The sequence below is a fragment of the Macaca nemestrina genome, unplaced genomic scaffold, assembly GCF_043159975.1.
Source record: "Macaca nemestrina isolate mMacNem1 unplaced genomic scaffold, mMacNem.hap1 Scaffold_68, whole genome shotgun sequence".
Classification (NCBI taxonomy): domain Eukaryota; kingdom Metazoa; phylum Chordata; class Mammalia; order Primates; family Cercopithecidae; genus Macaca; species Macaca nemestrina.
In genome coordinates, this window is record NW_027257844.1 from 207,878 (window position 1) to 352,056 (window position 144,179).

Genomic DNA, 144,179 nt, shown 5'->3' on the forward strand with positions numbered 1-144,179 from the left:
CATGCCAGAGCCAGAGGCGTGCAGTGAACGGGGGCCAACAGAGCCTCCACTTTCCACAACACATCAAGCAGTGTCTTCCTGTTTTAGAAGCACACACTCCCTCACCCAGAGTCTGACTTTAAGTCTTTACAGAATCATTTAAGCAGCTGCGTAGTAGCTACAGCTTTACTGCTCAGTTGCCTTTTTACGTCAAAACTCCCAAGAGTCAAAGTAATCCAAGAGGCTCCTCAGCCAGTCTGTCTGCAGCGTGAGAAAGCAAAACTCAGAGGTGGCAGTGAGCGGTCAGGCCACCTGTGCCCACGTCAGGAAACCCAAGGGATATAGGAATGTAAATTCTGCAGTGTTGGCAGATGTGGAGCAAAGGAAACCCTTGCACGCCGTTGGTGGGAGTGCAAAGCAGCACAGCTGTGAAATAGTATGGAGCATCTTCCAAAACTAGAAACAGGACTCTGTGATCCATCAGTCCCACGTCTGGGTAAATATCCAAAGGAATATTGAACCATTAATGGAGAGATGCCTGCATGCTCACGTCCACCACAGCGCTATTGACAGTCACTTAGACGTGAAATTGACCTACACACCTGTCAGTGGATGAACAGATAGAGACATTGTGGTGTATGGACACAAGGCGTACAATTCACCTTAAAGAATGAAATTCTGTCATTTGCAAAAACATGGATCAACCTGGAAGATATTTTGCTAAGTGAAATAAACCAGGCACAGAAATACAAATACTGCATGATCCACTTATATGTGCCAAACTTTTCCTTTAAAAAGTAGCATTTGTAGAAAGAGTGGAATAGGGATTAGCAGGAACTGGGATTGGGGAAATGGGGAAATGCTAGTCAATTCTGGAGACCGAATGTACAGCGTGGTAACTACAATTAGTCACAACATACCATCTGCCTGAAATTCAGTTAACAATGTAACATCTGCCTGAAACTGGGTAAGAGAGTGGATCTTCTGTATTCTCACTACACACACAAATTAACTACAAGGTGAGGGAATGTGTTATCAATAGCTTGAACTGGGAGATGAAAAAAAAAACCCTGAAACCCTTCCCCTCCTCCTAAAAACTATTTGAAGATTTTGAACATTGGTCTGTGTGGAAAAAATTCTGTTTTTCTTCCAGTGAGTCTCTTAAAGAAAAATAAATAAAGCGTGTTAAAGTACAGTCACCCTCAGTGTCTGTGGGAGCGGGTTCCAAGGGTCAGAATCCCAAAGTCTGCGATGCTCAAGTCCGCGATAGAAAATGGTGCAGCATTTGCATAGAATCCACGTGTGCTCTCCCGTGTACTTACAATCTCTACATTACTCGTAATAACGCAAACAATGTGCGTGCTGTGTTGTACTATCTTGTTTAGAAAATAATGAAAATTGCAAACTCTACATATGTTCAGAACAGGTTAGGACATTCTTTTCCTTCTGAATATTTTCACTTTGAGTTTGGCTGAATCCAGGGCTATAGAATCCATGAACATGGAAGGCCAACTCTGCATCTCGGAAATTTTTAACATTCAGCAGGTGGGGGAAGGAATACAGGCTCTCCCCTCCCACATCCCTCAGTACTTCCTGGTCCTTCTGCTGTCTCAGCTGCTTCTCTTTTGACCAACTTCACAATCTTCATCAGCAACGGGGCAGCTCTGGACACGGAGAAGCAGACATCCTTCACTTGCAAACTGTGTTTGCCGTGCCAGTGAGCTCAAGACCGTGTCTTCTTCCAGACACTCACCCGAGGAATCCGAACCGTATGTAGTGAGGATCAGTCCTGCCACACACAGAAATCTCTTGGACGCAGTGAAGCTGAACAAGTGGCCAGGTCTCCTCTGACGCACACGAGGCCATGTGGAGAAGCGTCCGGTAACGTTACGGCACCTGGCTGGTTCCACCATAAAGATGGGACGCAGAGCAAGAATTTCTTGAAGCAACATTCATACGTTTGGAGTTGAAACGCAAGCGCCAAAAACACTAGCTATTTTGGAATAGGTTGGGACAGGGAAAACATCTGTCATGAGATTGAAAACAAATTTTTCTTGAGACAAGCCTGCCTCTGTCACCTGTGCTGGAGTGCAGTGGTGTGATCATAGCTCACCGCAGGCTTGACCTCCCTGGGGCCAAGTGATCCTCCCACCTCAGCCTTCTAGGTAGCTGGGAACACAGGCAGGCACTATGGCACCCGGCCGACTATGTAGTTTTTGCAGACATGGGGTCTCGCTGTGTTGCCCAGGCTGGCCTCAACCTCCTGGGCCCAAGTGATCCTCCCTCCCGGGCTTCCCAAAGTGCTGAGATTACAGGCATGAGCCACCAAATCCAGCCCCTGTCATGAGAGTTATAAACACAGTACTTGAATTTTTTCCAACCTCTTGCTATCCAGCCAGCTTCCCCGGCTGTGGCGAGGGTGATGTTACTGCTGTTGTGTCTTCACGAAGGGCGGGGCAGCAGATGACAGGCACACGCCATACCCAGGGAACGACTCGGCTCCAACAGGAGATGCCTCAGCTGAAGGAAGTCCTCAGAGCCCCTCGAATCTCCACACCTGAGAGAACCGATCTCACTCACAGTCAGCAGTTCGTGCCACAGAAGCAGGCGCCAGTAGAGACGCTTGCCTCTCCTCTGGGGTCCCGGCTGAGAGACCCCACACCAGGACGTGTAGAACAGCGGAGAGTCACGCTTTCTTCTTTCTCCCTGCTGCCCTAGGGTCTCTCTCAGAGGGCACGTCAGAGATGCACCTCTGTCAAGGGATGACTGACTTCCCTTTCATTTGTCTGAAATGAAGTTTCTGCCCGTTCCTTCTCAGCAAATACAATTTTTCAATGAAGAAGTCAGCTCACCCCAAGACTCTGGGCTCAAGCATGTCCCGACCTCCATCCCTGAGTACAAAATCTCCTCTCACCTGCAGGGTACCTTGGAAAGAGCCAGGACCCCACTCACTGCTCCCCAGTAACACCCCCGGCCTGAAAAAAGCATCTGCAGTGTGGGCAAATTAAGGAGGCAATGTGCATTTGTTGAGTCCTGCCAGCTAATTATAGATAAAACACGCTTTTTGAGAGCTGTGAATGTTACTTATCTGCAATGCTGGCATTTCTCACCAATGTCCCTCTGTGCCGCAGAGCACTGCTGACTTCTGCGAACAACTTCTGCTTTCCTTGAGGAATTCTCAACCACCAGTTTTCATGCAAGGCACTGACTCTGAAAACTTTAGCACTGTTAATGTTTTTTACCCTTTTTCAGACTTTGAAAATGGGCTGCTTAATGAGAACAGCACGGCTAAACCCCTCGAAGGCCACACGGCTGAGGTTCACCTCACACAATGCTGATTGACTCCCTGTCAGCATCGCAGGTGCGACCCCTCGATGGCCGCATGGCTGAGGTTCGCCACACGTGGCACGTGTTGGCATCGCAGGCCTGACAGCAGCATTCACACTGTCACCTCCTCTCTCTGTGGATTGCTGGGCTGCATCAGTGTTTTCACGCTGATATAAAGAACTGCCCAAGACTCTGTAATTTATAAAGGCAGAGGTTTCAGTCACAGTTCCACATGGCTGGGGAGACCTCAGGAAACTTATGATCATGGCAGAAGGTGAAGGGGAAGCAAAGGCACGTCTTACACGGTGGCAGGCGAGAGGGAAGTGTGCAAGGGGGAGGAGTCCTACACTTAATGAAAAACCAGATCTCGTGAGAACTCCTCACAATCGCGAGGACGGCAAAGGGGAATCCGCTCCCAGGATCCAATCACCTCCCAAGGTTTTGCCCTTGGCATGTGGGGTTATGGAAATTACAATTCGAGATGAGATTGTGGTGGGGACACAGAGCCAAACCATATCATGGGCTTTACTGACACCTTTTAAAGGAACTCTGAAATGTCCAGTTATCATCTGCCAAATTGCTGACTTTATCATAGAGCGAGCATGGATATACTAAGCCCCTGGAACCTGTGAGTAGTCGAGGTGCTGACTAGGACTTATCTCCAGTAACCTGGCCCTGCCACACTGGGACCGGGGAAGTGGCCCCAACCCTAAGCCACCCAGCTCTCACTCAGGTGGATTCCGAAGGCAGACAGGGCCATTGAGAGCAAGTTCAGACTCAGGGAATAAAACTAGGGACCCCTCAAGCAAGTGAGGACTCCTGCTAGCCTTCACAGGAGATGTGGGTTCAGCCAGGCACTCCCTCCATCTGTACATGCCGGGGACCCCTGCAGGCAACATGCACCTGCTTCCCTGACAACCGCCTCCCTGCTCATGAACATCTGGGGCAAAGGTGGGCTCACAGCCAACACCTGCCCATCTCAGGAGCAGGGCCCACGACTGCTTCTGTGTTCTCGTCCTGAGACCTGTGGCCACCAGCCCTTGGCTGCTCCGTCAGACATTATACGGTACTACTTCACAGCAGGTCCCGTGACCCCACAAATCCAGGATGGATGAAGAGAAAGTGACTGCTGCTTAGCAATCACATAAATACTGTAGCTTTCACTTGGGCCTTGTTTGGTAACACCGTATGTGCCTAGGCTGTACGTGAGAATCTCCAAATGCCGTAGAAATTATCCTGAACTTTGTTTCCCAGTTCATTCATTCATCCCCCAAATATTTAATACCTACTGTGTGCCATGCAACGCACAGAGTACATAAAACAGAAATCCTACACAAAACAGAGAAAGCGCACCGAGAACACAGACATAATATCGCCAAACGTTTGCTGCATAAAAGATTTACAAAGTTATATTTTAACTTAAAACCTTTTAAAAGCTGGAAATAAAGGGATGCTTAATTCAATGACTCCAGTGATTTTCTTTAATCACCATATCTGGGTAAGCAATGGAAAACAAAACGGGACAGGCTAGGTACCTTCAGGACAGGAATGATTGCGCTGTCTCCTGCCACAGATTTCAGGCTTCAGAAGATGCTAAGATCTTTCTATCATCCTTAAAGCTGTATTTTTTCTCTGACAATCTTGCTTTCTGAAATAATGGCTCAGTCCCGAAAAGACTTACGGTTAATTTAAGACGTCTGAGGTTTTCTTTTGGAGAGTGGAGGGGGCAAACGACCTACCAGAAGATGTATGTAATAAGCTTAAGTTATTCCAGAAAAGTTCGTGCACACGTTACGACTTTCTCTGAGGCCAGTGAGCTGCGGGCATCCCTCCAGGAAACACTGAGGCTTCCTGTGCACTAACTCAGATCGCGTCAAAAATACCGAGTTGCAGGGAGGAAAGCAGAGATGATTCCTGGTGCAACATGTAAATGTGATAAGATTTTGAAGGTTTCACTAGCTATTTAAATAACAATGTTGATAGTACAAACTTTGATTTGTGGAAACATCCGTTCTAAAAGATCTTGCCCAACGTTTATTAAGTGGCAATGATTAAGAATATTCTTTATTTAGAAGTCAAATAAAGTAGAATGTATGCAATCCTATACTCACTGATATATTACGAGAAGTAGAACTTGTCAAGATCTCTGCTTTGCAACACCAACTCTTAATAAAAGAAACGTCTGTCTATGTAAGCACCTGCGTATTCAAGGATTTTTATTATAACATGTTTATGAAGAGACATGTGTTGGTACCATACATCCCAATGACCGAGGGAAGATGAGAATATCTTAGAGCGAATGGGGGGGGGAAGGGGGATTTCTTTCATTTAAAATGAAAAAAAAAAAAAAAGGTCAATAATCAAAGTGCAAAACCACTTGAAGAACGTGATCCTATTACAAGGTAACTTGTAGAACAAAGCAGTCCAGAGAGGCCAAAAGGACTGACAAAGAGAAACACGAGTGAGTGAAATTAAATTTAATTCAATACATAGGCACCGCAGTATCCTTTCACTCAGGAATATGCGTTACGCACCGACTGCGGGCCAGGCAATGTCAGGTATGTGGCAATATCAGAACACAAAACATAAAACCTCTGTACCCTCGTGGCACTTCAATTCCCAGCCAGGTACGCTGGCTCACGCCTGTAATCCCAGCATTTTGGGAGGCGGAGGTGGGAGGACCACTTGAGGCCGGGAGTTTAAGACCAGCCTGGGCAACAGAGTGAAACTCCATTTCTACAAAAAACAAAATTAATTAATTGGGTGTGACAGCATGCACCTGTAGTCTTAGCGACTCAGGAGGCTGAGGTGGGAGGATTGCTTGAGCCTGGGAGTTCGAGGTTGCACTGAGCTCTGATTGTACCACTGTACTCCAGCCTGGGCGATGGAGACCCTGTCTCAGAAACTTTCAAATTCCCACATAATTTTTACAACACCAATATACCATGCAACCATCTCCCTGATAAGCTCAATTATTTACTGGTCAAGGCACAAAATGTGAAGATATTATGAGGCACACGCAGGAACTAAACCTGCATGAATTTTTATCTTTTGCTAAAATGAGATTTGAGTGAACTAAATAAAACCACCATGAGTGTTCAAAGGAAAGTAATTGTCAACTGAACTGACACAAAAATTAAAATTTATGAATTGCAGCCAAAATCATGATGGGAACTAAGCTTATAGCACGAAAGGCTCATATTTGAAAAAAGTAAGGTCTCAGGTCCATAATCTAAGCTGCCATCTTCAACTCAAAACCAGTAAAAGTACGTCACAATGAGCACAAATAAAAGAAACTGAAAACAGAAAGGAGAAAACTCTAGTCACACCAAAAGCCTACGTATAAAAATTCCCAAGGAATCTACAACAGTCAGTCCTAGATCTAATAACTGAGTTCAGCCAAGTCACAGCACACAATCAAATCTTACTCTACATACGGGCAAATTAGTATTTGGGACCTAAATTTTAAAAACCACACACTCACAGTAGCTATATAAAAATCGCGTAGGTATAAATCTAACAAAGCACACAGAGGATGTGTATGAAGAAAACCACAAAACGCTAAAGAAAGAAAAGAGCTACATCACCTGAGCCACAAGTCCAAGGAGAATCGGCAACATGGTCAAGACGCCAATTCTCTCCACATTGACCAATAAACTTAACGTAATTCCAGCATAAATCCCGGCAGGACACTGACCTGCAGACGTAAAATTCCAACATAAATCCCGCCAGGACTTTCTGTAGATAAGGCAAGCTAAAAGTTACATGAAAGGGAAAGAAACAGAGGACAATAAACATTCCAATTAAAAAAATTGGCAAAGGTCAGACAGACACTTCAACGAAGTGGATGGACGTAAGCACTAGGAAACTAACAGAACTGCCCACAAAAGAGTGGCAGTGCTACTATACATAAATTTAAAAAACAAAATAAAACTTCAAGGGAGAAACAAATGGAACCAGGGGCTACAAAGATTATCTTATAGTTGGCAGAAAACCATGGAAGCGTTCCTTGCATCTTTCTCTGAGAGCGCCACCTGACCACCCAGGAGACATCGCTGGCAGACCCAGAACCGGTGGACACTAACCACAGCTTCCACGCTGAGAGGAAGGAGTCATTTGAAGAACATCCAGAAACATTCCTTCGGCTCTTACCATTCTGCTGTGCGAACTACCGAGTTAAGTTTGATGGCCTCTATACGAACACCGAGGTCCGCATTTATAATCCACTTTTTAAATCTTTCAGGACAGGACAATCCTCCTTTATCCCCTACCGTTTTCATCACATTTCTATACATACCTGAAAAACTCTGCCACCTACATCAGATGTTTTGTCTAAACACGTTACTGTGACTTACCCTAAATTTACAACCGTTCATTTCAATTCCAAGTCCAAAGATTCATTTCCACAGTAATTATTTGACTCAGAAATTAAATTCCAGCTTCCTCATCACACTTAAAATCAACTGCTTTCAACTTCTGGGTTAGAAATACAACTGATCTAATTCTGTAAACACAGGATTTCATGGAAATACTCTCTCTTCATCTCACGACACGTGCGGGTGCCACTTGCAGTCTTCAATCCAACTCCCTGCCACCCAGAGCATGAAAGAGCAGCAAAGAATATTTATCCCCATCTCCTTGGGCCAGAGACCCACAGCATATCAATCACTGTCAAATCACTATTGCGCAAAAATCAGTTCCAACGCCCCATGGAGAATAAAGGCCATGCTGGAAGCTGAGGCCGGCCACCCGCTGATACCCTGGCTACCACGGAACTATTCCAGGCACGAACCACCTGCAAGTCCTGGGGGACAAAGCCAGCATGCAATGTTGCCATCAGACCTGTGAGTAGGATCCCTGGCATGGCCACATTAGCCTGGGAGAGTGAGGACGGGACTCGGAAGCTGCAGGGTGACCGTGTTGAGAAGTACCCACGGGCTCCGTGACCAAGTCACAAGGAAAAAGATGAGACGCTTCCTGTGTTCCCATGTTGTGTCACTTTATCACTAAAAATTTAGTGCCCCTTCCTTTTTCCTAAGAAAGCACAAGGCCTGAGTAACAAGTGACCACTAATCTGGTTCTTTTCAGCCTCAACAGAAGGCAACAGCTGCATAAACCAAATCACTAGAACATCACACTTTATGGCTACATCACAGTTTTTATTGCATGTCAAACCCCTCAGCTCCAAGCGGCACTGACCCCAAATTGGACTCCAAGAGAACAGGTGAGCTCTTCAATCTCCATTTCTCAACACTCAAAGCCTTTTCTGTATGAGCTCATGTGACTCTCAGTGCTAGGTTCGTTCGTTCATTCATTCATTTAGCAAAACTGCCGTGAACCCGCGGGATCCCCACCCTGCCCTCCGAGGGATACTGTTCTGCTGGGACCTGTGTCCACACCCACATAATTGCAGCCCAGCACCCTTCCCGGAACCGTGCACACCTCCCCAAAAGAAAACTGTACAGAGAACGGCAACACGTCCAGTCATGCTCGGAGGAGCAATTTCAATCGCTGATGTTTTAAGGCAACAGACTGATAACTGGCACCTCATCAATACAGAGTTACTAACTTTCCAGCAGTGTCTCTAGTCCCTCTACAAGGATATACAGATATATATGCAAGAGCTATCTTAGGAGTTAAAAAGACGCTGTTCAGGGAAACAGGAGAAAGCAAAACGTTTGAGGAACGGTGGGGGGAACGTCCACCTTCTACTGCCACAATTTGTGTTTCAGTGATCAAGCCAAGGTTCTCAACCTTTCCAATCTATTAACCCCCTGCCTGAGGCTCTGGGCTGAACCCCAGCTGCACTTCCTGGCAATAAACAACCTGCCCAACTGTGATTCCTGTGTGCACCTGGCACCAGTGGAGATGGAGCCACCTGCCCAACTGTGCTTCCTGTGGGTGCCCCTGACGACACAGGAGATGGGGACCACCTGCCCAGCTATATTCCCTCTGGGTGCACCTGAGACTAGTAGGATGCTGCAGCATGTGCCTATACTGACAGCTGCTGCATCACCTCCTGCTGTAAAAGCCCCCTTTCAGAGGTAACAGGACAATGGGGCAGGTTTTTTTCCTGGAGAAGTAAAGAACCTGAGAAATCCAGAGATTTGAGAAATCCAGGGGATTAGCAACACAAGTGACAAAGAAAAGGAGGCTGTGACATCTACACGACATGACATTTGGCAACACGAGAGTGTACTGGTATTCCCAGAACCACCTCACACTGCATGGCATTGACATGTTTCCCATGCTTGTTACCTTCGGACGACACATTCAGGTAACCTTGACTTGCTAGGTTGCAGGTGGAGAGAGACTCCTGGAGACCACCAGGTGGAGCCAAGCCTCCATTATCTCCTGCTTGCAGCACTTCTGCATGAAGCTAACGCCTCCAAATATGCGTAAGATTTGCGAACAGCAGACAAGCTCCATGACATCTTCTGAGAGGGAAGCTGTGCCATGTCAGGGGTTGAGACAGCAGCAGCAAAGGAGATCAGCATGAGTACTGGGGAGACGCAGCCAGGAAATCTCGGTGTGTGTAGCCCTGGGGTCTGAGGCCTCCAACTGTCCATGTGGCTCCCACAGCTCAAGTCCAGCGTGTGGTCATGACCCAGGGCAGGGCCACTCACAGAGCACAGTTCATCTCAAACATGATGGGGGTGCTGAATGATCCACCAACATACCGGAAGAGAATCGCCAGAACTCACGTGCAGAAGGCATGGATCAGACCACTCCCAGCAATACACACGCCCTCACCACCCTGCAGCTGCCTCCTCCCGCCCCCACACACAGCAGCCTCCTGGGACAACATCCTACTTGCCGGCCACAGCCTGGAGCCCCCAAAGCATGGAGGGGTTTAGCGAGCCACACAACATTCCCCCTTCACACCTGGGAAGTCAGCCCCTCACTGAAGTGGGTCCTGTACCCGCCAGCTGTGCATGATCAGAGGTGTGAGGTCATGGACCTGGTCACCCGCTGTGCACGATCAGAGGTGTGTAAGGTTCCAGACCTGGTCACCCGCTATGCACAATCAGAGGTGTGAGGTGATGGACCTGGCCACCCACTGTGTACGAATAGAGGTGTGTGTGATTAGCGACCTGGTCACCAGCTCTACACAATCAGAGCCATGCGAGGTTACAGACCTGGTCACCAGCTACACCCAATCAGAAGCTTTTGAGGTTAGGGACCTTGTCACCTGCTGTGTCCAATCAGAGCCAGGCAAGGTTACAGACCTAGTCACCAGCGGCGCCCAATCAGAAGTTTTCGAGGTTCCGAACCTGGTCACCCACTGTGCGGGAACAGAGGTGTGCGAGGTTAGGGTCCATGTGCGTGGTGATGGACCTGGTCACCAGCCAAGACACTTGACATTTCCAGGGTCATCCCGGCTTCCTTCAAAACTTGAAAAGTCTTTAGATATTTCCCAAAAGCTCATCCATCTTTGGAAATGATATGCGTGTGCACAGGTGATACCGATGACTGAAGATTGAAGGTTAGAGCATTCCAACCCTCTGCCCATGTCCCATTCCATCTGCGAAAACTTGAGCATAAACATCCCCCTCTCTGAAGCTCCCTGAATCCCGTGGCAGGCCTGGGACTCAGGTCCAGTGTCCTGTCAGTTACACTGAACAAAATGTAATTCAACACTGGCCATGTGCCCTATGCTTTAAACGTCTAAAAACCACATAGAAACCTCCCAAAGAACTACAATCTATGAAAGCTTTCATGGCTAGTATTTTAGGAAGACGGACCAGTCTTGATCTAAATCAAAGCCGACACTGCCCAAATTAACTCTGACCCCAGCTTCGTGCAAAGACAGCCATCGCCTGGCCGTCGGTGTGACCAGCAGCCTGGGCACAGACAGGACCAGCTCCGGTCCATCCCTGCACCTTAAGTGGGCTTCTGAGCTGCTGTCCATGACCAGTGATGGTGACACCCAGAGCAGCTTTCCAGGAAAGCAGTAAACCTTTCAGGTCCTCACCTCATGAGGATGGCCATGTATAAATCAACCGCCTTTGTTACTGCCCTGCCGTTCCCAAAGAGGGAGTGGGTTAAACTTCTTCCTCCTCCACATGCCCAACAAAAGGCACACCTGCCCCAGCACGAGGCTCATCTACTTATTCCCGAGAAACTCACACAACCCACAGAGGCCGTGCGCAATCAGAGGCCGCAATCAGAGACTGAGTACAATTGGAGATCACACACAATCAGAGGCTGCACAGAGACCACACACAATCAGAGACCACACACAGAGGCCACGCAGAGGCCAGAGGCCACAATCAGAGACCACACAAAATCAGAGGCTGCACAGACAACACAATCAGAGGCTGTGCATAATCACAGGCCACGCACAATCTCTGCAACCTCATCAGAAACTGTTTCTGACCATTCACCTGAGGCCACCAAGTTTAAATGAGAGGCCCAGGCTTTAAAAGACACAAGGAGTTCTCTGAAAGCAGACTCCGTGCATTCCACTATCAGCACCATTTGTGCCTGTCACTGTCAGGAAGAACCACAACCACGTCTCGGTGCCCTTGCAGTGCAGGGCGCTGCGTTTCTCCCCCTTTCCAAGCCCGCGGCAGCTCCTGGCGACCCAGGGCCTCTGCTCAGCCAGGCGCCCCCAAGGCCTTCCTCCCTCACCTCACAGGGCAGCTGTTGCAGCCGGGCTTTCTGGCTCATCACTCCAATTCAATCACTTACACCCTCATTCCAGGCTGAAGGTCTCTTCTGAAAATATCCAAATCTTACCCACGTCAGGCTCCATCTTTTCCCTAGAGCTGCTCCCCCTCTGCAGAGCAGCAACTCTGGTGCCCGTGCAGCCGGGGCCTGGGGGCAGATCCGTGGGTTCAGAGTGCCGAGCCCCTCAGCCCCTCTGTGAGTCCCCTTACTCCCTGCTCCCTGGCATTAATGCCCTCCATCCTCAATTTCCTGATAGGCAAAAGGGGGTTAATTTTAAGAGTGCTAACCGAATTGGATCACTTAACACCACGTCCGGCCCAGAACACCCTTTGATCAATGACAGGTATTGCTGCGCTGTTACCACTGCGCTGCTTCCGGTTTTCCTGTGAGCCCTTTAGGCTCTTTGCCGTAAAGGCCACTCAATGGTCCTGTCCAAGCCTGTCTGTGGCAGATGGACAGGCGAGTGGCCGATGCACACGTGTGATGCTGAATGGGATCGTTCAAAGCTGGCCCCGCGTATTTTGGTCAACGTAAGGAAAACGCCGCCCGTGCTTGCTTGCTGTCGCCCTGCGGTATCCAGTAGGAGACGCTTGAAGGCAACTGCGCCACACCTACCTTCTTGGAAGGAGACGGCAAGACCAGATTGGCTGGAGCTGGGAAGTTGTGCGCTACAGATCAGGGCTGCGTGACCCAGGGAAGGCATCACTCGAAATACCTGCTGGAGGGCGGCCAATCCGACCCGACCGTCCACCTCCAGGGTCAGCCACGGGGCTCCTCTTGATGTGTCATCCTGATCACCCCTCACAGAGCAAATGAGCCTTTGACTTCAGCCTGTCCTAGGTACAATACCGACTCCCACCTCCCACGTCCTGAACCAGCCTGTCCCGGGGATTGCTGTGGACATAGAGGAGCAGGCCCAAGACATCTAGTGGCATTTCCTGGCAAGGACACTCACGATGCTTGACCGTAAAACTCAGGGTCAACTGGTTTTTCGGACAGACTGGAATTTACTTGTGGCACGCATGGCTTCTGATTGACCCAGGGATGGGCAAGGAGGCTGACGGAAAACCCATTGTGACTGCGCCAGGCATTCCTGCACACAACGACATCTTCAGACTCGGGCGGCGTCCTAGTCTTACAATCAAATCGAAGCCCACAGAAACGAGGGAGCTTGTCCAAGACCTGCAAAAAGTATGTGGACAGCTGGCATTCAACTAAGTCCTTCCCTGGATCCATCCATGCTGCTCCCGGCCCCTACTCCCACCACCCCGCCATAACCCCCGATAGACACAGCAGGTCTGAACATCCGGCACCCCAAAAGCAGAGTAGGGAGCAGAGTCGGCTTCCGCAGGGGGAACTCACATGCAGCCCACTCCCCTTCTTGCCGAATGCCTGGGGACTCTATGCCCTAAGGTCTGCAGATGTGGCCTCACTCTGCGCCAGGAGATCCAGGTGGCAGGCAGCGTTTTGGAGAGTGCGCCTCTAGACAGGAGAGAGGCATCTGACAGGGCTCGTCGGCTGATCCATGAGACACAAGACACCTGAGAGAAGGGCCGACAAACCCCACAAAGTCGCTGCCCACGCTTCGGACAGGTCTTGCTGCAGACTGTGGTTCTCGTCAGGCGCGAGGAAGTTTCCCAGGGCAGGAGCTCTCGTTGCACAGCAAAAGCGGCACAGGCGATGCAGCAGGGCGTACTTCAGCCCAGGGCTCGGGAACCACGGGGTGCAGCGCGGCCTGCAGCAAACCAGACACATCAGAAGCGAAACTCCCACCTTTTACATTCAGTGACATTGAACGGAGCGAGTTATCTGTAGCAATGATCCTCCTGGGGGACCCGTACAGCATGCATGACCACCAACACTGACCACGAGTACTTCCTAGATCCTGGGGGCTACCCCACTTTACATGCACGGTTCCATTCACAAATCTATGTGGGGCAGTTGTTAGCCCCAGCTTAGAGATGAGAAAAACGCTGCTGGAAAAGTTAAGTGAGAAAATCAGACTTCAGCACACCTGCCATCTCCAAGCCCCCTACTACTGTATGTCCTAGGGTCTCAAGGTTGGGTGTGCGGCATTTTAAGTGACTAATCATAGGTGGTTTTCTTCTCTTCTACACTTGTTTAGCCTGTACGCGCAGGTACATGCTCTGCTGCAGGTGCACTGTCGTATGTGGACCAGCAACGCTCTTTTCTGCTTCGGGTTCTCGTCACTGCCTTCCGGAAAGCTCTCGCCTGCTTTACAGCCATGCCAGGTAGCCCTGGTCAGCTGCACAGTCAAATTCCTGCAGTGTCAGAGCTAAGTGCTGGCTGAGACTTTAACAGCGAAGACAGCGGAGTAATGGGGATAAACTGAACAAAACTGTATTGTAACGCAGATGTAGGTCTAGAAGCAAAAGAAGCTGACACCCCTAAGAGATCAGGCGACTGCGTCTCACTATGATGTTAATAGCAGCTTGCTGTTTCCAGTGCCTCCCTGTGCCAGGGTTTCCAGTCAGCGTTTGTGTTTAACTGCTCCTGGGCTACCTGATCAAACCTCTGCAGAGATCAGGCATATCTAAATTGACCCGGTATTTGACCATAGCAAAGTCATTAGCCTTCGAGATGCATTTGAAACATCAACTTGCGTTCTTCAAGAGGTTTAAGACACACATAAGTCTTTCTTGCCATGCTCAACACACACAGCCGGCTGTTTCTGAAGTCAGTGTTTCTGGAACAAAAGCCTTGGCCTGCCCCAGTGAACATTCACAATGAGCACACTGTCGCAAGGCTGCTTGGCCAACCAGCAGGGGGCAGGAGAGAGCCACAGGGGCCACGTGGGGTCTCTGCAAACCCCTCTCACTCCCTCAATCGAGGGCGGTGCCTCCTGCCAATCCAGCGGCTTCCTCCAAGGGGAAGAGGCCTCTTCAGCTGCCACCGCACTGATTTCAGGCGGCTCAGCCAATGGGGCAACAGATTCAACAGAGTTCCATGTTGTTAAAGGAAAACTTGTGTTACCAGGCAACCTTAGGGTCAGATTCAACGAAATATAACCAACAACCTTGCTTCCAAAACAACATGCTACTAGTGTCTTATCCTTCAATGCTGCTTAAACACGGAAAAGTATGAGGAAAAAAGAACATGGCACTTACTTCTTAAAAAATAACCCCTCTTCCAGGTTCATTTTACCCATATCAGAAAGACTTAGAACTGTGGATTGCCTACAGGAACGCGGAGTGAGGGTGGATCCCCACGCTGACCCAGCCTCACCCCAGGTCAGTCATCCCCCCACCATGGGGTTCACACCTCTCCAGGCCCTGTCACCTCATGAAGGAAAGGTAGCGTCTCTGAGCTCTCTTCGCAGGAAGCACCCAAACACGAGCTAGAGACACAGACACACCCACAACTGCTTTGAAATCCTGAACATATTTAAGGACTTCATTATAAGTTTTTTAAAACGGTAAGAACAAAGTGAGCCTGGTTTTAACGTCTCAGCCACAATAACACCGTGTACATCTGTCTTTTACTGCTTGTTCCTTCTCCGGCAGCTGCTGCCTGGCTGGCCGACTGCAGAAGAACAGCCTCTGGTACTCCCAGGAAGCCCTCCGTAAAAGCGTGACCACCACGATCACGTCTCAGGACGCCGCACACGTTAGGGTCGCCCACAGACCGCCATTCCCACTGCCTAGAAGGCACTGAACGGGCCTCCTGCTCTTTGTCAATGTCAACCTTCCTAAGCTATGTTGTGTTGAAAATTTTTAACCGCAGTCCACACATACTTCTTTGTGTCTTGCTTTTATCGTAGAGGAATATTTTTATGGAAAATTAAGCTTGCAAAGTTGAAGGGTTTTCTGAAAGTCGACTCCTGGAAGGAAAAAAAAATGGGCCAGATGTGGTGCTCACGCCTTTAATCCCAGCAGTTTTGTAGGTTGAGGCCAGGAGATTGCTTGAGCCCAGGAGCTCGAGACCAGCCTGGAAAACATGGCAAAACCTTGTCTCTACTAAAAATATCAAAAAAAAAAAAAAAAAAAAAAAAAAAAAAAGCTGGGCGTGGTGACATGTGTCTAGTCCCAGCTACTCAGGAAGCTGAGGTGGGAGGATCACCTGAGCCCAGGAGGTGAAGGCTGCAGTCAGCCAAGATTTCCATCACTGCACTGCAGCTTGGGCGACAGAGTAAGACACCGTCTCGAAAAAACAAAAAGCAAGAACAACTGTATAAATCATTATAGAAGGGAGCTGGCCGGGCGAGGTGGCTCACGCCTGTAATCCCAACACTTTGGGAGGTCGAGGTGGGCAGATCACCTCAGGTCAGGAGTTTGAGACCAGCCTGGCCAATATGGGAAAACCCCATCTCTAATAAAAATACAAAAATTAGCGGGGCATGGTGGTGGGTGCCTATAATCCCAGCTACTGGGGAGGCTGAGGCAGGAGAATCACTTCAACCCAGGAGGCGGAACTTGCAGTGGGCCGAGATTGCGCCACTGCACTCCAGCATGGGCAACAAGAGCGAGAGTCCACTTCAAGAAATAAAAATAAAAATGAAGGGAGCTAATGTTTTTCATTTAAGGGAAGGAAAAGAACATTCAGTATTTATACCTCTCACGCACACATCTGCAGTGGTGTCCTAAAGTATTCAATATACACACTCCTACAAATATAGCTCAAAACTACTCACCAAGTTACATGCTAAAAGCACATGCATTGTAAGAATGCTACATTATATTTTTTAAGCATCTGTATCCAATATTTTAGCATACTGGCAGTTTTCCCTTCAGGTGCTGTATGCCTAAATTATTACATGTTTAGTCATTCATTTTAGAATTTGTGACTTGCTTTAGGCGAAAAATATGTTTAAACATAAGCTACTAAATTAATGACTTAGGGGAAAAGTTACTAAGTTAACTTGGAAGTTAAACTTTGCAAACTGAATTTGTTGGACCTCATGCAAGCTAGACGATCAGTTTTTTAAATTGTTTGTTGTGTGTTTCCCTCGAGGATGGAAATCTCTTTACTCTCATCCACTGTGCACACTGCAGCCCCGCCTCTCGTCCACCGCGCCACACTGCAGCCTGCAATTCACCCTGTACCACGCTTTCCACACCTTACCTGAAAGTCACTAAGTATAACCAAGAAGGAAATGAAAAGCAGATAAATGACCTCCACCCCCACATTTAGCATGCAAATGTTAAAAGTTCATCAAAGTAAAACCAAAAACCCACGTTAGCTCACGATTGTAACTGGGAGAGTTATGTACATGGCAATTTGAAAAGTCTAGTTAAATAAAAACCTAATTGAGACTCCCAATAAATACAGTTTATACAAAAAGACATCTGCAAACATTGACAGTGAGGAGAGGACTTCACTCTGCATCCAGCCTGTCCTGGAAGCCACGGCCAAATGCCAGGTTGTATGGATCCGAAAAGCAGAGAAAAACAAGTGTTGAAATGTGTACAGTCTCAGCAATGTACAGATTCGATGTAGGATGCTCAGAAACCTTGAATTTTCAATCAGAAAACAACAATATGAACAAGTTTCCCAGCAGTGCCCACCTTCTGCCTACGGCACGTGTAACAGGAACGCTGGCCACCTCCGGGGGGACAGAGGCTTCCTGGTCACATTCGCTCTGGCAGCCGCACAGCTGGCCCACCACAAACACCTGGCTAATACTGAAGAACCACTCGCTCCCTGGGCTTTGCTCACTCTAGCCGGGAGAGCATATTTACAGAGTACTTTATCAACTGAGTCCTCGTTCAATGCGTCAAGCTTGTAGAAGGCAGGGCAACCCCATTCCTGGCCCAATTAAGTGAACTGAGCAGAGCAACTGCCCCCAGTTGGACGGCACTCAGTCACGACAGCAGGAGCCACTGTTCACAGGGTGCTGGCTTCGTGCCGGGAACACTTTCAAGCGTCTTTTCTCTGTCCGAGGAATATGCACTGCAACCCTGTGGGGCCGTTTGCAACGTCCACCAGAGTTCTGAGGCAGCCAAGTCCAGGCTGTCTGTGGGCCTCGCCATGTGGCCGTCCACATCCCCTGCAGACCAGACCTCACTACAGGGACTGCGGGTTCCAGGGCTGCCTTGAGGCACATGCTCCCTTCGCCACCTCCTCCTGGCCCCTGACATCAACCCTCACCACTGCTGCCAACACTTGATTTTCTCATGGCTCCTGAGGGGCCTGTTCTGCTCTTCCCTGCTCCCTGCGTCCGGCTTGGAGGGTGCCCACATCAACGCCAATGCCAAAGCTCACGTAATCACCAACCCTTCCACGGGGCTTGATGCCTAGGAGTCTCAATATCAGAAAGTCAGATTCCTGTGCTTGTTGGAGAACTGCTTCCCATTGTAGAAGTGAAGGAGATAAAATTCTAGGTGCCTGCAATAACATCGTTTCCACAACGAAGCCACTTCTGTAGCACAAAACAAACAAACAAAAAGCTTTTTTAAAAACTTCTTTTATATAAGCTAAATACAATTTAATTTTTACATCCACGTTCTCATCAGCTCCCACCTGGCGAGCAGGCAAATAGTAATTTTCAAAGAAACAAATTGTTCCATAAATTTAACACTTAACATTTTCACTATTAAGCAAGAATTATCCCAAAAATACACGAAGATCTTGTTCTCACCTTCAAAAATTGATTGTCACACAGTGAAATAGCACTTAATGCAAAGGAATTTTCTTTTCAGGTTTCTGTTCTGGAAAAGAAAAAAAAAAGATTTCTGGCAAAGAGATAAACACTAATTATGTCATAATCCAAAATGTCTCCGGGAAAAATAATGTCATCCAATTAGTTCTTTGAAGTGTTACAACTACAGCTGAGTTTTAATAGTAATTTGTCCATAATTATCAAAAGAATCTTTTAAAATCTTAATACTGAAAGAATAACCATAAACGGATATAAAACACAAAGCAGAAGGGTTAAAATTTTGGGGTAGATTTTGGCCCATATTTTTAACATATGCATAGCGATTTACCTAGCTGAAGCTTATCCGTCTCCTCCTAGGCTCTTCAAGACTGATTTTCAAATATAGACTGGCTTTTGGTACATGAAGGCAGCTTTAAAAGATGTCAGGATCAGGCCGGGCACAGTGGCTCAAGCCTGTAATCCCAGCATTTTAGGAGGCCAAGGTGGGCCGATCACTTGAGGCAAGGAGTTTGAGACCACCCTGGACAATATGGCAAAACCCAGCCTGTATTAAACATTTTTGTAATTAGCCAAGTGTGGTGGCACACACCTATAATCCCAGCTACTTGGGAGGCTGAGGCAGGGAGAACAGCTTGAACTCAGGAGGAGGAGGTTGCAAGTGAGCCAAGATCGCACCACTGCACTCCAGCTTGGGCGACAAAGTGAGACGGTCTCAAACAAGAACTTAGCCCTCAGGAAAAACGTTGAGCACCACCCACCCCAACCAACCCAAGGAAACACATGGCAATCGTTATCATCTGATTTTGACACAATAAAGTTCTATTCTCCTCTTTAAACACAATGGTAAACACCTGCCGTCAGTCCACAGAAACTGCCAGGACCCAGTAACACTGGACTAGCAAGATTAATGGGCCACGTATGCAGGGTTCAGCTGCAGAAAGTGAAGACACCAAGAATGGTGTGTGCTCAAACCAGATTCCTTGCTTTCGGGGTGGAGGGGCTTCCCAGGAAGATCTAGTCCAGCGGGATGGTTTCCACTTCCACCGAGAGGAGGAAACAGAGGGTTTCCTGAGGGCACTGACAGGACTTGGGTCTCTGCCCCTTTGTCCTCTGTCCTATTATGGGATGAGGGTGGGCTCAAGGCAGGTTCTCCCTACATCTTCCGGGCAGGAGAGATGGAGCTGACAAGTGGACGATGGCTTTTCCAAAACATTCTCATGTTTATAACCTGTTATCAACCTGTTTTCCCTGGAGATCAGTGAAGCAGCATCATTGATTCTCTTCCATTAGGGACAACCCGGTGTTACGGGAGGCAGGAGACAGCATGCAAGCTGGGTCAGCCTCTGTGCTGTTCTGAGTCAGTCACTTGTGTCTGATCCTCAGCGTGCTCGTCTATCAAATGCACGGTCCCACAGACCCAGTGACTTTCCACCAGAGTTCCATGGAGGTTGCCCAAGGACAGGGAGTGGGAAGAGGAGGGAGGCGGGGGGAAGAGGGGGAAGAGGGGGAAGAGGGGGAAGAGGGGGAAGTGGAGGGAGGGGGAAGAGGGGGAAGACGGGGAAGTGGAGGGAGGGGGAAGAGGGGGAAGTGGAGGGAGGGGGAAGAGGGGGAAGTGGAGGGAGGGGGAAGAGGAGGAAGAGGAGGGAGGGGGAAGAGGAGGAAGAGGAGGAAGAGGAGGGAGGGGGAAGAGGAGGAAGAGGAGGGAGGGGGAAGAGGAGGAAGAGGAGGGAGGGGGAAGACGAAGAGAAGGGAAGAAGACGAAGAGAAGGGAAGAAGACGAAGAGAAGGGAAGAGGAAGAGAAGGGAAGAGGAAGAGAAGGGAAGAGGAAGAAGAGGGAGGAGGAAGGGGAGGAAGGAAGAGAGGAAGGGGAGGAAGGAAGAAGGGAAGAGGAAGGAAGAAGGGAAGAGGAAGGAAGAAGGGAAGGGGAAGGAAGAAGTGGAAGGGGCGGAAGTGGAAGGGGCGGAAGTGGAAGGGGCGGAAGTGGAAGGGGCGGAAGTGGAAGGGGCGGAAGTGGAAGGGGCGGAAGTGGAAGGGGCGGAAGTGGAAGGGGCGGAAGTGGAAGGGGCGGAAGGGGAGGGGGCGGAAGGGGAAGGGGCGGAAGGGGAGGGGGCGGAAGGGGAGGGGGCGGAAGGGGAGGGGGCGGAAGGGGAGTGTGGAGGGAGCAGTGTGCAGGGAGGAGTAGAAGGGGGGTTCTCTGAGGAGGAGGACCAAGTTTCTGAGGTGTCTTGGAGTCAGAGTTGGCAGTGGCTTGGGCTCTAGGCCCTCTCTTGCATAGTTTTAGGCTTTAACTATTTGTATTTGTGGACTCTTTAAAAGATTTAATTTGAAGAAAACCGGAGTTGGGGATACCTTGCTTCTAAAACACAATTTCTCAAGCCTGAGACTAAGTGCTAGGAATTGCTCATTCTGTTACCATCATTTCCTCCTATTTAAAATCAGCTGCACACCCCCAATCTCCCTTCAGTGTAAACACCACCTTTTCCGAGGATCTCAAACGGCAGAGCGAGCAGCCCGTGACCCCGGCCGTGGGCACGAGGAGCGAAGAGCAGACGTGTGGTGAGGGCTACGGACGACATGAGAGGCAGAGGCCCGGCACCTCCCTGCACGGGCTGTGCTCCTCCAGGCCTAAAGAACACCCTCGCCTCGGGTGAACAAGCAGCACAAACTATCAACACTTATTCCAAAAGAATAGGAAGAAAATTCAAACGAAGTTAACACAGTTATGCCAACACAACGCTGCAGCAGCCCAGAAACAAGAGGACCAGTGAGCCTGAGGTGGGTGGTTCCAATAGCGGGACAGTGACGTTGGCATTAGGGCTTTTTGACCAAAAAAAAAAAAAAAAAAAAAAGACACAAAAGGTAACATGGGACACCCATTATTTCCTGCCAGCGGAAAGACACCCACAGGCCCCCAGATGCCAACGGCCCCCTGGGAACGAGCTCACGCAGCGCCTCGGGTCTTCACACAAGTCGGCACGTGGTGTCCTCAGCAACCCCGCCCATGACACACACACCACACTTGACTCCCTTACCTGAGGGTCCAGGGGAATGGCAGGAAGTTCTCGGAGGACCGGGCATCCTGTGAGGGCACTGCACGACTATGCACCTCAGAGGGGCCCCTGGGCAGGTGCTCTCTCTCCAAAGGATGAGCCGGATCCTGACCACACGCAGATCGCGCTGGCCTCCAAGCGGAGCGCCAACATCTCACGTCCAAAGGGATGCGCAGGTGCCTGCTGCGCGTGGAGCCCAAGCCCCTCCCAGAGCTCAGGACGAATCCAGTGTCCAGGCCTGGGGCCGTCACCAGCCAGGAGAGGCGTCCGGGTCACTTCCCAGCGATGGCAATGGGAAGTAACAACTCAGGCCCATCAGGGGCTTCCTCACTATGCGGGTGTTAGAAGTAGAGACAGAGGTTCAGGTCTAATGCCACAAACATCGACGGATCCCATGGAAATGCGGGCGCAGCCCCTCCATCCCAACAGCACGCCTGGCTGCTCCATTCTGCTCCCACACACACGTCCCCACCCAGCCAAGCCCCTTCTCCTTTTCCCCACTGGATTCATCAAATCACACCTCACTGTCCTTGGCAAATGTACCATTAATTTACTTACTGCCCAGTAGAAAAGCACACTTCTAGTTAACATGACACCCCCGCTATAATAGAACAAGCCACTCAGGCAATGGTGTTTTGTTACAGCAGCCTGAGCTACCTGAGATGACGATGCTCACCGTCCTACAGAAACGGCTACTCCCCTCTCCCAGAAAGAGGGGCTTAATTAAAATCCCTGTCTCTCCTCGCGGCCACCACAGATCTCACTCCCCCACCCCGTAAGCCAGCAGTTGCTAGGATTAAAGGAAACAGAGGATCCTTTTAGACCAGACCATCCATGTCGGTCCGAAGCCTGTAACTTTGCCCACTTCCATGGCGGCTATGTCACCGCATTCCCCATGCCAGCTCTGTGTCTGCACTGTGTAACAGGCTCTACACAGACTCCTCTAGCTGCCATCTAGCACAGCCATTTCCCCTTCTCCTTTGCAGGTTGTCCTTCGATATGCAACCCCCAACCTTTCTGCAACCCAAGGCCTTCCGATCCTGGCATTCGGGGTGAGCTCAGCCATGTATTGGAGTCCTTGACTCAGGTAACCCAGGCCAAAGGCGTTGGCACCAACGATCTACTGGCTGTGGGGTCTGCACAGTCACTAGCTGCCCCAGCCACATCAGGGCCCGGGAGGGGAAGCAGAGGAAGCTGTGAAACTTCCAACAGTCATACAGGAACAGGGGCCCCTGGAATGAGGAGGATGCCATGGAAGGAAATTCAGAGAAAGAAAGAGCCCCAAGGCTGGATGGGTCATGCCCAAAGCCTGCAATGCTGAATTTTCTAGGTTTCTGAACTCAATCACTGACCCACACAGCACGTGTTTCCTGAGTGCTGACCCCGCATGGCATTGGATATGGCAATAAAGTAGGACCCCCACTTCCCCCTTCCCCGACACATACACAGGGCCTCCGTCCTTATGGGAAATCAGGCCTGGGCGCCCAGCTGGCACCGTGAGCCTGGGAAGGGGACCGATTCAGACCGACAGTGGGTGCAGCCTTGCCAAAGCCCAGCAGTCACCTGCACTGCCACAGCCAGGCTGAGTCCGGATCAGCCGCACAGAAACCTGACCCTCTCAAGGGCACGCCTGAGCTCATTAGGGACAGACACCGTCTCTTGCTTATCTCCAACACTTTCTCTGCATGTCTACTTACACACGGATGACACAGTCTCGGAAGCACAGTTATGATTCTGGAGACAGATCCCAGGCCTCCCCCTGCTCCTCTCCGTGGTGCCATTGATGGGGAGGGGCCGGTGTGGCCGCGAGACCACACACCCACAGTCACCCTGCCACGGAGACGCGGGCCTTCGACGGTTACTTCTGCCAAAGAACCCTGCTGCGTCTTGGAGCACACCATGGTGGACGGGAAGCTCCACCCGGAGAAACAGCGATACTTCTCCCCAGAGCCAACGGAGGGCACCCCCCACCCTGCATTCAGCAGATTACTTACATTCTGGAAAACATCTGAATGAATGGGGAACACTAAAATGAAAAGGTCACGCTAGAAAGGTTAGAAGTCTGTGTGAAGTCTCAGGAGGTCCAAAGATTTCTGAACCAAGACTGCTGTGGTCAACAAGCTTACAGGGAAGGTTTCCACATGGGCCTTCAACAACCAACGCTCAGCAGGGAGGAGCCACGTTCTGCGCAGAACCTCAGAACCAGAACGTCGGACACCACAAAGTCACAACAGAGCCAACAGCAACTGAAATACAGCGCTCTCCTAAGATGTGTGCGTTACCTGCAGAAAGTCACTACACATTAAGACGGGGGAAGAAAAGGATAAGGTTAGAAACACATTTGAAGTAATTTCTGCATACAAAAAATTTCTACATCGACTGGCTTTCTTTCTGGGAGTAACAACTTTTACATGAGATGCACATCCCAGTTGGAAGGAGTTTGGGTTTTCCGTGGGCAGAGACAAGGGCTCTCCAAGAAATGTGAACCTTTTCTCAATCACTGAGCCGCGTACCCTGAGGCCACCCTGGCCTCCCTGATCACCTCCCTGCTCTGCCTCCAGCCAGCTCCTTCCAGCACTCACCCTGCTGCTCCCAGAGCCTGCACTGGCCCAGGATCTCCTCTTCTACTGCTGTCAATCTTCCATTTTAGGGCAAATAAGTTGGAGACTAGAAAGTTATAAGACCCCTTGACTGTTTAAAAATTTGTCTTCTCAGAAAACAAAGAATACTAATTCTACTTTTATGGTTTAATGTGTTGCCGCCATCTGCATGTCGATGGATATGTGTTTTTATATATATTTTACTCAATATTTATAAAAGCATGCACTGTTGGCTACATTCAGTTTAATTATATTTGATGTAAGAAGATTTAATTTCAGTGAATTCAGGCACTCAAAATTTAAGCCCTCTGACATCTATTAATCAAATGGAAAAATGACAGGTAGATACTACAAAAATCAAGAAGTGTTTAATATAAATCCTGGACTTTTAGATATTTCCACAAATGTAATGTATACATTAGTACACGACCTTGAGCATTTTTACAACTCTCTGAACTCAAATTCTATTCTTAACTTTTATAGGTAAATCGACATCCATATGTGATTTTAAGCAGCTCAAACATCAGCTCTTAATTACGAGCAGCCTTTGGTTTCTGAGGCACCCGAGAGTGGTGACTCCAACTCCCCAAGTCTAAGAAGGCCTCAGCGATAAGGACAACTGATCAAAAAGTCATCCCTGCCGGCCCCCTGCCATGGGCTCCCCCCTGCCGGCCCTCAGCCACGTGCTTACAAGATCTCACTTCCTCTCTGTCCCGCAAAGCCTGACTCCTGATTCCACCCCTACTGCTTTCTGGGATGTGGCCATGGACGTCAACTGCACCTGTAAGGGGAGAAGCTGGTCAGGATACAGGATCCTGGCCATCCTGGCAGCGCTCAAGCTGATACTGTCACTTTGTAGTGAGTTACTTAATGCAAAGGTTTAACTTTGAATAATTTAGATATGTGTATTCTAACAGGGAAATTCTGAACGTAGAACACAGGCCACACCCTCACACAGATACTGTCTGGCCAGTACTCTTTTGTTTGCCTTTTCAATAGACGTTTTTAAAAGCAATTTTCGGTTCATAGCAAAATCAAGAGGAAAGTACAGAGAGTCCTCACGTATCTCCTTTCCCAGCACAGGCACAGCCTCCATCATTCTCCTGCCCTCGCCAGACCAGCATGTCTGTATGACCGACAGACCCACATCAACATGGTACCACCACCCACAGTCCACAGCTCACACGAGGACTCGGCCTGCTGCTGCTCACTCTGTGGGTTTCACAGACGTGGAACGGCATGGATCCCCCATGAAAGCCCCACCTGGAGTTGTTTCCCACCCTACACATCCCCTATGCTCCTCCCATTCATCTCTCCCTTCCCCAACCCCTGGCAGCCGCTGACTGTTTGTCTCCACAGCTTTACCTTTTACAGACTGTCCTGTGGTTGGACTCAGACAGCAGGCAGCCTGTCCAGATTGGAGACTCACTTAGCAACATGTGTTTAAGATCCTTCCGTGTCTTTTCATGGCTTAGGGGTCCAGTTCTTTTTAGTGCTGAGTAATATCCCAGTATCTGACATACCACAGTTTATCCATTCACCTACTGAAGGGCATCTTGGTTGCTTTCTAGTTTTGGCAATTACAAAGCTGCTGTCAACATCTGTGTGCACATTTCCGCATGGAAGTAAACTTTCAGCTCCTCCGAGTAAACGTCCAGGACTGTGATTGCTCCTGTGGTCGGAGAGCTTAGTTCCAAGGAAAACCACCACGCTGCCTCCCACAGCCGCTGCCCCACTTCCCCCAGTGATGAGGGAGGGTCCTGATGCTCACACACCCACCAGCACGTGGTGGTGTCGGAGTTTGCATTTTGGTCAGGCTGATGGGTGTACTCTGACGCCTCACCCTATGACATAAGACGTGGGCCATCTGTTCACGTGTAGATTTGCCATCTGTGTATCTTCTTTGTTGGGGTATCTGTCCAGGTCTTTGGTCCATTTTTAATCAGGTTATTCATTTTCTTGTTGAGTTTTGAGAGTTCCTCGCACGGTTTGGATAACAGCCTTTATCAGATGAGTGTTTTACAGATATGTTCTCCGCGTCTGTGGCCTGCCCTCTCATGCTCCTGAGACACTATGTTTTTTATTATTAAAAACACTTTAGACAGAAGATGGACCTCCCAGCCCACCACGGTTCTTATTTTGGCCGCGATCACCACCCTCCCAGCCCTGGTTCCCACCTTTCCGCGATCTGCTGGTCCTATGGGTGTCAATCCATGCTAAGTCCCTGACATATCTCCAATGATGGCAACGTCCAAGCAGGCAGTTTGCAGGTAGGAAGGAGCTGATGGAGGCCGGAGACGAGTGTGAAGGCCAGTAGATTCATCCCTCGGGGACTGGCAGGCCTCTCAGATGTCCCCCTGGGTCACCTCCCAAATGAAGTACCTGCTTTGGCTGTGAGCGGAAGCAGGACCTGGCCCAGATCTCAGTATATTTGACCTGGCACGGCATTTACAGGTGAGCCTCTGTAACCAGAAACTCTCTTCTCTGGGGAGAATGCATTTTCATTATGAAGGCTTTTAGGTTTTTAATTAAGAAACCAAAGAGCAGTGCCTGGAGTGAGGATGCAGGGACTCTGGGTGACCGACACACTCGTTTCCACCTGGCGCAAAGGACCCTGGAGTGAGGGTGCAGTGCCTGCTCTGAGTCACCAGCACACTCATCGTTTCTACATAAAGAACCCTGTGAGTCTGTCCCAGGGCTTTTTAGCCTACACCTAAAAATTCGCAGCTCAGGAAACCCTAATCATTTTAGGAACCTGAGAGGTGGGCCAAGGGGATCTCACAGAGTTTGGTGCTGGCTGTGGGATCAGCAAAGGGCGACTGGGGCTTCCCGCAAGCACTTCCGGGAGGCCATGCACTGGCCCGAGGCTGGTTCCCCCTCCTATCCTCTGTTCTCATGCCCAGCCGTGAGGGGAGCCCCCTGCTTCAGGAGCAGTCCCTGGCTCCAGGCCCTAACGTCCATGTCCAGGCCCCTGGTAGGGCAGCTTCTACCCCAGGGAGGCTGGGACTGGAGATAACCTGGAGCTCTAGGCAATCCTGGCAACCACGTGCTTCCCGAAGTGGCTGCAGACAAACTCCTGCTTCCAAAATCTGGCACGGGCTGTGTGAGGCCTGGAACGCGGGAGGCTCATTTCGCAGGGTCCCCGCTCACATACAAAAGCAAGGCTAAGGGCAGGTAACTTATTTAATCACCCTCTCATGGTTATCAAGTCAAGTCATAGTCGCTTAGACCTATGTGTGACTAGAAGTATACACATTATGCAAGTGTATGTAAATGTGAATACAGACACGCTTATTTTTTTATATATACCTTACGTATATGTATACATGTGCATATGTATAAAACATGGATGAAAAAACCATAGTTAATATTTCAAATCTCAGTCACAAAGATCTCAGAAGCAAATTATTATCCTTAAATTCTAAACAAAGACGTAACGTTTTACATACTTACAAACAAAACATTCTCTATTAGCATTTTATTTTAAAAACTAAGAATGCATTGCACTCTCTCAATCTCTATTTTGAACTCAGCTCACAAAGGCCCCTGTACCGCCGCAAGGATGGCGGTGGTCACACCTGTGGCCATTTATCCTCCCTGCATCTAGCTTCTCTTCCTGAGGCAACAGCACCTCTGAAGTCACAGTCTGGCCTCCCAACTCTCCCCGCTCCCGGGCTTCTTGGCGTGTAGCTCTGCTGCACACACCTCAGCAAATACTGCTGATTAGCCAGCATCACCCAGAAATCTCTTAACCTTGATTCTGGCTGCTTTTGTAATTTGTAATATTTGTTCTTCTGGTGTGATTTGAGGAACAACACATTTTAAAACTAGAGAAGATGTGGTTTTTATTCTCTCCTTTCTACTTGCAACCTTGAAAATTCAAGTAGCAGCAAGGGTTTGTTGAAAGTAACTTCCACCAAATAGAACCTATTCCAAATGTACTACAGAGCATCAAATAACCACATAGATGTAAAATAGAGATGCAGACACAGATATCAAATCCAATAGTTAAACCAAATTGAGAAATGCTTGCCAGTTTGATAGGACTTCTAAAACCTGACATAAGTGTTGGCTAAGAGATACAAGATGTTATGAGATGAGTGAGATGCTTGGCCTAGAACCACAGGCTCTCTCCTCTTTACAACAGAAAATCCATAAGGAAGTCAAATCTGAAAGTACCAGGTACCGTTGAACGGCACACTCAGCCATGCTTCCCCATCCCTGGGCCAGCTGCGGTGAGTGCAGCCAGTGGTTCAACAACATCCTTTACCCTTTACTCCCAGGCTCCCTGCCATTATGTAGATTAGGTAAACCATGGCCACTCTCACCTTAAGCCTCCCCCGCCAGCATGGCAATCACCCATTCCCAACCACAACAAGGACAGCCGTGTCCCTGGGAATGCAGAGCAGGGGTCGGTAAGGAACCTGGATCCCTAAATAATTCATGGAGCAGTCACTAGCCTGGAACATCCTCCCTGACGGGTTTGCGAGAGAGAAAAACTCCTTGGTTCCTCAAGCAACAATATTACAGAGTCTCAGGTCACAGCATCCTTACCTACCCTCGTCAGGAACCGTTTATGCTCATCAAGACATGAGAACAAAACTGCAGTGGCACAGTCACACTCACCCAGAATGCAGACCACCTGCTGTTCACATTCATGAGTTGTGAGCCAGCCACGTGGCCTGGACAGCTTACTTAGCCACGGAAATTACATCGTCTAAGATTTTGTGGCAGTTACTTTGATAAATTATCCCTCCTGCTATGAAGAGTAAGGTTTGGCTTTTTTTTTTTTTTTTTTTTTGAGTCGGAGTCTCCTGTGTCACCCAGGCCAGAGTGCAGTATTACAATCATGGCTTATCGCGGCCTTGACCTTCTGGCTCAAGCAATCCTCCCGCCTCAGCCTTCCAAGTAGCTGGGACCCACAGGCGAGTTTGATTTCTTTGCTAACGAATTCCTAATTCACCTTGCAGTGGGCCTGTCAGGGCCATATGCCCGGACATCCACCTTGCCGACCGGCCGTGTGGTCTCTAAGGTGGATGCACTCCGGTTGCCCGGGCTCTGCACGCGATGCTGAGTCTCCAAGTCTGCCGCTGTATAAGGGACTGACAGCCCTGAGCGTCTCGACGTGCCACCGTGAGCTGGGCTTTATTCCACAGGGCAACTCTGCTTCCCGTGACGAGATGCAGCATGTGAGCACAGATCAAAGGGTATCAGCAACTAACCCATTCCCCAGGTGCTAAGCAGAGGACCAAGAGTTTAGTTCCTTACTTACTTGCTCCGAGCTTGATTCAAAACAGCTTTCTGGGATCCTGGGGACAAACATCTCTAACTGGTGAGAATTCTGGCTTTAGTAACGGAAGAATCACCTAATGCCCATTTTGTAACTGCTGTTCTCATCAGAACTTGAGGTCGAAGGGTAAAATAAAAGGGGGGCCAAGATCTTGACACCCCAGTTTGCACAAGGCTAACCAGCGTGCTTCAGGGGTGAAAGGAGTAGGATTTTTAAAGTGCTGAGTTTTAAAAACATGGCTGTAGGCTGGGTGCACTGCCTCACGTATGTAAGCCCAGCACTTTGGGAGGCCGAGGTGGGAGGATTGCTTGAGGCCACGAGTTCAAGACTAGCTTGAGTAATACAGCAACACTCTATCTCTTTCAAAAGAAAAAAAAATTAAAATAGTAATAAAAAGGATAATACAATAAATTACTATATCAACATGGCACCCCCTGCTGTCAGACGAGGTGCACTCTCTGTGGCTACGATGAGGTCCGGAGAGAAATGTAACTGGCATCATAGGGAAGGTGGAACCAAAGCTCCATGGCACTACTCCTATACAGTCTGTTAACCAGCATGAAGTCTCCTCCACAATCAGAAGCCCCACGCTAGGACCCTGCCGGCAGCCCCAACTGGACAGAATGGCCTCGTGAATGTCCCTTCCCGCCACAAGCTGCAGATCCTGAGCCAGTCCTGGCTGTGACTGAGGCTGCGCAGAAACGTCTGCGCCCAACAGCCCACCTTTGTACATGACACGCCCAGTCCACCTCATTTCAAATGTTACGCTTGCCCCAAGGCGAACATGGATGTTACAGGTTAACTCACTGCATGTGTGCTAGACTTTCCCTATAAGTGTTCAGACATTGCACGAACCAGATGAACAAACCCCACTTTCCCTGTAAACATTCCGACATTCCATGAGCCCGATGAACACACACAGCCAACAAACCCCGGAACGTGTAACGCCGCGGCCTCCTCCCCTCCTGAGGGGCACGTGCTTACAGCTCCCCCGAGACCACATTTCCCAAAGCACAGAGTGTTACTCGGAAAAGAAAACCTCCTTTTTCCTTCCTCTGTACATCTCGTGGTCATGTTAACAACTATTGCTACAAATGCAGAGAAATGAGGTATCATCTGTGCCGGTCACCGAATTCCTAGCACCAAAGCTTCAGGGTTCAGGTGAAGCTTCTATCACCCTAAAGCCAACTCTGGAGATGAAGGCCGAACTGGGGAAAGGCTGTGTCACCGCAAATCCACACCACGGGGCCCTCTGTAGTTGTGTGTAAGGAACTCTTGGCCTGTCCTGGGGTTTGGGGAGATCAGGATGCAAGCAGATACTGTACGCTCTGCCACGGGACCGTGAAGTCTGCGAAACCTCAGAGGAACACAGAGACAAATGGCTGCACGAGTCCCACAGGCCGAGCCTCGATGGGCACCAGTGTCAAGAACATAGACACGCCAGGAGGGGCAGCAGATGCAGGCAACGCCTGCAACCCCAGCACGCGGCAGCGTACGAGAGGGGGGTCTCTGGCCAGGCTCCACCACAACTGCCATATTCTGTAGCAAAATTTTAATCATAGGTTGTAAGTAGTTATAACTCTAACTTGTTTTACAGATAAACAGAACACAGGGTACCAACAGACTCCAAAGTACTTCGCCTAGAACCAAGTCTAGAATGCAGATGGCTGCTGCTCCGAGTGTGATGAGTCCCCTGTAGTGCCATAAATCCTAGATCTAGGTGACTAAGTGCTCTGCCTAAACCAGATGGCACCCTGAGGCTCTGAGGGCACCCTCTCTCCCCAGGCCAGTCCATCAGCCCCGGCAGAAGCTTCTAGAGTAAGAAATTGTGGATTTGTATTGGACAGATGTAAACCAGGCCAAGTCACAGGGACTCATCCTGGAAGCCCGTCCGTTTACCCACTCATGCCCTGGAGAGCCCTGCCCCCAGCTCCACATCCGCAGTCACGCTGAACCACAAGAACTGGCTTCTAAGCCCTCAAGCCACTCCCTCTCTCCCCCGGACAGACCCATCTAAAACCGTGAGGCCCAGAGGAGCCTTAACAGGTGGTCCCAGCAGAACTGGCCTCTGCATGTATTGATACTTTGTGTGTGTGTGTGTGTGTGTGTGTGTTGGGGGGGGGTGGTTCTTGTTCTGTCACTCAGGCACAGTGCACCATAAGTACAGTGGTGCTATCAGGGTTCACTGCAGCCTCAACCTGCCAGGCTTGGGTGATCCTCCAGCCTCAGCTTCCCGAGTAGCTGGGACAACAGGTGCACATCACCACTCCTATTTAATTTTTTGTAGAGTCAGGGTCTTGCTATGTTGCCCAGGCTGGTCTCGAATTCCTGGGCTCAAAAGTGAACTGCCCACCTCAGCCTCCCAAGGTGCTGGGATGACAGGTGTGAGCCACTATGCCCAGCCTAGAATTGGTTTTTCTTAAACCTGAGTTTGACACATGAACCCCACTTACATAGATATCAGCACACTCTCACAGCTCGAGGGTTTTTCTGAATCCCGATTCTGTCCGTTCAAAGTCAATATCTAAGATAGGGTCAGAACTGACCCTCCCTCAGTGAAGCCTAAGGGCAAATGCAGCAGCGTCTCAGTGTATGAGGACACAAAGTAAGAAGGGTGGAAAATACACACTGAAATTCTAGTGTTAGAATCATAATCACCAACACTTTAAGAGGTAATCTGCTTTCCAAAACATGTAGCTGCTGGATTAACTCCAAAGTCACCAGATTCCACAGGCAGGAGCTCAGAGGGGCACAGCTTTCTAAGGCCGCACAGCCCAGGGCAGAGTAACAGCCTCGGGGCAAAGCAAACTAAACAAAGGCTTGGTTCTCTCAAGGATGAAGGTGCTCAAGTCCTTCCAAATAGATTCTTCTTCTAAGTAAGTTAGATGCCTCCTACAACACTGTTTAGAGTGCCAGTGTGTTCAGAAACATGCGGTTGAAAATACATCTCAGGACCCCAAAATCATTAAGCTAAAGGGACGTCAACGTGAGGAACAGCTTAGGGCAAACCTACCTCTCATTCTCTTCCGAACAGACAGCTACTGGGGGAGAAAAAAAAAAGCCATGTACCTCCCTCACAACCGATCCACAAGGAAATTCCTCATGACAGAGGAGAGAACCCAAAGTCCCCATCTGCACACGGAGATAAATGCGGATCTGACTGCTTCCTCTGGAAAGGTTCACCAGAAACGCTTTTGTCTGATCTACCTGTGACCCGGAAACCCCTCCCCGCTTCGAGCCGTCCCTCCCTTCCTGGACCAAACCAACGTACATCTCACATATATTGTTGTCTCACATCTCCCTAAAATGTGTAAGACCAAGTTGTGCCCCAAACACCTTGGGCACGTGTCCAGGACCTCCTGAGGCTGTCGTAGTGTGTCCTCAACCCCTCGTGAGGCTGTGTCTTTAACCTTGGGAAAAGGAACTCTCTATGGGCCGAGAACCGTCTCAGAGATCCTTCTGGTTTACAGGAAGCATTCTCTCCTGCGAGTATAACGATGAAATCATGTGGAATTACAAAGTGCCACTTTAGTAAAGGCCAAAGGAATTAGGGTTCAGTGTGCTTAAAAAACAAACAAAAACAAGTAACGTTCTGTCAATGGACCATGAAGGCCACACCCCCTTTTGCAGTGAAGATGTCAACTGGGACGAGAGGCCCCTCCTGCGGATGCAGCAAAGGCTACCCTCTGACCCCACTTCTCAGAGTCTAGGTTCCCACTGCTCAGGGAAAAGCAACCCCAGCTTCACGGGGCTCAGGCCTCCAAACCCAACTCCCACCCATGCTGGAGAATCACCCCAGGGACTAGCGAAATGGCAGGTGCAACTCTCACCTCATCCCCTTAAAGGGGAAAAGGCACCTTCCCGCTCCTCTTCCTGCTGGTGGGAACAGGGGCAAGAGCTGGAGGGGCAGGAGCTGTAGGGGCGGGAGCTGGAGGGGCAGGAGTCAGGCAGCAGGAGGGAAGCAGCCTGGGTCCCTGCTAGTCACAGATGGCCAATGCCAACCATCCCCGACCTTCACTTTGAAAAGAAATCCTTCTCTTTTGTCAGGTCCCTGGTTAGAAGTTTGCACCCATTCCTTTGAAACAAAACAAAAACAAAAACCAAAACCAACATGAAAAAAACCTCAGATACAAAATGGGTGTCTTCCTGACAATATTTCAATTATCTGGAGGCCTTGGGTCAAATGACGGCAAAACAGGAATCTGAACGCTGTTATTCAGGAAACTATCCTCCACAGCCCCATCTACCCTCCCAGGCTCTCACCTTATGGTGTTTGTCTGCTAGATGATTAACAATCATTGGTTTTAAAAACTAGGTGTACAGAACAGACAAAAGTCAGCTCGGGTTGAGGGGAAGCAGGATAAGACCCCCTTCCCCGCAGGACGGTGGAGGAGGAACCTTCAGCACCTGGGTTTTCAGGATGCTGGATGTCTGAGAGCATCTCTCACAGCTCAAGTACGGCCAGACCCTCCTCTGACACAGCCTATTCAGGCGAAGGTGGCACCTGCCCTAGAGATCCACAGCCCTGCGCGGGGCTCAACTGGAGCTGAACTTTCCTCCCTTGGTAAGAGTCAGGTCCAGGGGTGGGGAGAGGAGAGAAGTAGCAGGTCTGAGGGGCACTGTGGAAACTCCATGCCACGCTAACTCTCGTCTGACGTGCTCCGGCCAAAGCCACGCTTCTCGGAGGGCATTTCCCTTCACACATCCGGAAATCATCAACGTCTAGTCTCCCCACAGAACAGATCCTTCCCCAGGAGGCAGACACTTGGCTGTAACACGGGGTAATGAGGGGCGCGCCTTCGTGCCCATTCTGTAGTGTTTCCCTTTACCTATTTTACCTTAAGCGACAAATGATTCCCGTTTACACGGGAAACAGTGACACAGACAGCAAAACACATGAGATTCAGTGTGATCCCACACCCGTCACTGCTGACTTCAAGTTCTTTGTTCGTTTTGCTTCTAGAGTTTGTACTCTCTCCCGGGGTTCCAGGCCTGTGGATTCAACCAATCATAGATCAAGAATATTTTTTAATGTGTTTGTACTAAGCATTCAGAATTTATTATTCATTAAACAACTACTCCCATGGCATGTCCATGGTATGGCTGTTACGAGCAACCCTGACATGACTGTCTGCAGGAGGATGTGCATATGTCATATGCAAACACCATGCCATTTTAGAGCAGGGACCCCAACACCCACAGACCTCGGATTCCATAGGCAGTCCTGCAGCCCACCCCCATGGGCACTGTGGAATGCCTATAATAGAAAATGTGGAGGTTTTAAATAGTTATGCACTAAATCTAATCTTTCGTTAAGAAATTACTATGTATCATGTGTATTATTTGGAAGTCCTTCATGGCCCAGAGACTTGACATGTTCTTATCTTTTTGTCCACTGATCATTTCAGTAAGCTTATTGAACACAAATCAATTTTACAATTAAATTCTTACAGGAATCACACTCAATCTGTAAGTTGCTTTGGTTTTTAAAGGGAAATAACCAATAGTTTTGCAAACCAGCTATATCATAGAATAACAGGACAAAGCAGCCCCATGACATGCCAAAACTTGAGGTTTCAAAGCTAACCAGTATAAAACACGTCACAAACCCCTCAATATGAAAACGTTTCACACCACAACAGATATTCCAGAAAAAAACAAGATATTCAAAAAAGGCCTTTGCAGAAAAGCACTTTCCCCTTCATTTTTCACACGGTTTCCAGAAGCTTGTTTTTGGCAATGACCATGAACCAGAAGTAGCGTCCGCTGCAACTACTGCTACCGCAACACAGAATATTAAGGCAAAAAAAGAGAACACATTGATGAGAACAGGTAGAGTGTTATACAAATAAGTGTGTTCTAAAGTCAACAATGTTCAAATTCTAGGTCTCCCGCAGACACTAGACGGTAACCGCCAAAGCTTATGTACTTGACAACGTTCAAGGAGACCAAGTTCAGAGCCGTCACAAGGCAGCCCCATCCTCATGCAATTATCTCAGGCGGGTTTGAGGACAAGTGCCCCCGTCACAGCAGGAAAGCTGCCCAGCCCAGCACTTCCTGAGGTCACAGACCTTCGCCCTCCCATGTCTTCAATACGTCCTTCACACTGGGAACCAGAGAGCAAAAATAAAACACTTCCTCAAATCTCAAGACAGTCTTTAGAGCTCTTTTCCTTGCCCTTTCTCTTACTGAAAAAGCCTATTATGTAAGCAATCTGTAGTGCTTACCAGAGCTGGGGAGGAAGGAGAGCTAGTATTTGGTAGATCGAGTTTCAAGCGTGAGGAGACCAGGAAGTTCTGGAGATGGATGGCAGTGATCGCGGCACGACAGTGAACACACTTAATGCCACCAAACCATACACTTAAAAATAGAGTGCTATGTAATTTTACCACAATCAAAAGACTAACTGAGAAAAGCCATCTATAATTACTGTCACTTCTAATATCTAACATCCTGTAAGTTTCATTTGCTTTTGGAAATCCTCAGAGCAATCCTGAAAAACTAGTACCCTGTCATCTCTGAAACGCAGGCAAAGTCGTTCAAGGGTTTTGATTATAGGAAAGTAGCTGGAAAGCAAAGCGCCCGTTAGACACGGCAGCTGTGGTAGGACAAACACATGGTAGGAAGGTGGTGGTCATGCTACACACAGATGGGAAGGGTTTGGGGAGCCAGAGCACCCGGTGCTCGGGAGGCACCTGGGCAGGAGCTGAGAATGAACCAAACACGTTCGATCACGCAACATTCACGGACCCTGAGTCCAGCCACCGCCGCTGACATCTACTGTGGCTGGGGTGTCCTCTGCCACAGAGATACACACCCTGCCAAGGATACTGTACAGATTAAATGTCAAAGCACAGACACGCTCAGGTCCAGCTGTTCAGATAGAAGCAAACACAACACATTTCCCAGACACCAGCAGCAAGACTCTCCACCTGACTGCGTTCGGAATAACGATCTTCTTTGCCAGGGCTGAGCCATGCTTCCCTCTCGCCTGTCCTCTGCCTTCACCAGCTTCGTGCGCGTTTCCTGGCAAGTGTTTGTGCAGGTGCTATCACTTATTTCTACAGCGAGAACATACACAGACACCACACAGAAATGGGCGACCCCGTTAGGAGCTGTGCAGGGACATCTAACTCATCAGATGTGCCAAATTCCTGTTGCCATGGAAATTAGACTAACTAAACTAAAGTTGCTATGACCTCATCTCTTACTGCACCACTAAAGATCATCCGGGTAAGAGGAATGTGTCTCTGCATAGCATTCAGCTCACGTTTACATGTCGTTTTTCCCTGAACATGGTTATGTGAGATAGAAATCAGTAAGATGGGGTGTAACATCTAGTATAGGATCGTTGTGTCTCCTAGGCTCAAACACTTCCTTTAAGATCCTCAGAAAATGAAGTTTAACTATGGGGACGTGAGTTACATAGTAAATTGTTTTGGATACTGTCTCTTTCACAATCCAAATATCAACACCAAAGAAGTTCTTGAGTTTCTTTTGAAATTGAAAGGAATTTACAAACCATAAAAGCCCCAATATTAAAGGATACAATTCAGTCTTTTTAGCATATTCTCAAAGCTGTACATCAACCACTAGTATGTAATTTCGGGACTTTTTCACCACGGGCCGAAGAAACCTTGAACCCATTAAGAGTCAGCACCTGCTCCTTCCTTCCACCAGCCCCTGGCAATCGCCAGCCCACTTCCGTTTCTCTGGATTTGCCCATTCTGGACACCTGTTGTGAGGAGAATCGTACAGTGCGTGACCTTCGGTGCTGACATCTTTCACGTCCAAGGAGAGTGGAATCTCACAGTGAGTGACCTGTTGACAGATACCTGGACTGTTTCTACTACTACGAATAATGCTGCTATGAAGACTCTTGCATAAGATTTTTTTGGCAAAAATATTTTCAATTTTCTTGGGCGTATGCCTAGGAGTGAAATTGCTGGGTTGTACGGTGATTTCATGCTTCACTTTTCTGAGAAACTGCCAGACTTTTCCAAATCAACTGTACCATTTTATTTCCTCTCCCACTAGCAATATATCAAGATTTCAGTTTTCCCAAATTCACCACCATGTCACTGTCCAATACTGGGGTTTTACCCATCCCGGTGGTTGGGAAGTGGTGTCTCACGGTAGTTTTGATTTCCATTTCTAAGATGATGAATTCTGCTAAACATCTCATGTGCTTTTTAAGGCATTTATATGTCTTTCTTTGGAGAATGTCTATTCAAATCCCTTGTCCATTTTTAAATTGGATTTTTACTAAGAGCTTTTAAATATATTCATGATATCAGGTCCTTATCATGATAATGTATCCTGTTCTGTGGGTTGTCTTTTTACTTTAAGAGTATCCTCTGAAATGAACATTTTTAATTTTGATCCCGTCTTTTTCCCTTCAGTTGCTTGTTACAGCTTTAGACGTCTCAGCCAAGGAAACATTGCCTAATCCAACGTTAGCAGTTTCACCAGGATTCTTCCCTAAAGGTGTCATGGGCTGAACTGTCCCCCCTTCTCAAGATTCCCATGTTAAAGTCACAACCCCGGAAACTCAAAATGTCACTGTACCTAAGTGTACACGGCCTTTAACTTGGAAATTTAGGTCACATAAGATCTTGAGAGTAGGCCCTGATCCAGTATGACTGGTATTCTTTTGAGAGAATTTAGACACAGTCCTCAGTGCTGCATGCACATAAGAGAAACCTGTGAGGACTCAGAGAGGACGCCGTCTACACAGCACGGGGTGAGGCCCCAGAGAATCCAACACTGGCCGCACCTTGATCCCAGGCTTCCAGTCTCCAGATAAAAGGAAATAAGATGCTGTTGTTTAAGCCGCACGGTCTGTGGTGTCCATTATGGTACCCAACAGACTGACAGAATGGGTCTCACAGTCGAATCCTTACGCTGGATCCATTTTGAGCTTTGCGTGTAGGGTGAGGAAGTGTGCAGTCCATCCTTTTCCATGTGGATACCCTAGTTGTCCCAGCACCATTGAGTTCTGAAAGGAAAAAAGTAAAGCAACCCTTACCGTCCTTTCTCCATCAACAGATTAGAAGATACACTGAAAAATCGTGGACAATTTTCTCAGTTTAAGCCAGTAGTTTTCAAATTTTTGGGTCTCAGGAACCCTTTGCACTTTATTCAAGATCACAAAAAAGCTTTCTCATCAGGCCGGGAGTGGTGGCTGCTCATGCCTGTAATCCCAGCACTTTGGGAGGCAGAGGCAAGTGGATCACTTGAGGTCAGGAGTTCAAGACTGGGCTGGCCAACATGGCGAAACCCCATCTCTACTAAAATACAAAAATTAGCCTGGCATGGTGGCGAACACCTGTAGTACCAGCTACTAGGGAGGCTGAGGCACAAGAATCACTTGAACTCAGGAGGCAGAGGTTGAAGTGAGCTAAGGTCACACCACTACACTCCAGCCTGGGTGGCAGAGTAAGAATCTGTCTCAAAAAAAAAAAAAAAAAAAACAATTTAGTTTATTTTACAACGATAAAGTCATTACATCTTAACACAGTCTTCAAGAAGAAACCATTTTCCAAAATAAGTAGCAGCGTGGCAACAGTTTGTACTGCTGTGAAAACACCTAACATCTCTGCACCTCAGACAGCAGGGTTCTCACGCCTGCATCTGCGTTCAGTGGGCTAGAGAGCCGTGGCTGAAGTTTATGAAAGAAGTCCGACCCCACACTGATATACAAGTAGGAAGCAGTATTTTCATTGTGTTTTCAGATCATTTTAGGTATTCTCTGTTGCCAAATGTAACAAGTGGCACTTCCATACAGGCTGTCTGCAACGCAGAGACTGCGCTCTGGTCGACGGGCCTTTCTGCCCCAATTCCTTCTGAGTCGACTGGTCCGTCCTGCACTTGAATGGCTTTTACCAGCACACGATTTTGTAATCACACATTGGTTAGAAAACACTGGTTCAGAATTATGAGCAACTTCCACATTTCGTTCTATATCAAAAAACAAACAAAAACACATCAATATCACCATTGATCACATGAGAAAGTGGTGGACACAAGATTTTTATATTTTAATACTCATTGGAAAGCTCAAATGTCTGTCATTGGGAATAATGTAAGGTACTTTCCTTGAGATGAAAGTCATTTTGTTCATTTTTCAGGCCACACCTGCAAATACCTCCATCTGAAGTGGCATCGTTTGCAAGTCATTCTTTCTATAAAGGCGACCGTTAGTGGAAGAAGTGGTTCTGCAGGTTCATAGCTCAGAGGCACCAGTGCTCTCTCAAGATAACCATAAAATCCGCAGAAGACGCACCTGTGCACACTTCCTGTTTCTCACTCAGAACATTCCAGAAGGAACCCTGAATCCCGATGCCGCAGTGGGACTGAAGTTTGCTCTCACCCACACAATAAACCCAGCGAACTCCCCCAGCCCCCACCCCGAGGCCACAGCCTTGGTCCTCTGTCTGGTCTAGGAGGGCTCCTGCAGCTCCAGCCTAACAGGGAAAAGCAGGCACCCACATGTCAGAAAGCCCTCCCAAAGCCTGGCGAGCACTTCTGCTTATGTGCCAGCTAAGTGCGTTTGAGAAGGATACAACCAGCTGTACGGCAGGCAGCGAGGTACCCAGCAAATACTCAGGGTTCATGTTACTGAGGAAGGAAGGTGAACAGCGAGATACCCAGCAAGTACTCAGGGCTCACGTTATGGTGAGGAAGCCAGGCAGATAATGAGGTACCCAGCAGGGTTCACGTTTCCGAGGAGGAAAGGAGGGTGAAGACAAGGGGGATGGAACAGCCTGTCATAAGCTTTAGCATTTACAAGGCTCACTGAAGATTATCCGATTTGATCTTAACAGCTCACAAGATAGGCAGAGGCACGGCTCTTTCACTTCATAAAGAGATCCCGAGAACTGATGATGACCACGTGCTCTTCCCACAGGCTCCCAGAAATCATTCTCAAATCATCTCTCAGTTGTATACATGTGATAGTATCTCAGTCACGTCCCCTCTCTGCAGGGGAATTTTAATGCCGCCCTGCTGTTGCTTCGCACCCCTGCCCTCTCCTGCATGTCAGCCATGCCCACCATCCATGGGGAGTCCGCACCACCCCACCCCCGCTGCTGCTGAGGGCTTGGATCACCCTTATCTTTCATTTCCACCTACAGGGACCTGTTCTTCCTTCAAATGCAGCTCAAACTCTCTCATTGTGTGAAGACTTTTCCAGCCATCACAGCCGTCATGTGTAAAATCAGTCTGTGGAATGCTTCATTCAGGAGGTACTTATGTTGACTCATCGGCTGTGATCAGGACCAAATTCTGAGCAAACCAGGTGGTCCCCGCTCCCCAGCTCTGCTCCAGTGCACTTAAAACAAGGATTCCTGGAAGCACCTTTTTAGCCCAATTCACACATGACTCTGCCCCACACCCTACAGAAAAGCCCTGGTGGTCGGCGGTCAGGGCTCGGGGCCCCCAGGTGGGTAAGGAGAGCTTAGTGCCCTCTCTGGACTTGTCGCTCAGAGACCCGTGGCTGGAAGGGAGGAAACTTGCATCCTGTCAAACATCCAGGCCCCGAGACCCACTCAGGAGCAGAAAATGGGGAAAGAGGCTCGAAAACACCCACGGGAGGGTAGACAGCAGGAGCCACGGAGGCCACCAGGAGGGAGGGAGGCAGGCAGTGAGGCCAGAGGTGATGTGGCCAGGAGGGAGTTGCCAGAGGTGACGTGCTGTGGGGATAACACGGTGTGATGTGGGGAGGAGATGTGGCCAGAGCCAACGTGGCCCGGGATGGAGACACGGCTGGAAGTGACAAGAGGGGTCTCCAGGCCTCAGATTGTGCCTCATTTTTAGATGACATTTTAATTAAGATGTTATATCTAACTTTAACGAAAAATAGCAATTTAGAACCATTGTGTACATTTAAAGCACGATACAAATAGACCACATTTCCCAAACCGAAGAACAGTGCATTAAAGGAAAAAATAGCAGCTCACCAAAAAAAAAAAAAAAAAAAAAAAGGTGAGTAAAGAAAAAATTCATTTAAGATCAGAAATAAAGAGATCCTACAGCTCTTCTAGTCCAATCCCCACCCTAACGTAAATGGGGGGAAAAAGAAAGTAGATCCTAGTCAGTCAGAATTAAACACAAAACCGATCCAATTTACCTTCCACTTGACAGAAAACAAGAAGCTCATCAAGGAATCCCTACAAACAGTAGCTTTAGTAGTTCCCAAAATGCAAAATTCACCTACAAATTAAATCAACTGCTAAGTGTGTATAGAGTAATTCTTTTCATTATTGCCTTCCTCATCCCCAGGGGCTTTTTTAGACCTTTTTTCCCCAATTGCCTCCAACACCCAGGAAATTTAAACCCCACAAGTAAACCGTGTCTCGATTCATCCACAGCGTCCTTTAGAGCAGACAGTCCGTTGCTCTAAGACGTTCTTGTCACCTAAGCACCGATTACAGCCTGAGAACGCACAACACGTACTCACACGAACTCTGACAGACAATAGGTGAGATATGGCACATGAGGAGGAAGACAAGATAAATGAGCTTCACCGACACCCCAGATCCGAGAAGTGAAACAGGCAGCCTGCTCGGGTGCAGGTGACTCCTGGAAAACAGCCAAGGGCAGCATTTGGAGAAGCAGCACCGCAGGCCAGGAGGGTCTGGGGGCTTTAGAAGGGAGGGGCGCCCCGACCAGGTTCTGGGGCCTCAGAGGGGAGTGATGCCCCGATCACTTGCTGGGGGCTTCAGAGGGGAGGGCCACCGTGACCTCGTGCTGGGACTTCAGATGAGAAGGCGCCCTGATCGGGTCCTGGGGGCGGCAAGACAAGCCCAGGGTTCCGTCCTCACTTTTCACTCCCTACTTCCGAATCTCGTCCTGAAGTTGCAGCCAGTCCAGGTATTCATTTACCCATAAAATTATGTATCTGCGAGTAACACAAGTCACTAATCCACACAGATCTGAGTCCACAGATACCTCCCAGAGATGCCACCATCCCTTCTGGTAGAAGAGCAGCCCAGGGGCCCACGCTGCTAGGAAGGGAGACTGTCTCCAGCCTGACGCTGCAGAGTCCTCAACACAAAGTCTACCTTCGGGAACATGCCGTCTCCTACAGAAGCAACTAGGGGCATGTAGGGTTTTTTAAAATCTTTTTTTTCTTATGACAGAGTCTCCCTTTGTCACCCAGGCTGAAGTGCAGTGGCTCGATCTCGGCTTGCTGCAACCTCTGCCTCTCAAGTTCAAGTGATTCTTCTGCCTCGGCCTCCCGCGTAGCTGGGATTACAGGCGCCTGTCAACCACGCCCGACTAATTTTTTATATTTTTAAGTACAGATGGGATTTCACCTTGTTGGTCAGGCTAGTCTTGAACACCTCACCTGACCAGCAGTGAGGGTGGAAGGGGCGCCATGTGAGTGCCCCTAAAAACACACACAAGCCTGGCTGCTTAAAAGGAATGAATATAGCTCAACACTCCTATGTGAACATTGATGTGTCTACTGCCTTACAGAATCCTCCTAGCTGAGCTGCAGGAATCTTCCTTGGAGCCTTTTCTCACCTACACTGCCTACAGGTGTCCACTGGGCTCCCTGGGCAGTATCGTGTCTTTGTTTAGAATATCACAGTATTTGGAGGCCTGTTTAATCCCAAGTCAGAGCCTTATCATAACTCAGACACCATCCCTCAGGGCTTGTGGGCCAACTTCGGCTAACACAGGCTGCTCCACAGTGCCCTGCAGATGGGCTTGGTGCATCCACACGGTTTTAAGATTTAGGGCTGCCGTGTTCTGCAGTCACAGATGCGGACTTACATATTCATCATGACTGAAGGCAGCACGTGTTTTTATGTACCTTCTGTAATGGTAATAATCATGGCAACATTTCCTTGATCCTTAAAAAAGCCTCCTAACAGGAGTTGCATTCCACCCCCTTCCTTAAAATTAATAGAATTTACCAAACTAGGTGAAATCAGTCTTCATGAGAAAGTGACAAATCAGTGTTCACACAATGGCATAGTGGCTGGGCATAGAGTGTACGTCAACATCCCAAACTAAGCACCCATCACAGTTATTCCCAACTCGCAGGAAAGCTAGGAAAATTAGAAGGCTTAAAATATACTTATAAATGAAAATAACAAGAAACCAACGTTTCTGAGGAGCATTTGTTAGCCCAGCAAGGAAAGCCATTAACCAGTGCTGATTATATTGCATTTGATTACAGCAGCCAAAGACGTGTCCAGAGGAAGAGAGTTTTAAAGATTAGTCTTTCGGTAAGAATGGTTGCTTAACAAGTTCACACTACTGGGCTACACCAATCGTCAATTACAAAGCAAGGCAAACGAGTGTGAGTCTTTTTCCTTAATCCTTAATGCGTCAAAAATTACCACATTGGCCAAGCTGGTCTCCAACTCCTGATCTCAGGTGATCCGCCCGCCCCGGCCTCCCAAAGCGCTGGGATTACAGGCATGAGCCACCACGCCTGGCTGAGAAGTGTTTTACGGAGGCTGAGTGGAGGCTCCTGTCCCTTCCTGGGACATCCACATCCCACCCAGTTTCCCATATCGACTATGACACTCGAAGCATCACAGCAAGGGCAGCTGCATCCCCGCAGTTCTCTGCACTAATGCCACAGTTGCGTGAGCAGCCACAGCCCTGGAGCTGCCACTCAGCCTTATCGTGCTGGCACAAGCCCAGCAGAAACTACCAAGCCCCCAAAAGAGGGAGGAGTGGGGACCCAGGGGAGTCAACCAGGAAGGAGGAATGTGGCTCAGGAGAGTAGGGAGGCGTGGGGGCCCAGGGCAGTGAACCAGGAGGGAGGTGTGGGGACCCAGGGCAGTGAACCAGGAGGGAGGCGTGGGGGCCCAGGGCAGTGAACCAGGAGGGAGGCGTGGGGGCCCAGGGCAGTGAACCAGGAGGGAGGAGGGTGGAGTTCGACCCAGGGAGTGAACCAGGAGGGAGGAATGTGGTCCAAGGAGTGAACCAGGAGAGAGGTGTGTGGTCCAGGGGAGTGAGCCAGGAAGGAGGAGGGAGAAATGAGGTCCGGGGAATGAACCACGAGGGAGGAGTGCAGTCTATGGGAGTAGGGAGGAGTATGATCCAGGGGAGTGAACAAGGAGCCTCTAGGGGTAGCAAGTTCACACACCACAAATACCTCCCAATCCATCCGCATGCAGGTTGGGGACGGAAACCACGCAGGACCTGCAGCGCTTTCTCCTCGCAGAAGAGGAGTGAGGATACCGACTTATGCATGAAATCAGAGCTAAAGTTCTACCACAGTGGGGAGACGCTTCACAGCCCAAATGGGTGCAAAAAGAAACCAATCATACAAGATCAGTGGATGGAAAGGGATCAGAAATTTAAGCCTGTAACAAGCTTTCAGAAAAAACTTCACTTGATCTGCAAGATGACTGCAGCTCTGCTTGATCATTTCTGCAAGTGTCTAACTTGTGATGAGCCATCTCAGAGCCGTTCAAGAGGAGTAACAAAATCAAAACGCCAAGGCATGCTCCGTATTTTAGATAGCCTGCAACAGTATGGAAATGAGCAGCGGTGCCAGAGCTTTCAAGTTTCTTTGAAGTAAATTCCAGCATGAGGGCAGCATCTTCCTGGCTGAAGCAATGAGGTGGGCTCCTGCTCACCGCATGGGAGACCAGCTTTCACCTCAGCTGCTGTCAAGGGTCTGCAAACCATGATCCCCGACTGAGCCTTGGCCAGGGAACCAGAAGTGGTTTTTACACTTTGAAGTTTTAACAAAAGAAATATATGCAGAGACTTCTGTGACACACAAAACATAACACGTTGCCTACTCTGCCCTTTACAGGAACTTCTAGTTTTGGTGTCAGTTACAAAGTGTTTCTATAAAATAATGTCACTGATTCTCAAGCATGCCAGGAAAAGTCACACTTCTCAACAACCCTCAATGGACATGCACCATCCTGTGTGTTTCACACAGATTTTAGTTTTTTAAAAGCCAAAATAAGGGAGGTAATTCAGCTAAGTATTATAGTAACACAATTTGAGATACTTAATGATGTGTGACAACAGAATAATTGGCATTCCTGTGACACAATAAACTAGCTGAAACAAAAAATAACAAATCAAAGCATGTTTTGGCATCTCAAAGTGATCAGTGAAATTGGGAATAACATTCAGTTAAATGATACTTTAAAAAACAAAAAGCAAAAACAAAACAAATACCACTAAACCATCACTCCTTAAATTTATTTACCTACTGCTGCAAAATAAAGTGGAGAGACTTCTTAGTGCAGGGTAATAATCAGCCATCGTCACCATGAAATAGACCACTGTGCAGGCTCAGGCCCTCCAGCCCACAAAGGCAGGGGGAGGGAGCAGAAACGATGGCCAGAAAGAAAGGGACAGGGCAACCATGACCTACTCAGCAATTGTACCCTCCCACCTTTCTTGTGGACTTACAATTTTGGAGCCATCTGGGTTTACCTTCCTATGTCCATAAGTCAGCAAGTTCTCGAAGCCAGAAATCTACAATGCTTCTGGCCGCCAAGTCCTCTCGGCCTTCCCCCATGTTTTAGGGTCCCATCAGCTCACCCCTGAATAGTATCAATGGCCACGGAGATCCAGTCAAGCTTGCACTCCACAGACTGAAGTATGCCAAGAGCCACTCGAGGCTGCCACTGCCCAAAGGCTTTCAGAGACAGTCGCCAGCACTGCACAAATCCATGTGGCTTCACCAGGCGCAAAGCGGCTCCAGCATTCCATCCTGTCTGTCGCTGCTACCATAGCTGTGAGTCTAGGATGTGTCAGGAAGGGAAGGAAGACACCATGTAGATGATCTCATTTAAGCTTCAATGTCACAAGGTGGATTTTGTTGTGCCCGTTTTATGGATCGGGAAAGCTTTAAGGAGGGCAAGCACAGGGCCCTGCTGACACAGCAGCAAGCTCCGCAGAGGCCTGGGCATGACCCCCGCCCCACGCTCCCTGGGTCCTGATGTCCACTCCTCCCCCGTGGGAGCCTGATCCTGAATCTGCCCGAATTGCTACCATTCCTAAGACACGACTCATGTCTGCCCACCTCCTCCTTTATCTGTTTCCCCCAGCCCAGAGGCGTGTGCTCTTCCATCCAGCCAGACATCACGCTTCAGCACCTGCACCTGACACCACTTCAGCCGAAAGCTTCTCTCAAACCTCCCCCAACACCTGCCGGTCACATAGGTCTGCACCCATCGCCTTTCTCACACGAATTCTCACATATTCCTGTGTAGCACCATCCAGCTGATTATAGTCTGAGAGGAGGAAGCTTCGTAGAGAAGTCCACATTCTACTTTGCTCCCAGCATTCCGTCTTGCATGAGGCAACCAATTAACAGCAAATTCATTTCAGCACAACATTTCCATTTGAAGAAAAGCAGGGCATAGAGCTCTAGTCATAATTAAAAGCTTGTTTCGTTCGTCGTTTGAAATTCCATGTACTGCTGCAACAGCAGAACCCCTCCTCGCCAGGCTCTGCCTAAAGGACATCATTCTTCCAGTGCACGACTCCCATCAGAACCCCGGCAGCAAGAGCCACGCAGGTTTCCCAGTGCCTCGGGCTGTGGCTTCCATGCTAGGCCAGCACTGACACGATGGGAGTGGTGCCCCCAACAACTACAGGATCGGAAGCTGGCCGACTGCTCCGTAGAATGCAGACATGTTAGTAATCACTGACAGTTCCACTGACAGGCTGCTCAGCTAAACTGGGAAAACTCCACAAAATAGAAAGAACCCATGGGGAGCACTTCTCTCTCCAACCTGGCAGCAAACGGTGGCTGTGCAGACGACCTCTTCGGGATAACCATCGACTGCATCTCAGGTCAGCAAACAGCCCCACTGAGGGCCAAAAAATCAGCTCCCCCCAGCCCTAACTTCCTAAGGGTCAGCCCTCCCAGGCCACCTCTCCTGGAAGACCAGTTCTGACGCACCCACGACGGTCAGGAACCGACTCTGGGACTCATTTCCCAGGCTCCTGCCCACTGCCCTCTCTCTTCCTCCTCCTCCATCTCCCTCTTCACTCCCATCCTCCCTCCCACTTTCACTTCCCTTCTCTCCTTTCCTCTCCCTCCTTCATTTCCTTTCAGTCCTCACCTTCCTCACTGCACTTCCCCATCCAACTCAGCTGATGCATTCTCAGGTCAGTAGAGGGTTTTCTTTCACTCTATGTTTTTATTGCAACGATCATTCTTAATGAACAGAAATGAACAGAAACCTATTTCCGACCATGTGGATGCCACCTCATGACCAACTACTGCCCCGCGGCTCCGTGTCCACTCAGTGTCCTCACGGCACAGGTGCCCAGTAGTATGGCTGTGACCAGGGGTAGCAACATGGGACACGGGAGACGTATCCCAGCCAAGAGGCCCTGCAAAGCCTCCCCAGCAAACCGGAGCAAGGCCCAGGGAGGTAGGGAGAGCGCTGCGCTCATGCTGTAGGCAGTTCAGCTTCTGCAAACTGTCCATGGACTGCAAATTACTTTGTTTCCATGGTTACAAAAGAACCATAAGCATTCTGAAATATGTTCTTGGTTTCGTGTTTGTGAAATCTAAGCAACATCATAAGAAAAATCACTGAATTCTGTCCGAGGCTCTAGGGGTGTTTTCCTCTCTGAAAGGAGCCCCTTCCGGGACTTGGGATTGAGTGACAGCCTTCAATCACGGTTCTCCTGGTGGTAACAGGGAACTCCTCAGCCTGCCGGGAGCTGGGGCCCTCGACAGCCTCATGGCTCCACAGGCCAGGGTTCTAAGGATCACACGTGTGCAGATAGCAAAGCTTGCTGCACACACGCCAGGGGCTAACAAGCCCCAAACTTCTCACTCATACTTGCTAACTACATCTCTTCTCCCAGCCTCCATGGCGTTTCACACTCTGCCTTTATATAGAGATGAACCATGCGTCCTGAGTGCTACAAAGATTCACCTCCTTCCGGGCAGAAGGGTGCATCTTTCCATCACGGGGTCTTCACGCGAGCCGGCCCAGGATTTGCAGAGTGGGTGAGTCTAACGTTGATGATACTTTCTCAATATTCCCTTCACACCCTTCCAAAAACAAGAGTACTGCCAGCTTCTTACCGAGGTTGTAATGAGCAAAATATTTTTCTCTTATTTGTCACTTTTTAACGTAATACTAGTGAAGAATGTGACTCTACATGTACACTGTAAGCACCCACACCGTGAACATTCTGCTCTCCCGTGACTGTATTCAGAGGTCACAAGGACAAAACTTCTCCATAGTAGCCAAAATATATACATTTATTTATTTATTTATTTATTTATTTATTTATTTATTTATTTATGTTAACATGACTTCCACTCATCTGAAAGTCACAGATGTGGCTTTTCCTTCATAAAAAGATCCAAAGGATCCACAAGCCAGGTTTAATAAACACGTTGGTCCAGGTAGGAAAATGATCCTTCAGTCTCCCTCCCCTCAAAGACCAGGGCAGCCAGGAAACTGCGCTCTCCAGTCAATGACAGCTGGCAGGATTCCCTAAGTAAGCAACCGGAAGATTCCCATCTCGCAGAGCATGCCTTTCAAGACAAAGAACATACTACCCAACTGAGGACTGAGGCAGTAAAGAAACATGTTTTCGGCCGGGTGCGGCGGCTCACGCTTGTAATCCCAGCACTTTGGGAGGAGGAGGCAGGCGGATCACAAGGTCAGGCGATCGAGACCATCCCGGCTAAGACGGTGAAATCCCCATCTCTACCAAAAATACAAAAAATTAGCCAGGCGTGGTAGCGGGCACCTGTAGTCCCAGCTACTCGGGAGGCTGAGGCAGAAGAGAGGAGTGAAGCTGGGAGGCAGAGTTTGCAGTGAGCCAAGATCACGCCACTGCACTCCAGCCTGGGCGACAGAGCGAGACTCTGTCTCAAAAAAATAAATAAATAAAAATAAAAATAAAAATAAATAAAAGTAAAAATAAAAATAAATAAAATTAAAAATGTGTCCTCATGTTTTGGCCTTTGAGACAAAGCCTCTTATTTAATCGAGTTCTGACTGAATTTGACTCACAGTACTCTGGCAGATTCTTCATTTTCTGGTGAGATAGACGAATGTCGCAGGGTGAGGGCAATGCCAGCCCTTTCAGGGTCAACTTTTTGAGGAGTGATGTCTGTCAGAACACAATCCAACACCATAGTAGGATCCCCCACCCAACAACTTAGACGCTTTCTGGTACTTACTCTGTCTGCTTGTTTCCCTTTCTTGAATTCAGCTGAGGGGAAAAAAAAAAAACAAAAAAATCAAAACCAGAAACGAACAGCCCATGTATTTTTGTGTCTGAAAAGTTAATACATCCACATCCAACTTTCTAAATGAGACACGGCAGGTATGATGGTCACCGAACAGTGGCCACTGTTGACAAAATGCAAAGTCTTCTGCAAACATGAACGAGTTTCTAGGAATACAAAAGTCAAGGGAATTTACTCCACATATTAAAGCTGTCAAGGGTGCTCATCAAAAATGTACTTAGAGGTTTTCCTTTAAAGTTATTTTTGAAGATTTTTAAGTTGCAATAGTTAAAAGCCTCTGGGAAAAGAAAGGATACAGCTATCTGGAAGATTTATACTAAATGATTTTCATGTCTTTTTGATAAAGTTAAATAAGATCAGCCTTGAAATAATGGGTTCCACTACTCTGAGGCTGTGGATGGAATCCACACCACGAGACAATTGAATAAACAGCAAGGCTGCACACACAGGATGCAGGCAGTGAGCCAGCCTGACTATAGTCATGTTCTGGGTCAGTTCTACCCAGTTCTGCCCAGGCCCCACTGGAGATGAAAACCTGCCCTGTAGAAGCCTTCAATCCCCACCTTTCAAAATCTAATCCTCTTCAACTGAGGCCCGAGTCCAAAAATCTACTGACATCTTAGCCCGCGTTAGAACAGCTGTCCCCCAGCCTTTTTGGCACCAGGGATGGGTTTCATGGAAGACAATTTTTCTGGGGGCTGGTTTTGAATTGCAACTGTTCCACCTCAGGTCAGGTATTGGATCCTCGTAAGGAGCACCTCCGAGATCCCTCACATACAGTTTACAATAGGGTCCCAGCGCCTAGGAGAACATGCGGCTTACAAGAGGGTCCCAGCGCCTAGGAGAACACGCGGCTTATGATAGGGCCCCAGCACCTAGGAGAACATGCGGCTTATGAACAGGTATTATATCTAGGAGAACAGGTATGAAATGAATTGGTAAAGCCAAAATCCACCGGATCTACCACTCCAAAACAAACACCACTCTCCAATATTGATGTGAGCCAAAAACATGGAAGTCCTGAGGGCCCACACTGACCACAGCCAGACACCACTTCTGCAAGAAGCAAGCAAGCGCCTAGAGATCACCCGTGATGACCCAGGAGAACAGTTTGAGCAGAGACAAATGTGAAGGAGAGGCATATAGGCCAGGGTGCTGGGTGTGCCCGTCTTTGTGACCTCACTGAGATTGCTGACCTCTAGCCCTTGGTGTCTGTCCTATGGAGGAGGTAGCCCCCAAATCCCTGCCTCCCTTCAGCACTGACTGAGGTGGCCCTGAAGTCTCCCCAGGGCTGAGACTGCTTCTAAATCCTGTTAACTGCACATCCACATAAAAAACAAAAAACAAAATATCAAGTATGCAGACGGGAAAACAAAAATACGTGAATCCTCCCTTATTCAACAGGCATTTAAAAAGTAACAGGAAAATTGTGATAGGCTTTAAACAACCACCAGCTATCACGTCCTGTTGACAAGTTTTAGCTAATCAGGAACATCTTTACCAAGCACCTGTGTGTTCAGGAAATCAGTTGACAGGTCCCAAATAACCTCGGAGCCTGCGACCTGGCCCCCACTCACGCACATCACCTCTCCAGAAGAACCAGCCCTGGACACCTTTCAAATGGTGAGGAACAGGAACAAGGGTAGCTTTCCCTCAACACCACAAAACAAGCTCGACCCCGAGGAGCCTGGAGAACAGCGACGTTTGTTTAGATGCTTTCCCACTGACCTTGTCAGAGGGAACGTTCCCATCCCACACGGCCCAGTGTTTTACTCTCCCTGGGATACCAGCAGCCATCAACTCTCAACAAGCTGGAAACAGAGGCCAAGCTGACAGGAGGCCTCTCTCCATTCCCTACTGAATTCGCTCAGGACACGGATGTTCCCAAACACACACGGCCCCGAGTATTCCACACCTGGAGAACATTCAAACAACAGACGCTGCAAAGACGTTCCCCTAAAGAGAAACTCAGTTTCTAACTTCCCTTAGGGAAAAATATGAGATCCAGAACTTTCCAAAAAATCAAGTGTGGGATGAAGCCACTCACCTCTGGCACTTCCTAACCTTGCCTTCCCACAGGTGCTCAGGCATGGCCCCGTGATAACCCCGTCCACCCAGGATGGCAGCAGGCCTCAGGCAGCCAGCACCTGGGCAGCTGGCGAAGCAACCCCAGGGTGAAAACGGCACCCCAGGCACCACTTCCTGGAGCCCCTCAGCAAGAAAAACAGAGGCGGGACAGAACTGAGGGCTGACTTGAGGCTGGGGAGCCACAGACCCGCGCAGCTCAATCATCAGACATGCTCTTCTGTGGACAAAGCCCAGGGAGAGGCCAGCACAGAGACCCTCATGCTGGCTCCATGAACCAGCGTCCTCAAGGGCTGCAAGTTTGTGATCACAGCTTCAGAATTTGGTTGCAGAATCTTCTGGAATCAAAGACACACCAAACTGTAAAGCTGCCAGGACAGCAGGGCCCAGGAGCAGGCTCAGGGGAGGACCACGTAGAAACCCCACACACAGCACACACGTGTGCATGCTTACTCCACACATGCCACCCCTTCACCCAATACTAGACGTGCAAACGCATGTATGCACTCCATACACACCCTCAAATACACTCACCAAATATGATGCGTGTACACACTCCACACACACCCTCAAATACATACGACACACATGAACATGCTCACTCCACCCACCCCTGCTAAATACACTCACCACACACGCACAAACGTGACACACCTGCACACTCATTCCAGACATCACACCCCTCACCAAGTACACAGGTGCACACAACCCCAAGTCCAGAACCTGCAGACTCCACAAGCTTTGGTTTCCCCCACTGTTTCTCTCATCACATGAGATCCACACACAGGTGTCATTTACTGACATCTAACACCCGGGGAGGCTCTTAGAACTGCAGTCACAAGTCGACTTCATTCAGGCATTCATCACCAGCCTCCTGAAGCCATCTCCTGTCCCCACGGGGAGCGGGGGCCGAGACCAGAGACGTTACTGGGCTTACAGATCCCCAGGCTGGAAACCCAGCAAAATCAGGAGGGCTCGGCCACGGCCCTGTAGGGAGATGGGTACTGGCTCAGGTATGCTAAATATGAGTCCTCATTTCCATACAGTGTCACCTACGGCAGCATCAGGTGAAAGCCAGTGGTTTGGCATTCCTGGGATAGACAGTCCTGGAATTACAAGGGAAGCTTTTTACTCCTCCCCTCTGAACACATGAGGTCCTTGGTCCCCTCATATCTAACACTGGGAATCCGAATCGGTGACTCCTTGTCCACCTGAGGACCACCCAAGAGGATCCACACACTTGCTACAACAGCAGCACTGCACCTGGTCTGCAGGGGAGCAAAGCAAATCCCACCTTTATGACTAAAACTGGATTACCCCGACACTGGCAGCCTGCAGTGTGTATATCGTCAAGCTCCCACATCTGCGCCACCTGCAAGAGGAACACAAGCCCTTAGTCCCAGGTTCTCAGGACGGCCTGTGAGGTGGATGCTGGCACCCTTCTCATCTCCCAGTGGAGAGGAGAGAAGGCCAGGGTCAGGCCTGGTGTATCAGGAGGGTCGGGGTTCAAACCCCATCTGCCTCACAAAGCAGCCCTTCCCGTTCAAGTGACTTCTATCATCAGCCTTAAAATGTACCACAGTTACCAGCAATTCTGAGTGCTGTTCCTTGGGACGTCAGAAGCAAACATTTTGTTAGAAAGATTTTGCCAAGTCTGCTTTCAAAATCCTGTGTTATGAAATGACTAATGAAAATTTGAGCTATGAAATAAAGCACATAGTTAAATGAATCCCAAAATGACTATCGCGAAGGGAGTTTTAATTTGAAGTGAAAAATATCCTCTAAATGACATCAGCCAGAATTATCATCAATCACTACTGATCCCATATGCTTCATGAATTATACAGCATCATCTCAGATATGAACTTAAAACCATTAGCTGAATGCACATTTCACCGCAACCAAAGTTCTGCTATAATAAGTAGCACAGGCGTCTCTGGAGAGGATTTTAATTGAGACTACAAACAATGCGCATGATCGTGGTAAGAGGTTTCATGCTGGCTGTTCTCCAAGGTGCAACACAGAGAAACACCACTAACCTCAAAGAAACCTGCTGCTCTGTAATGAGATGAGAGATGAGAGATGATGTGGACGGACTACTGTAAATATTTGAAAAGGAGAAACAATGCAAGGAAAGAATCGTATCAGTTACCCTTCACATTCTTAGAAAAAAAGGTTTTTCTTTTGGGATGATTTAAAAAGAAAATGACATTTCTGGATTTTTTTTTTTAACTTTTCTTTCTGAGACAGGGTCTTGGCTCTGTCGCCAAGATTGGAGTACAGCGGAGCAATCGCAGCTCACTGTAGCCTTAAGTGATCTTCCCACCTCAGCCTCCAGAGTAGCAGAGACCACAGGCACGCACCACCACACTCAGCTAATTTTTCTGTTATACAGATGGGGTTTTGCTATGTTGTCCAGGCTGATCTTCAACCCCTTCACCTCAAGTGATCCTCCTGTCTTGACCTCCCAAAGATTTAGCCTAAGCGACCATTTCTTATTGGAAAACAGACATTAGAGCAAATGCATTTCTATAAGATTTTCTACCTCTTTTCACTGGGGAAAAAGGTAACTTGCCTCCAAGGGTTGGAGACAAAGACGTTACTGCAGACAAGAGTGCCGTGCATCCCAGGAACCACTACACCACGAGGCACGGCCGTGCACCCTGGATGCCGGAGTAGCACATGAGGCTAGCACAGGCCGACGCCGGCCCTCTCCAGAAGCAGGTCTATCCTTCCCTCCTCTCCTCAGCCCCCTCTCCCTTCAGGCCTCAGTGGCTGCTGACAGGGGAGAGGCCACAACTAGAGGAGGCTCTCAACTCCACCAGGGACAGGAGCCCCGGACGCTGGGGACTCAACTGCTGCCCTTGGCACCCACCTCCTTCTGGTTCAGCCTTCTCAGGACCCAGGCGTGGCCACTTTGACCCTCTTTCCCTTCTGTGGCTCCTACAAAAACCAGTCCAGCGAGCCCAGGCTGCCTCACACTCCAGGGACACCCGGCACAGGCTCCCTCCATGTCCTTATCCAAGCTCCTGGGGCCAGAAGGGTCTTGCAATATTTCACTTTCCAGTTGAGCATCCCCAGACTGAAATCCAAAGTGCTCTGAAGGGTATTTCCTTCGAGTGTCATGGGGAAGCTCGGAATGTTTCAGGTTTCAGAGCATTTTGGAGTAGGGACTCTCAGCCTTAATTTGAACCTCTTCAAGGAAGCCACACACTGAAGCCCCCGATGTCAACCCTACACAATCCCAGCACACCCTCTGAAGTCCTCAGCAACAGATTTTCTTTCTTCAAAAATAACCACAAGTCACAAACTCACACGCAATCACAGAAGGGGGTTGTGGACACCCGCACAGATGATGAAATTTAACTGTCACGTTTTTACCTGGGTAATTTAAAGTCATTCCTCAAAACACACCTGTTTTACTAAGTTGCATTTTAAGGTGAACACACACAAATGATTCCAGGGAAACAAACGTCTCTTTGGGCTGCGTGTGGTTTCTTGACTCTCGTGAATAACTCAGCGTTCACCCTCACTTCTGGATAAGGGAGACCATGCAAAGAAATCTGTTAAAACCAAGACATGAAAACAAGTTTAAGAAGAGTTTGAAAGGTTCCTCCTGTCCCCCCGGAGGGGAGATGAGGACGCCTGGAAAGCTCATGGGGGACAGGAGCACAGCCTCTTCGGTGTGCCATGGACGCCACCTCGCCAAGCCTCGGAGAGGATGATGCCTGGAAGACTCACAGGGGTGGGAGCACCACCTCCTCAGTGCTTTCTACACTCAGCAGCTTCAGAAATTCCCGTAGAAGCAGAACACATGAGAATTGAGACTGGAACACCCCAAAGAAAGGGGACGAGGGGTCAAAAAAAGCATTCGATCATTACCAAGGAGCGCGGGCATGAAGCCGCTTCAAAGACCGTGTGTGTGAGAAGTCACTCATAGGCGTTTCAGAAAATAAGGGTAGTGCGAGATTGCTCGATTAGCTCAAACAGGCTGCCGTCCCTCAGGCCATGAAGTCCCTGAGATGAGCCTCTCAGTGAGCAGAAGTCACTCGCATCTCTGCCAGAGAAAGTACTACAAGCCGACACATAACGTCATGAAACCTGGGCTTCAGCCCGTCGACAACAGTGAGTCTGACACGGTACATCCCTCCAGATGGTCAAAGACCCCAGGGATTCATCAGACAACCTCAAAGGGCTGTGTCTGTCCAGCCCCTTTTCCAAGCTCTGGATGATTTTTCCTAATATACTATAAGCAGCATGTTCCAGTAGAGACGCCATTCACTGACTCTGGGTCCTCTTAATTTTGAAATTAGAAACACACTTGGCCAGGCACAGTGGCTCATGCCTGTGATCTCAGTACTTTGGGAGGCTGAGGCAGCTGGACTGCTTAAGTCCAGGAGTTCGAGTCCAGCCTGGGCAACATTGCAAAACTCCATCTCTACAAAAAATACAAAAATAAGTCAGGCATGGGGACACGTGGAACATGTGCCTGTGGGTCCTGGCTACCCAGGAGACTGAGGCAGGAGGATCGCTTGAGCCTGGGAGGTTGAGGCTGTAGTAAGCTGTGCTCACACCACTGCCTGGGCAACAAAAAGGGTTTTTTTGCCTGTCTCAAAAACATCAGAGATAAAGAATTATATACCTGACCTCGCCAAAATAAAAGATGCCTTGTGGAACGACCTGAAACACAGCTGCAAATTCTGGCAGGGCCTCCCCTGGCTTGATTTGTGGTGAGTGTAGGACCACTCTGAAGGATAGTACCCCAGGCATCTTCCGATACTAGACCTTACAGTACAACTTCCCATCGCTGGACAGAACACTGGCCTTGGAGCCTGGGACACCCTGGGGCAGTGCCACCATCAGGAGGCCTCCATGGCACAAGGAGCCCCTACCATCATGAAGCCTGGGACGTCCATCAGAGCAGTGCCACCCACCTGAGGCCGCCATACCAGAGGAGCCTGGACATCATGAAGCCTGGGACATCCTGGGGCAGTGCCACCAACCCGAGACCGCTGTGACACAAGGGGACCCTAGTGCCACTGAGAGGCTGCACAGCAGGTCCAAGCCCAGGCCAGGAGTGAAGAGGCTCCATATCCTTTCCATCCCTCTAGCTGAGTCCACAGACGTCTTGGAGCAGAAGTGCATCACCCTCAATGTCCACGGGTAAGTTTTTGGCCACAGAATCTGGAAGCATAAAAGATAGTTCTGGGATGGTTGGTTGCCGGCTCGGATCTGTCCTCCTTCCACACAAAACCTGGCTCACACCAAGCAGCGTCTAAGTCCTGGAAGACCTGCTAAACACAAGTGCAGTTACAAAGCGGAGAAACTGGAGGGGGCCGGGCTGTGCTCCAGTGGCCACCGGCGTTTATCAGGAAGACCCCGGGCATTACAGGGTCCAGGACAAGGACTTCCTGGCAACCAGGACATGGAACAAGAACACATTCCCTGGTCCTGTTGAATATGAATCGGGTAAGAGCCGATTCCCTCCCTCGGAGGACTGAGCACCGCCCCACAACACCTTGCTATGGGTATGTTATTACATACGTTGGTATGGGTATGTTATTACATACGTTGGTATGGGTATGTTATTACATACGTTGGTATGGGTCTGTTACTATCTCCAAAAGGGTACTGTTCTGAATCCTGTGATGTAGAATGATAGTTAGCAACCCTGTTTCAGGGCATATCTAGAAAAAAGCAAAATAATGACTACACAATTTTTAATTCTTTGTAAATTATAACTATTACCATGAAAATTCTAAAAATGTGAAAATCTTCCCGACTGTTATTGGACAAGCTTCAAAATAAATACCCTGGCCTTGCTTGCCACACCCACAGATGTGCCAAAATAAATGAAAATATAGCCCAAGTTAGTAGAATCAAAACCTGAAGATGTACGAGCCATCCCTGCCTCACTATCTATACATCATGTAGAAATTTAAGAGCAGGTAGTGACACTGCAATGCAAGGCTCAAACCAACTGGGTATTTGGAAACTTCTATGCAAATTGGCATTTTCGGTTTTTAAACACGGTGTTATTTCTACTTCAAACAGGTAACTGTTTGGTTCCCTTGGAAAAAATATAGCCATAAACCTAGTCTAAAAAAAAAAAAAAATACCGGAGTGGGTATGAGAGAGAGTAGCTTAGAAATTTTAAAAGTGTCCACAGGGAGCAGTGCCTCATGCCTGTAATCCCAGCACTTTGAGAGGCAGGCCCCACGGGGCCTTTGAGGACACCGGTCTCCTCTGCTGCCTTCCTCCTGGACTGACCCCACGACATTCACTGGGTTTCCACCCCTGTCTCATTCAACATCCCAAGGGTGGTCTTCATCCTCATCTGGGGCTCAGCTCTGCCCCAATTTCCTAAATCTCTGCCTTCAGAGCCTGAAAACACCCACGCCCAGGGTCACCCTAAGTCCACGTTTACCCCAGAGAGTCCCAATTTTATGTTTTACCAGCATCGCCTTAGTGATAATTTATCCTGTCAATTCCAACTGCCTTCACACCTCACCCCCTGCTGTCTCCCAGCAGACCCCACTCAGATGCATATGCCCCAGACCCCACACCCATGCTGTGCATGCTTCGCTGCTCTGCCCATGTGGAGACCACCTCTCTTTCCTGAGGAATCAGCTGGCGATCATCTCCTTGTGGACGGCTGCCCTGACTTCCAACTCTCTCCAGCAAGGGCAGAAGCCGTCCTCGGTATTTCCCCAAAACTCAGGCCAAGTATGAAGATGGCGCAGATGCTAGCTGTGCCTGGGATGCCATGGGCAGGGTCCCCAGATGCTCTGCACATGGCTCAGGGCACCGCCTGAACACAGCAAGTGCTGAAGAAATCAAACTGACGTGCGCTGACCTCTGATAGGGCCCCCTTCACCATCCACATCTGTCTCCCCTCTGGACAGTAAAATCCACAAGACAGGGAGGGCTTGTCTCACTCATCTTCAAACTCCCAGGGTCACCCTGGTAGGTAAAGGGGACTCAAATGTCTTCTGAAGGAAGCCACTGGTTAGCTGCCGAGTTAAAGGGCCTCTGAAATTCAGAGCTCTGCATAGGAGTCCAGCACATTTTATTATGAATGACCCCAACCACGGCAAAAGTGGCCGTGGAACCAGTAGTAACCAATTCAGGGTTTGTTCACTGTTTCTCAGTTCATTATCACAACTCATTCTCACAGAGCAGCCGCGCACAGATCCTCAGACGTCTACACAGAGTGGGACGATGGCGCCGAGTCACGCCAACGTCCTGATGCAGACTGGGAGACACCGGTCAGACACGGACCCAGGCAGAGCACAGACCTCGCGTTAAATTAGCTCCGTGTAAACAGCACTCCCTGAGGCCCTTTCCTATCCGCACAGCTTTTACAAATTCAACTCTCGCACCTGACACCTAAGAATACTGGACAACCCCATGTGAATCCCCCATTTACCTCCCAAAATGACCGGGCATGGTCGAGTACAAAACATTTCAACATAAGGGAACTGGAGGGCATGTGGGGCTTTCTCGAGTCCCTGCTGCCTCCTGATGGGAAGGCCCAATGCTTCACACCCCTAGTGAAGGGCAGGTCTGTTCGGCCCCCTGGCTTTGACCTGGAGCTAATCAGCATTAACTAATTTCACTTTCCAGGACCAACTTCAAAGGCCTGCAAAGCCAGAGAAGGGAGAGGAGATGGAACACGCCCTCACCTCAGACCTGCTGCAAGCACGTACTTCTCAGATGCATCCCAAGGTGCACAGCGTGTCCGATGCCTGTTTCACATCCATCGACCTGCAGGTCTTCTATGTGGCATCAGCCTCCTGGGCACTGGAAACCAGAGGAATAATGGCAAGTCCCCTCTGCAGCAAAGGTGAGGAAAAGGGACCCAACGCAATGGAACTGTCCTTTTTCTGACAGTCTCAAAACAGAAGGAAAATACTGTACAGCCAACTTCCCCTTACGCAGGTTTATTTACCTGTTACTCAGAGGCCATGACAGACAACTTCAGGTTCTCACCGATTCCTATTTTCCCCATCCAGGAAGCCTTTGTTTTTAATATCGTACGAACTTGCCATTTTGTAGACCAAAAACAGCAAATATTGGCAGTTTCCTACAGTTCAACCGAATAAAATATGATCATGGCCTTTTGTGAAACCATGAAGAAAAGGTGGGTATCTCAATATGTGTTTCCAGACTGGCTTTGTTCCTGAAGCACTAACTCTGTTCACTCAGGATTTTAGACACTGAAGAATAAACATCAATATCCCACCAAGAAAACCAAAAGGATGAAATAATTTTGCATCCACCTTGGAGCCTTTTTAGGACAAGGCAGGACACAAACTTTTAAAAAGCTGCAGTTGTCCCTCTGTATACACAGGGACATGGATTCCAGAACACTCCCCGAGTTTACCCAAATCTACTTGTCCACAGGACCCGCGGCCACCCTATGGAACCGCATGTAGGAAACGTCAGCCCTCCACAAAGCCAGGATTTTCAGTAAGGGTTGGTTGGAAAATAATTAACATAAGTGATCCTTCGAAGCTCAAAACCCATGTTGTTCAGGGTCAGCTGCATTTACTACTTGTGTCATATCTGAGGCCTGAAAGCCATCATTCTCGATACCTTAACGTGATGGTTAACAAACTAACTGTTCTGATTAGAAAGAGGAAAAAGCTTATTTTTAAGCTGACAATGAGAGTGGACGCGGCTACGGTGAACGGAGAACAGACCTAAGCCAGCACCAAGGCTGGGGTGACTGCCTGTGCTCAGACCCACCAGGGCCTGTTCCTCCATCTCCCTCTGCTGAAAGGGATAACCGCTTCTCCCCCACGAGTAAAGGGCCTTTTTTTAAATATTCACACGAGAAATGCTATGAAAAGCTGAAAGGTCACAGATAACATTTTTAAAAATAAACGTTAACGTAAGCATTTAACAAGCCCATTATGACTTAAAAAAAAAAAAAAAGATATTAACTTCCTGGGTGCGGTGGCTCATGGCCGTTTTGGTGGTTGAGGTGGGTGCATCACCTGAAGTCAAGAGTTTAAGACCAGCCTGGCAAACACGGTGAAACCCCGTCTCTAAAGAAAATACGAAAATTAGCTAGGCATGGTGGCAGACGCCTGTAGCTCCAGTTACTTGGGAGGCTGAGGGAAGAGAATCACTTGAACCTGGGAGGGAGAGTTTGCAATGAGCCGAGATCGTGCCATTGCACTTCAGCCTGGGCATTGAGTGTGAAACTCCATCCCAAAAAGAAAAAAAAAAATTATAAAGTTTTCCTTCCAATGAACCTATCATTCAGACACCGAGGTATACTATAGCTACTTATTCAGCCCTGAGATACACCACAGGAGATATAGGCGAACAGGACACAGTTCTTCTCTGAAAGAAGGCTGCACCCTCAACAGAAGGGAGGCACACCCTCCGAATGGAATCGGCATAGGGAACAGATGCCGCTGCAGGTGGAACTGACTGCACAGAGCACCCACTCAAGTGTCTGAGAAACAAGGAGCCGTTGATGCCAACACCTTCCATACCTGAGCTGGGGTAGTGGGGAGCCTGTCATCACCACCACCACCACCCGGGACAAAGAGCCCTAGAACCACACAACGAGCTTACAAACTCACCGAGACGATGACCGAGCAATGTGCGTGGAGTGATGCGAACACGCAGACGTCAGGGCGACGCGCGGCGTAGGTTTTGTGCATCAACCTGAGCGTGCCCGGGGTGCCCAGTTGGCTGGTTCTGCATTATTTCTGTGTGAGATGCATGTTTGCCTCTGGACTGAGTGGACACCCATCCTCGCCGGTGTGGGGGGCACCACCCTATCCACCCAGGGCCCGAGTAAAACAGCAAGGCGGGGAAAACTGGGTTCACTCCACCTGTCTGGCTGATGGGCCAGTGACATTTGTCTTCTGCAGCCCGTGCTCCTGGGTCTCAGCTCCTCAGACCCGGGTGGGATCTGCAACCTCAGCTTCTCAAGTCTTCAAGCCACACTCTCCCAGGACTCTACTTGCAGGCTGTGGGTCCTGGGGCTTCTTGGACTCTGTAGCCCCTGCAGCAGCCCTCCCTCTGGAGACACACGCACACCCGGCTGGCTGTCTCTCTGGAGAGCCCTGACTAAAAGCCGCCCCTAAAAGTGGTCTTCAGAGTTTCTTTCTAGCCCTAAGATCCCAGCGCCCCTCCTACAATTCTAGGCGGAAAGGTGAACGGAGACCAATGGACAGAGTTGTGTGCGAGGACACGCCAGGCAGCAGCACTGGGCAGGAGGGCACTAACGCTCACTAAGCAAAGAATCAATGTTGCTTGCCACAACAATGAGAACCGTAAAGATTTCTTCAAACAGAAATGAGTTTGTTTCATGATTTGCTCTTAATACATAAGAAAGCATAAAAGTAGGCCTATTAACAATGACGTAAGTCTTTAGAGGCCCTTGAACTACTTCTGACCCTTTGTGTTTTTATAGAAAATAAGCCTGAGGTTAAAGAGAACAACATCACTGGCCACTGCTGGGGCCACGCGAGGACACAGCTTATACCCCTGAGGTCCCTGGGTGCCCCGAGTCCTTCCCTTGCTATTTATGGCAATGTGGAAGAAACCAGGAGGTCTGAGCATGGACCTGACCGTGCTCCCAGGGGCCGAGGAAAGCACCCATCTGTCCAGTCTTCTCTCCACCCCGCCGTTTCCTCCTACCCAGACTCTTGGGCTGACACGGTTCATGCACTCAGCACGCCATCATTAAACGTTTAGCTTCGCATCACAAGGGCCTCCTCCTCTGACCACTCCCGAACCTGCAGCCTAGAAGGTTGGGGTTGCAGTGATCTGTCATTGCACTACTGCACCCAGCCTGAGAAACAGAGTGAGACTGTCAAAAACAAACCAACAAAAACAAATTAAAGGAGTTCAAATGAACTCGCCCATACCCTTTAAATTTTCATTTGGGTTCATGGGGTGATCTAGTTCCTTTTTCCCTTGCAATACATGAATAATCTAATAATTAAATATAATCTAACAATTAAATGGGAAAATTTAATTATTTTCCCATTTCATTATTCCCTATCTCAGGGAAAAAGTTAAAATTATTCCCTATTTCACGGAAAAAGCTAAAAATCATTTTAAACCTTCCTTCCACAAAACAGTATACTCAGTCATCTCTATCTGCTGTATCATGTGGAATTCAGCTTCACATGTCTACAATACGGTTTTTGTTAAACAGCGTTTATGTAGACAGGCAAGAGAAAGAAACACTTGGTCTATGTAGAAGCAGCAGAAGACACGTTTTAACAGAAAAGGGAGAAGATACCACCATGTGAATCTGGAAATTGTCCTCATCTTGTCCACACACACAGAAAACACCCAAGCACGTGCCTAGTGTCCAACAGGAGCACAGAAAGGACAGGGGTCCCTCCAGTTGTTTAATGACCAGCCCCACTTGTCACCGCCACATAACAAAATCCGCACGGCAACTTCAGCACGTTTCATTCACGATTCCACGGAAATCAGGCTGAAAAACATACAGATGTTTTGCCCACATTTAAAAATCCAAGTGTGGGACTCATAGAAGTAAAACACACTATGGGTTCACTTAACTTTTCCAAATTTTTACTTGGAGAAACCTATAAAGTTCTTGTCAGTTACATCCTTAAGGTTTTCAATAATTTTTAAATGCAAAGGTCGGGCAAGACTTGTAAAGAGGTACACACATACGGCCCGGCGCGGTGGCTCACACCTATAATCCCAGCACTTTGGGAGGCCGAGGTGGGCAGATCACGAGGTCAGGAAACCGAGACCATCCTGGCTAACACGGTGAAACCCCGTCTCTACTAAAAATACAAACAATTGGCCAGGCGTGGTGGCGGGTGCCTGTAGTCCCAGCTACTCGGGAGGCTGAGGTTGGAGAATTGCATGAACCCGGGAGGCGGAGCTTGCAGTGAGATCTCACCACCGCACTCCAGCCTGGGTGACAGGGAAACTGTCTCAAAGAAAACAATGGAGGTACACACATACATGCCACGTTCTTCTCTCAAAGAGACGGGCCCTTTTTTAAGATTCCAGAAGTAAATGGGGCTGTCACCCTGCTTTTGAGAGGATGGGCTGTGTTTTAAGCATGAACAGACTTTCCTGCATGCACCAAGGATGCACCATGGGGGCAGTGCTGCCGCCGCCTCCCCAGTCTCTGCTCAGGGTGGGGCAAGGGGAGCTCAGTTGTCTCCCATATACACCGTCAACAGGCCAGGTGCTCAGGAGGAGGCTTCCAGGACTCGCTGTAGGCATTCGTTAGCAGGGTAGGCAGTGCCTCGTGCTGGTGGGCATCCAGCAGTAAGGGGGTCTTGCACTTCACTCCCTGGGCCCAGCCCCAGACAGAGGGGAAAGAGACACCTGTATCGTAACTTATGTATATTTATAGACACACAGAGACTCTGCAGTGCAAGGTGCAGAACTAGAAGGAATCATGGAAATAAGAGGGAAGACATTTGGTTATGACTGGCAGAGCCACCTCAAGCCTCAGCATTTCCTGCCGGAGCCCTCACTGACCAGACTCCTCCAGGGTCACTGCCACTGCCTTGCCCAGCTCATGACAGGGCAGACAGTGACAGAGCCTCAGAACAACCTCCCACTCCTTCCTCCCCAGCCCAGGGGACAAGCTGTTCATGAGTGTCCCAAAGCCTGAATGCGGGAACACAGAGGTGACTGAGCAGAAAGGGGGACAGGAACAATGGCCGCGGGTGAGCAGATATTGCGGGGCACCCCAGCAGCCCTTTCCACCTTAAAGAGGACGGCCATGGGTGTGCGGATGCTCCCGCGTGACCCAGCCGTCCTTTCCACCTTATAGGGGAATGGCCACGGGTGTACGGATATTCCCGGGTGCCCCAGAGCCCTTTTCACCTTAAGGAGATTTTCACAGTCTCATATCAGTCTCCAAACTATTCAGTGAGGTTGGAGGCGTATCACTGTGGACCAACACTGATTGGCACCAAGTAAGGGCAATTTTATAACCATGTCTCAACCATGAAACAATCAGGTCTTTGGCCATCTGGTCTAAGCTTTTTCTATAACAAAGTTGGATAATTAAGTTGAACTTTGGTTTTCCAAAGCTTGTTACAGAAACCACATCTTCCTAGGTGTGGCTCCGTGGTGTCACGTGCACACATCAGTAGCCAGGCTTGCCAAGACTCACGGCACATTACACGTTCACCTGAGAAGGCTGCTCAATCACTGAGGGCTCTGGCGTGCTCTGAAATGAATTTGCCACTTCGGCCTACACTCTACTCCCTTGTTTGGTTAAAGAAACCCAAAAAGCAGAATTTGTTTTGGCCAATCGCCTGCTGACCCAACTGCAGAGGTTTTCATTAGAGTACTTTCATTGCATCAGAGAAAGCAAAGTCATAGAGATCAATTCATAATTACCACTCCAAAGGTTTAGTAAATCTCCAGATACTCAGGCAAACATTTTAAGAAGCTACATTAAGCTTTACAATACTCAAAATTTCAAACTACATCCATGCTTCAAAAAACCACCATTCCCATTTTAGATGGCCAAATGCATATGAGAAAGAAAGAAACGTGCTGAGCGCATTTTTTGGGTAATCTTATGGAGAAACTGCCACTTTAAAAATGGCTCCAGTTCCTGGCTCCAGATGGGTGTGGTGGGTTGCCTCACTCAATTTCAACTCCACCTGAAGCTGGGACACTAGAAATCCATTCCCAGACTCCAGGGCACAAGAATTCCCACTTCTGGAAACAGCCTGGAATGCAGACCTGTAGCAGAGAATTCTTTCCTGCCCATCCTAACCGTCCTCTGTGGAAGGCAACAGTCAAAGACAAGTCCACCCCCCTAGGCGCAACTGCACCACGAAGAACCATTTCAAGGTGGGAGGTGATTGATCAGTGGGAACAGGCAGTTTAGCTAATCACTTATAAGGCAGAGATGGGGGGTTTGAAGGCCTGTGTCTGGCCTTGTCCTCGGTAAATGGTCGTCCGCCAGTCAGCCTAAGCCACATGGGAAGGGGCTTCTTGCAGTAAAAGTGGGGGCCTAGTTGTAGGGAGGGGGAATGTCTTAACCACCACTGTTTTACAGGATCACAGGACTCAGGAAATATTCAGTATTATCACACACCAAGGTTTTTACAGTCTGAAGAAAAGTACAGTCCTAAGGTGTCAGTTCTCAAAGCCTCGAGTTCCTCCTGCTAAGATTCCCCAGAGGGTCTCCACTTCTTGCACCGAACCCCAACTTGCACAGGCACCTGCGTCTTCCTCCTGCAGCAAATGCAGATGAGAAGGCTGTGGCTCTGCTGAAGTAATGATGCCATGCAGCCCTAACACCACAGCAGAGCAATGGCTCTGGCCTGAATGTCCCCAAAACCTCATGCTGAAACCATCTCCGGTGGGATACATTAAGAGGTGGGGCCTTTGGGAGGTCCTGCTCTCAGGACTGGGGTTGGTGTCCTTGTTGGGAGATGGAGGAGCCCTCCTGCTCCTCCACCATGTGAGTCCCGATGAGACGCCTGCTGCCACGCAAGACCCTGTGAGGTGCTGCCGTCTGTATGCCACAGGCCCTGGAACACCAGATGTGCAGGTGCCTTGACCTTGGACTGCCTTGACCTTGGACTTTTCCGCCTCCAGAGCTGTGAGCAATAAATGTCTCTTTACAAATCACCCAATCGACAGCAGCCGGACAGAGAGACAGTAATGTCACAACATGAGTCGCTTTCTCAGTGGGCCAGAGGCCTTCCCATGAGCCACCACTGTAAAGCAAGAACTCCCTGGAGGATGCAAAGGGGTTCACAAGGAATTCTACCCAGCACCAGGGTGTCTGTCCTTTCTCGTAGGAAGATAGCTGAGCCATGGCAGGAAACTACGGGGTGGGTGGGGCTGGACAGTAATGTGTCACCTGCTCATCTGAGCCTCAGTCTCCTGCCTCTCATCATGAGAGCGGGGGTAACCCGCTCACCTGAGCTGTTGGGGGAGGTAAGAGTGCTGGGTGATTAACAATTGTTAGCTCCACAGAAATTAGGCAAAGAATCCGCCCCTACGTCTTATAAAACCAAACCAGCCCAGGAATTCCACATCACTACTAATTTGCATGGGAAAATGCTGGATTCTCATAAGTTCTGGCATGTCATTTGTATTGATAAAGTTTGCAGAGTTGTCATATACTAAGTATATAAAACAGAAAAGTAAATCATGCAATTCGGAGGTTGAAGCAGGAGAATCACTTGAGCACAGGCGGCGGAGGTTGCAGTGAGCCGAGGCCGAGCCACTGTACTCCAGTCTGGGTGACAGAACAAGACTCGGTCTCAAAAAAAAAAAAAAAAAAAAAAAAAAAAAAAAAAAAAAAAAAATTGGCTGCTTCATGCTAGTAAAGTGGGCAGATTCTACATGCCAACTCTTATTCAAAGGTCGCCTAACACTGACTCAGGAACTCTGGCCCTGATGTGCTTAGAGTTTTAATCCTAACAGTGTTAAAGACCACTCCCCCAGGAGCTCTGAACAAGTACTCCAGGTAGACACTGAACAAGACCACACACTCTCTGACCGAAATCTAACTTCACAGACCCAAACTACAGAACCACAGAAGACACTGCTTCTGTCCAACTTTGTGTTCTGCCGTCGTTTGTGTCCGTTATTTCCTACAAACCATCTCATTAGAATTTAGGGCACACAAAAGGCCGATACAACAGGGTTACTTTTCAAAGGTTTGGAGGTGAAGAACAGATACACTGCATTAACTTCCTATTGCTGCTGCAACAAATTACCACAAACGCAAACCTCCTCTCAGCCCTGAAAGTCAGGAGTCCCAGGGCTGAAGTCAAGGGGTCAGTAGGTTGTGTTCCTGCCTGGAGTCTCCCAATTCATAGAGGCCACCAGGCAGCTTGGTTCACAGCCCCACACCCCTCTGACCACTGCCCCAGCCTCAGCCCTGCACCCCTCAGGCCCCTGTCCCACCCTTGGCCCATGCCCCTCCGGCCCCTACCCCACCCCCGCCCTCAGCCCCACAGCCCTCTGGCCTCTATCTCATCCTCAGGTCTCCTCCTCTGAGGCAGACCCTCGTACTCCCTCTCATCAATGCACATGTGAGGATGCTAGACCCCACCTGGACAACCCAGGGTCCTCCCCCATCTCACTGTCCGTTACAGTCACATCTGCAAAGCCTCTTTTGCCATGTAAACTTCATTATACTAACAGTCATTTAACAAGTCCATTATAATGATGTAAAAATTGGCATTGTTTTCCTCCTAATGAACAGATCAGTCACCCATGTAACCTATAAATATTTAACTATTAAATATACAATACTGTAGGGGACAAAGATGAGGAAGACGGTTCCTTCCTGAAAGATGACTGGACCCTAGATGGAGGGATGAACATTCTGAACAGAATCAACCTAACTCAACATTTGAGTCCGAGAGGCCAAGCAGTAAGACTTTCAAAAAAGCAACCAGAAAGTCTGTACCGTGCCTGTAGTTCACAGCTGAGCCTGGCGTCATGAGCACGAGCGTGCGGACATGCATACCAGGCCCAAGTTTAAGATCAAATATAAAGAGCTTTCAACTGTAGTATTTAACTAGATCTTATTACACAATAGCTTCTCGATTACAGTTTTTGTCCAAAAAGTTCTCTGTAATTAAAGAAATTAATTTTCCCCTAAAAAACACTTCTCCATCTATCGTCCCATAAAAACTCAATGGGTATATTAAAGAAAAAAGACAAATGTTTCACTTCGGGGGTTTGCCTATGACTTGGATAAGCATGATTTTCTTCTGGCCAAGCAGGGAGCAGCTGGACCAGACTGGAGGGAAGGAAAAACAAATTTCCACTCGGACCTCGTTTGGGCACCAGTCTTCGCTGTCAGAATGTGGGTGTGGTGCTTCCCACACACCAGCCTCTGACAAAACTCAGCCCAAGGGTGTGGGAAAAGGCCGTCTACTTCTGAAAAATCTATAAAGTACAGACACATCAAAAGCTTCAGAAGACTGTAAAGTGCCAAGGAGACCACTGCACCCTCGGAGTTTATAGAAAATGGTCAGCATCACACGTGCCTGAGGTCCAGGTTCAGCTCCCAGCTGCCGCGACACCGTGAGCACAGTCCTGGCTTCCCCTCTGATGCAGAGAGCTGGAAACTCCGCTGGCAGCACTCAGAGCTCAGAACATTCTAGATGAAAGCAACGTGTTCCTTTTAAAATGGGGAACCGGGGCAGCACAACTGAAGCTCTACGACTGTCTCAACTACTAGGTTTCGGGGTAGCATTAGGAAATCGTGAGAATCTAAATCTCAATTTCATACAGATTCCAAACTCACTGCAGGTTCCAGAATTTCCTGAAGCATTCTTCCACTTTATCACTCAGGATTCCCTTGCCAAAGCTAATAAAGTCTAAATTCCTTACGGAAAAGCCACCATAAGCACCACCACAAATAAGATTAACTGACGCCCGCCCTTTGCACCAAACCTATAAACTCTTACTCACACAAGACTGTGCTGGAGGCAGCTCTCAGCTGAAGCCGAATCCGTGAGACTTCATTATCCCCATTTTGGATCGAGTGTGAAGACTGTCAGCAAACCAGGGCCCCAGTGTGAAGCAGAGAACAGATTCTCTGACACCTGCCTGAACATTTTCTTCCCACCTGTCTTGAATATTGAGCACCCTCAGAGCTACTGAGTCACCCACATTTGCAGGTCATTTATCCAGCCACCAGGATAACATAATTATGCGATAAAAATGCCTTCTCAGGGCTTTGTCATACTCAACAAGGCAGCTCAGAAGGCTTGGTAAGCCCAAGAAAGGGGGAAGCGTCCTCTAAATAGACAAAGACCAAGGAAAACCGTGCAGAGACTCTCTCAAGAGAGAGCAGAAACAGAGCCCGCTGTAGCCTTTCAGGCCCTGCTGGCCACAGCCCTGAGTTAGGTGGCACCATTTCCACAGATGCAACCTGCTGGGCCCATTTGAAAGGTCCCGCTTGCGAGACACTCACCCCCACTTCCAGTTTCTGCAAGACCCGCTGCAGCCCCACTCCACCCCGGGGGCCGAATGTTCAAGTTTTCCCGGCGAGACCCCTCAGAGCCTGCACAGCGTCTGAGACTGGGAAGCACCAAGGATCCAGAAACGCACAAACCCGTTCTCCTCACGTTGCTTTCTGGGTTCCAAGTTGTCTTAAGAATGAGTCCTGCATAAACCCCGGGCTGTGGAGCCAGCCACAGCCCAGCAGCACCCAGTTCATGTGCTCCACCCACCCCACAGAGGACCACGGAGGCCCCAGCACGCTCTGTCCGCGGGGAAAGACACCAGAAACAGCCACAGTTCAGGGTTCTGCCACCCGCCCCGCTGCCCTAATTACCTGCTGTGATCTGAATTCTCATTGGTTGGGTAGGTGATCCCACAGCTCCGCTGCCCTAATTACCTGCTGGGATCTGAAATTGCATTGGTTGGGAAGGGGATCTCACTGCTCAAGCACTCCCTGCTGCCTCCTTGCAAACAACATAAAAAATCCAAAACCCCTCTTAAAGAACGTTTACTATAACCTCAAAACAAGACACATCACGAGACCAGGGAAGACACATAGGCACATCTGACAGCTGGTGGGTGTCAGTGACCGACGCCACGGCTTCCGTGTGGCGTGTGAAGCGGGAGGCCTGTCACGGTGACTCAGGCTGGGGTCTGAATAGGGGTCTTCCAAGCAACTAGGCAACCAGGACGCACACCCCAAAACCCAAGTGCCCGCAGTCATGTACCTGGCAGAAATGCTGCGTGGCCATTGACACCAGTTGTGAACCAAGACCGATCTGCGTCCTGTGGCCCTCACAACGTCCGTACACGTCTGGGCCCAGCACAGGCACGCACGGCACCCTGCTCGCCTCCAGTGGGGCTCTCTCCTGCCAAGGGGGATGGCCCTGAAGTCCGTTGAGATTTCCAAAGCTCTACAAAGTCGTCCTTCCTCCTGCTTGTTCAGAAGACCTAAAGCCCTGAAGACACCAGTGAGAATTGACCTAGCCTCTTAAGACAGCTCAAACACCTAAACACAGGAACGCTGGACCTCTCTGCCCTCGGGGGCAGCCAATAACCCACTGGGCTAAGCAGAAGGCACAGATGTCACATCCAGAAGCCAATGGCGCTCACCTTTGCATTCCAGGAGCCGCCCATGTGAGTCCCTCCAAGGCTTCCAAGTCCCACTTGATTGTTTTCATCATATCTCTATAACATCAGAGACATTATATCTCATGGTATCTATGAGATTCTCTCTACTTTTATGAGCATATATGCTCCCTGACTTACCGTGGGATGAAACTGTTCCAATAAACCCAGCATAAGCTGAAAATATCCTAAATAGAAAGTGCATTTGACATAATACTTTCAACTTACAATGGGTTCATCCAGAGGCAGCCCATCTCGGGCCCAACAATGCACTGAGTGTGACTAGTTCACACCATCACAAGGTTGAAAAAAAAAATCACAAATGTAACCATTGTGAGCCAGGGACCATCTGTATTGTGGCTCCTGTCTTCAGAGACAACAGAAACCTCTTCTTAGACAAGAATCACAATTTATAATCCTCAAAATGTTAAACTTAGTTTAACAATCTACAGATTCAAACAAAGCCAAAGTAGGCCCACAAGACCGTTTGTGCCATTCTCTAAGACACACAACTCTGTAATAACCCTCATCACAGCCCTCAGGGTGAGTCCCAGAGGCGGTTGTGGTTTGTAGCTACAGACACTAACGAAATCAAAATCAGAGTACGCAGGTGCAGTCAAGTCATATGACTTCTCCACTAGCATATGCACAAATGTTTATCAGCAAATCTGATCTTTGCTTTACCTCCCTCCCATGACCTAATAAGGAGTCCACCACACACACACACCACACTTCAAAAACATAATTCGTACTTGCTTTCATTTCTGGGCATTTAGAATAAACCTAATGGGTGATTAAACCTCTCCTCCAACCCGTTGCTTAGTCTTCTTAGAGGATGAAGGATTTTGCATAACACAAGTCAGCATATAAAAGATCTTGTATAGAAACAAACTTTCAAGTTGTCCTCATTATAGTGATTCAACTAATATACAAAGGACCCAACACACAGCACAGTGTCTATTAGAAGAATGATTAATTGGTTCCCCTCAAAATCCTAATATCTACACAGAAAAAATACCCGATACACATTTTATCATTCTTTACCAGTATAGTCATACAAAGGAGTATCACAAAAGCAAAAGAACACATTTGGTTTCACTCGCAGTTCTAAATTTAATATAAAATTGCTAAAACCACCAAGACAAACATGACTACGAAATATTTAACGATCTTCACCTAAATTCAAGTCACTATTCAATCACCAATACCTCTGCTCTCCTTACAGGAAGTTTCCAAAAGTAAATTCTGGAATTAAGAGGACAAATTTTTCTAGTGATAGAAAGTAGGAAGAAATTGGTTGAAGGTGGTTCCTTGGCTGTCAAACTTTTTCTCCATAATAGTTTGTAAAACAAAAGCATCAAACAGATCTTTACATTAACTTACAATCTATCAAGCAATACTGGAGTAAGCTTTAAATATTTGCCACATTCTGTCAGGGCTGACTCACATTAAATCACCATCAGTCTCATGATGTCTTACAGCATCCACAGCTCATCTTCTCAAAACCACTTAAGATTTCATAATTAACTCAATTAAACAATCTAAGTCCTCTCCTTGATCATTGACATGAAGGGGTAATTTTCCCCCAAAATAGTACCTCTTTCCTTGACATGATTTAATCTGTAGTTAGAGTATTTAACAGGATTTCTTTCCTTCTTAGAAAATAAAATATATACCTGTCCAATATGAAAAACACTGATAACGCTATAGCTTAACCAGGTCAAAAGGGTTTTTTTTTTTTTTTTTTTTTTTTTTAAGTTAAAAAAAGAACCTAACTGCATCTTTGGACCTTATGTGAGGCAGTGTCTAGGGTCACTGGGATCCCCACTTGGTCAGTGCAGCTGGGTACCAATTAAAGACAGAAACCCAAGGGTTCACTCGAAGCCCCTTCCCAGCTCTTCATCCTAGTGGAAACCATGGGCACAAAGGAATGCGGCATTCCACGGAGGACTTTGGGGAATGGCTGCTTGAGAACATCAAAGTGGCTCACGTCCCCCGAGTATAAAGCCAGTGACTGCTCTCAGCTTCAATGCAGCACCATCCACAGCAGCCAAGATCTGGAATCACCTGAGTGCCCGTCAACAGGGGATGAAGGGAATGTGGCCCGAACATTCACAGGAGCAATACTCCACCATACAGCTGAGATCCCTGTCATCCGCGACAGGATGGATGGAGCTGGAGGACATTACGTTAAGCAAACGAGCCAAGCAAAGAAACGGAGCATTAAGCAGCAGCTGAGAGCAGATCTCATGGAGGCCAAGAGTAGGTGGTCAACAGGGCCCAGCAGAGTCCACTCATAAGCAGGATAGGCAGAGGCTCGTAACGGGCACAAACACACAGCCTAATGGGAGCACAAGACCTACTATTGATAAATCAGCAGGTGGATGGCAGTGGGTCATCTACTGTGGATTTCAAAACAGCTAGGAGAGAATAACTTGAACATTACCAGCATAAGGAAAAGAAAATATTTAAAGTGAAAGACATCCCAAGTACACAGATTTCATCAATATAGGGATGAATCAAGATATCACATGCACTCTGAAAATATGTACACATATTATGTATCAACAAAAACAAAAACCAATGACAGAAACATTTGCGAAGCATGTGCAGGAGAAGAATGGGAAGCCTGACATGGTGTGGCTGTGTGTTCCCACCCAAATCTCATGCTGAACTCTAACGCTTTGTTGGAAGTGAGCCCTGGTGGGAGGTGACTGACTCATGGGGGTGGTTTCTAATGGTTTAGCACAATCCCCCTAGTGCTGTCCTCATGATAGTTCTGAGATCTGGTTGTTTGGAGGTACATGGCACCTTCCCCTTCACTCTCTCCCCTTTCAGCCATGTGAAGACATGCCTGCCTCCCCTTCACCTTCCACTCTAAGTTTCCCCAGATGTAGAAGCCTGTACAGCCCACAGAACTGTATGCTGATTAAACCTTTTTTTCCTTATGACCCAGCCTCAGGTAGTTCTTTATAGCAGTGGAAGAACAGTACAGTCCTCAGGACCAGCAATGTTTTCCTTCTACCCAGCAGCCAACAAGGTCCCACACCCTAGCTGGTTTTCCAAGGCCTTTGCCAGAATGCTGAGGCTGTTTTGGGGATGCTAACTTTCCCCATCTCTGGCAAACCAGATGGGGCATCCTATTTGCCTCTTACCACCTTTCTCAGACAAACCCCACCTCTGAAACATCCTCCGCCAGGGACCTCCTTCAGCAGCAACAAAGCTGAGTATTCCTTGCAATTCCCTTCTTCTGAACAAGTAAACATCTTAAGCTTATTTTTCCATCTTCCCAGCTCATTGAAAAAAATATCTTATGCTTTCTATTTTCCTAACACACACACACGGAAGAGAAGTGCCGTGAGGGCAGGGGCTCTTGCTTTCCTGGATCTGAGCCTGGCCCTCAAACACTAGCCGAATTCCTACTGACACGATATCCAGAAGCAGAAATGCAAATATCCCCACGACTTCAAATACCCTAAGGATCTAACAGGCCGAGTGGCCCATGTAACTATGGTTTGTGCTAGGCCATTCAACTGGTGTCCAAATCCCTGTCCAAGTGAGCTCTTTAATTTTGGGACTTTTCAGACAGCTGTTTGTTGTTGTTGTTGTTCTGTTTGGTTTTTATTAAAGGGATCTATTACAGTTACAATCAAGAATATCCCAGGCCAAGTGTGGTGGCTCATGCCTGTAATCCCAGCACTTTGGGAGGCCAAGGTGAGCGAATCAAATGAGGTCAGGAGTTCAAGACCAGCCTGGCAAACATGTTGAAACCCCATCTCTACTAATACAAAAATGAACCAGCCATGGTGTCAGGCACTTATAATCTCAGCTACTCAGGAGGCTGAGGCAGGAGAATGGCGTGAACCAGGAGGTGAGGCTGCAGTGAGCCAAGATCACGCCACTGCATTCCAGCCTGGGCAACACAGCAAGACTATCTCAAAAAAATAAAAATACACCAATACGCCCAGTTAGTTCTTCACCAATGTCAGATACATCAGTTTAAAGAAAAATAATATGAATGCATGTTTTTAAATTTCAGTGTTGAATTTAACCATATCTTTTAAGAAGATATGAAGATAGAAGTTCCCCAAGGATCGGGGGAGAAAAAAGCAGTTAAGAAAATGTTAAAACCTCAGGAGAAAAACAAGGATGGGGTAAGACCTCAAGGCAAAACTTTTTCTTTGCACTTTGATTTCAAAAGAACAGAGATGCCCAAAATATGAACTCTCCCATCTGCATTTTATATTCCTCTATGTCCTTTGAAAGACTGGAGATGGGATCCCAGGTTCCAAAGTGCCTGGTCACGGCTCACATCAGGCGACATCTTTCACAGCCGTTTACTCCCCTGACTGTGCCCAGAGAGCTCTGTGGCCCAATTTACACAAAAGGGTCCATCACTTCATCACTCTGAGCAGAGTCTCAACAAATGAGACAAATATTGACACTCCACAGAAGCAAGTATTCTCTTCCGAAAAATTAAGTGTCAGGTTCCCATAAGCCAGGCAGTTTGGTTACAGAAAGCACTGGCTGACTTGCTGGTTTAATGTTAAATGCATTTAAAATGTTAAGTGATCTTGCCCCCCTCCCAGTGGGTGTGTACGTTGAGCTGGTTGCAGTAGTGATGCACAGACCACGTGGTTTTGCCTCAAGCAGAGCACCCCACACCCAGGAAGAGGCCAAAGGACGGCATCGAGGTCTAGGACAGTTCTAAGGAGAGCTGCAGTCTGAATGCCTCGTCTGCAAATAGTCTCTCATTTCAGAGGAAATCAATGAACAGAGTTCGTAACATGTGAATTTTAAACATTCCTATTTCTAATTTCATCCTATTAGAACTTTTGAAGAACAGATGTGCATCTGCTCCAAGTCAATGAGAGGACACTCAAGACAGTCCCTCACAGGTCCTCGGCCTCCGCCTCTCACCTAGAGAACGTCAGCTCAAGCCAATCACAGCACAGTGTGATTTTCTATAATATGCACGCCTGCATCTGAGCTGAGATGTCAATGCCGGGAATGTGGCTGCCAGGCCCAGGAGGAACTGCAGCAGCTGTGGGGACATAAGCCCCTAAGGAATCCGATTTGGAGGGAACTCGAGGCAACTAAAACTAGTTCCACTGGTTTTTCTTAGCAAGGTTTGACCAGGCAAACTGTTATCACTGTTGCTAATTCATGGTAATTGGGATGGGGACTCAACAGTAAGTAATTAGAGCAATTCTAGAATTTGCTACTCAGTTACAATGGCACAGATTCCTGAGAATGGAAGAACTGTTGCCCAGGAATAGAGTTCAACAGGTCCTCCCCATGCCCCAGGAAACATGACATTTCCATGCACCCCTGCTTTGTTCCCCGGCCACCTGATCTCAGCCGTCTGATGGCATCACTCCCCAGAGCTGGAAACACCTGACCTCTTGTCACCCTCCCATCTGCCCTGCTTTCCTCCAGCCCGGGATATTCAGGGATGCCCACATACAGGACCAGGAAACCAGGGTTATCCTAAACCAGTGCCTGCATTCAAAGTCCTCCATGGCAGGACAATCACCAACGGCCAATACTCCCAGAACCTTCCACCTCAAAACGGGAGCACATCTGGATTCAAGCTGACAACGCTGCATTCTCTTTGCCATGTACACATGGAGGCATGTCAGGTTCCACCTAAAGGTATCAGGTTTCACACTGGTCAGGAGCCCAAGCCTAGTCACTCTGCATGATCTCAATTCACCATCCACAGAGAAGCCTACAGTTTTCCTCTGGTGCACGGTGGGGATGGTAGATGCATTTCCCCTGAAGACTCGGAGACGGGCTCCTGGCCAAGGAGGCCAGTTACCCCAGCCCCTGCAAGACCCAGACATGCCCCTCTGCTGTCTGCACACAGTACCCAAGTCTAGCAGTGCTGACTCTGTGGTGGGATAGCTCTGGGCCTGCAGAGGACACGGGGCACAGGAACCGTGCAGCCTGGCTGCAGCCAGAGGCCTAAGGGATCCCCACGAGGCTCTCCAGCCAAGGTGCCCTCACCACAGGCAGAGCCATTCAAGAGAACTGCCTGCTGAACCGGAAACGTCCCAATCTGCTGAGCCAACACAGAAAGACAACAGCCACCTACAGCTGCTGAGCCCCGAAACGTGACCACTGGGCCTGAAGGGCTGAATCCGGAATTTAATCTGTGAAGTTCTTTTCAAATGTGTTTGGCTATGTTATCAAATCTTTATTCTAATTACATTTAAAGGAGCCTCTGGCTATGGGCTCCCTTGTCCGGCATCACAGCTCCAGGGAGTAAGAATGGGAATGAGAGGCCCAGAGCCTCTCTGCATTCTCCGTCCTAATTCAACACGTCATCATAAGGAAAGGCACTCCAGCAGCAGAAGTGTGCATGGGAAGAGCTGGGTTGGCCCTGATACAAGCATGACCCCCATGGCATCACAGCTGCCTCAGCCAACAGGCAAGACAATATGCCCACCTGGACAGGTCACCGGATGTGACGATTTACCCCAAGCCCTAGTCCCACAGCAGCCAGAGACCACCCGCTGCTCGTCCCGGGTGAAACAGGCAGAGCTGTCCGAGCCCTCAAAAGCAGGAAGAATTAAGGAGGCAATTCCCACGATTCCCACGACACACATGACACTCCTCGGAGACAGACACAGGCTTCGCTGTGAAAGTGCAGAGGACGGTGCAGTCCCTAGGTGGGCTGCTTCTTCCAACGATCAGGGAAGAAACTAGATCCGTTTCCTTGTAGGAGAATCATTTGTACCGTGATTAGACAGAAGGTGGCTGATGTTATCAAATCATCAAGCACCGCACGGCTCTGTCTCCAAGGAGGGCCTGGAAACTTGCAGCCACCCGAGTAGGCACCGCAGTGTTAATGGAGACACGGGTGACTGAGGTCTGGCTTCCTCAGGGAAGCTAAATTTGAACTTTCATCACTGAGGAATCGGTCATTTACAGTCACTCACCCTCAAGGCAGAAGAGGGCTCAAGACACTGCACCAGACTTCAACACTCAGGGTTAGGGTCAAATTCACAGGTTTTACAAAATGTATTTACTAGGGATGCCAGAAGAGATGTAGTTTCACCCCCCTCCCCCCAGGGTTTGCTTAGCCCCTTCACCAGTGGATCTCACCAACGGATGACACATCCACACCTCATCCATGGCAGCACAGAAAACCACTCGGAAGACAGCCACTCCCACCAAGCTTCCTGGCTTTGGTGTTTAAAATCTCCATCGTTTAAAATCTGTATCTCATACGTGAGATTACACTCCTCTGAACAACAGACATTGCGACTGTCATTTCACCCAAAAGGGCTTCAGGAAATGACACGTGGCACAGACGCCAGAGGTCGCCGGCCGCCTTACTCTAGCCTAATTCCTTTGTGCCTGTATGGAGGCTTCACAGATACAGCCCGGTCATATTAATGACCATATGAGAAGCTCAGGGCATAGATGAACTCAGTGCTGAATATTTCTGTTTATCGCCCTTTTGTTTTATCCAGAAGACAGCTGAGAAAGGTTGGGGCAGATCATCTCCTCGAGTGTAATGACTCCAGCCACTTCTCTTCACCCCAGGTCACCCCTCAGTCACACGCTTTTGAGAAACCAAAGCAATTCTGTTCCCTTCACTCTGGGTTCCAAGCACTGAATTCCTCCGTTTTATCAATTATATTATCAAGCAGCCGTTTGTAATCTGGACTGCAATCTGATACAAAATTTAAAGCTAATTTAGGTTGCGGTAATAGCTCCTATTTACGTTATAGACAAGGCATGAATGAAAACCTTATTCTGTTCATAGGACCAATTTGGTAAACAAATCAATTATTCAAGCAATGATTGTCTACAGTTAGATGCAAATTACTTTGCTCATAAAAGATATTCCAGTAGGAATTTTTAAATCCATGGTCTGTATTTCCCGAGCGTGTCTCTGCACCTTCCCCGAGTGCACAGCAGGACTTCCCAGGGCATCCCATCAGCAGACCCACTGAAGAGAATAAGCCCACAGCCCCCAGCCCAGGAATCAAGTCCGAGCCCCAGCAGCCCCTCGTCCAGCCGGGGCTTCCTCACCAGCACAGCACCCAGAGGTTTTCCAGGTTTAATGCCATGTGTGCGTGGAAAGTAGAGTGCTGGAAAGACCACAGCTGACATTCTACAAATGCAAATTCCCTCTTGGAACAGCCCAGCAACCCTCTGTGCCTTCCCCAAAGTACCCATGCCAGGCAGGCGTAGAGAGTCTAATGGGGTACCTAGGAATCAGCATTTAACACGATTCTGATGAATAAAAAAGTTGAGAGGCCAATCAGCGAGAGGCTGCCGTGGCCTCCACTCATTTGCAGGCTCTGAAGAGACACAGATTCAGGTAACAGGCCAGACAGGACAGGACAAGGATGGGGAAGTGGAGGGCAAATTCCATGGACCACCAACCACCCCGCCATCCCCACTGAGACTCCGTGATTTAAGGAGAGGCAAAGCCAGGGAGAAAAGATGCCCGCATCACTCGAGGGACTGAGATTTCACCTAAAGTGCACAGCATATGGCTGAGGGCCAAGGTTGGGCAAGCCGAGAGCACAGAACGGGGATCACAGGCCCAGAGGTGCCACCCACACCCCGCACAGACCTCCCAAGCACTGCCTGTGTCTCCTGCCTGGTTTATTTCCTTCCCCCATTCTACTGTGTTGGTTTCTCAACCGCCCCCCCCACCACACACCCCTCTCTACAAGCTTGGTGAACTGAAAAGAGCAGGGGGGGTTAAGATCTGGGCTCTCGGGCCAACGTCCTGCCTGAGACATTAGTTCCAACCCACCCAGCTGTGATGTAAGCCCCTGAGATTTCTCAAATGTGAGAAAGGAAGGTGACTGAACCCACTTCCCAGGACGGCTGTGGAGACTGAGATCACATATAGCCACACCTCAGCGTCCAGCACACGTGGGACCCCGGCCATGTTGCCCCTCATGGGAATCCCTCTACGCCCCCTCTGCTACCAGAGCCAACTCCCAGCAGTAGCTGTGGAGGGTGCATCCTCTATTCCCACTCCACTCACCTCCCATCGCTCCCCGCAGTGACCTGCCACACAGCGGCCAACAGCAAACCCGGCCCCATTGGATAACCAACCACACACCCCACCCCCACTTTGGGGCGTCTTCCACTTGCAGTTCCGAAGCAGAGCGAGAAACCGCCCTCAAGGGCGCTCACCTGTTCCTTATTGCACGTAATTACCTGCCACGCAGGGCCACCAGCAAACCCAGCTCCACCATCCAGCTTCTGGTGGGTAACTGCCTCCCTCTCCCGCTTCCTCCTGGGGTGTCTGGGAGGCTCAGAAACTGCCCTCCAAGGGCACTCATCTGTTCCTTATTGCACTAATACCTCCTTTACAGAAATCCACTTTGACTTCCAGCACTGCAGGTGTGACAATTTAGGAATCTTATTTGTAAGCTCCAAGAGCTTGAGGTCACGTACACCTCACCAGCATCCCAGAGACCCAGCACTGTCCCACTGTATTTACGATTCCAAAATACTCCTTCAAAATGCTACTGGCATTTGATTTGCGCATAAAATGCTAAAAATCTTCAAGTGAAACCAATATCTTCAACAGTTTGATTCAATCATAACATGCGAGTTATACATCTGCCAAGTTATAAAGCCTCATGCATTTATAACATCTTATGTATGGTCAAATGGTTCATTAACATAAATTACGAGAATCTCTAAGAAATGGGGTTTTTTCTGGCATTAGATGACCAAAGGAAAACTGGGTTCTGGCGGGCTTGCGGGCCTGTAAAGGCAGGTATATCTCCTGACACAACCAAGCTCCTTCCCACTGACGTGGCCTCAACCCAGGCCCCTCGCCCGGATGCCTGCAGGCCCCCGGAGGAGCAAGCTGACCTGCCCACATTTCTCAAATGCACAGCTGTTGTTCACACTGCAGATGGAGCTCAAGGCACGAGCAGGCCACCACACAAAATACCACACAGCGTCCACGCCAGGTGACGGTGGTTTTCACTCCATCCCAAAGCCCCATGTATGAGTTTACAGCCATGACTACTAAACGGATTTTTAGACTCTCAAGACATACTTTGTTTGCTTTTATGCAACAAAGTTAAAAGACTATCACTCAGATATAGGCTCTGAAACTGTGGCATCATCATTTGGGAACAGAGCCTCTGCCAGATCAGGATAAGTACTTGGGACAACACCCCGTGACCTCAGTCCACACAAACCCATCCAGACCAGAGGCCTCCCGCACAGCTCTGTAATTTCTGTGGATTTCTGTAAATGAGGTATTAGTGCAATAAGGAACAGATGAGTGCTCTTGGAGGGCAGTTTCTAAGCCTCCCAGTCACACGGCCACATTCAGGCTGAAGCCACACCACCTCCAGAAACACTGTCCGTCGCCGAGGTGTGCCTGGCTTCTCCCTTTTTCCAGAACTTAACAAAACCTGAAAGGACAGATCTGTGTAGAAAAACACAAACTACTTGCGATTCCTCTGCCCAGTTCAGGCTGTAGGAAGCTCGTTTCAGCCCTTACCGTGTTCTGACCTTGGTTCCCATAAGAAATAAAGTCAGAATTCTAGTCCCTGTCTCCTGGGCAGTGTGGCAGGCATACATACCTTCAGTTACATGAGGAAAGGCGTGGCGAGCCCCCTTCCTTCAGTAAAACTGCACAGTTCCCAGAACCCTGACGTCATCCCCCTCACGCCACTGTGAACACCTGGACACAGCACATTTCAATGCGTGCACCTTCGTGGGCTGGTTTTCTATTTCTCCACTAAATCACCCCAAATTTAGCGTCCTAAACACTGACTTATTTTCTCCCATTTCTGAAAGCTGGAGTCCAAAACAGGTCCCACCAGCTAACGTCGAGGTGTCCGCAGGGCTGACTCTGGGGAAGCGACTGTCTCCTTGCCTCCCGCAGCCTCTAGAGGCTTCCGCATCCCCTGGTCCATATGGCACCTACTGTCTTCAGGACCCACAGCGGCCCTGATGGCCCCTCAACAGGAAGACGCAGAACGTCAGGAGCCCGGGCTCCAGTGCTAGGGCCAAGTCTCACCACCCTCCCAGCTCCTCACACACTCCCGTGCGAGCTAATATAGATTCCACTTTAACTAGTGTCACCTGTGTAAGGGGTAAGTGCCCAGCTGTGAACTGGTTAACCTCGCTCACACAGACCCCGGGAATAAACTCACAGGCCATGGACCACTCCACAAGCAATGAGTGACCACCTGCACCCACCAGAGGTTGCGTTCCCGGTACTATAAGTAGCCCAGGTGGACATGCCACGCCCCGTGCAACTCCATCACAAGAATAACGGCTGCACGTGGCTAGTGCACAGGTGGCCACCCCTCGGCCCAGCTGGCCACGCCTAGCACATCACCGCCGTGACTTCCAATCAGACTCAGCTGCTGGCACAGTCCAGGTATCGGCCCCCAAGAACATTCTGGATCACAATTCACAGTACTGATTGCGATCTGGGCCACACGTGGCTGCATGTATTTACAGGAGGACGCCACAGCCGATCTGGCTGGACTGAGAACATTTCCCACTGTACATTCTTACAACACCATTTTATTTGCACTTTATTAAACTTTTATGGCTTTTTTCTGCCTATCTACTTTATGGAAGTGTTTCTTGTTCTTATGACTGCAGTGATACTTTAAGCTACAACTATTAATGTGTAAAATTAGTTTGGAAGTCGCCTTATCATTAAACATTTCACAAGCAAGCAGTCAGAGGCACCTAACCCGGAGGCCTCTTTTCTTCTCTGAGCCAAACCTACATTGGACTCAAAGAAAATGGCACACGGAGACGGGCTGGATCTCTAGCGCCCATCCCTAGGGGGCCTCCTGGGGAGCAGATATGGAGGGAGAAGCCCTGGGCTATGGCACCGTCTTACTAAAGAAAAGTCCATTTGGGCAAATGTAAGTGCCAGACTTAAGAGATTAAGCAAGCCATGAAAAGAAACCACTAACCACAGCTTCTCCAAAACGAACTAAACTCCCTTTAGTTTGAATTGGAAAAGCAGAAGTGATGATCAGGATACAAAAAAAATGACAAAGTATCTGAAACAGGAGAATAATCAAGGGTCTCTATCTCTTCCTGTGTGAGTGGGAGCCTCGCATCTAAGGTGGATTTATAAGGTTACTACTTTGGACTGAAAGTTATCCCCAACCCCAGTTTGTAAGCAAGTGGAGCAGAACTCTTCAATTATTTCAAGGTTTAGCGGTAAAGCTCTGCAACTGTCACAACCATTTTAATTGGTGTGAATTTTAAAGTGACTCAATCTGTTAGCTGGAGTATCTAACGGCTTAACCACGGGGTCATGTTGGAAAATTATTCCAATTGCTTTTGTTTTCTCTACTGAAGATGCATCTGAATGTTCTTGTAGTTTGCAGTTGGCTGGTTCTGATGTTTGGTCTGAGGAGGCCCAAGTAACCGGAGAGGAAGAATCTGAATCCTCAAGACACTCTAGTGCTGTCTGGGGAGATGGAGACCCCAACCCGAGAGCCACTGACGGACTCAGCACGGGCGCAGGGCCGCCAGAAGCATTGGGCCACGTATTTGCCGCTTACAAAACAACATAAGCACACACCCCCAGGTGTGTACACATGCCCTGTACACGCTAATGTCTGTCTATGCTACCACCAGCACACACCCCCAGGTGTGTACACTTCCTCTGTACACGCTCACGTCTGTCCATGCCAACAGCACACACCCCCGAGGTGTGCACACACACTCTGTACACATCTGTCCCTGCCAATGCCAGCACACATGCCCAGGTGTGCACACACGCTCTGTACACACTCACATCCCTCCCTGCCAACATGAGCACACACCCCCAGGGGTGCACACACACTCTGCACATACTCACGTCTGTCCCTGCAGCCTGAGTCAGTCACAGAGAGGCAGAGGAGGAGTAGGAAGGACGTAATGGGCACTGAGATTCTGGGCCGGTTCCCCTCCCTACCTCGGGAGAGACCCCTCATGTGATCCTGCTGTCACTCACCGTTCCGCCTCCATCCTCCATCCTCCCACCGGGATCAGGAGGACGCCCACTGCACAGAGCTGTGATGAGGATGAACAGAAGATTGCAAGAGCTCACGCCAAGGTGCTGAGCACAGGGCCTATGGAGTGCTTCTTTCTGCTGTGGCTGACATCATCAAACAAGAGGCTGACATTCCGCAGAGAATGTCGCTCGCTGAGAAACTGAAACGAGTGACGTAGGAGCCTGTGAAGGTCTAAGAACAAACCAACAAACCTGCAGGGGCCTTTGAAAACTGTATGCTGAGAATAGATAGGGCTCAAGGACAGTATCTCCAATTGAACTTTTAATGAACTCCCGTAGGCGCCAAGAAGGCGGGCAGATAAGAAAGAGCATAGAAACAAAGAACTGAGTAGAAGGTTACATCTGGGAAAAGAAAGTTTGTTTTGCATTGCATTCTTTCTGCTGAGGTGGGGTTTATGGAGTATAAATAAAGTGAGGTGGAGGCTCTGAGCGCGGCCGCCATGTTCTCTGTGTGTCTTTGTCTTTTGTGTGTTCTTTCATTCTCCACCATCCCCGGCACGGACCCCAACAAGTGGCGCAGCGAGCAGGGTCAGCACGGGTGAGTAGGGGAGAACAAGAAGGGGAACCCCCTAGGGGCGGGTAAGGCCCAGATATTGTTAAGGGGAACCTTCTTAAGCTTTCATTATGGGGAATTCCATCTCTCTGGCCTCAGAATATTTACGGCTGTTTCAAGGACTATTGCTGTCTATAGGAGTAGAAGTGAAAGAAAAAGACTTTGAAGTGATTGTTTGCCCATGTAGAACAACATTGTTACTGGTTTCAGTATCAGACTAAAGTGCAGCTGAATCGCAGAGAATGGTTACAGGTAGTAAAAACTCTGCTTAGAGCTCTCCAGTTAGGGGATATTATGCCTTTAAAATTGTGGACCTTGTGTGACTCTATCACTCAGACATTAGAGTTACTTGAGACTGATTCAGAGTGTGGTAATGTAGCCACAGGAGGAAAGGTATCTGAGGATTTGGGAAAAATAAAATAAATCTGAAATGGAGCCCATTTGTGCCAGGATAACAGAGGATGGTGGGGGTAGCAAAAGGGGGAGAAGAGAAAAAGCCAGCTCTTCCTTTTTCTAAGGGAAATTCTGACATGCAGTGTATTATGGAAATGCTTCAACAAATATTACAGATACATTCTTCTAATTCACCTTTGTGAGCTTTCCCTGTTTCTTTTCCTTCTGCCCTGTTAAAAGAGGATTTTCCAGTGCCTCCAACCCCCCGGCTTCCTTATCTTTACCTTTGTTTGGCAAAGTTGAAGCCCTATTCACATCAGACATACTTTAAATTTATACTAAACACCTGTTTAATATGTCAAAACCAGTGTATATGTATATCTTGTTGTTTGTTAAAATATTATGAGTATTTCAATAGTTAATAAATAAGCACATTAATATTAACTATTAATATTAATATAGTATTAATAACCCCAGCTAGGGAATTGTTATGTTATAGGGGTGCATAGGTTCCACCAATTTACACTCCAAACAGAAGTTGAGTATTCGAGCTGCTTAACACATTAACTACCTCTTGATATTTTCTGTGTTTTTAAATTTTAACCATTGTATTGTGTATGTAATGATTCTCAATTTGGTATTAATATACATATTTCCTAGTGAGTAATGATGTTAGACATATAGGTTTATTGTCATTTCCTTGTTCTGCTACTTTTGGTTGGGTTATTTGCCTTTTCTTATTAATATGTTGAGATTCTTTATATTTGGGGATATGAGTATTATTATATATTATATATACTTTTAATTTAAAAAAAAATTTAAGGAGCTGGATCTGTTTCCAATTATTTGTGCTTCTTTTGCTCCTAATGCTCAGTTTTCATATGGTGGCAATAATGTCCAATTTAATGCCTTACAAATTAAATTTTTAAAAAGAAATGAAAGCTGCCATTTCTAACTATGGACCTCAATCTCCTTTTATCCTTGGTCTTCTTGATATTTTTCATCAGAAAATTTGATAATTCCTATAGACTGGAAGACTTTGGGGAAGGCTTTTCTTGATCGTTCTCAGTGGTTACAATTGCACAGCTGGTAAATGAACAAGGCACATGTACAGGCTAGGAAAAATATTATGTGTGATCCCCCTGGACCCGCTGAGGAACAACTCACAGGCACGGGCCAATATGCTACTCTTAATGCTCAGGCTGGTCTAGATGATGTTGCCCTTACTCAAATCAAGACTTTGTTTTTAAGGGCCTGAAATAAGGTAGAGATAACAGGAAAATGTTCCCTTTCCTCTGTGAAGATTTTACAGGGCACAAATGAACTATATCCAGATTTCGTAGCCCGTCTCCAGGATGCTGTCTTCAAAATTGTGGGTGCTGGCCTTGCTTCAAAAATTTTGTTACAAACATTGTCTTTTAAAAATGCTTATGCTGACTGTTAAAAATTGTTAAAATCGTTAAAGGCCAATGGGGCCAATTTAGATAAATATATTAAAACTTGTGTTAATGTTGGAGGGGCTATTTATAATGCTCAATTATTTGCTGGAGCTTTGTCTAAAGCCTTAAAAGGAAATAACAAACAAGGTGTTTGCTTTCAGTGTGGTAAACCTAGACATTTCAAAAAAGAATGTCATAAAAATTGAACACTTTTATCCCTCAAGGCAGAAAGCTGCCTTCAGAGGTGTACAAATATTGGGGTAAAGGTCGACATTGGACAAATAAATGTCGTTCCAAAACTGATAAAAGTGGAAATTTACTATCTCCTCTCCTGGCAAACGGGAGCCGGGGCCCACAGGCTTGGGGCCCCAACAATTACAATACAAGTCTACTACAATATTCAGTGAGCAATGGCCTACAACATTAAGGAATAAATTCAAGTCCTCCTTAAGGATCCCACACCTTACCCCAGTTTCTCAGCTTTATGCAGCAACTAAGCAGAGCGCTGCTGCTGACTTAGCTATTACTCAGCCTTATACTTTGTCTCCTAATAGAGGAGTATATAAATTAGCTATTAGAGTGTGTGGCCCTTTGCCAAAAGGACGTGATATTACTAATAAAATTTTTATTTTGGTACAAGTTTCACAATTTATACGCCTAGAGGCAGGGGAACGTATTCTCAATAGGGAGGGTTTTGTAGCACAGAAAAAACTGTTTTTTGGGAAACTTTAGTTTCTAATCAAAAGCCCTTATGTTCATTGCACATTAATGGGATAGTTTTAAAAGAGTTAATTGATACGGGGGTGAATATGTCTATTATTTGTTTAAATTAGCGGCCTATACAATGGGAAAAAAGACAAATTTCAGTTATACTCACTGGCTTGGGTGCTGCTTCTGTGATTTATCAAGACGTAGAACCTTTAACCTGTGTCGGTCCTAAAGGTCAACAAGGTCAAGTGTTTTTTTTTATTTTTATATTGTTCCTATCAATATTAATTTTTGGGAACAAGATCTTTCACAACAATTTGCTGCTTTTTTAAACATTCCTCATATTTCCACAGCTGCCAAAAATATGACGTTCAAAATGGGCTACAATCCTTTAAACTCATAGCCACCACTCCTATTTAGGTGAAACAGTGACCATTATTTAAAGAAATACTTAGGACTCTAAAAGAGTAAGTCAAAAAACAAATGGCCGAGAGGAATATAAAGCCACGTATTTCTGCATGGAATTCCCGTCTTTGTCTTGTCTTAAAACTATAAATGTTTACATTAAACCTAGGGAAAGTTTACAGCCTGGTCTTCCTAATCCTGCCCTTATCCCACAAAGTTAAAACCAGAGAAAAGCAGCAAGATGCTTTTGTATCATTACAAACTCAGCTTTCTTTCTACTCACTTAATATTGACACAGAAAAAATTTAACTGGATTTTCTTATTCAATATTTAGGTTATACCTTGGGGGCACAAAATATTCGACCCCAAAAAATTCAAATTCGACGTGATCATTTAAAAACATTAAATGATTTTCAAAAGCTTCTAGGAGACATTAATTGGATGCGTCCTGTTTTAGGAATACCAACATATCAGTTATAACATCTTTTTTCTATTCTAGAAGGAGACAGTCACTTGGACAACTCACGCCATTTAACTCCTTTGGCTTTACAGGAACTCCAGCTTGTTAAAGAGCAACTTCAAAAGGCCCTTCCTTTTGTTTATTTCATACTTTACCTTCTCCCACAGGAATGATTCATCAAACTAGTCGACCACTAAAATGGATCTTTTGGTCCAATAAAATATCTAAATGCTTGGCTACTTATATCAATCGTTTAGCTGAACTGATCATCAAAGGACGGCATCACTGTCGACAGCTTTGGGGAGGAGATCCTTCCTTAATTATCTCTCAATTCACTCATAGTCAGATCACTTATCTTCTTGCAATTTCTGATTCTTGGCAAGAAGCTTCATCAATCTTGAGTTACAGTTTATCCTTATCCCTCGGTGCAATAGGGAGAATTGTTTGCTATTCTCATGGTCTTACTTGATTTCCCTACTACTGGTTGTAACATTGTTAGTGATTCTCAATACGCCGTTTATGTTACTTCTTATATTTCTCAGGCCACTTTACCTCTTTGTGCTACTTCTTCTCTTCAGAAATTCTTTTCTTTGTTATCCTTTACTTTGAGCCAACGTCGAGCTCCTTTATTCATCACTCATCTTCGTTCTCATTCTCAACTTTCTGGACCATTAGTTCATGGTAATACTCAGATTGATTTGCTTTTAATCGGCCACCTACATGCTGCAGAACAAAAATATACTCTACATCACACTAATAGTTCTGGCCTTCAACGATGGTTTCATTTAACTCATAAACAAGCTCGTTCTCTTATTCGAGCTTGTCCTTCCTGTGCTCCTTTGAGCATTCCATCCTTCCATCCTGAGGTTAATCCACAAGATGTCCCTTCTTTTGGACGATTAAAATGTTCATCATACCATTGATACCTTTTCTCATTTCTGTTATTACTCATCTCTTAGTTTGTTTCGCCATCATGGGCATTCCTCTTATACTTAAAACTGATAATGCCCCTGCTTACGTCTCTCATAAATTACAAGTTTTCTTACAGCAATACAATATTCAACATATCACCGGTATCCCGGGCAACAGTCAAGGTCAAGCCATCATTGAGCGTGCAAATTTAACTTTAAAAACTTAACTATTAAAACTAAACAAAAAGGGGGAAATGAGCCCCCCAGAAACCAGATTTTGAAACCAGATTTTGAAGGTTCTTTTTACCTTAATTTTTTTGAATCAATGGAGACAATTGCAAGATTCCGCTGCCGTAACCCATCTTTCCTCACCTCCCTCGGTGATAGTCCCCGCTGACAGTTTAAAGGTTTGGTATCCTAATGAAGAAGGTAAGTATGTTCAAGGGCAAGTTCTAAAACAGGGACGGGGCTATGCTCTTGTCCTTACAGGGAGCGGACCTGAGTGGTTTCCTACAAGATGATTGAAACCCTGTTGAAAAGAAAACTGGATTCAGCATGCATTTCTTCCTTTGTTGGATGTGCCTCAGCGGGGGACTTATTTCTCTTAGTGAGGCTTTGTATGAATATTGGACTTATATTCCCTTTCCACGCTTGTATCAGGGAGTCGCCTGGGGAGAGGCGGAAATTAAGGTTTTCACCAATGACACTACTTGGATGCCGTCTCCCTATATAGACAAAGACAATATAGAACGGGAAACGGGAATTATAAACAACACATATCAATTTGGAGTGGAAGGAGTTCCAATATGTATGGGAAATAGTTCTCATTGTCTCCGAAGATCGCATGAAGCCTGGGCTGTTGGTTATAATCATAGTCATGTGGCTGCTAATACTGTTATTATTGTAACTAGAAGTTTTTAATATAATCATACTGTATATAGTAATGAAACTATTCCTAGTTCTTTACTTTTTTGTCCTATTCTAGAGGTTTCTCCTAATATTGAGGTGCTTGAGTGACAACAATGTCGGGGAACTAAACCCCGGATTTTATTAGAATACAATGGGATGCAAATAACTGATTGAAGTGTGCACGGTGATTTTCAAACAAAATTTAGTCACATACCTTTGAAATGACACTGGGTAAATAAAAGTATTGCTGCTAACAGTAATGAAACCTTGGTATGGCATGAAGGAGGCCTGAAGTACAGAGTTATTTTTGGAAGTTGTTAGCTGCAGGCGATGCCATTAGCACTTTTGTGGGGAATATGCCCCTTAATCTTTCTAAACCGAATAAGTCCTTTCATATTCAGTTATACTGAAATACCTCCTGATATATTATTGCTTGTGTCCGTAAGCCCTACCTATTATTAGCAGGGAATTTGACATGGGATAATGATACGGGGATTGTTAATTGTACAGATACGTGTACAATTTTGTCTTGCCTCAATCATTCCTGGTGGCACAACTTTACTGAGGATATTTATATCCTCAGGGATCGTAAGGAAATTTGGCTACCTGTTAACCTTACGTGACCGTGGGGGGCATCACCTCTTGAGACTTATATTTGGACTTCTCTCCAGCGAACCCTCCATGCCCTTGGACTTATAATTGCCTCGGTGATGAGCCTTGTCGCCATTGTCTCCACTGCGGCCATAGCAGGGCTCGCTCTTCATCAAAGCATACAAAATGCTGAATTTGTGCAGCAATGGCATGAACAATCTCACTGGTTATGGCTTCAACAACGAAACATTGATTCTCAACTTGCTGAAAGATTGGACAACATGGAACAAGCCTTGACATGGCTTGGAGATCAGCTCACTGTCCTCAGTACTCGGATAACATTACAATGTGATTGGAACTCCACTCAATTTTGTGTAACGCCTGTGCTTTTTAACATCTCTCAAAATTGGACCGTAATCCAAAAATTATTAATAGGCCATAAAAATATTAGTTTGGACATCCGAGAGCTCACTCAGAACATTTCCGAAGCATTTCAACAACAATTACATGTGTTGTCCGGAACTGTAACCCTTCAGGAGCTGGGTCAGTGCCTTGCTGCCTTTAACCCATGGACCCAGAAGAAGACATGGATTTCTACAATCTCTGGAAGTATGTTGCTTTGGGCACTTGGATTGGGTCTACTTCTTTTGGTGATTGATGCTCCCTCCGTCGCCTCCAAAAACAAAAGGAAACACAAGAACAAATATGGGCTACCTTTTTAGGATTGAGGCAAAACAAAAAAAAAAGGGGGGAAATGCAGGGGCCTTTGAAAACAGTATGCTGAGAATAGATAGGGCTCAAGGACAGTATCTCCAATTGAACTTTTAATGAACTCCCGTAGGCGCCAAGAAGGCGGGCAGATAAGGAAGAGCATAGAAACAAAGAACTGAGTAGAAGGTTACATCTGGGAAAAGAAAGTTTGTTTTGCATTGCATTCTTTCTGCTGAGGTGGGGTTTATGGAGTATAAATAAAGTGAGGCGGAGGCTCTGAGCGCGGCCGCCATGTTCTCTGTGTGTCTTTGTCTTTTGTGTGTTCTTTCATTCTCCACCACCCCCCTCACGGACCCCAATAAAACCAAACGGTTTTGTTTGTTTTTCAAACACCATAGCCTGTTTTTTCGTTTTTCTCATGCTGTACTTTGAGTATCATTTAGTTTAATTTCAAAGTAAGTCCAATAAATACACAAAATCACAGGACTGAGCATGGAGCATTGTTTCCCTTCATGTCCTCCAGCCTTTAGGGCACATTAAGGAAAGACATGATTCCAGGACTCCCATTAGAAAGGCTGCCCTGAGGCAGCTGCTGGGGCAGCCAAATTGCAGCTGTTGATGCTGCCCCCAAGCTGCTTGGATGAAGCACAAGATTCCGGAGGTCTCTTCTCTTCTGCCCTTCACCCAGGAGAGAAGGTGGAGGGAGAATGGTGAGAGAAAACAGGAAGAAGGAGGGGGGAAGGAGGGAGAGAGGAGGGGGGAGAGAGGAGGGGGGAGAGAGGAGGGGGGAGAGAGGGAGAGAGGAGGGCGAGGGAGGGAGAGAGGAGGCAGGAGGGAGGGAGAGGAAAGGAGAGAGGGAGAGGAGAGGGGGGAGGGAGGGAGAGGAGAGGGGGGAGGGAGGGAGAGAGGAGGAGGGAGGGAAGGAGAGAGGAGGGTGGAGGGAGGGAGGAGGGGCATGTTCCATCCACCAAGGCAGCCGCACTGCAGAGAAAATGGAGGGTGTGTTGCCTCTCAGGACAGCAAGTTCACGCTGTTTATAATTGTTAGCATAAACAATGACCCGCTGAGGACAGGGCTGCAATTGGAGTTGACAACGTTTTATTTTCATAGTTGATATTGGGGACCTGGACCTAAAGCACCGTGCCTTGCCCTTTCGCCAGAGGGGCCAATGCCTCTCTATACTTGACTCTATTTTAACTAAATACCCGATATTGACTAGGAATTATGACGTGTAGGATACCCCTTACCACAGTAACGTCAACCTCACGTTCTAAACGCAGGCACCAGTGTGAACTCAGACTCCACGGCCAGCATCGTAACTGGAGACCACATGGGCAATGCTGTGAACTCAGACCCCACAGCCCACACCATAACTGGAGACCACATGGGCACCAGTGTGAACTCAGACCCAACAGCACCTGCCTGGGCTGCTCCAGCCACCAGCAGAACCTGTTGTGCAGCTGAACTGGAAGCTGATTCTGGAAAGAACTGAGAAGCATGAGGACGAGATCCTTCTACCTCAACAGGGATCAATTTTTTAACGATTTCTTTCTGTCAGAAAACTGTTAATAAAATACTTTGTTCTAAAATGACCAGGATTTCAGCAGCCTCTACATTCCTTCATGTCAATCAAAGCTTAGGCACGTGGGTTACTTCACTGTTCATGACACCTTTTTCAAATAAACCCCGGGGCCGCCTGTGTACCCAAGAGCCTGGGCACTGAGCATTCAGAGAAAACGTCCAGGGTGAGAGTGTTCACGTCCCAGCGGTGCAGTAGAGCGCATGGGGGGAGTTTAAGCCACAAGTGGCCACACCTCCCCTGCCTCTGGCCAGTGCCCACAGCTCACACACACACTCCTTCCTCAGCCCATCCTGGGCCACGGGGCCCTCGCGTAACCAAGGTCACTGCAGCACCTCCAGGAACAAACTGGTTACAGGTGGACTGCTCTCTACGCAAGGTACGCTAGATTAAGAAAACTGACTAAAAACAGTAGGAAGAAAAACTCACTCCACCCATTGAGGCAAGAGAAATGCACACAGCCTCTGAAATCACTGCAGAGGAGTTTTCCTGGGTTAGGTACGCGGTGGGGTGACCCTACCCCATAGCGGGGCAATAGCACATGGTGGGAACCAAGGAACATCTCCGAATAAATGTAGGAAAATGCACTCAACTCCCAAACAGAGAGAGAAACTGCTTTTTTCCTTAAAAGCTTCTGTCTTTTATTCTCAGAAAGACTCTCTTTGGTGTCTTGACTGCTGACAGGACAAGCCTGTCATCCCCAGAAAGCCACCCTGGACAGTCTCCAGATCCTACAGCCCTCAGGTCCACCTTGCCTACTGATGATCCCACATTACAAAACCTAATCATCAGAAAAAGCTTCCCAATCCGCAGCTCACAAGTGACATTTTATTCAGAGAAACGCTAATAAAAACTTGGGGCTCTGCGTAAACGCTGTCCCCTAGGTACTGAGGCTCCACACAGATGGCACACAGGGAGACAGGCCTCACCCCTTCCTGGCGCCCCATGTCTCTCCTCACATTTTATTAGCTGAGTTTTGTGGCGGTTTGTTACTTTTAACCTGCCTGTCCAAGACAGCTGCACTAAACTACTTGTCCAGTGCAGATCCATTCATAATGACCATCAGCTCAGAGTTGGAAGTAGCACTGGAGAACTAGGTGGTTTCAGGGCACTATGCTTCCCTGCCCTCTTTTCCAGGGGTGCCAAGTAAGTTTCTGCCGTGGCTGATGATGTCAATACTACACTAACATTAGTTCAACGGCAGGCCACCAATTAATACTTAATGAACAATCTCCTTAAAAGCGAAACCCCATCTCTACCAAAAACACAAAAAAGTAGCTGGGCATAGTGGTGAGCGCCTATAATCTCAGCTACTGGGGGACTGAGGCAGGAGAATTGTTCGAACCCAGGAGGCACAGATTGCAGTGAGCTGAGATTGCACCATTGCACTCCAGCCTGGGCAACAAGAGTGAGACTCCATCAAAAAAAAAAAAAGAAAGAAAAGAAAGAAGGAAAGAAAGAAAGAAAGAAAGAAAGAAAGAAAGAAAGAAAGAAAGAAAGAAAGAAAGAAAGAAAGGAAGGAAGGAAGGAAGGAAGGAAGGAAGGAAGGAAGGAAGGAAGGAAGGAAGGAAGGAAGGAAGGGAAAAGAGAAGAGAAAAGAAAAAAAGAAAAGAAAGAAAGAAAGAAAGAAAGAAAGAAAGAAAGAAAGAAAGAAAGAAAGAAAGAAAGAAAGAAAGAAAGAAAGAAAGAAAGAAAGAAAGAAAGAATTCTCACGACACTGTCAACATCTTCAGTTCTTCCCGAAGGTAGCATAAAATTGTCACACACAACGTAAACTCAATCAGATCAACGTTCTTTCCTCACCGATCCATACCTAAATCCTTATTTCAAACTGGCCCCAGTTTTTCAGAATTTAAGAAGACTGAGAGGAATAACCACGAACAAGCAAGGTTTACGCAGACGTCAGTCTTCCCAACTCTCGCTCAGGATCTCACCCCAAACTCCTCCTGTGGAATCAGCCTGGATAACAGTCCCTGGTGGCCTCACGAGAACAGAGGCTCCCACGACAGACCCCACTATTCAGCCCCAGGCAGAGGAGGGAGGCGGACGGTCACGAAAGCCGGAAAAGCAGGGAACTGTGACTTGTCTGACTTAATGTAGGCGATTGGGCTAAAAAACAAGGCACATCCACCAGTCAATGGGGTGAGCTCCCAGCTGTCTGTGCAGAGGCTGTAGATATGAAGGAATTCACTTCCCTGCACACTGAAGTCCCTCAACGTCTCCACATCGACCGCACCTGGGCTCTGCTCACCCCTCACAGACTAGGATGAGAGTGGCCGCGTCTGGATAGAAGGTCAAGGACGGATGGACAGACATCCTGGACAGACACTGTACAGAGACCAGGGGCTGAGCAGGGGGAAGGGGCACAGCCTTGGGGCCAGCAGGGGCGAGGCCGGGAAGCCTCGGTGAAGGCCTGCATCTCCTCATCCAACAGAAGCAGGAGCGGCCACGCAGTGTGGGCTGCAGCTGTCGTGAAGTGGCCAGTGGGACATAGCAGGAGGCCATGCCCAGCCTTACCCCCAGCCCAGGAGGAGGGGCCCAGCTGCGGGCACTGCCCCGGGAGCCGGCATCCTGAGCCCCCAGAGAAGGCGGGAAATTGCCCCTGGGCACTGGGCGCTCAGGCTGGAGGTGGTGAGACCTCGAGGCCCTGCAGTCGGGGAGGAGAGGGCAGAGGTGGCCAGACTGCAGCTCAGTGAAGGGCTTTGTCAGGAAAGGCCCCCAGAGGCTGCCTCACCAGCCCGGGGGAGGTTACTTCCAGCCCAGAGGCTCAACAGGGCCCTTGGTGGTGACGCTTAACCTTGTCCTCTGACAGAGGACCATCGAGACAGAGTCACTCAAACCTCTGCCAAGCTCTGCACCCAAATGAAGCTGTTACCACAGACGCCGAGGCGGGCAGTGCTCATCTCAACTCTGTACAAGTGGTTTCTTTAGCCAGTTCTCCAAATTCTTAATGACAAACCACACTAAACGTGTGTTTTCAGCATCACCTATGTTCATAGCTGTGTATAAAACAACTATCACAAGGAAAACTAGGTGGTGAACCCAGGAGGAGGAAATCCCCACGACGAGTCAAGAGAACACCAGCGGACCATTGGCTCTTCACGGCTGAACCCAAGAGCACTTGGCTCGGCTCACTTCCGTTCTAATTTCCAGATTTATTTTTACTTCCCCACATTTTCATTATGAAAATGTTCTAACATATTTAAAAAGTGGAAGAACAGTACAATGAGTGGTCAAGTTTTCTCCACGTGGAGCTCCAACAATTGCTAATGTGTCGCTAGATTTGCTTTCTCACTCTCTCTGTAGATCAGACAGAGAGACAGATTTCTTTCTCCTCTGGAGCCACTTGAAGGTGAGAGGCTCCTGCTGCCTCACCGAGTCCTCAGGCACACATTCCCTAGGAATAAGGGCCCCTCTGCAGCCACAGTGCCATCATCAGCAGACAAGAACGATTTCAGAGCATCGCTGTCCAGGTTATGTTCAGGTAGCACAATCGTCCCGAAAACGTCTTTTCTATCTGGGCCACACACTGTGCTGAGTGACTCTCCTTCCCCGTCTTCGTCAGGGACAGCCTCGCACCCTTTTATTTGTGATCTTCAATTTTCGAGAGTCAGGGGCCGTTGTCGTGCTGAATATCCCCTACCCCAGAGGCATCTGTTTCTAGGGCCATCATTAAATTCCCTACTATGCACCTCCATTCCCTGTAAACAGGAAGTTTCAGTCTTGAGGCGCGATCACCTTCTGTCAAACGCTTCTCGGCAGCTTCCGGGTGAGGCTGCTGGTTCACGAGGGGCGCGAGCTCCTACTCCTGGTCACTGACGGTGCGGACGCGACAAGCACCACACCCCGAATCAGAAACGTCTGGAGGGGCCGCGGGCAGCCGAGACACCTGGAGGTGTGAACGGCACAGGCGTGGGGCAAGAACAGGCTCAAATCATAACGAAACGTCTGATTCCAGACAGTGCCACCTGGGTAAGATGGTGACATCTCCTTAGCAAGTATCTGAAGCCAGAAAGTACGACAGAAAATTCACAACCTGCCTTCGTTCACCCAGGCTGCTCTAACAACATATCACAGGCTGGGTGGGGGCTGGCGAACGACACAAGTTCATTTCTCACAGCTCCCAGTCTCAGTCTCAGGCTGAGAAATCCATAGTCAAGGCCTGACAGGTTTGCCTGGTGAGGGCTTCCTGGTTCATAGACGGCGCCTTCTCACTGGGTCCACACACCGTGGAAGGAGTGAGGGAGCTCTCTGTAGTCCCTTTTTGCGGGCACAGATCCCATTTATGAGACCCTCACGACCTCCTCACCGCCCAAGCTCCCCCTCCTAGCACTATCTCCTCGCGGGTGGGGATTCCAACTTGTGAATCTTGGGGAGACACAAACATTACAAAAGCCCATCATTTAATTTTTTCTAAAGGCATTTTTGCTTCTACAAAGTCTCAAGATAAAATCAAAAGAAAGAGGTCTGAGTCAATCCACACAGTTCTCCCAAAAAGGCAAGTGATCAATTGCTACCACTTTTTATCCGAGACCCGCTGGGTGTCCCGGTCTGCATGACTGATTCTAAATCGCCATCCTCTCCTCTGCCACTCAGAGGTCAGTGTCAGTCCAGAGCTTAACACCAAGGCAGAGCTGACTGAATGACACCAGCTAATCCAGTAAGACAAGCCAAGACTCCTGCCCAAGGCCTAATTCCTACCCCAGGGAAACATGGAAGGGCCAGACACCTGGCAGCCCTTCCTTCCTGCTCTAAAGCCCCAGAGACACAGCCCCGGGCAGTTGTGTGCCTCGGGCAAGGCACGGTAATGTCAGCTGGGCACCGAGTCTGAGAACATGTTGTCAAGTAAAAATGAAAACAAGACTGCTGAGAAAAGTTCATGCTTAATCACCTCTGGGCTAAATTCTAAATGTAATGTTATTTCAGAGCTAGGTGGAAGTAATTCCTTAAAAATATATATGAACAGTGACTAGCAACCAGGGTGATAAGTACTCAATATGTGTTTGATGAATAAATGAATTTTTAAAATTTATGAAAAGAGCACACTTTATTTAGGATAATTCTATTAAATTGGATGTCCTAACTATACAGTGGTTCCTTCGTGCTGACAGCAGAGTGAGTTTGCTTCAGTTAACTCAAAAAATGGTAAGTCACTCTAACAGGAAACCAAAAGTCTTTACAGAGAGTCTAATTATGGTGCCAATTCAACTGTGCATGGCAATTTCACCTTAATATTTAAATTCTCGAAGCACCATAGTCAGAAAACAAGACATAACATACACAAGTGCATCGCCTGAAGCACCATCACCTAGAATTTGACAAAGTTTGACTGTGAGTTTCAAGAAAAGGGCTGACGAGGCCAAGAAGTTCCTTCCCCTCTCCCCTTACCTCCCATTTTGGTGACCAACTTCATGCAGAGAAATTCCTGTTTCAGGTTTGCAGGCATTGGAGCAATCCTGGTATCTATTCCCCCAAGACACTAGCAGGCTGAAGTCTGCAGGGTGCACATATTGAAAATCACAAGAGCACTGGAGTGGCGGAAAGAGGTGTCCGTGAAGATGTCATCCGTTCCAAGACAGGCTCTGATTCCGCCTCCGGGCCCTTTGACAAAAAGCCATTGCTACAAATTCACAGCCACCAGGAGGAAACACACAAAAGACCCCACTGCCCTCCTGGCTTCCCAGAAGGCCTCAGAAGGACGAGACACGGAGCCTGCGTGCAATCCTGGACCCTCCTCCCTGCATTCAGTTTGACGCGTGTCACTTGCTTGAGTGACGGAGGTCCCACAATGGGCACAAGGGGACCCGTCAGGTCAGGAGGGTGCTGCCCGGCTCACGGTCCACATATGGGGACCCGTCAAGTCAGGATGCCCGGCTCACGGTTCACACATGGGCACCCGTCAGGTCAGGAGGGTGCTGTGCAGCTCTCAGTATAAGCCGCATATGCACGTTCTCCACTGAAGCCACTGCATGAAACCACTGCATGAAGCCACGCTGGAAGCACTTTCTGGCAGGTTTAGGAAGCTCGTGTCCAAGGTCATTAAACGCATGGTAAGCTCGCCTTGAAGGCATTTTACTTTGCTTATGACAATGAAGCATTCTTATTGTACTGAGTAGAGCATGCTTTCTTGTCTAGTGCCTCTTTGAAATAGGCATGTTGTGCCTGTCTTACAGATTACATCAAGGCCCTAATACATTTAGACCCTTGTCTCAAGTACACACAAAGCAGCGGCATCTCTAGAACGTGTTTTGGACCACGGGAGGAAACCAAATCGCAGCATTATCCATTGATGTTGCATCTGGCACATTGAGACTTTTTATTCTGTCTCTCTTCCTATACAAAGAAGTGGAAAATAGGTCCAAGATCACTCACAACAAATTATTGTTAATTGAAAAAAAAAAAAAATCCTAACCTCACCTTGGAGGATCTCAAGGCAACACCTCGTTCTTTGAGGTCATGGTTGGGACGCTCTCCGGACTCCTAGGTGGGTCTGCAACTGCAAGGAATCCCTAAATGGGCAGTTTTGGGGCCAGCATGGCAGCTAGCCATACATCCAGGCAGGTCTTGGCAGGTTGCTCCGTGACCTCGGCTGGTTCACTAACCTTTCCCTGCACTCAGAACCCACCAGGAACGAGGGCACCGGCCCACACGTCTCTGCTCCCAAGGCTACATCCCCTATGTTCCGCTGCACTGCTGGGTTTCATGCCTTAGATCCCAGGCACCTTCAAGTTGACGTTTCCCCACCAGCCCTCATGAAGATGATACTCAGATAATGTCCCTCCTCTCCCACCTGGTCAGTACCCAGGGAGAAAGGAACCCGGGTCTCAGTTTGATTTTCTGCCAGTCCATCGAAAAAACAGCTGGCCAGCAGCACTGGTGCACAGCACTGCCAGGTTACCCGTGAGGTAAACAAAGCAAAACGGGATATACTCAAGTCAGCTGTGGCAAGTGCTTCTCCATTCCTGCTCTAACAAGGAAAGACAAGAGGCCGGGAGTGTGGCTCACATCTCTTGTCCTTCCTCGTTGGGTCAGGGGTACAGAAGCATTTTGGAAGACTGAGGCAGGACAAATGCTTGAATTTGAGACCAGCCTGGGCAACATAGCAAGACCCCATCTCTACAAAAAAAAAAAATACAAAAATTAGCCAGGTGTGGTATCATGCCTGTATTCCCAGATAGATACTCAGGGGCCTGAGGTGAGAGGATCACCTGAGTCCAGGAGGCGGAGGTTGCAGGGAGCCAAGATTGCACCACTGCACTCCAGTCTGGGCAACAGGGTGAGACCCTATATCAAAAAAAAAAAAAAAAAAAGATAAGAAGTACAAGAGACCACTAATAATTAAAAATAGTGCCTGCTAACGTGAAATCTTTTCCAGATACGGTGAAAGAAATCATTTTTCTTCCTACACCCATTCTAAGCAAACATTTCTATTTTTCTGCTACACAATTTGGTAACCTGCCATTTCAGATCCTGGTCTCTTTAAGCAGGACTTGCTGGTGTGCCAGCAAAGCAGCGCTCTGAAACCTCAGCATCCTCAGGTCCACCTGGAGGGCAGGTGAGGGATGCTGGGCCTCCACCTCCAAAAGTCACACTGGGGTGGGGCAGGTCTGGGGTGAGGCAGGGTTTGCACTTCTAATGCATTCCAGTCGAGGGCCACGCCACCCTAAACACGCCCATCTCATCTAATGCATAGCAGAGGGAGAAGCCAGGTGGGGCAGGTCACAGAGCAAGGGTCCAGGCACCAGGTCACCAGTTGTCTATTTAAATGCAAACCCATCAAACAGCTTAAGTCAAACAGGTTCACCCTCCTAACACATTGGTCAACACAGCTAGTGATAAATATCACTGCTGTTAGACCTTCTGCTCACTGATGACCACAGCAATGGCCGGAAACATCAAAGCTGAAGGGTGTGTGCCACGGTCAGGGCTCTGCACACCCCCGTCCCAGGCCATCTCACACGGGTGCCTTCACCGGCACCGGGGTCTCACAGACCAGCTCCACGCTCACACTTACTGGGACGCAACCACCCTTTCAGCCCTTCATGCGTCTGTACCCTACAGCAGTGTTCAAGGGAGGCTAATTTAAGAAACAAATGTAATACGGACGTCTGTGAACTCTTCCTCCATATCCACTGAGTGGCCCTCCAGAAAGAAATATTAAAAAGAAAAAGAAGATTTAAGAGTCAAACACAGGGCCGGGTGCAGTGGCCCATGCCTGTAATCTCAGTACTTTGGGAGGCCAAGGCAGGCGGATCACATGGGGCCAACAGTTTAAGACCAGCCGACCAGCATAGCAAAATCCTGTCTCTACTAAAAATACAAAAATCAGCCAGGCATGGTGGCACATGCCTGTAATCCCAGCTACTAGGGGGGCTGAGGCAAGAGAATTGCTTGAACTGAAAGGCAGAGGTTGCAGTGAGTGGAGGTTGCAGTGAGCCAAGATCATGACACTGCACTTCAATCTGGACAACAGAGCAAGACTCCGTCTCAAAAAAATAAAAACAAGCCAGGCACGGTGGCTCATGCCTGCAATCCCAGCACTTCAGGAGGCCAAGGCGGGTGGATCACAATGTCAGGAGATCGAGACCATCCTGGTTAACACTGTGAAACCCCGTCTCTACTAAAAATACAAAAAATTTAGCAGGGCGTGGTGCGGGCACCTGTAGTCCCAGCTACTCGGGAGGCTGAGGCAGGAGAATGGCGTGAACCCGGGAGGCGGAGCTTTCAGTGAGCCTGGATCTCACCACTGCACTCCAGCCTGTGTGACAGAGAGAGACTCCATCTCAAAAAAAATAACAACAACAACAACAACAAAAAACACAGAAACTCGTGGAACAAGCCCTTGCCCCACTCCATGTCAGCTGTGTTGTGCCACCCAGGAGCATGCCAAGCTCAAACAGTCGTCCACCTGCCTTGCGTAAACGATGTCACTACTCGAATCAGAGAGACTGAGATTCCCTAGCCCTCGCCATGTGCATGTCACTCACAAGCAGGCATGAGGACCCCCGCAATTCACAGGGAATCCCTCTGGCCATCCGATGACCATCCATTCATCAATAAAAAGCATTAATTCCTGCTGGCTTGCAGAGGTGTACACATCAATGCTTGTTACTGTTCACAAATGTTCCACGTGAGGATGGAGCGACGCTACGGAATTGGGAAGAACTTCACAGACATACGAGGGGTGCATTTAAGGAAAAAGTGTAAGGAAAAGGTGAGAAAATGGAATATGCTAACCTCTGTCTTTTCATCACCCTCTAAATCTTATGATTCCAGTTCTGTTCATTCTGCAGTGAAAAATAACAAGTGATTCACATTCAGACACAAGGTGGCTTAGGAAACTGTGGCTGTTTTACAAAGATGAAACAATATAGAAGATCAGGATTCCATGAACCTACTTACTTAAAGAGAGAAGAGACTGGGAGTTACACATCAGCTTACCAAGGCTGTCCCGAAGTCCAGAAGCCCCTTAGGAGAACAGGGAATGTGCAGCCTCCACAGACCAACGCAGGTGGCTGGGCCCAAGAGTGGGGACAGGGAGGCTGCAGGAGGCTTGCAGAGGGAGCTGTCCCGCCAGCGTCTCGCAGAAATTCCTAATTAAACCCTGACCGCAACTCTGTTTAGTGAATTGTCTCCTGGTCACTAAGAAGAGTGAAGCTGTTGAAAGCCTACAGCCAACCCTCTGGATAACAGTTGAGATGTATTTTAGAGAAGGAAATCATCCTGTCACAATCCCAGACCTGCCAACAGCTGCAAGCACGTCCTGGGAGTGCGGCTTCTTGCTCTGTCAGCACCAGAGCCCACCGTAGAGCCACACGGGTTCTACCCGACGTTCCCACTTCAGGGAGTCTGGGCAGGTGGAGCTGAAACACCCAGGGGGCAACCCCCACCTCCACTTCTCAAAAGTACATGCAGAGGCAGACAGAATGAAACACGGCCCCCAAACCTCAGACGTACGGTTCAGCAACACGGCCCACCATAGAGCCACATGGGCTCTGCCCGACGCCCCTAATTCACAGAGTCTGGGCAGGTCCTGCTGAAACAGCACCTGGGGGGCAACATCCAACCCCACTTCTCAAAAGTACATGCAGAGGCAGACAGAATAAAACACGGCCCCCGAGCCTCAGACATAAAGTTTGGCACGGGCATCTGTGAAACAAGAACAAAAGTCGCATGGGAAAGTGAGCACAAAAATGAAAAAAATAACAGAATTACAGTGAAGATGGATGAGATGGGGAGGATTGTGAGGAAGTTGAGAAAGGGACTGAGGACCTGAAGGGGCACATAAGGGCTGGACATTCCCGACAAGGTAACAAAAACACCTCTGGATGAGGTGGGACATCATCTTCATTATGGAAATAAAGGGAAAAAGCCTGAAAACATCAGTTTCCTACCAGGAAGCAAAAATCAAACTGGCTTCAGACTTCTCCTCTACAACACTGGATTCCAAAAGACGAGGATGTGGCATCTGTGGGGTCTTGAGGGAGAGCTGGCACAAACGTCCCAGAGCTGCCGTCTCCAGAAGCAGCTGAAACAGCCTCAGATCCAGCAAACTCTTGTCTTGAAAAATCTATCAGAGTACACTCCCTTATCAAAGGGGTGCATGGCTGCAGGGCTTGTGGTGTAAGGCGATTTAGAAATCTTACTCCGTGCAGACCCTAAACTTGGGAGGCTGCTGGTCACACCCTGGGAGGACCTCAGCCAGCGGGAAGCCCTGTGCCTCCTTTCTGCTCCATCTCTAAAGCCAAGAAACATTTTATGCATAAAATTACGTTATTTCCAATTTGTTAAATTGTATATATTAAGTCCATAAAGAGACCAAGAAAATGTATAAAAACATTGATGACTTCACGGTGGTATTATAATTAATTTTTAAACAAAACATGTTGTCTAAATTTTCCAGACTGAAAAAAATACTCTTTTTAGCAAGAAAGGTGCTTTTAAAGTCACCATAAACAATTATATATCCATCCTATGAACGCGGTCTTAAAATAAAAAGTGAAGAGCAAAAACAGCAGAAGGAAGTGCATGAATACGTTGATAACGTTTATCTCTGAATGGGGTGGGGGGGCTGTTTTGTCTTCCATTTCCCCATGTTTGAAGTGTCACCTCTGTAATGTAATAATAGAGCAAACACAACAGTTGAGGAAACACTGCTGCCCACTAGGACATAAACCAAGTCTCCTCCAAAATGCTGCGACCCCAACCTCTGATTTTATCTTTTAAATCAGTTAGGTTTTCTCCCCTAAAAAGAAGCATATTGTATCATTACTCTTTAAAGTTAGGTGACTTAACAGGCATACAGACTTAAACACCTTCTGGAAAGGTGATGTGTCAAGTTTAACTAAGATTTGTTTTGTTCTGAAAAGAGCAGGGGCACGTTCCCAGGTGAGGGGACCCCAGGAAACACTGGTTGTGTCCGATGGGCCCTCACCTGGAGAAACAAGCGCTCGACGCCTCCACCCTCCACCCGGACTCAGCAGGAAAGGGGTGCAGAGCTGAAGACAGACTCGTCTATAAAAACCTCAAGGGTTGTATCCAGGAGCTACTCACTTCCCGGTACCGCCGCACCCTGCCCCCGTGTGCAGGTACCGGAGCTGCTGTCCAGCCTTCCCCAGGCTCTCCACGTCTCCTTCCACCCCACTCCAAACTGCACCACCCAACTCCCCACCGTCACTTACTGACCACCCGCCTCAACTCCCGCATAGCCTGGAAACTACAAAGCTGCCTGGCAGCAAGAGGGGACGGGCAGCGACCGCACCAGCCAGGTGGCACCTTCTCCCACCAGACTACAGGGTCACAGCGCCTGCCTCATGGAGCCGTTGTTATGCACAAGTACAATGGGAAATCAATGCAGCTTTAGCTTTACTTTGGTGCTAAATTAACTTTATAACACTTGGTTATAACATACATTAATTTTTATAGCAATTACTAAAATAACAACTCATAATGTATTCATTTACCATATTAAGCCAAGCAACTGAAAAACCAAACACACAGCAGAATTTTATAGGACTGTAGTAGTTTTTGTTAGGCTGTCAAATAATTTTAAGCCCAAAATTAAAGTAACTATATCTGTGACTCTCAACTGGGGCAGGTGGGCACACACAGAGGAGGGAAGGTAAAATCCTTTTTTTCTTCCAAACCTCACACAGACCCACTCAGCTGGTAATTTCCATTGCTGGAATTATGTCCTGTTTCTTAGGTTAAAAATAACTGCCTTCTGGCCGGGCGCGGTGGCTCACGCCTGTAATCCCAGCACTTTGGGAGGCCGAGGCGGGCGGATCACAAGGTAAGGAGATCGAGACCATCCTGGCTAACACTGTGAAACCCCGTCTCTACTAAAAATGCAAAAAATTAGCCGGGCGAGGCGGCGGGCGCCTGTAGTCCCAGCTACTCGGGAGGCTGAGGCAGGAGAATGGCGTGAACCCGGGAGGCAGAGCTTGCAGTGAGCCGAGATCGCGCCACTGCACTCCAGCCTGGGCAACTAAGCGAGACTCTGTCTCAAAAAAAAAAAAAAACAAAACTGCCTTCATGCCTATTAAAAATAATGTTTCTTCCTTTCCTGAGTGATTATGAAATGAGCCATGGTGGCAAGGTAGGCACGAACAGAGGGAAACTGAGTCCATGTCCACATTTGATGGTGGGCGAGAACAGAAGGAAATTGGGTCCACATCCACATTTGATGGTGGGTGAGAACAGAAGGTAACTAGGTCCACATCTATATTTGATGGTGGGCAAGAACAGAGGGAAACTGAATCCGTGTCCACATTTGATGGTGGGCAAGAACAGAGGGAAAGTGTGTCCAAGTCCACATTTGATGGTTAGCAAGAACAGGGGGAAGCTGGGTCCACATTCACATTTGATGGTGGGAGAGAACGGGGGAAACTGGGTCCACGTCCACATTTGATGATGGGCGAGAACACGGGGAAACTGGGTCAACGTCCACATTTGATGATGGGTGAGACCGGGGGAAACTGAGTCCACATCCACATTTGATGGTGGGAGAGAACAGGGGAAAACTCTGTCCACGTCCACATTTGATGGTGGCTTTTAATGCACTGCAGCCTGTGTCCCCTTGACCTTCACGAATTGTCAGGTAGTAAGAAAGCAATTTTTCGTATTGGAAAGGAGAAAACTAAGTGGCTGCAAAATAATATAATTTCCTTAAAGCAAAACAACAGAGAACCAACTTTGACTTTTTCCACATTACCCAGTAATTCTAAGACTCAGGGTTTTGTCATGCTACAGCAAATGCCGTTCATTAGGGGGAAATGGGAAGTCAGAACAGTGTGTGCTATTCAACTTCTCAATGAATAATTAACTCAAATGGGTTCAGAGTGCTATAAAATGAAATTAATTTATTTTTAGTTTAACCCCAAATCCCCAATCCTTTGCCAAATGACCCTCTATGTATCCTACATAAAGGACAGGGTCTTTCTGAGAGAAAACCATTAAAAGTTTTATTTGCAGTAAGAGAAGCATGCCTTCTTATTCTCAAACAGGTGCATGGCCCCCTTGCGGGGGGGTCACCCATCACCCGCATCCCCGTGTGTCACAGTGTTGCCACACACCATTAACGCATCAAAACGGAAAAGGAAATGTAAGCAGTGTTTGCTGTCCAAAGTTCAAGTCAACAACTCCTTATTATGAAGGCACTTCTGAGCCTTTCCTCCTGCATCTGGGAGCTGCCAGCAACCCAGTTCCAGGAGAGAAAATAGCTCGACACCTCCTGCAGCTCATGGAGTCCTCTTGTTGGGACAAGGTCCCCCCCAGCAGAGAGGAACCCCCAGCAGGGTCAACACTGGAGGTCCTGGGGGTGGGTGGTGCTGGGGAGGCCACGCGGGGAGGGCTGTTCCCTGTTCCCTTCCCCTCAGGAGACAGCTGGCCCAAGGTGACACATCACCGGATGGGATTTCAGGGTCAGGGACCACAGAGCCCAGGGCTGTGGACCACACCAGCCCAAAGCCACTGCATGCCCCAGACCGGGGCTGTGGACCACACCAACCCATGGCCACTGTATGCCCCAGACCAACACGAGAAGAGTGCAGACCAACAACACCTTCATCTACGGTAGGTGCCACGGTTATCGTTCCTAAGAGAGTCCATGGCCACTTCTACCAGTTGCCCTCCACTCTTCCCCTGCCCCAGCTGGTCCCCCTGTGACAGCCGTGTCTCTGAGAACGGGGTGTAGAGCCAGGGGGAAAACACAAAATAAACCACCAGCTACTAGAAACAGCCTCGCTGTCCTCAGGGAGCCGGTCCTGGGGCCAGCCTCGCTGTCCTCAAGGAGTCGATCCCGGGGCCAGCCTCGATGGACTCAGAAAGTCGGTTCCAGGACCCCATGGACACCAAATCCAGGCACATTCAAGCCGCACAGGTGGACCTGCCGAACCTGCGTGTACAAAGAGTCGGCCCTCCGACACGCGTTTCACATGGCAGGAACACTGTATTTTCTGCGTGTACAAAGAATCAGCCCTCCGACATGCGTTTCACGTAGCAGAACACTGTATTTTCTCCCTGCGTTTGGTTGAAAAAATCCACCTATAAGTTGACCCGCAAAGCTCGAGCTTGTGTTGGACAAGAGTCAACTGTATGCAATTGACACTGATTCCTACCAACAATATCCAAATCTTACCATGACCAGCACGATAAACAGAATGAGCAAAATTTAAAAACTAAAGCAGAGTTTTTTCCTGCGAGTTGGCGCACTGCGTATCCCCTGTGGGAAAGACCACACTGGTTCCTGACCAAACTCCCCCGGCCTCTTCCTCCGTCCTGAGGGCATCTTCCTCCATCCTGACAGCAGCCTGGGCTCACCTCAGTTCCAGGGCGGGGAAGGGGGACGCACTGTGCACCCTCCCAGCTCTCCTCCGCCCCTTCTCTCAGGCTGGCCCAAGAGCAGCCTGGACAGTCACGTGCTGGGGACACCGCGCTGCCCCTCCTCCGCCAACAGCCTCAGGCCACCTGTCTCATCTGTGACTGAGAAATAGAGCTGCAGCTGGAGGCGGGAGGCGGGACACGCTGGGATCTACCCATGGCCAGGCCGAGCTGCTCCGATCACTCAAGCTTCACTTTCGTCACTCTCTCTACCAAATAGACTAGAATAAAATACGCCGCGTCCTCCTTTCCACACACTCCCAAGCCTCCCATCCCACTTCCCGGCGCTGGCCCCATAAGAACACTTTGTGCGTCTTTCCAGGTATTTTCTATCCTCCACAAGCACAGAACCACATTCAGAGTGAATTTTTCTTTTTTTTTTTTTTTAACAGAAATGGCACCAGGGCAGACGATGATTTTTTGGTATCATTTCTTTACTTTCTTGGGCATTTTCCGCACCAGGACGGATGGGTTCTGCTCTCCTTCCTCCCCACCGAAAGCTGCCTCACAGCAGCCACACACAGAGCCGTAAACCCTCGCAAGACTGTGGGTGTCTCGGGGTGCCCCACGTCCCCAAAGACCAAGGGTCACAGATCCACATTGTCCAACAACACTTCAGACATGGCCTCGAGCCTGGGAACCCTGCTGGCCAGCCCAGGCCAGCCCCAGAATAGAGGTGTGAGGTGTAACATCTGCACTTCTTAAAAAAAAAAAGGCAGATATTCAGTGCCACATTTCAAATGGTCATGGCGGCCAGGCACAGTGGCTCATGCCTGTAATGCCAGCACTTTGGGAGGCCAAGGTTGGCAGATCACTTGAGGTCAGGAGTTCAAGACCAGCCTGGCCAACACGGTGAGACCCCTGTCTCTACTAAAAATACAAAAATTAGCTGGGCATGGTGGCAGGCACCTGTAATCCCAGCTACTCGGGAGGCTGAGACACAAGATTCTCTTGAACCCTGGAAGCAGAGGTTACAGTGAGCTGAGATTATGCCACTGCAATCCAGCCTGGGTGACAGAGCAAGACTCTGTCTCAAAAATAAAAATAATAACAATAACAAAAGAAAAATATATATATGCATTCCTAGTCCCTTGGAGCTGCAACAACAAAGCTGGTGATATATTTTGGGTGTTCCTAATCAATGCTTTCCTTGAGCTACACTGCAAGTCTCAACCTTGACCCTGCTACAGTCATCATCTATTACAAATTAAAACAAGAGCCATAAGTCTGTCTCCTACTAAAATATTCTAATTGAGACATGTTAACAGAATACATTTTTTTGGGTCAGAAAGTATCCACCAGGGTGGGGAACAGACGGCCCACCAATTGTGCTGTGGCCCTGACCACCAAGGACTCACGAATCATCCACAGCAAGGCTGGCGACTCGAAAAGAACACTAAATTGCTCTTTGACATTAATTCTTAAACCTTGAGAAACCAAAGTTCTCTTTGTAACAGACTTGAAAAAGGATGAAGTCAGAAGTAGCTCAGCAGAGATGCACCAACTCTTACCTGGGAGAGACACCCCTTGCTAATCACGTCTGGATTAACCGATGTGCTAAAAGCATCTCTTCCAACAGGGACACAGACTGCAAACAGGAATGCTGTGAACACCTTCCCCAGATAACCCAGTCCTGACCCATCCACCCCTCAAGAGGTCCCCAGACAAGTCCAATAAGGAAATGACCCCACAGCAGATTCAGGTGCAGGCAGTGAGGATAGTGGCATCAGGAAATTCCACCGTAAACGTTGGCAGCACGCAGGGAGGTGTACCCAGCTGGACAGGCGAAGTCAAAAGTGCAGGATGATCTGGCCATTCCAAATATGCAGGGCATTCCAATTTTGTTAAAATGAAACCCAGCCTTTGAAAAGGCCTGGACTTCCCACAATGTATGGTATTCATAGTGTGGAGGGCACTGTAGAGAAGTTATCAGAGGGTTCATGACGGCAAGATCCACGGAGGCTCTGCCATGTGCCAGGTATGAGACAACTATTTACATAAAACACCTCATTTCACCCTACACAGACTCCACAGACTGCTCCACAGTCTCCCAGGTAAGAGTTGGTGCATCTCTGCTGAGCTACTTCTGACTTCATCCTTTCTCAACTGCTTCATGTTTCACCTTACACAGAGTCCACAGACTGCCCCACATTTCACCCTACAGAGTTCACAGACTGCTTCACATTTCACCCTACAGAGTCCACAGACTGCTTCACATTTCACCCTACAGAGTCCACAGACTGCTCCACATTTCACCCTACAGAGTCCACAGACTGCTTCACATTTCACCCTACAGAGTCCACAGACTGCTTCACATTTCACCCTACAGAGTCCACAGACTGCTCCACATTTCACCCTACAGAGTCCACAGACTGCTTCACATTTCACCCTACAGAGTCCACAGACTGCCCCACATTTCACCCTACAGAGTCCACAGACTGCTTCACATTTCACCCTACAGAGTCCACAGACTGCTCCACATTTCACCCTACAGAGTCCACAGACTGCTTCACATTTCACCCTACAGAGTCCACAGACTGCCCCACATTTCACCCTACAGAGTCCACAGACTGCTTCACATTTCACCCTACAGAGTCCACAGACTGCTCCACATTTCACCCTACAGAGTCCACAGACTGCTTCACATTTCACCCTACACAGTCCACAGACTGCCCCACATTTCACCCTACAGAGTCCACAGACTGCTTCACATTTCACGCTACAGAGTCCACAGACTGCCCCACATTTCACCCTACAGAGTCCACAGACTGCCCCACATTTCACCCTACAGAGTCCACAGACTGCCCCACATTTCACCCCACACAGAGTACAGAGACTGCTTCATAGAATACTACCAAAGGGGAGCATCAAATGATCCCCAAGAAGTAATGAGCGCCTTAAAAGTAAGAAAGCCAACCTCCTCCCCCTCTCTTAATTCCCTCTCCTCATTTCCGCAGAACCAAAGAAATATGAAGGGCCAGTGGCGCCCCACTGAAGAACGCTCTCCTGGTGGTTACACTCTGTACATAGGGAGCACAACACTGCTCCGTGCTGCCTGAGGCTACTATTCTATACTACACTAGTACGATCTGTTCGTTCTATTCTATACTATTCCATTCTCTACGATAGAATACTACAGCTTCATTCTATACTATAAAATACTGTACTATCTGTTCTATTCAATTCTATTTTCTTCTATACGGAAAGCAGTTAGCCAGCTTGCTTGAGGCAGATAGTAAGGGAAGGGTCCCAGAGAGCCTCCAGCCCATGTTTTGTGCAGATAGGGGGACTTGCACGGGGGTCTCGCCTAAACATGCTCACAGCAGACTAAGGGTCCCCATGCACACGGGAGAATGGGGTGGAACCACCAGAAATTTGCTCCTTAGACAGGGAGCCCAGCCCCATCAGCTTCTATATAAAAGCCCTTGTAGTCAACTGGGAAGGGGGCAACCAGCAACCTGCTCTCAGGACCCCTCTTTTCGCCGAGAGCTTAACTTTTAGCTTAATAAGTTCCGCTGCACTCACTCTTCGATGCCCCCGTGCCTGTTTCTTCCTGGTCATGAGACAAGAACCTGGACCCAGCTGAGCTAAAGAGCAAAACTCCTGCGTCAGTGCTACAGAACACTATCCTCTCTGTTCTGTGCCATGCGACTCTACTATTCCACACCATACTACTTAATATTAATACTAGGCTGTGTGTTCTAATCTAGACTGCATTATGCTATGCAATACTACGTCATTAGTTCAACTGTATACTCTACAATACTATCCCACTTGTTCTATTCTAGACCATGTCATACTATTTGTCCTATTGTATACTATACTACATAATGTTACAATGTTTCTTCTATTCTATGCTACCCTATATAACATTATACTATTTGTTCTATTCTGCGCTACTCTATATAATTCTAATCTGTTTGTTCCATTCTATACAATACCTTGCATCATTTTACCATGTTCCACGATACAAGAGTAGAGTCAGTTATACTTTCATAATCTTTTTTCCAAGCTCTTACCCAGTAAGAAATGTGATGTTTTACTATGCCTCACATAAATGCACATTTCATGATAATCAATGCCATTTCCTATGGTTATAGAATTCTGTCTCTATGATTCTATTGATACGGCTTCTTTGGGCTTTTCTGTAAGTCCTTTGCAGTGTCTGGTTTCCTAGTGAAAAGATGACTAAGGTCCAGATAAGATCCTACGAAACCAGCATCCACACAGGCTCACCTGTGTGCACACTGCTGGACTCCGTGTTGAAGGAGGGACAGGAAGACAGACGGCTGTCGGTGGATGGAAGGCAACAAGCACAGAGTAGATTCCAGAACTGAGACAGGAACCAAGGCTCTGGCACAGCTGAGGGTCGATCCCAATTCTAGCCTCTCACAGAAAGGCAGAGGAGACTTAGCACAAAGAGCATGGAACTTTGCTTTAATAAAGCAAATGCTTACCATCCACTATGAGGAGCTCAAGGAGAAATGGCAGTAGGCTCTACTAATAACTACTGCTTTAAAAAATGGAAGGGAGAGGGTACATTTTCACATGGGCCAGGTGGAAAGTTGGCTGGACCTGCCGCTGGACCTGACACTGGACCTGACACTGGACCTGCCGCTGGACCTGCCCCTGGACCTGCCGCTGGACCTGCCCCTGGACCTGCCACTCAGTCTGCTACTGGACTGCTAACAAATGCTGCAGATTTTTATGGAGAGAAAAGTACAATGCGTCTGAGAGCAGCGCTCCCAGCTCTGGATGAAGCCGGCAGAACAAGGAAGCAGCAGAGAGGCTGGTATCATTCAGTGGGCAGAGTCAATGACCCTCCTCTAAGTCCAGCAAAGCTCAACCTGCATGTCTGCAACTAGAAATACCAATCGTAAGCCAGACCTCCTGGCAAATACCATTGACCCGCTGTAATTCTGTGTGGTGTATTATGTCCCATGTACAGGAAATCATTCACAAACCCTTTAACCAGGAAGTACTAAGATGACTTTTAATGCAATATAACACCTTTGCACCCATTTAACATATATTTAACCCCAGGGGTATAAATATATATTTTATAGAACATCAGGCATGTTTACCTAATGGCTCGAATTTCACAATGTCTCTCTCCCTGAGAGGACAGCGGAGGATCCCATGCACTGTCTCCAGGAACATGCCCCTCCCAGAGAGGATTCACAAATCAAATGTGCACATGCATGCATGCACAGACACATATCACACACACACATACACGTGAACACGCACACCTACATGTAATACATACATTCACACATGCACACACATTCACATAATCACATAATACCAACACAAAACACATGCATACACATACACACAACACTCAAACACACACGCACAAACATACACACAACACTCAAACACGCACAAGCATACGCACAACACTCAAACACACATGCATATACATACACATTCTGACACACATACATATGTAAATGCGTAGACATAACATGCACAAATATACATGTATAACTATACACACACGAGCATCCATGCATGCCTACTTGCACATGTGTGCAGTCGTGCCTAAACATGTAACACATGCACACACATACATGCAACACAAATACACATGCACACATATACACATGCATGCACATATACATCACACACAAAGGCACACATACATGCACAACACATATACATGCAATACAAACTTTCATACACATAAATGCAAACACACATACATATATACACCCCTCAAAGACCCCATTACTCAATTCTAAACAAAGTGGTTTATCCCCCAAATGTACCTTCTCGTAATTAATAAGCTCTACTGCACATTTCTTGTTTCAAATAATGAGGTCTCACACACAGCACACACACATTTATACTCCAATACGTGTGAACATATAAATAGAAATAGGCCCACGGGCACGAAGGCCCTCTTCTGTAAAGGTATTCTCAAACTTGAACTGAACCAATTCTGCTAATTATAGTCAGAGTCAGTAAAGATATATATTTGACTACGGAATGATTATACTCGTTCTTTTCGTTACCCCTGGCAACAGCAAGAATGTAAAACAGAGTTGTGTGATACCATGTCACTTATTCAATCCCACTTCCTGGGATCTGACCCACTTGTAATAGGGTTTCTGTCTGAGTGATTTCCTTCTGACTAAAATCATGAGATAATTCCTTCTCTTCCTGCTTTCTCTTTCCCAGGCCTTTTCACTGCCCTTTCCTCAATCTCAGAAACTAAATCATACTTGTCAAAATGGAAGGCAAAGAAACAGTCTTAGGAGTGAATCCCACAATGGAATGGACTCAAGAGAGGAAAAAATATTCTTTTTGAAAATGTACAAAAGGAAAAGTCAAGAGGCCTGCGTTCCCTCTCACGACAGAAACAGACGTCAGCATAGCAGGTCACTCAGCACAGTTCAGCTCTGTGTATGAAACAGAGATGCTAGTCCTTGTCCCTGTTTCATGATGTTGCAGTGAAGGAAACAAAACAGACAAAGGGCACAGGCTGCAGAAAAGGATTTTAAAAGAATGACTTTTAAAATGTGCACCTGCTTTTCAAGGGCACAATGAGGATATTTTCAAGTATATTAAAGCTGATTTATAAGAGATGGGTATAAAGACTCTACAAGGTCATTAGACTTTAGACTTACAAAGAAAACAAATCACATTCTCCTAGCATCACGAGTCAGGTGTTCCACAAATACTAAGAAGAGCCACCGCAATGGGATCCACTATGAGGGGTCAAAACATAACCCATGAAGCGTGGCCGAGAGCTCCTATAACCTGATTTCTAGGAATCTAATTTTAAACATCCTCACAGCTAGCACATCACAAAAATACAGAGCTCCAAATGCCGTAACACACGTGCTAAGAACACCTAGCCAAAAATATACGAGGCATTTCAGGCAAGAATCCAGAATCAGAAGAACACAAGTTTTCTAAGTTCTTCAAAAGCTGGTGCTGGTTGAGGCTCTTCTGCAGACTTCAACAAAAGACACGCTAGAATTAGCCATTGACGGTAACCCTGAGTCCACACGCACCGTGTTCGGAAAAGCACAAGGCCTGCTCCGGCCTTGAGACCCCTGGGAACTTTCTCTGGACCGCACCGAGTGGATGACTTTGAGAACTCAAAATAACCAACAACCAGTCCATGAACAGAGAAAGAAGACTGCAGCCTCCCTGGGGACCTGGCTCCATGCCTGCCCGCTTTCTTCCGGATACCTTTGCCCTTCCCGGCTCCCTGCTTCACCTGGCGACGCTCTGGGTTCAGGCCCCTCTCCAGCTGTGTCTTGGTCCACGGCTGGCTGCCCGTGTGAAGCACCAGGCCTTGAAGGACCATCTCCACCTGCTCCCTGCACTTCCCACCCACTTCCGCGAGACTCCCAGGCTCTGGCTGCTCTCAGGGATCAGGGCCGCCAGGCTCCCCTCACAGGCTCCAACTGGAGTCCTGCCCCCTGGTTTTCAACAACACTTGGGACTTTCTCCTGGAAACTCTCGGCTCTGGACTTTAGTGAACTGCGCCATCCAGCTCTTCTCTGGACTCTAAGCAGGGCTTTTTCTGGGTCTTCCAACCTTGCCTCCATTTCCAAATGTGGGCTTTCCTTTGGCCTCCTCTCTCCAGACATGCACGCCTCACACTCTGGCTACTTGACCTGCCCTTCTACCTAAGAGGCTCCCAAATGCACCTTGCTCCAGATTTTCCCCAAGCCTCCTCCTGTATTTCCAGACTCGCAGCTTGCAGTGGTGTCTGTAAGTATCTCCGAGTCAGATCCACACTTGCTTCTGATTTCCAGCAAAGCGCAACGCCGACCTCAGGGTGCAGACTCGCAGCTTCTTCCGCCTTCCTGCACTCCCTCTTCCCCTCCTGACCCAGGCACCGAATCGCTCAGCTCACTGGCTGCCTTCTGTCCTCCTCTCGCCACGGCGAGTGCCCTGCATGAGCCTGCTCTGTCCCTCCGGCTCCACGGCGTGCCGCACATCAGAGGCGATTCTCTCCGAAACCCTCAGTGGCTCCCTCGTATCCGACAGGTAAGGACTTCCACATTCTGGCCCCAATCTAACTTTCTGGCCTCAGATATGCACATGCATATTTTATCTATGCAAAGAGAGTACAGGCCTCACACCTGCTCTCATTCCTGGGCTCCTAGCTCCTCCTGAAGGTGCTGTATGAGCTACCTATGCACTTTCCAAACACTAATTGAATATGCGCTTGGACAACATTTACTTGATAATTTTGTGGCATTGCTGGATAACGTGGACAAAGTGAGAACTACGCAGGTGTGTGGATGCTGCCTTGCCCACACCTCACTTACCCAGACACTCCCAGATGCTCAAGGTGACCAGCCCTATTGGCGCACAGGCAGGCGCAGGCTGCACCCCCACAGCTGGGCCCCGCGAGCTGAACTATAATCCTGAAGCAGCTGTTTGCTCCTAAATCTGTGTATGCCGGTGCACTTGTCACACATTACTGAAACCAATAAAGTATGACTCCAAGGAGAGAATAATTGTATGAAAACTAAGTTGGATGCCTTTCAAAGACTTAATATGGGGGAAATTTTTTTTTCATTTTAATCTTTTCTACATTGCTATCATATTAGGTATGGGCAAAAAATATACACAATGTTTGAGGAAATAATTTTTAAAGGTTTCAAATGTAACATAACTTGTTTCTCTTGTGTTGCCTATTCTCTTCTAGAAGAATCAAAACTGTGGCAGGCCTGCGATGGCTGTGGTTGAGGAAAGAGGCCACACCCACAGCCAGTAGAACCACGCTCAGCAGCAGCCTAGCCCCGCGTGGAAGAGGCGTGAACACTCTCGGGAGAGGTGGATGTGCACTAACCGTTCCCAGCTCTGACCTCTTTGATTAACTGAATATGGTGATTGGTTTTATCTGAACGTCAGACAAAAGGGTGTCTACGCGCAGGAAAGACTCTAAACACTCTGGACCCTGCTGGGGCAGATGGTGACTTTGACCCAGTGATACCACTCTCCATTGGGCACCCAGCCCAGTCTCCTAATCGTAAAGGACATTCATAGCAACACTACGAAAAAGAAACACGACTGTTCTGACCCAGAAAAGTGAAATTTAAAACATTAAATATACAGGTTCTAACTAAGAGGCAGACGGACCGGGCGCGGTGGCTCATGCCTGTAATCCCAACCCCTTGGAAGGCCGTGGTGGGTGGACCACTTGAGGTCAGGAGTTCGAGACCAGCCTGGCCAACATGGTGAAACCCCATCTCTACTAAAAATGCAAAAATTACCCTGATGTGGTGGCGGGCACCTGTAATCCCAGCTACTTAGGAGACTGAGGCAGGAGAATCGCTTGAACCCGGGAGGTGGAGGTTGCAGTGAGCCGAGATCGCGCCACCGCAGTCCAGCCTGGGCAACACTTTCTCAAAAAAAGTAAAATAAAATAAAAATAAATAAAATAAAATAAAATAAAAGGCAGACAAACAAAAGGAGATTTCCTCTGATGTTAAAAACAGAAGTATTTGATTCACAGCCTGGATAATTGAAGATCGGTATAGAAATCACCTAGGGCCCCGCCCTCCCTCACAACAGACTGGGGTAGAGGGAAGGAGGGCAGGAGGGGGGCCCCTTATCCACGAGAGGCTCCTCCCACCCCATCCCCTTCCTCAGGAGGGCGGCCTGCCCAGCACAGGCTCCATTCTCCCCAGGTAAGACCCTGGCGTCTCTACAGGAACAACCACCTCCCTTCCCTGCAATCCACTCCAGCTGCTCACGGCCAGTCAACGGGGGCGCTCTTCAGAGAGGAGCAAACGGCTTAGGGGAGAGCCTGAACTCCCACGTCCCAGGTGTGGCTTGCCAGGGAGCACAGAGGAAGGATGCAGGTCCCGAGAAGGAGGAGGCGCAGGAGGACGATGAGAGAGACAAAAGAGACAAGAGAGGCTGCCTAGCGACGCGCTGAGCGCAGGACCTGGCGGAGGCCTCCTGGGGAGGGGCAGAGGCAAACATGCTGCTGCTTCTAGGCTGCTCCGGAGGATACAAGCTCGGAAGGGGCTGCAAGGCAGGACTCGCTGAGGAGCAGTCATGTGGATGCCCCGCCTCTCACACAGCACACACTGAAAACATGCAACTAACAAACAACACAACACGCATGTACAATGCGCTTATACAACACTGACAACACACAATGCACACAAACACACACAACCTATACAACACATACCCAATACATGCAACTCACAACACAATATGCATTTTTAACACTCAGGCAACACATAACCAATACATGCAACGCACAACACAACATGTACGTACAACACACTCATACACACATACAGCACACGTAACTCACATACAACACAACACGCACGTACAATGCACTCATACAGCACACACAACACACAACTCACACACAACATGCACATGCAACACACTCATACGACACAAAACACTCATATAACACACAACACACACAACTCACAACACAACATGCACACACAACACTCACACAACATGCACACAATACATACAACTCACAACATACACATACAACATACTCATACAGCTCACGTACAAAACATGCAACTCACGTTCAACACAACATGCACGTGCAACATACATGACACACGCAAATCAACGCAACATTCACATACTCACAACATACACATACAATACACTCAAACAACACATACAAGAAATGTAACTCACGCACAACACAACATGCACATACAACACACTACACAACATTCAACACATACAACATACACAATACATGCAACTCAACACAAATACATGTACAATGCACTCACAACACACAACACTTACACAACACACAACACATGCAACTCACAAACACACGTACAACACACTCATACAACACAAAACACTCACACAACATACACACAATACATGCAACTCATATACAACATACACATACACACGTACAATGCACAACACTCATATAACACACAACACACATACAACATACAAAACATACAACTCACAAATACACGTACAACACACTCATACAACACACCTACAACATACAAAACATACAACTCACAAATACACGTACAACACACTCATACAACACACAACACTCAAACATACAATAAATGCAACTCAACACAATATGCACATACAACACACATACAACCCATGCAACTCACATACAACACAATACACTCATGCAACACATTCATACAACACACACTGTACAGATTCTACGTATGAAATAGAAAACAGCACACGCACGGTTTCTAAAGTATGATGAAAGTGTTTTCAAGAAGGTCGTCCAACATCCAAACTGGTACCATGGCCTCATTTTCAGCTGCTGCTCAGATTCAAGCATTTTTATCATCCGCTCTATGAATTATAATAATACAGCATAAACCCAGTTTTCATTTTACACCCACTTTGGCGTGGGGTGCTCCAAAACAGGGGCCAGGAGCCTCAGAGTCGTCCCTCAGAACAAAACACAACCCACACTCAGAGGCCAGGAAGGGAACTCGGGGGGCGACACACACTCTCTCATCTGCAGAGCTCTGCTCCAATTACTTCACACGTAACCAGGGCTGGAACGGAGTTGCTGAGGATACAGACACGGCAAACTGAGAAGAAACTGGCAGGTGGAGAAAGATCGGCCAAAACCCAAGGAAAAATGCTGAACATTTTCCACAAATAGTTCACACGACGGATGATACTCGGGCTACTGAAAGTTTATTGAGAGGGGTCTTGCTCCAAAGAAAAAGTTCTCTCCCAAGGTTGTCGAAGATTCACAGCAGACACCTGCCCCCAACACACCATCTGCCGAGGGCCTATGAGTCAAAAAGAAGGTAAGACAGAAGTAAGGGTGCAGGGGAAGGAGAGCAGGAGGGGACCGAGTACTCGGAACCAAGTGAAGTGATGGGCGGACACTGAATGCCTGACTCCAGGGTTATCACCTCGGAAAACAAGTCTGTTGAAGTCCGTAGTAACAGTGTTAGTGCTTTCACTGAACCTGCACTCAACACTGGAGAACCTCCCTGTGTTATGAAGACAATCTGAAAAATAACATTAATTCACAAGGTACAGTGATGATTCAGCCACAGAAAATAAAACTGATATAATCCACTGCAAGTCACACTGTGTCTTTCTTTAAGACTGGTTTATGATGCAGCAAAGAGGCAGCTTGAGATCTAAAATACTGAAACTGGCAGACACCTCGTTTCCCTGAATTCTCACAACCGTGGCACCAGCTAGGGTAAGACAGAGTGGCTTTCAGAGCTTCCAGAACAACAGAACAGATCAATCATAAATATGCAAAGGTGATCTGAAGACAGAATTAATATTCCACGTTTTGGCTTAAACTAGTCATGTGATTTCCAATAAGTGGGAAACATCCACACCAATTTTTATAAGAACGTTCAATGTGAACACAGTACAGAACACTATCTTTGTTTTGGAATGTATTTCTTTAATATGACAATTTCAATTGTCTTTAGGGATTCCTGATATTGAATGCTCATCTTTATTAATGATGAGCTACCCATTTTCTGACTGAGGAAATGGAAAGTTGTCACTGCCTAACAGCAATACTCAACACAGCATGTATGAAAGGGAAAGCTACACCTGTGTGCACACACATGCATACACATGCATACACATACCTACACATGTACACGAACACACATACACGTGTATGCACGTGCACACACATGTACACGTGTGTGTACATACATATGCACGCACACATACGCACATACATGCATACACACGCATATACGCACACACATACATATACACACGTACACATGTACATACATACATGCATATACACGTGCACATGGACACGCATACACGCACATACACACGTGCACACACATGCATGTGTACATGCATACGTAAGTATCATCTCAGGTATGTGGATTCAAAATTCTGATGCAAACAAGAATAATCACAAAACAAGGTAGGGTGTCAACAAGTGAGAATTGAGATGGAAGTCCTGGAATGTTCCAGAGACGATATGAGGGAGGTCTGCACATCACATAAACATCTTACCCATTTTAAACGTGACCATTCCTGCCAACATCGGCCTGGATTAAGAAGATTTCATTTACATAAGGAACAGAAAATATAATACTTGTTCTAATGAGGTTCTCTAATCATTAGATTATTTTCATAATTATAAGTAATCACTAAATAACTTCCTTTCAAGGGTCTAAAAATAAAAATAAGATAACAAAGTCACAGTCCTGACAGTTTTATCATGCAAATCACAGCTGTGAAAATAAAGCATGGCTTTGAGACTATGCCCTCCTCAAATACCCTTCATGGAATTTTGTACCAGTAATGGCTGGTAATTAATTGTTACACCAGGTGGAAAAGTATATCATTTGGGGTATATGAAGTAAGCATGTAAAGAGAAATGACCACACACACCTGAAACCAGGTCTCATTTCACAACTGTTTCCTACTTTAGATTTGCTTAATTTACTTCATGAGGTGCCTTGAAGAGAGAAAGCAGAGCTGAGATCTGCCCCGAGGCTGCTTCGGGAAGAGCTGGGTGGGCACCAAGCCCCTCAGACCGAGGGCTGAGCTGCGTGGCCATGACCCCATCACTGCGGCTCCCCAAGCGTGTGTCCCTGTGTGTCACGCAAACCCCTGCCACACAGGTGACACACGCCACACGCCTGACACAGGCTCAGCACACAGGGAGCGATCAGTAAGTGGTGACTAGAGAGAAGCGACGGCCTTCAGCGTGGACGGAGAAAACAGGTCACAGACTCACAGAGGAAACGCCGCAGATCCACAAACGGAGAAAACACCACAGATGCATGGACGGAGGAAACAGACCACAGACGCATGGAGCGAAGAAAAGCACCACAGACGCACGGAGGGAGGAAAAGCGCCACAGACGCACACATGGAGAAAACGCCACAGACGCACAGACGAAAGAAACGCCACTGACGCACGGACAGAAGAAATGCTACAGACGCATGGATGGAGGAAACGCGCCACTGCGGCACGCATGGAGAAAACAGGCCACAGACGCACAAAGGGAGAAAACGCCACAGACGCACGGACGGAAGAAACAAGGCAGAGACGCGCACACACCAGTGTGGAACATGGGACAGGAACGTCCCGGCCATGCACCTTCCACTCCCACTAGGGACTTCCCACCCCAGAGCACTCAGGATGGCTGTGGAGCTCCTGCCACCCACCCCAGAGGTGAAGCTGGGGAGCCAGAGATGAGCAGGTTCACGTCCATCAAATGCGGCTGCAATCCCTGTAATAACAGGAGGTCACCATTAAACAGAAGGGCACTTCACTTGGAATAAAAGCACTCTGCATAAAAGACTAAAGATTGGCCGGAGACCGCTTAGAAACCATCACAATCATTCTTGCTAGTGACAGTGAAGCTTCAAGAGTGGTCACTTTTCCTGTAGAAACGCCTCAGAGGTGATTCCTGGAACTCAGTTAGAATATTTCTTTCCCGGAAACCACACAACCAAGAGTTTAATAATGCCATCTCTTGAGCAGAAAGATTAAGATTTGTGATGAAACAAAACCCTGGCAAGCCTCCTGATTCTAGAAGATGCTATACAGAAAAGCTAACTCAAAGGGCTTGCATTTCTTTTGTCGTCCATGACACACATGAAAAAAATTTAAATATACAAAAAATGTAGGATTTGTACAGTGAGTACCAATGTATCTACTCCCTGGATCACAGATTAGATTTTAAATGTAAAGTTCTAAAGGTTCCCAGCTAAGGAAATGTGCAGTGTAAGCCTCTACCTGGTTAGAACCAAGGGGAATGGAATGAGCTTTCCCCAGCCTTGCTACTCAGCTGGGAGGGGCTGCCACAGCTCCGCCACCCCACACCAGAGCACCCAGGATGGCTGTGGAGTTCCTGCCACCCATCCCAGAGGTGAGGCTGGATCCCCAATCGAGGTGTTAAGAGTGAGCCAGCTGGGCGCGGTTTCTCAAGCCTACAATCCCAGCACTTTGGAAGGCCAAGATGGGTGGATTACGAAGGCAAGAGATCGAGATCATCCTGGCTAACACGGTGAAACTCCGTCTCTGCTAAAAAAAAAATACAAAAAACTAGCCGGGCGAGGTGGCGGGCGCCTGTAGTCCCAGCTACTCTGGAGGCTGATGCAGGAATGGCATAAACGTGGGAGGCGGAGCTTGCAGTGAGCTGAGATCTGGCCACCGCACTCCAGCCTGGGCGACAGAGCGAGACTCCATCTCAAAAAACAAACAAACAAAAAGAGTGAGCCAGCCTTTAGAGGCCATGTGGTCTATACTTGAATAGAAAATGTTCCAGGAAACCAAAGATTCCAATGCCTGTGATGAATTCCTAACCATTTGAAACCCAGGCTCCTCATCTATATAAAGAGAACAATGCTCTCTCCTGAGAAAGCATTTCAGAAGGATGAAAAAGGATCCACATGAGAGCAGCTGAAAACTACAAAGCACCCTGCAATTATAAGATTTATAAGATTTTTTCCATATCTTTGTTTCAAAGAATGTCAGCATTCTAAATATTGCGCTTCATCCCACATCACCTTTCAGGATCAAATCATAACGATCAAAAGTATCAGCAGAATCTCTACCAGCTCAGTCGCCGTGTGCTTCTTCTCCCTGCATGAGAATTCCTGCAGAACGATGGGACCATCCAAGAATGGCTCCCTGCCATCATGTGCCCATATTCCTTCCCCAGGGAGCTATTCCTGTACTCATGGGGCATAGGAAACCTGTATAACACCACCAGAAAGTCCTTGTTTGATTTACACACTTCCCAGAAGGGCTGATTTTATCCAGAATCCGAACTGTGTCAAACACTAAACCTAAGAAATCATCAAAAACCAAGGAAATGTAAGGTCATCTCCTGCCCAGGGTGCATGGCTACTAGGGGAGAAATAGAAAATGAGACACGAAAGCAAACTTTTAAGATATTCAGAACACCACTGGATGATTCCAGGAACCCATTACAGATCATTGCTGTTCCTAATAACAGGAAAGAAATTCTAAAATTCCAACAGGCATGGTGAGTCCCTCACTTGCATGAAATCAAAATAATAATCCATCGCTATCTTTCAAAGACAAAAGAAAAACTCTATTTCCTCTTCATATTAATTTGTGTACAAATAACTTAAGTGAGGAAATCTTAATGTCTGGACTGTGATATCAATAGCAAAATAACCCCAAGCTTCCCAATTAAAGGATATAGACGGGCTGAGTAGATTTAAAGAAGAAAAACCAACTATATGCTGCCTACAAAAAACTCACTTCAGCCGTAAAGACACACATAGACTAAATGTGAAGGGATGGAAAAACATGTTCCACATTAATGGAACTCAAAAGTGAGCAAGAGTAGCTATATTTATTTCAGACCAATCACAAGTTAAATCAAAAACTGTAAAAAGGTAATTATATAATAAAGAGATCAACATAGCAAGAGGATATAACAATTACGAGTATATGGGCACCCAACAACAAAGCACCCAGATACATAAAGCAAATATTAGTAGATCTAGAGAGAGAGGTTGGGCACGGTGCCTCATGCATGTAATCCCAGCACTTTGGGGGGTGGAGGCAGGTGGATCACCTGAGGTCAGGAGATCAAGACCAGCCTGGCCAACATGGTGAAACCCTGTCTCTACTAATACAAAAAATTAGCCCAGGATGGTGGCACACGCCTGTAATCCCAGCTACTTGGGAGGCTGAGGCCAGAGAATCATTTGAACTCGGGAGGTGGAGGTTGCAATGTGTTGAGATTGCACCTCTGCACTCTAGTCTAGGCAACAAGAGCAAAACTCCGTCTCAAATATATACACACATACACACACACACACACACACACACACACACACACATATATATATATATATATATATATATATATATATATATAGAGAGAGAGAGAGAGAGAGAGAGAGAGAGAGAGAGAGACCAACACATCAATAGTAGGGGCCTCAAAACCCCACTGTCAGCACTGGAGATCATCTAGACAGAAAATAACAACAAATTATCAAGTTGAAAGTACAGTGTAGACCAAATGGACCTAACAGACATTTACAGAACATTTCATCCAACAGATACAAATGCACATTTTTCTCATCGGCACATGGAACATTCTCTAGAATCAACCACATGCTAGGCTGCTAAAGAAGTCTCAATACATTTTTTAAAAATTGAAATAACATCTAGGATATTCTCAGACTGTAACAGAATAAAGCTATAAATCAACAACAAGGAACAGATACTTCTCAAAAGAAGACATTTATGCAGCCAATAGACACATGAAAAAATGCTCATAATCACTCGCCATTAGAGAAATGCAAATCAAAACCACAATGAGATACCATCTCGCACCAGTTAGAATGGCAATCATTAAAAAGTCAGGAAACGACAGGTGCTGGAGAGGATGTGGAGAAATAGGAACACTTTTACACTGTTGGTGGGATTGTAAACTAGTTCAACCATTATGGAAAACAATATGGTGATTCCTCAAGGATCTAGAACTAGATGTACCATATGACCCAGCCATCCCATTATTGGGTATATACCCAAAGGATTATAAATCATGTTGCTATGAAGACACATGCACACATATGTTTATTGCGGCCCTATTCGCAATAGCAAAGACTTGGAATCAACCCAAATGTCCATCAGTGACAGACTGGATTAAGAAAATGTGGCACATATACACCATGGAATACTATGCAGCCATAAAAAAGGATGAGTTTGTGTCCTTTGTAGGGACACGGATGCAGCTGGAAACCATCATTCTTAGCAAACTATCACAAGAACAGAAAACCAAACACTGCATGTTCTCACTCATAGGTGGGAACTGAACAATGAGATCACTTGGTCTCGGGAAAGGGAATATCACACACCAGGTCCTATCATGGGGTGCGGGGAGAGGGGAGGGATTGCACTGGGAGTTATACCTGATGTAAATGACGAGTTGATGGGTGCTGACGAGTTGATGGGTGCAGCACAGCAACATGGCACAAGTATACATATGTAACAAACCTGCACGTTATGCACATGTACCCTAGAACTTAAAGTATAATAATAATAAGAAAGAAAGAAAGAAAGAAAGAAAGAAAGAAAGAAAGAAAGAAAGAAAGAAAGAAAGAAAGAAAGAAAGAAAGAAGAAAGAAAGAAAGAAAGAAAAGTCAGGAAACAACAGGTGCTGGAGAGGATGTGGAGAAATAGGAACACTTTTACACTGTTGGTGGGACTGTGAACTAGTTCAATCATTGTGGAAAACAGTGTGGCGATTCCTCAAGGATCTAGAACTGGAAATACCATTTGACCCAGCAATCCCATTACTGGGTATATACCCAAAGGATTATAAATCATGCTTCCATAAAGACACATGCACACGTATGTTTATTGCGGCACTATTCACAATAGCAAAGACTTGGAAGCAACCCAAATGTCCATCAATGACAGACTGGATTAAGAGAATGTGGCACATATACACCATGGCATACTATGCAGCCATAAAAAAGGATGAGTTCATGTCCTTTGTAGGGACACGGATGCAGCTGGAAACCATCATTCTCAGCAAACTATCGCGAGGACAGAAAACCAAACACCGCATGTTCTCACTCATAGGTGGGAAATGAACAGTGAGATCACTTGGACACAGGAAGGGGAACATCACACACCGGGGCCTGTTGTGGGGTGAGGGGAGGGGGGAAGGATAGCATTACGAGATATACCTAATTTAAATGACAAGTTAATGGGGGCAGCACACCAGCTTGGCACATATATACATATGTAACAAACCTGCACATTGTGGACATGTACCCTGGAACATAAAGTTTAATAAACAATCAAACAAAAAACAAATCAACAACAAGGAGAACTTTCAAAACTGTATAAATACATAGAAATTAAACAATATGCCCTTGAATAGCCAATGGGTCAATGAAGAAATTAAGAAGGAAATTTAAAAATTTCTTGAAATAATTGAAAACAGAAACACGACATAACAAAGCCTATGGCATACAGCAAAAGCAGTATTAAGAGGAAAGTTTAGAACAATAAACTCCTACATTTAAAAAACAGATTTAAAATAAACAACCTAACAATGAACTGCAATGAGCTAGAAGAGCAAGAACAAATCAAATCCAGAAGTGGTAGCAGAAAAGAAATAACAAAGATCAAAGAGGAAGTAAATAATATGGAAACTAACAAATATAAAAGATGAAGAAAAGAGTGTTGGTTTTTTGAAAAGATAAATAAAATAGACAAGCCATTCGCTACACTAAGAAAGAAAAAGAAATCCCAAATAAATAAAATTAGAAAGAAAAAAGGAGAATTACATTTGATACCACAGAAATACAAGGGATCATTAGAAACTATTTTTAACAACTGTTATGTCAACAGATTGGAAAACCTAGAGGAAATGGATAAATTCCTGGACATGTACAACCTACCTAGATGGAACCAAGAAGAAACGGAAATCCTAAACAGACCAATAATGAGTAACACGTATGACTATATAATAATAAAATGTCTCCAACAAAGAAAACCCCAGAACTAGGTGGCTTCACAGCTGAATTCTACAAATTTTTCTTTCAATTCTTCGCAAACTATTCCAAAAATATTGAAGACGAGGGAATTCTGCCAAGTTCATTCTTCAAGCCAAGCATTACCCTGATACCAAAATAAGACAAGGACACAATAAAAAGAGAAAACTATAGGTCAATACCCCTGATGGACACAGATGCAAAAATCCTCAGCAAAATACTAACAAACTGAATCCAACAGTAAATCAAAAAGATTATACACCATGATCAAGTGGGATTTATCCCAGGATGCAAGGATTGCTCAACAAACACAAATCAATAAACACGCTACATCACATCAACAGAATTAAGGACAAAAACCATATCATTTCGACAGATACAGAAAAAGCATTTGATAAAATTCAACGCTGCTTCATGATAAAAAGTTTCAACAAACGAGGCACTGAAAGAAACATATCTCAACACGATAAAGGCCATATGTGACAAACCCACAGCTAACATAATGGTGAATGGGGAAATACTAAGAGCTTTTTCTCTGACACCTGTAACAAGACAAGGACGCCCACTTGTGCCACTCCTATCCAACACAGCACTGAACGTCCTAGTCAAGAGCAGTTAGGCAAGAGAAAGAAATCAAGGGCACCCAAAGTGGAAAGGAGGAACTCTAATTGTCTGTTTGCAGACAATATGCTCTTATATATTAAAAAAAAAAAAAAGGCTCCAGCAAAAATCTCTTTGAACCGATAAACAAATTCAGTAAAGTTACAGAATACAAAATAAACATATAAAAGTCAGTAGCATCTCTATAGACTAACAATGAGCCAGTGGAAAAAGAAATCAAGAAAGCAATCCAATTTAGCTACAAAAATATAAAATAAAAATACCTCAGAAGAAGTCTAACCAAGAGGGTTAAAGATCTCTGAGGAAAATGATATTCTACCCTCTGAAGGTAGAACAGTGGAACCTAGAGACAGGAAAGGGCGGCGGGAAGGCAGAAAGGGAGAGGTTGGCTAATGGATACAAAATGACATCTAGATAGTAAAAATGAGGTTTAGTGTGCTATAGCCTTGTACGGTGACTGTAGTTTATAATTTATTGTATATTTTCAAGCAGCTAGAAGGGAGGATTTTAAATATACCCAGCATTAAGAAATGACAAATGTTTGAGAAGATGGACATGCTAATTATCCTGATTTGCTAATTACACATGATAAACATGTATTGAAATATCACACTGTATCCCATGGATATGTACCATAATGTGTCCATTAAAAATAATAATTGTTAAAAACCCAAGGGCCAATTCTCATTTGTCCTATGTCAATGTCGTGGTCCATTGGTGGAGACCTAGCCATTTGCAAGTTAGACTATAGTCACTTGAGCTGAAAGCAAATGAATCGTCACAAAAACTACCACTGGCACCAAGTCTTCTTTCCAGAATTTCCTGGCCACAGCACTGCCACAGTCACTGTGGGCAGGAAAGACACACTAGCAACCAACTTTCAACCCCAGTACAGTTGGTGCTTTTATTTCTCTGGTTTGGAATAAGTGTGTGTTCATAACTTACATTTACTCCAACTGTCCCCTTGCTTAAATAGCTCCTTAAGGATGATTTCCTGTTACTAAATTCCAACAGCTTCCGAGCACCCATTATATTCTCCAAAGCAAATAAAAAGAGAAAATGTGTTGAAAGCCTGATAATGTTCACTGAAGAATCCAGCATGATGTACTGCTTGAAATGGCCACTCCACCTTGTTCCTTTACATGACTTTTAAAGTAGCCCCAGTTATTACACATAATTGAAGCCATAATTTCTGCAATACCATTAGGTCCACAAAGGGTGGGGCCAGGGGACTTCAAAGTCTGTCTCTGAATTTTTTTTAAAAAAAGGAAAGCTTATGAGAGTAGGTAATGAAAATAAATATTCACACAACTCAGAACAGGGCATGGTGACACATAAAGCTCCAGCCTGGCACAGGTGTCCAGCCAGTGAGGGTGGGGACACAGACTCATATGGTCCCCACAATCCCCCAGAAGTCCCACAGACAGGTGGATGGCCTGAGGTAGAATCAGGCTCCGAATTCCAGGAGCTGTCTGGCTCATGTGCACCGCTTGTGGTCCACAGTGCACGAGGATGCCCCACGTCAACAGTCCCGGTGCAGAGCACAAGAATGCCCCATGTCACGAGCCCCCGCTGCAGAGCATAGCCCGAAGGTGCCAGCCCAGCCTCCTACACACACTGGCCACCAAGGCACTGCCCTCCAGGAAGGAGGACCCCAGAGGTCGTGGCAGGATGAGATTCTGCTCTTCATCATCCCCGAGCAGAGGGGAAAGTCCCAGCAGACATTTGGGGAGCCTCTACAGGTGGCTGGGGGACTCTGAATGGAGGTTCAAAGTTGTCCCCAGATACACTAGACTCAAACCTAAAACAGGTCATTCTTCCAGATATGCCCAGACTGGAACCTATACAGGCCATCCTTCCTAGCTTTCCTCTGGAAAAGCAGGCTTAAAAGAGTATCGACTAAAAGGGGCCACCAGGAAGAGGGAAGTCCTATCTTTAAAAAAAGAAATAATTTTTCTAAAAAAGAGGCACTGAGGCTCTGACCCATCTGATCACTGAGTACGTGCTCAGCAGCATCTGTCAGAGCAGAGCAAGTACACACATGCTCTCCATATCCTGTGCTCCGGGTCCCCGTGCTCCCTGCTCCCATGCCCCCCGCACCCGTGCTCCCCACACCTGTGCTCCGGGCACCCGTGCTGCCCACATCCGCGCTCCCCGCACCCATCCTCACCTCCCCACACCTATCCGTGCTCCCCATGCCTATGTTCCCTGCACCCGTGCTCCCCGCACTGTGTTCCCTGCACCCATGTCTGCTCCTCGAGCTCTCTTCCACTGATTTCCTCTGTACGTCCCTCTTGATAGTCACTGTCACCTCGAATCACCTGGCTAAATGGAGGTAAAGAAAAAGTCTAGAGTAGCACATTGGAGGACAGAGTGGAAGTGGCTGTTTACCAAGCAGGGCTATGAGATGAGCGCATCTGATCCCCATTAATCCTGACGGTCAGTTGATTAGCCCTGTTCAACAGCTGGGGACACTGAGGTGTGGAGGGACGGGCTTGCTTACTCCGGATGATGCTGACAGTGTGGGCCCAGCCCGGTCCCACAGCCACCAGGAGGAGGCTCCTGAGTGGGCAGGCGCCGAGGTGCAGCGCAGAGAACGCCTGGGACCCTGGCATAGACTCCTCAGGAAGGAAACAGAGAAAGGTCCACAGAGACTCAAGCAGCACAGAAGAAGGTCACCCACAAGTTAAAAATAGATGTTTGTGCTCTATCGTCCCAGCGTGCTAAACATCCAGCTCGCTCACACGCACGGCCTGACGTGAGCCCGGCCTCCTTCAGCATTGGGCTAAGCGAGAGAGGCACCTGCCCCTCTCCCGACAATAGCAGGCTCGGCAGCTATTCTTCAATGTACTTGACACCCCTCCGTGAGGATTAAGCTACACTCTGTCGACACTGGGTAAGTTTAATCCCGACACAGCTAACCGTGTCGATCTGCAGTGAACAAACAACTTACTTTGGATGACTCTGTCACTGACAAAGACCCTGAATCTCCCAGCAAAGCTTAGTGACACGACTTACCTTTCTGTTTTCATTTCAGGTACACTGGCCCATACGGTCTAGTTTACCTGCTGATAATGCCTTGGAAAGACCACCAGGGGGCCCCACACCATTTTCGGCTTCATAGGGATGTGAATTTCCCTTTGATGACAAAGGTAATGGGGAAATAAAACAAGGATCCAAAACAGATGCCTGTGTGTTTCCTGGGAGTGATAAGGTCAGGAACTGCCGCTCTGTGTCAGGTGAGGGAGTAACAGAGAGAATGACACCAACTCCTGAGACAGGACCTGATGCATGGTGCAGCCACCGCCTGTGGCCATGGAAATTCCAGGGAATGCAGGCCCCAGTTGCATGGTACAGCCACCATCTGCGACCACAGAAATTCCAGGGAATGCAGACCCTCAGTCACATGGTACAGTTACATCCGCAGCCACAGAAATTCCAGGGAAGGCAGACCCTCAGACACATGGTACAGCCACCATCTATAGCCATGGAAATTCCAGGGAACACAGACCCTCATTCACATGGTACAGTCACCACCTTTGGCCATGGAAATTCCAGGGACACCAGTTGCATGGTGCAGACACCACCTGCAGCCACAGAAATTCTGGGGAACGCAGACTCCAGTCGCACGGTACAGCCACCAACTGTGACCATAAAATTCCGGAAAATGCAGGCCCCAGTCTCTAAAGTGTTATTTGTTTTAGGAACTTCACCGCAGTGAATGTGGAAGAGTTTCTCTCTGTGCAGAGCTCAGTATCCAGAAGGGAAGTCGGCGCTAGGAATGCCTTCCTCCTCTTCAGAGCTCAGGGCCCAGGGCTGACGCCCTTGGGAGGGGTCCTTGTTCGGCAACTGTGCCTGTGGAGGGTTCCCCAACACTCACTGTGCACCTCCTAGGAGCGGAGGCTACAACAGGGAGCCAGAGATCAAGCTCTGCTCAGACAACAGTGAGCTGATGGCCCTCCACTCTAAGTTCCAACTGCAAGGAGTGTGTATTCCATGAATGCTTGCTAAATGAATGATTCATATAAGGTCGTCTGTGCTGACCTTTGCTGGTCTGCTGACTGTGGGTTTCAGAGCATAGACCTCATTCCTGGAGCAGCCAGTCTTTCCCAGAGTGATGGCTGCTGGAGGACAAAGCCCAGGGCTTCTGTCCTGCAGCAACGCGCTCAGGACCCTGCGCTGGGCACGCTGGGGGCCTCTTCAGCAGGAGATCCCCAGTCCTGACCTTGCAATATCAGTGAACCCCAGGGGAGTTCCAAGTGCTCAAAATCAAGTAAATGTCCATTGTGATTCAACATATCAATTATAGAAGAAAGGGCAGATTGCCGCCTCCCTCCTCAAAGTAGGGACCATAAATCGATCCGCGGCCCTAACTGAGGCTCTGCCTTAAATCCTGCTAAAACTACCAGCCAAATACTCAAATTTACATTAGAGTTAAAGGGAAAAAAAAAAAAAAAAACTAAACCAAACACCTGTAAGAAATGATCAAGCAACCTGTGATACATCAATCTAAAGATTAAACATTAAAACAATGAAGTAGCAAGATATTAAAAGAGTATAAACTCTGTGTACATCGTGGTTCACGGTTCTAAAATTACACAGAGACAAAGACTGGAATGGAAGGGGGATAGGTTTACAGATACATTTTTTATTTTTAGTTTTTTAATTTTAAATATTACTTCTGTAATGTATGATTTGACTAACCAGATAATTGGACCAAAAAAAAAATCAATTATGCCTATAGATAAATATGCACAGAATCCTTCTCTCTGATGCCAATGGAATTAGTTTGGGTCTGGCCCACAGTCTTCAATCTTTTAATTAAGACACAAAAACCAGGGCGGAGCGCGGTGGCTCAAGCCTGTAATCCCAGCACTTTGGGAGGCCGAGATGGGCGGATCACGAGGTCAGGAGATCGAGACCATCCTGGCTAACACAGTGAAACCCCGTCTCTACTAAAAAATACAAAAAAAAAATAGCCAGGCGAGGTGGCGGGCGCCTGTAGTCCCAGCTACTCGGGAGACTGAGGCAGGAGAATGGCGTAAACCCGGGAGGCGGAGCTTGCAGTGAGCTGAGATTTGGCCACTGCACTCCAGCCCCCCGGGCGGCAGAGCCAGACTCCGTCTCAAAAAAAAAAAAAAAAAAAAAAAAAAAAAAAAAAAAAAAAAGACACAAAAACCATCTGTCAGGCTATTAGAAAAAAAAAAAAAAAGATTTATAACCAGGAGCCCAGAAGAAAAGGACCTGCTATGTATCACAGCGTCTCTCCACGCCTCTCCACCCGGGACAGTGCTCCCTCTTTCCCCATTTTCATACCTACAGCACAAAGCACTTAGTAAGGAACTATCTCAATTCATGAGTCGCACAGTACAAAGGTCCGATGTCGCTGCCAAACATACCCTGCAGCCCCAAAACGAAGTGACAACCCCCAGTGAAGGAAGAATGAGAGGCTGCTGGTTGTAATTTTAAATCTCGCAACTCAATGTCTTTGCACTTTCCTGCTTTGTTGGTTTCAAGGGCTTATTCAAATTAACCCCCCTACTGGATATTGAAGAAAGAAAGCAGGATGGTTGTGCAGGCTCTGAAGAGGCAGAGCCCTCGTTCCGCGGCCACCGCTGTCTTTCTACCCACAGCAGACGGGTTGACCAATTAGTCTCCCTTAGAGGGCACTGTTTATGATCATCGCGAACAAATGGATGCAATTGCTTCTTTTGAGATGTAGCAAATTCTGGGACCTCCGCAGGAAAAAAAAAAAAAAAAATAAGGGCACTGGCGCAATAGTCGTAACCTCTGCGTGACACACACACAGAAGGAAAATTAAAGCCCTGGAGGCGGAGGCGTTTGGAAAGGGAAGGTGGAAGCAGGAAGGACGCCCACAGAATAGAGTGGTCAGAAACGGACCATGTCACTAAAGGGCGCCTTAGACGGTCCAGAGGACAAAATGTCCCTCTTTCCAGGGTAAACACCCATTTGCCAAACAGCCAGTGACAGCAAGCAGGAGTTTGCTTTTTTTTTTTTTAAGGCGTCGAAGAGCAAGAAATAAGCTTAATAATGGGACTGACAGGGCCCTGGGCTGCTGACTCAGCTGATGTGCACAGCATCAAAACCCAGGTTCCTCAGTGCGCTCCCTCTGTGGTTCAGGACAGCACTACAACTCACCCCATCAATCACTGCTTAAAAAAGAAGTTCTAAAAAAAGAGACGACCCATTTGAAAGCAGCTGGAGGAGGAAGACAGAGAGCGACTCGCAGAATCCAACCGCTTGTAGCTTCGGAACCATAACAAGAATATGAAACTAGCCGGCCCAGTGTGAGGCAGAACAGAGAGGCCGTCACGGCTCTCAAGAGGCTGAACGGGAAGCCCATGGCTCAGGCCCCGCAACGCCCTAATGGTGCCTGGAGCAGCCCACAGGCCTGTGTCCTTCGTGTGGGTTCACCTTCCTCGTTTCCTGGGTAAATTCAATGTACAGCATTTATTCGCCAAGAAAAGAACATTCAAATCAAACTACTGTCATGACTCTGAAGGACTCTTAACACTCCAGTCCACACGTTCAAAAGCCCACAAATATCAGTGCTGCCACTGTGCAGGTAACAATGTTTTGGATGCATCATGCACGTAACCAGTAACGATGTTTTCATGTTTTCCGTAGCCATCTCATTCAGGATACATAAATATCTGTGACGACTTGACACTTAGTTATCTGTGACTTTCAGATAGATTTAACAAGTCTACCTGACGGAGAAGGCCTCACCCTCCCGATCCCGGGCACAGGCGCCCCTACGTGCACCCGGGGCCTGGGGAGCGCACTCTCCATCACCTCCCGCTCTTCAATGTTAAATGTCCTCCCGGCGCGCCCGCGTCGTGGGTCCAGGCTCGGGCCCCTCCTGGAGAGCCGCTTCCACATTGCAGGGCAGGGGAAGCCCAGAGCCCGCGCCGCGGCGCCGCTGACGTCCCGGAGTCCCCGCTTCCTGGTCCTTCCGGTCCGCGGAGGCTGGCGGGGAGGGCCTGGGACCCACTTTAGTTTTCAGTTTTGTCACGAGCCGGAAGGCGACAGCACAGGCGAGCACAAGAAACCCTTTTTGTAAATCTTCCAGCGGAAACGCGAGGGGCTGCCGGACCGCCTCGGAGACGCCAGGCGGGAACCCAGAGCACCCCCGCCGCGTCCTGCATTGTAGCAGCCGGGACCCCGCCCACACCGCGCGGGGCACGAGGCTACAGGAGGTGTGCGGCGACCCGGCCGTTTCTTCCTCGACGTGCTGGGTGGTGGCGTGGGGCGGAGTTGGGGGGCGGGGGGCCACTTAGGAAGTGATCGCGCTGTACCCTCGCTTCGGAGGGGAAGCCCGGCCCAGTCCTACAGCTCAGAGGCAGAACGACCCCCGAGGGCGCTCCAGGCGACCCCTCCGCCAGGTTCAATTTAAAACATAAACCGGACGGGATGGAAAGCTCACTATCTTTCGGATGGAGGTTCCTACCGCCATGTCCCTTCCTCCTCCGCCCCACCCGGCAAGGACCCCGGGGCTGCCTTGACGGTTCATGCTGCCCCGCAGGTACCTCTGCCCTGCCGCTCCCGGGCACAGGCTTCGACCCAGTTCTCCCGATCGCTTCCCCGCTCTTCTCCCCGGTTCTTCCCATCGCTTCCCCATCTTTCCCCGGGTCCTCCCATCGCTCCCCCCTTCTTCTGCCCTATCCCCCCATCCCCTTCGCCCTGTTCTCCCTCTCTCCATCCGTCCCGACCTCGCCGCCTGGAGGGGGGCGCGCACCTTGAGCATCCCCGCCACTGGTCAGCACGCCGATGGCCTTGCCGGCCCCGGAGAGGTGCTCCAGGAACTTCCGCAAAGAGCCCTTGGGGGCCCGGGAGTCGTCCGCGTCCATGGCGAGGAGGCCGAGGGTAGTCGCTAGTCCGGGTGCGCGGCAGGCAATGGGGACCCTGCCCGTGCGCGCCGGACTCCGAACTGCTGCCCCGCCCGCGCCCCCGCCTGGCGCCAGCGCAAATGGGCAGTGACCGGCGGGGCCCGAGCGCACCTGAGGGCCTGCGGGGGCGGGGGCGGGGGCGCGGCTAGGGGCAGGAGCAGGGAAAGGGGCAGGGAAAGGGTAGGGGCTGGCGGGGAGGGGGCGTGTGTAGGCAGGAGCACCTACGCGAGGGTCGTCGTAGGTAGGGGCCGCGCTAGCGATGGGGGAGGTCGCAGATGCGGGGGTACCGCCACAGGTGGGCGGGGTCCCTGTGGGTGGGGTCGCGTTGCTGGTGCGCGAGCCTCGCGGGTGGGTTGGAGGACTCTGGTTGGGGGCTTTAGAGATGCCCGGAGCGCCACAGGTGGGGGCAGGGGCAGCGTCAGGGGACGGGGAGACCGCAGGGGGGTGAGGTCACAACGTTTGCTGGGCGCGCCAAGGCGGGGCGGAATAGAACGCGGGGAGCATCTCCCGGGGGGGCAAGGGAGACCGTGAGTGGGCGCGAACGCCGGGGCGGGTGGAAACCCCGCACTTGCTGGGAGCGCCGATGGCGGGGCGGGATGGAATTGGGGCGCGGAGACCCTACCTGGACGCGGAAGCTCGCGGCAGGCCCGGCCGCTCCTGCTGTTGTCGGCGCCTAGCCCGGCCGCTCGCACAGCTTGTTGCTGCCCGCAGGATTCCTCTGGGGGCTGCACTGGGAGCCCCGGGGCGCGGCTTCCTCGACCCCCGCCCCCAAGTTTTCTCTGCAGCCTGAGGTCGGGAAGGACGCACGGAGAGTGGATCATTCAGGTGGCGAGAAAAGCTGAGCGCGGCGGGCTTAGCTATGACGAAGCTGCGATTTCCCGGGCCCAAGGGGGCTGTGTCGCTCCTGAGCCACCAGCCCGGCCCTTTGGGAGAAGATGCCTTGGGGTGGAGGAGGGTATCGGGGCGCGACCCTCAGAGACGCCTGGGGGCGCGGAAGTCAGAGTGGGGCAGGAGGAGGCGCAACAGGACTGGCCTGAAGGGGAGGCGGGACGACCCTTCCTCCCCACGGACACGCGCGCTGCTGTACGCTGTGCTGACCTCGGCTGACTTCACTGGCCAACTCCACGTACTGAAATCCGCACACCCGATGGGATGTGCGGTTGTCCATCCACAGCTTAACAGCCTGGTGCCGGTTACCCTGCGACGGGAGAGGGGGCAGCCCCCACCAAAGCACGGGCTTATGGGGCCCCGGTTCCTTCAGTGCTCACCCCACGAAGTAGGGCTGCCAAACGGCCCCACTCGAGGGCTTACCGGAGGATGGTCCTGCGCAGTGAGTGTTTGTTGAACAGATAAGAGACAACAAAAGAGACTAAGAAGAGGTTTGTTCTATGAACCGGGGAACACGAAGCAATCGCAAAGGAGAGTCTCGCCAAAGGGCAATCCTGGGGAAAAGATGGAGAGGCATGGATTTTTCTTGGATGTGTGTCTCATCCTGGGGCTCATCCCGCTGAGCATCAAATATTCATTGCAAAAGAGGAAAAAAAAATATGCTGCGGACAATGCTGGATGGTCTGATCTCTCCCTTGGCCAGAATGAACGGGGAAATTCCTAACCCCTCGTGGTCCTCAGAATCACCTGTCCTATGCACACGCCCACGAAACCACTGAAGTCCAGTTTCTGCCAGCGCAGCCAGGGAATGTATATTTTTAGACAAACCACCTAGGTTACTCTGATGAATGCAAAGTCAGAGAGCGCTGCTCTCATGCACTGAGCCTGAGCATTATTCTATTAATAAAAAAGGAGAGGAGAATCCTGAGTGTCTTAAGGTGGCAGTTGAGTGGCCTTTGCCTTCTGGCAGGCAGAAGAGCAGACCGAGGCTCTGAGCACCTGCACCCACCGCTGGACTCAGGATCTGTGCTGGAGAATAGAAGGGCTAATTTAATTATTCATGCCTTTTTAGAGCATATTACATGTGGAGAAGGTAGGGCACACTGAATTTTATTTCAGCCAAATACCCCTTATCTCCTTATACAATTGATACTTTTATATTGAACATTAGGGGATGGGTCATTTGTCATCAAATTGTCTATAACACAGAAAACCATAGACACAACCTAACAGTTCAAACGTGATGAGTTAAATAAATGATGGTAAAAATAGACGCTGCAATAATATTTAGTTGCTGTTACCGCTACGAAGATAAGTGTCTACTGACATGGAAATAAGTTCAGGACATACAAATAAGTGAAAAGGCAGGCCTAGACACAGTGCGAGCCTGTGTGTGCGAGTGTGTGTGTGTGTGTGCATATATATGTAAATGTTTCTGAGCATTTTATTTCCTTTCATTTGCTTAGTATAGGTAATGCCATTTTTTCTCTCCGATGAACAGGTATTGCTTAGGGAATAGAAATACTTAATTAAAAATAATAAAATTTAGAGTGTCAAGACCCCCAAGGCTACAGATTATGTTCAAAAGTTTGTCTGTATATAAGAGCTGAGGTCAGGGTGGTCACTGACGGTCCTCACACATCTGTTCTTATGAGTTTGGCGCATTGCTCAGTCAGTCAGAGAATTAACATATATTAATATATACCTGTAGCTAAGATGGAAAAGAATGGCTATGGCTCTTTTTTTTTTTTTTTTTTTTTTGCATGTCATGTATTTTAATGGTGCTACAATTAGAGGTTCTCTTTTTTTTAAAATCTTTGGCCTTAGCAATGAATCTTCTAATTCACCTGGAAGATATTGTCATGCGTGTCCCTGCGAAGAGACCACCAAAGAGGTTTTGTGTGAGCAACATGGCTGTTTATTTCACCAGGGCGCAGGTGGGCTGAGTCCGAAAAGAGAGTCAGCAAAGGGAGATAAGGGTGGGACCGTTTTATAGGATTTGGGTAAGTAAAGGAAAATTACAATCAAAGGGGGGTTGTTCTCTGGCGGGCAGGAGTGGGGGTCACAAGGTGCTCAGTGGGGAAGCTTTTTGAACCAGGATGAGCCAGGAAAAGGAATTTCACAAGATAATATCATGGCTTAAGGCAAGGACCAGCCATTTTCACTTCTTTTGTGGTGGAATGTCATCGGTTAAGGCGAGGCAGGCCATTTGCACTTCTTTTGTGATTCTTCAGTTACTTCAGGCCATCTGGGCCTACACCTGCAAGTCACAGGGGATGCTATGGCTTGGCTTGGGCTCAGAGGCCTGACAGATATTACATGCCGTGCTGACCGTACAGCTTCCACCCAGTAGGACCTGAGGTGTGTGTTTGTTCTTCATTGTCCCTTGACAGGTTACTCCAAACTGTGGCCCACACCAGCACACAGTTATACCCCAGGAATGATTACTCCTTGGGCCGGGAGTTGAGGCTTCACTGGGTCCTCTGCCCCAGGCGCTCTCCGCGGCTGCAGCAGGTGTCTGCCCAGGGCTGCCCTGTCTTCTGAAAGCTCAGGCTCATCAGGGAAGGAGCTGCTTCCACGCTCGCTTCTGTGTTGCTGGCAGGATTCTATTGCTTGCAGGCTGTTGGACTGAAGGCCCCAGACTCTCCGTGGCATCAGCTTCAGGCCGCCCTCTGCCCTGGGCAGGTGACTGGCTATGCCAGAACTAGCACCTATGAAGACCCAGGGGGAGAGTTCCAATGGACGGAACCTGCAGCCCTCCCAATCCAATCTCAGGAGAGACCGCCATCTCTTTTGCCTGGTTCTATTCATTAGAAGGGAGCCGCTGAGTCCAGCCCTCTTCGAGGGTCTGGCTGTGAACACTAGGGGCAGGGGCCAAGGTGAGCCACTTGGGAGGGGAGGTGCTGCCTGGGACCTGCCTAGGACCAGGTGAAGGAGAACATGCATAGGGACAGATGTCCTTCCCGCTTCCCCTCTGTGGTGAGCGCAGGAGTTGCCGATGTGCTCTAAAGGAGTTGTGGCATCCCAGGAGGGAAGCAGCTCCCAGCCATGAGGGCACCATGACCCAGTGCCCCAGCATGTCGGGCTGCACGTTCCAGGGCTACCTGAGCTGCAGCCTCTTCCCCTTCCCTGCCGTCTCTGCCTGTGCATGGAGTGGGCATCTCAAATCTGCAGGGGCCACACTGAGCTCAGTCCTCTGCATCCCCGCACAACCCCCCACCGCTCAGTATTCCTCACCTCAGCTCATGGTGACTCCATCCTCCCAGGGACTCAGGCTGAAGCCTTGCAGTGCTCCTCCGCCCTGGCATCTAAGTCCCTCAGGAAAGTCCCTCAGGAATTGAGGCTCTTCATTGAATCTGGAGCCACTGGGGCCAAGTCACTTCCTCTGACCTGGACCGGAACAGGCTCCCTCCCCATCCCCTGATCTGCCCCCACATCCACCCCACCTCCATGCCTCGGGTATGCTCAACTTCAAAGTCAGGGTGCACCTATCAGGAGGTAATTCAGGCATCTTCTCTGCTGACTTGGAGTCACAGGCCCCACACATGGTACACTGGCCTGTCCTCTGGTCCCTTCAGATCCTGGTGTTGCCCAGAGGCCGATGCAGGCACCCGACAACCTCAGGCCCAGCCTGCTCTTTCCTCAGCCCAGGCCCTCCTCTCCCTACCCACTCTGCCCACCTTCCTCAAGTCTGTCCTGCAAGGTCTTCTGCAGTGCTGAGGCGTCCCCAGATCACCCTCTTAGAAATTCTGGGCTCCATGCACACTCCTGTTCCCTCCCTGCTTCTCTTAAAACATCCTCATCAGTGTCACACATGGGGCATTTCACCTATCTACTGGGCTTCTCCAGAGGTCCCCCTGCTGAACTCTGAATGCCGTGGATTCAGAGATCTTTGACTATTCCCTGCTGCAGGCCCAGGGCAACAGCAGAGCCCACGACAGAGTGAACCTGTCATGGATGCTGATGAATGAATGAATGCAGGAGTGAGTGAGTGAGTGAAGGAGTAAATGAGTGAGTAAATGAGTGAATGAGTGAACGTGAGTGAGTGAGTGAATTGCTAAGTGAGTGAATGAGTGAAAGAGTGAGTGAGTGAATGGGTGAGTGATAAGTAAGTGAATGAATGAGCGACTTAGTGAATGAGTGAGTGAATGAGTGAGTGACTGAGGGAATGAGTGATGAGCGAGTGAGTGAGTGAATGAATGAGTGAGTGAGTGAATGAATGAGTGAGTGAATGGGTGAGTGGGTGAATGAGTGAGTGAACAAACGAGTGGGTGAGTGAGTGAATGGGTGAGGGAAAGAGTGAGTGAATGAGTCAGTGAGTGAACAAGTGAATGAGTGAGTGAAGAAGTGAGTGAGTGAATGAACGAATGAGTGAGTGAATGAGTCGGTAAATGAGTGAGTGTGTGAGTAAAGGGTGAGTGAATGAGTGAGTGAATGAATGAATGAAGAGGTGAATGAGTTAGTGAATGATTGAGTGAATGAATGAGGAAATGAGTGAGTAAGTGAATGAGTGAGCGAATGAGTGAATGGCTGAGTGAGTGAATGAGGGAATGAATGAGTGAGTGAATGGGTGAGTGAATGAGTGAGTGAATGGCTTAGTGAATGAGTGAATGAGTAAGTGAATGGGTTAGTGAATAAGTGAATGAGTGAGTGAATGGGTTAGTTAATGAGCGAGTGAATGGGTGAGTGAGTGAATGGGTGAGTGAGTGAATGGGTGAGTGAGTAAGTGAATGGGTTAGTGAATGGGTGATTGAATGAGTAAATGAATGAGCGAGTGAGTAAAACGGTGAGTGAATGAATAAAGGACTGAGTGAGTGAATGAGTGAGTGAGCGAGTGAAGCAGTGAATGAGTGAGCGAGTGAAGCAGTGAATGAGTGAGTGAGTGAGTGAATGAGTTAAGGAGTGAGTAAATGAGTGAGTGGGTCGCTCAGCGGAGATGAGGACCGGAGCTGCCCTCTGACTGCTACAGTAGACAGGAGCTGAGGGAGGAGTCTGAATGGTGGGATGTGCCCACTCAGTACATATACCCTGCTCCACACATCCCCAAGAAACCCAGTCTCACCAGAGTGGTCTCTTGAGAATTATTAGTAATAACCTTTTTTCCCAATGTTTCATATATGCAGGATGATTTCTTACTTTCCTTAAAATGCCAATCGTTTTTTGGACTTGGAATTCTCCACTGCTGGTCCATGCCACTGTATTCTCCCAGAGGGGCATCCCCCGAGTTGGAGAAAGAGTCATTCCCAGGAATGGATAAAAGCCAGAAGGGCATCATCAGATGGGGCACCTTCTCCTATCATCCTCTCCTTCCTGCTTGGGTAACTCTGAGTGACTTGGTTTGGAGGTCTACAAAATGCGGACATACCAAATTTGGATAAAAGCCTAAGCAGTTTAAGAGGCTGCAATGCTAGCAGGAAGGTCTTTGGCTCCCGGCACCCTCCTCCCCTCCAGTCTCTGCTGGACCCAGGACTCTGTCTCTACCTTCGGGCTTGGGAATTTCCTTCCTTCCTTCCCAGTCACTGAGCCGCCTTGGGCTAATCTGCAACCTCAGAGGCGCAGCCCTCCTCCTTTCCTCCCGCCTCTTCCTCCCTTCTCACTTGCCTTCTGCTTCTTTCGGGACTTTGGAAAGTCCAAGAATAAGCAAAACCGTAGACCAAAAAACGCTGCCTTCAGCCCATTCCCCTCCCACAAGCTTCCCTTCAGATTCCTTGATCTTTAAACGTTATTTTGCTTTGTATCTAGATGCTAAACTTTATACAGAAAACAGGTGGAGCTGATTTCTTGGCCAGGTACAGTGGCTCACACCTATAATCCCACCGATTTGGAGGCCAAGGCGGAACGATTGCTTGAGGTCACATGTTTGAGACTAGCCTGGGCAACACAGGGAGACCTCGTCTCTACAAAATTTAAAAAAAAAAAAAATTAGCCTGGAGCGATGGCATATCTGTAGTCCCAGCTACTTGGGAGGCTGAGGCAGGAGGATCACTTGAACTCAGGAGTTTGAGATTACAGTGAGTTATGCTTATATCACTGCACTCCAGCTTGAGTAAGAGAGTGAGACACTATCTCTTAGAAAATAAAAATAAAAAGTGCTGGAGTTCATATCCAAGCCCACAGTCAATTGCAACATGTGGATCTTTTATTTTTATAATCCGCCTCTCTTGTCTAAGTGCCAAATGACACTCACATCGTGTGTAACTACTTCCACCTTTGTCTGGCTTCTATTTCCTTATGTATTAAGAATCAGGTCGCATAGTTCTGAGAAAATAAATAAATAAATCAGCTGTGTGCCGTGGCTCATGTCTATAATCTCAGCGCATTAGGAGGCTGACATAAGTATTGTTTGAGACCAGGAGTTTGAGACCGGCTTTGGCCACATAACAAGATCCTGACTCTACACAAAATAAAACAATAAAAATAAAACATTAGCAGGACATGGTGGCACACCTGCAGTCCCAGCTGCTCAGGTGGTGGAGGCCTGAGGATTGGCTTGAGCCTGGGAAGTTGAGACTGCAGTGAGCTGTGATCACACCACTACACTTTGGCCTGGGTGACAGTGAGACTCTATTTCTAAATAAATAAATAAAATAAAAACAGGTGGAAGCTTCCCAAGACTTTGATGCAGAAACAGGTTGCCCTGAACCAATTAATATTAATATCTAAAAACTGGAAAGAAACGAAAGAAGAAAGTTGCATTATTTCTGCAAAGTATGAGGCCATTACAAGTTTTACTTTCTCTAGGACAATTTCTCAGTGGTGTTAACTGGAGTCCACTTCACAGAATGACTTCATCTCCTGAGCACCTTGGAGAACGATGATTAAAGAGACTTCCTGGCACTCCTGATACTTTTAGTGTCACATGGAAGCAGCAAGAGTCATATGTGTGAAATGGGTGGTATTACAGCGGAAGACATTGGTTTGTTCTTTCACGAACATCATCAGAACATTTCCCTAATGACTAGCGTTATGTCAGAAAAAGGGGGAGAGAGATGGTTCTTTATTGGCAAATCAGTTACATAAATTTCCCAGTTAGAAAAACAATCATGATTTTAGCCATGTCAGATGAAGTCAGATATGCCCTATGCTTCAGTTATGGAATGCTACCTCTGAATATTGATTGACAGGCATCTTCCAGAGACCTGTGACCTGTCGCTGTGTACAAGCTTGAATTCGTAACTACCAGTCCTTGACGCTCCCTTGCTGCCCACGCTGAACTGAAGTGGCTCCCGACAGAGGCATTCAAGGGAGAACTCACTGAAATATTTGAAACCACCGCCATGAACAAGAATGCTCTTCCTGTGTGCCAGGATGTACACCCACAGTGTTATCTCGTTAGCTGTATATGCCAGCATCCTGCAGGAGCTTTTACCTTTTTTTGTGTGTCAGCATTGAGATTCTCAAGTAAGCCCCAGACCTCTTCCTCTGCCTGCAAGCACGCCCACCCACAACCACGTGTTGCCTGGGTTAGAGAACTCCTGAGCCTGTGGCCACGGCCGCCTACAGGAGGAGGAGTGAAGCCCAGACCAGGGACAGGGTCAGAGCTGCGGTCACTCATCCAGGAATGGACAGCTCTGCATTCTTGGGAGGACCCAGATACCTCTTCTCTTGGAAGGCCAAGCCCAGAGCCTAGGTGATCTTTGAACCCAAATAGACTTTGTGGTCTAGGGAATGAGAGCCCCACTCACCAGTTGAAGAAACTGGGGATCTTGGTCCTGAGTTTGTGGGGCAGACTTTTGCCAT

At 48.1% G+C, this 144,179-nt stretch overlaps 2 long non-coding RNA genes across 3 annotated transcripts; one reads left to right on the forward strand and one right to left on the reverse strand.

The window, feature by feature from the left end:
• Nucleotides 1–16,427: 16,427 nt before the first annotated feature.
• On the reverse strand, nucleotides 16,428–115,079 carry LOC139361600 (uncharacterized). Of its 2 annotated transcripts, none has more exons than XR_011619153.1 (6): nucleotides 114,768–115,079; nucleotides 59,540–59,657; nucleotides 56,789–57,038; nucleotides 55,269–55,417; nucleotides 18,578–18,647; nucleotides 16,428–18,358 (listed from the first exon to the last, which is right to left on the reverse strand). It is a non-coding gene; the product is annotated as an uncharacterized lncRNA (long non-coding RNA). The 2 variants fall into 2 exon arrangements; XR_011619154.1 differs by lacking the exon at nucleotides 114,768–115,079 and adding an exon at nucleotides 109,045–109,544.
• LOC139361598 (uncharacterized) lies at nucleotides 84,329–91,377 on the forward strand. Its single transcript, XR_011619151.1, has 2 exons — nucleotides 84,329–84,532; nucleotides 88,990–91,377. It is a non-coding gene; the product is annotated as an uncharacterized lncRNA (long non-coding RNA).
• Nucleotides 115,080–144,179: the final 29,100 nt, after the last annotated feature.